The sequence below is a fragment of the Rhinoraja longicauda genome, chromosome 7, assembly GCF_053455715.1.
Source record: "Rhinoraja longicauda isolate Sanriku21f chromosome 7, sRhiLon1.1, whole genome shotgun sequence".
Lineage (NCBI taxonomy): Eukaryota > Metazoa > Chordata > Chondrichthyes > Rajiformes > Arhynchobatidae > Rhinoraja > Rhinoraja longicauda.
This window is the reverse complement of record NC_135959.1, coordinates 63,714,014-63,858,192: the sequence shown is the minus strand read 5'-3', so window position 1 is coordinate 63,858,192 and position 144,179 is coordinate 63,714,014. Positions and strand designations below refer to the sequence as shown.

General features: G+C 43.1%; 1 protein-coding gene across 1 annotated transcript; it reads left to right on the top strand.

Moving 5' to 3' along the window:
- The first annotated feature begins 95,030 nt into the window (after positions 1–95,030).
- Positions 95,031–142,593, top strand: cnmd (chondromodulin). Its single transcript, XM_078403146.1, has 7 exons — positions 95,031–95,162; positions 95,743–95,880; positions 109,024–109,164; positions 113,100–113,213; positions 127,012–127,165; positions 129,306–129,553; positions 141,856–142,593. The coding sequence occupies exons 1-7, from the start codon at positions 95,091–95,093 to the stop codon at positions 142,078–142,080; spliced, it is 1,092 nt and encodes a 363-aa protein (XP_078259272.1). The 5' UTR covers positions 95,031–95,090; the 3' UTR covers positions 142,081–142,593.
- Positions 142,594–144,179: the final 1,586 nt, after the last annotated feature.

Sequence of the window (144,179 nt, the reverse complement as noted above, 5' to 3'; positions counted from 1 at the left end):
CCCACAATCCAATTGCATGAACGTTGAATTTCGTTGTACTCCATTGAGAGCAGTGCTGAGCTGCTATCTACCTCTTTGGTAACCCTCGGACTATCCTTGCTGGCTTTACCATGCACTAAACGTTATTCCCTTATTATGTATCTGCACACTGTAAATGCATTGATTGTAATCATGTATTATCTTTCTGCAGACTGGTTAGCACGCAACAAAAGCTTTTCACTGTAATTAAACTGAATTGTTAGAAGTGCCTTATTTTTTCTAATTGGATGCTCCACCTGCATCATGGGCTGATGTTAAAATCCCCGTGACATTATTCAAAAAAGAGCCGGAAAGTTTTCCCATAGTCAAAGGCATATCTATCTCTCAGCCAATGTCACAGAGAAAATGATACAGCAATTATGCCATTATTCTCCATGGGATTAACTGTGCGCAAATGGGTAGGCATGTTTCATTGCAACACAACAGTGGACAGACAAACAAATATACCTAATTGGCTGTAAAACATTTTTGGATGTCCGGAAATGAAAGGAATTATAAAAATGTGTTTTTTTCTTCTGTATTTGCATATCTGAAATTACATATTCAATAACATAAAAATGTGATAGCTCCAAAGGTACGCTTTCATCAGCTGATTGAATGCACGTTCCAAGCACTCTGTAATTTACCCAATTTTTAGTTTAGTTTAGTTTAGAGATACAGCCCCTTTGGCCCACCGAGTCCAGACTGACCTTTGATCCTCACACATTAACTCTATCCTACACGAGGGACAATTTTTACATTTTTATACCAAGCCGATTAACCGAAATCTTTGGAGTGTGGGAGGAAACCAAAGTCCCTGCAGGAAACCCCATGTGGTCATGTACAAACTCCGCACAGACAGCGCCCATAGTCAGGATCGAACCCAGGTCTCTGGTGCTGTGACCGCAGTAAGGCAGCAACTCCACCACTGCGCCACCGTGCCACCCCAGCTTGGAATATGCATATGTTCAAGATAACTTGGCCAAAGAACAAGAGAGAGAGTCAAGAGTCAAGATTATTTAATTGTCATATTTACCCGCAATGGAACAATGAAATTCTTCCTTTCTGCAGCTTTTAAAACTCATTACCACCAAACACAGAAATAGATATATAGTAATCCATAAATTAATGAAATTACAATAAATTAACAATCAGTAACACTAGGTAGCCAAGCCATAATATTGCAAAACTGAAGTCTGTGGTGCAGCATGAACAAAGTCTGTATAAATCACAGTTGCTGAGGTAGTGGTTAGAGGTGTTCAAGAGCCTGATGGTCACCGGGAAGAAGCTGTTCTTGAACCTGGAGCTTTCCTTTCTCCTGAGAGTGTGACCAGGGTGGTGAGTGTCTTTGATATTAGCTGCCTTTTTGAAGCAGCACCTCCTGCAGATCCCATCGATGGTGGGGAGGTCAGTGGGGATGGACCAGGCAATATCTATCACTTTCTCCAGCCTCACTTGTTCCTGGTTGTTCCAGTTACTGAAACAAGTCATGATGTAATTAGTCAGTGTGCTCTCTACCGTCACCTATAGCAGTTTGGTAGAATACACGGCAACATAACAAACCTCCTGAATCTTTTAAGGAATTGGAGGCTTTGATGAGTTTTTTGTGATTGTATCAATGTAGCAGGACCAGGATAGATCTTCAGAGATCCCCCTTCCCAGAAACTTGAAGCTGTTGGCTCTCTGTACTTCCATTCTGTTGATGATAGGTTCATGGATCTTACGTTTTCCCCTCCTGAGGTCAACAATGACCATAGCTCCTTGGTCTTGCTAATGCTGAGAGCAATATTTAGTTCTGTTATTCCAGAACAGCAATCTTGCTCTCAGCGTTTGCAAGACCAATGAGCTGATTGTTTCTTGATTTTGATCTCACTCCTGTACTCTGATTCATTGTTACCCATATTCATGCAAACACAGTCGTCTTGTCTGCGAATCTAAAGATGGCGTTGAAGCTTTGTCCAGCTACACAGCTATTTGAGCAGGGGGGGGATGACCATACAGGCTTAAGGTACTCCTGGGTTTATGATTATCAAGGAGGAAGTGCTGTTTTCAATTCATACCGATTGTGGTCTGCCAATGAGGAAGTCGCGGATCCAACTGCATAGGAACAAGTAGAGACGCAGTTTGATGATATGTTTTGAGGAGACAATGGTGTTGAATGCCAATCTGCAGCTGCTAAACAACAGCCTAATGTACATATTCTTATTGTCCAAGTGGTGCAGAGCCAGCGAGATCACAACCCCTATTGATCTGTCATGGTGGCAGTGAATTGGAGTGGATCCAGACCCTTCCTCAGGCAGGAATTACTATGTGTCATAACCACCCTACCAACAACTATAGAGCAGTCCTGAGCTACTATCTACCTCAATAGAGAACCTTGGACTATCTTTGATCAGACTGCACTGGACTGTATCTTGCACTAAACGTTATTCACGTTATTCCCTTTATCATGTATCTGTACACTGTGGATGGCTCGATTGTGATCATGTATTGTCTTTCCGCTGACTGTTTAGCACGCTACATAAGCTTTTCACTGTTCCTCAGTACACGTGACAAGAAACTAAACTCAAACTCAAAGCACTTCATCACCATGGATATTAGTGCCACCATCAGTGATTATTGAAGCACATCACCTTACTCTTCTTGGACGCCAGTATTATGGATGTCCTTATAAAGCCTCATTGGGCCTTGGATCTTAAGTAGTGAGATAAATGAAGATGGCTCCAAGATCTCCAGCTGGTAGGTCCGCAGGTTTTAAGAATGTAGCCAGCTACACACTAGCACTGCAGGAACATTTCCGGCAGCTCACCCTCATCGTCTGACATTGGCCTTGGTGACTGAGATCACAGATTCACCAGCGGCTGTGGGGGCTCAAACAGATGCATTGATATTCTCCCTTTCGAAGCGAGCATAGAAAGCATTGCAGCTCACCAGGGAGTGACTCAGAAGGATGGGAGGGGATCTTATCGAAACGTATAAGATTATTAAGGGGTTGGACACATTAGAGGCAGGAAACATGTTCCCAATGTTGGGGGAGTCCAGAACAAGAGGCCACAGTTTAAGAATAAGGGGTAGGCCATTTAGAACTGAGATGAGGAAAAACTTTTTCAGTCAGAGAGTTGGGAATCTGTGGAATTCTCTGCCTCAGAAGGCAGTGGAGGCCAATTCTCTGAATGCATTCAAGAGAGCTGGATAGAGCTCTTAAGGATAGCGGAGTCAGGGGGTATGGGGAGAAGGCAGGAACGGGGTACTGATTGAGAATGATCAGCCATGATCACATTGAATGGCGGTGCTGGCTCAAAGGGCCGAATGGTCTCCTCCTGCACCTATTGTCTATTAACTCGGTGGGCCGCAGGGCCTGTTTCCGCGCTTCATATCTAAACCAAAAAAAACTAAAACTGGGCTTCAGTAGATTGCGGACCTCATGTTTCATCCATAGGCTTCTAGGGAACAATCAAATAAACTTGGTGGGAACACTATCCTCCACACATTTCCTTATGAACAGAATGCACAAGTAAGTTATGAATGTAATTTATGTGGTGTTAGGGAGAAATTGAGAGCTGACTTTCATCACTGATAGACAGAATAGGAAAAACGTTATGAAAAATGAACTGTTCATTTTCTTTTAGACATACAGCAAAGAAACAGACCCTTTGGTCTACTGAGTCCGTGCCGACCAGCAACCACCCCTACACTAATTCTATCTGACACACGAGGGACAATATGTAGAAGCCAATGAACTACAAACCTACATTCCCACTTTGAATGTGAGAGCACCCGGGCAAAACCAACGTGGTCATAGAGAGAACATATAAACTCTGTACAGACAATACTCAGGATCCAACCCGGGTCTCTGGTGCTGTAAGGCAGCAACTCTACCACTGCGCCACTATGCATGCTGACCTTGTACAAGGGCAAAATCAGAGAATGCTAAGTAATACCTTAAATGTAAGCTATCACTAGTTAGCCACAGGCAACATTCTGAAATATGGTTTTATTTTGGCTACATTCACAAATTTGACCTTTGCATTTCATATCATATCATATCATATCATATCATATATATACAGCCGGAAACAGGCCTTTTCGGCCCTCCAAGTCCGTGCCGCCCAGCGATCCCCGCACATTAACACTATCCTACACCCACTAGGGACAATTTTTACATTTACCCAGCCAATTAACCTACATACCTGTACGTCTTTGGAGTGTGGGAGGAAACCGAAGATCTCGGAGAAAACCCACGCAGGTCACGGGGAGAACGTACAAACTCCTTACAGTGCAGCACCCGTAGTCAGGATAATCTTTGTTTAAAGCAGCAACTCTACCGCTGCGCTACTACTACTACTACCTCTACCTCTACTCTTCCTTTGTCTTGCATAATAACGAAGGAGCAATTCACGATGCATATGGCTCAATGCAGCTATTCTCTATGACCTGTTAAGCATCTTGATCAATTTTAATGAATAAAAATGAAGACTGGAAATACTATAAATGGAACAGCCAGGTGTCACACGAGCCTGCTGTACAAATATCATCGGACTTGTTTCTTGTCCTTCATTTTGTTCCGTTTCTGATGAATGGTTGTACTGTTAATTCAATAAAACAAAGATTATCCAAGGCCTGAAAATGTGTTTCATTACCATGTATTATACCTTTATTTCCCAAAGATAGGTCAATGATACTCTTACCAATACATTCCTCATAAAGAAAAGGCTTAAAGGTTTGGACAGAGTAAGTCTATTTTCTCATTAACCAAATGTATATGTAAATTAAGTCTAATTAACAGGAATGAATGTGTGGACAGTGATAGCATAACGATTATAAAGTCTATTTTTAATTAATGAAATATGCAGGCTTAATTTCTACCTTAATCAGTATAATGCAATAATCTGTTATTCCTAATGACATAATAATCCTGCTTTCAACATGATAAAAGATAGAATTTTAGGGATTTTCAGTTACAGCACAAAGTCTTTCTTATTAAATCTAATTTAAATGCGAATATTAGTCTGAATGAACATAATCAATGTGATAATTATCACTAACACCATTACGCTTTAATATTATGTAAAGAGCAACATTTGCAGTTAGCAGTATAAAAACATAAAGATTTTATTCCACCAGTATCCCATTTCATTATAGGCTATCATTAGCAGAGTTTAACATGCTAAAAACTTAAATGATTTTTCCAAATTCTACTACTGCTCTCTGACAAGATGGTAAGATTCTAACTTCATTGCAACAAATCCCATCTATTATCCCAGAAGACAAGATATTTGAAAATTCAAAGTATTGATAAGGTCCATCAACATTACTTTCCCTTCGTCATTCAGTGGATGGAAACATAACCAAGAACTTTGAGAGAATAGAACTGTAATGAATTAATGAATTGTCCACCATGTTGTTTGTCACGACCTATCCAGAATCGGAACTACTCTTGTACCATGGTACTTGTCTAGCTATCACACATCAGTTCTAGTCAATGGTGTCTCCAAGATATTGGCAATGAGAGATTTGATCATAGTAATGAAAATGCATATCACTTTCTATGGTTGAATATAGTAATTTCTTGCCAAATCTGTGGTATAAATGTAACCATCTACCTACTACCCATACATTTCACCCACCAGATTCCCACTCCCATGGAGTTCTATCTCTCTTCTATCTCTCTCTTACATGTGATGTAACAGGTCACAAAGTGAAACCGTGTTAATGTCTAACCTCTGACCAAGAGCTGAGCCGGGAGGGGCCCGTGCTGATGTTTAGTCTGAATCAGGCACCGGCTTCATGCTGCAATCCACAGCCTCTCCGGGACACCTGTATGGTTCTCATTATCATCCTCCTTACTTTAGTTTAGAGATACAGGATGGGAACATGCCCTTTGGCCCACCGAGTGTGCACCGACCAGCGATCCCCGCACATTAAAACTGTCCTATGCACATGAGGGACAATTTTGCATTTATACCAAGCCAATTAACCTACAAACCTGTACGTTTTGGATTTTAGATTTAGATTTTTAGATTTAGAGATACAGCGTGGAAACAGGCCCTTCGGCCCACCGAGTCCGCGCCGCCCAGCGATCCCCACACATTAACACTATCCTACACACACTAGGGACAATTTTTACATTTACCCAGTCAATTAACCAACATACCTGTACGTCTTTGGAGTGTGGGAGGAAACCGAAGATCTCGGAGAAAACTCACGCAGGTCACGAGGAGAACGTACAAACTCCGTACAAACGGCGCCCGTGGTCAGGATAGAACCTGAGTCTCCGGCGCTGCATTCGCTGTAAGGCAGCAACTCTACTGCTGCGCCACCGTGCCGCACTGTGTGGGGATCGCTGTGTGGAGTGTGGGAGGAAACCGAAGATCTCGGAGAAAACCCACGTGGGTCACAGGGAGGCATTCTGTGCTGCATCTTGGTGGAACCAATAGGTTACAATCACAAATTTGCTGTCACGTGTACATACACATATGGATATGGATTTCTGATGCTGGGTGATGCGTCGGGCAGGTGACAGTGTAACTGTGGCCAACTTTACAAACCACCCAATTTTCAGTGTTGTTCATTTGAAATCGCAATGATCTTTCTTCCCCATTCCCAACGCATGACAAGTTTATCCCCTGCGCGAATCTTCTTTTCCAAGTGCTGCTCCAAATTTGCATCTGATTTCAAAGTAATGCTCTCCTCTAGTTTGTACATAAATTGTTGTGTGCTACCTTAATCGCCAAATTGTAAGCTGAGGTTAATTAGTGTTTGTCAAGGAAGTTGTTCTGTTTTGCAGAGTCTTCTGTCATCAGTAATATTTCCAGCACAGATCACATTTTTTACCCATTTGATTTGATTACTGAATTTTGCAAACAGAGAGCATGTCCCTAATGGAAATGACAGCTGTGGTAAGAAGATGAGTATGCAGGCTGAATTCAAATTCCTTCTTTTTTTTTGGGGTTATTTTGCATTTTTATTTTTAGGTTCCCTCCCTCATCTAGCACTCTCTACTAAGGCACCAGAATCTCTACATAGGTATGTCATGCCCATTTTACTCATTAGTATTGGACGGAACTGTCAGTCTCAACACCAGACTGATGGAGTCTAATAATATATGAAGAGGACATTCATCAAATGATAGAACACAGGAGAGGCCATTTGGGCTACTTTGTTAGGCCTATGCTCTTAGTTTTTAGTTTAGTTTAGAGATGCAGCGTGGAAACAGACCCTTCGGCCCACCGAGTCCATGCTGACCAGCGATCCCTGGACATTAACATTATCCTACACACACTAGGGACAATTTACATTTATACCAAGCCAATTAGCCTGCAAACCTGTACGTCTTTGGAGTGTGGGAGGAAACTGAAGATCTCGGAAAAAACCCACGCAGGCCACGGGGAGAACGCACAAACTCCGTACAGACAACCACCTGTAATCAGGATCGAACCAGGATCTCTGGTGCTTCAAGGCGGTATCTCTACCGCTGCGCCACCATAGACTGACTCCCCTCCCCCCCCCCCCCCCCTAATCTTTGCACATTCCCAATTCTTTCCACTTGTCACTTTAATTTCATGTTTCATGTATCTTGTTGTGTTTTATGACTGTTGGCAGACCAATTTCCCTCTTGGGATAAATATTCTATCTTGTCGTATTGTATTGTATCGTATCGAACAAGTCCTCCTACATTTCCTTTAAAACCTACACTTCTCAAACATCTCTATTACTGGGATTTTATTTGCATTAGTACATTGTCTGTTGTAGATAATTTGATAGAGATTGATTACAATGAAGAGTCATCGCTTCAGTTTTGCTGAACCATGTGCCTACCAGAATGGCAGAAGGGAAACTACAGTAGATGGTCCATGGTCTTTCTTCATTTACCATTTACCATGTTCCTCGTGTTGTCTTTATCAGAAATACAGTCATGTTTGTGTCGTGGCAGTCATTAATAACATTGATGTTAGTATATCCAATGATAAACTACATCAGTACATAAATTCAATGCATCATGGAAAACATCTCAGGTAATCATTCAGAAAAAGAATGAAAGACTGAATGTAAACCATCGGATTAGGGGATGACGTACTGCATGGAATATAAGAAGATAACTGCAGATGCTGGTACAAATCGAAGGTATTTATTCACAAAATGCTGGAGTAACTCAGCAGGTCAGGCAGCATCTCGGGAGAGAAGGAATGGGTGACGTTTTGGGTCGAGACCCTTCTTCTGCATGGAATATATTTGGTCTCCCTTTGCCTCCCAGGCCTCATCCACCCTCAATCAAAATACCCAGCATATGGGCCGCATGGTGGCGCGGTGGTGGAGTTGCTGCCTTACAGCATTTACAGCGCCAGAGATCCGGGTTCGATCCTGACTACAGGTGGTTGTCTGTACGGAGTTTGTACGTTCTCCCCGTGACCGCATGGATTTTCTCCGAGATCTTCGGTTTACTCCCACACTCCAAAGACGTACAGGTTTGTAGGTTAATTGGCTTGATATAATTGTATATTGTCTCTAGTGTGTTTAGGGTAGTGTTAATGTGCGAGGATCGCTGGTCGGTGAGGACTCGGTGAGCTGAAGTGCCTGTTTGTGCGCTGTATCTCTAAAGTAAATTATATAGAGGTCTGATTTTTCCCGATTCAAAGAAAGCTTGCAAATTAACAGTACAGTGCCCAGAATTGTGACAAGAAATAGGTTTAAAATTGTACAGCTTCTGGGGTGGAACAATTTTGAATTATACTAAACAATAGGAATTCCAACTTTCTTCAACAGAAGTACTATTTCTTTCCCCAAAATATTATCAGAAAATACTGGAAATATTCAGAAGGCCAGGCAGTAACTGTGAAGAGAGAAACAGAATTAATGTTTCTAATCCATGGTCATTTATCTGAAACATTAACTGTTTTTCCCAGCAAGGATGTGCCCAGCCTTCAGAGCATTTACTGCAATCTCTATTCATATTTCAGGTTTTCACTTTTTCACTATCCAGCTCTTCTCTTTGGTCATTCAAGCTCACAAATCAGTTGTTTTTTCCCCCTTTGAACAGAGCCTTCTGTTCAGTATGTGCCTCAGCCTTACTCTCTCAGCGCAAGCCTTAAGAGTTTCAGGATTGGGATTTTTCCAGTAAAACCTTGCAGGGTTTGTTCAAGGAATTTGATTGTGTGACACTGAAGAAAAACAACAGGGAGGCACGGGTGGCGCAGTGGTAGAGTTGCTGCCTTACAGTGCTTACAGCGCCAGAGACCCAGATTCGATCCTGGCTACGGTGCTATCTGTGTATACGGTGTATGGAGTTTGTACGTTCTCCCCGTGACCTGCGTGGGTTTTCTCCAAGAACTTCAGTTGTCCCCAGTAGGGTGTTGTTTATGTGCAGGGATCACTGGTCGGTGCGGACTCGGCTGGCCGAAGGGCCTGTTTCTGTGCTGTATCTCTAAGCTAAACCAAACTAAACAGGTATAACCCAGGTGGATATATTTTTCCACCCAGCTTCTGTGCAAATGATGTGATGCTCAAATCAACTTGATCAAACAAAATATTCCTATGGTGGCTTCTAGCAAGATTCAATTTAACATTAGTACTTGCCTTCTTCCAGAATTACACACTCGTCCATTCAGCCTCATTCTCTTGCCGCTGGCTGTTGTTCTTTGACTCATCTTTTATTTAAAAATATGAATTGTATTCTTTATTGATGTGTCAGTGCCAAATGCAACGCACTGCCAATGTGGTTTCTCAAGGTGATGATTAACTTGTGTTATCAATGTTAATCCATTAATTGGATTCCTGTTATGATTTTTATGGACTAGGAGTCCAGAAATTGAGAATTCCAGTGGGCATGGAACTACCAGCACTGTTGTTCAAGAGGAATCTCCAAGGGGGATTAAAGAAAGGTAAAGGGTCTGTCCCACTTAGGCGATTTTAAGGCGACTGCCGGCGACTAGGCTGTCGCCGACATGTCGCCAGGGTGTCGCAGGCATGATGGTGAGGAGTCTTCCAAGATCTCGGCACGTGGATCTCGGCGCATCGCTGAGAAATCAACTGGTATGAAATTTCTCTGCGACAGCTGGCTTGTTGCCAGGTATCGTTGCTTATTGCGGGCGCTGTCGCATGCTGTCCCCAGGTTTGCTAGGTTCTCTTAGATGTATTTAGAAGCACATAATATTAAAATAAGTAAAGTCATTTCAAGATACTTGTGCTTGAAATGCTTGTGTTTAAAATGCTTGTGTTTAACCAATTTATTTACCGTCAGGACATTTGACAGGTAGATTGGAGGCGACAGTTTGACAGTCAGGTAAGCGTGGGAATTTTCGCGATGTTTATGGCCATCAGCCATTACATTTAAAGTGGGCTCCCAACCCAGATATGCAACCCAGAAACCAGATATGCATCTCCCGTACATTTTCAAAGAATGCCCACACACTTTTCACAAAAATCCATTTAACCACTTTTAAAATTAAATTTCTTAATACTTCTATTAGTAACCTGGAAGTCAATCCAGTTTATGCATTGTTACCGTGAAGCTTGGTTTTCAAGTAACCCGGGCAAGATGTTGTATTTCAAAACTCTCAAGTACTTACCGACTTGTCAGTGATTTCAGCGAAAATTAGGACGCCGGAGAAGCATTGACAGCGTGGGAATTTTGCGATGTTTCCGAAGACGGTGTAATCTCGACCTGACTCAGCATTGTCGTGGTCATTGTCGTCGGGTAAAATTAAATTTCGGCGATCTGCCACGACTTTGACAGTCGCCGGCAGTCGCCTAAAAAATCGCCTAAGTGGGACAGGCCCTTAAAATTGCTTGTGAGACCTCACAACAAAATGCAGCATCGCAGATTTGTAATGGTGACTCTAGCATTCCAAGTGGACTATATGTCAGCACACAACAGGAGAAAGCATCGTGGCAAACTATCTTTGAATTTATTTCCACTCTGGGAGGAGAAAATAAAGATCTTACAATAATGCTTCTTCCCAGCTTCATCACAGTAATAATAATGTTTCTTCCCAGCTGTTATCAGGCAACTGAATCATCCTACCACAACTAAAGAGCAGTCTTGAACTACTATCTAGCTCACTAGTGACCCTCGGACTATCCTTGATCGGACAATACTGGCTTTACCTTGCACTAATCGTTATTCCCTTATCATGTATCTATACACTGTAAATGGCTTGATTGTTATCATGTTTCATGTAATCATGTTTTGTCTTTTTGCTGAGTGGATAGCATGCAACAAAAGCTTTTCGCTGTACCTCATTACACCTGACAATAAACTAATCTAAACTAAACTAAATTTTAAAGATCAATCAAGTTGGAAGTATGTTTCTATGTAGCTTTCGCTCTCTTAAGGCCCTGTCCCACTTAGGCATAGAAACATAGAACATAGAAAATAGGTGCAGGAGTAGGCCATTCGGCTCAGTAACCTGTACCTGCCTTCTCTCCATACCCCCTGATCCCTTTAGCCACACGGGCCACATCTAACTCCCTCTTAAATATAGCCAATGAACTGGCCTCAACTACCTTCTGCGGCAAAGAATTCCACAGACTCACCACTCTCTGTATGAAGAACTTTTTTTAGGCGACTCTCGGCGATGTCTATGACAAGCTACAACAATCTACCACCTAGGCGACATCAAGCTACGGCAAGCTACCGTCAACCGGCGACCCGATCGTCGCGACTTAGGACGTCCACCTACTACCTTACCCACGACAACCTACGACCACACAGGCGACAACCTACGACAACTGAAGTCAACCTATGTCTACCCACGACAAGCTTCGACCTTGTCGGTGACAACTGAAGACACATATATAACATATATAACATATAACAACTACAGCATGGAAACAGGCCTGTCCGGCCCTACCAGTCCACGCCGACCATTCTCCCTGACCTAGTCTCATCTACCTGCACTCAGACCATAACCCTCCAATCCCCTCCTATCCATATACCTATCCAATTTTCTCTTAAATAATAAAATCGAGCCAGCCTCCACCACTTCCACCGGAAGCCCATTCCATACAGCCACAACCCTCTGAGTAAAGAAGTTCCCCCTCATGTTACCCCTAAACCTTTGTCCCTCAATTCTGAAGCTATGTCCCCTTGTTGGAATCTTCCCCACTCTCAAAGGGAAAAGCCTACCCACGTCAACTCTGTCCGTCCCTCTCATAATTTTAAAAACCTCTATCAAGTCCCCCCTCAACCTTCTACGCTCCAAAGAATAAAGACCCAACCTGTTCAACCTCTCTCTGTAGCCTAAGTGCTGAAACCCAGGCAACATTCTAGTAAATCTCCTCTGTACCCTCTCCATTTTGTCGACATCCTTCCTATAATTTGGCGACCAGAACTGCACACCATACTCCAGATTCGGCCTCACCAATGCCCTGTACAATTTCAACATTACATCCCAACTTCTATACTCGATGCTCTGATTTATAAAGGCAAGCATACCAAACGCCTTCTTCACCACCCTATCCACATGAGATTCCACCTTCAGGGAACAATGCACAGTTATTCCCAGATCCCTCTGTTCCACTGCATTCCTCAATTCCCTACCATTTACCCTGTACGTCCTATTTTGATTTGTCCTACCAAAATGCAGCACCTCACACTTATCAGCATTAAACTCCATCTGCCATCTTTCAGCCCACCCTTCCAAAAGGCCCAAGTCTCTCTGTAGACTTTGAAAATCTACCTCACTATCAACTACTCCACCTATCTTAGTATCATCTGCATATTTACTAATCCAATTTGCCACACCATCATCCAGATCATTAATGTAAATGACAAACAACAGTGGACCCAACACAGATCCTTGGGGCACTCCACTAGACACTGGCCTCCAACCTGACATACAATTGTCAACCGTTACCCTCTGGTATCTCCCATTCAGCCATTGTTGAATCCATCTTGCAACCTCACTATTAATACCCAACGATTTAACCTTCTTAATCAACCTTCCATGTGGAACCTTGTCAAATGCCTTACTGAAGTCCATATAGACAACATCCACAGCCTTGCCCTTATCAATTTCCCTGGTAACCTCTTCAAAAAATTCAAGAAGATTAGTCAAACATGACCTTCCAGGCACAAATCCATGTTGACTGTTTCTAATCAGGCCTTGATTATCCAAATAATTATATATATTGTCCCTAAGTATCTTTTCCATTAATTTTCCCACCACAGACGTCAAACTAATAGGTCTATAATTGCTAGGTTTACTTTTAGAACCTTTTTTAAACAAAGGCACAACATGCGCAATGCGCCAATCTTCCGGCACCATCCCTGTTTCTAATGACGTTTGAAATATTTCCGTCATAGCCCCTGCTATTTCTGCACTAACTTCCCTCAATGTCCTAGGGAATATCCTATCAGGACCTGGAGACTTATCCACTTTTATATTCTTCAAAAGTGTCCGTACCTCCTCTTCTTTAATCATCCTAATTTCCATCACTACTCTACTTGTTTCGCTTACCTCACATAATTCAATATCCTTCTCCTCGGTAAATACCGAAGAAAAGAAATTGTTTAATATCTCCCCCATTTCTTCCGGCTCAGCACATAGCTGTCCACTCTGACTCTCTAATGGACCAATTTTATCCCTCACTATCCTTTTGCTATTGACATATCTGTAGAACCCCTTGGGGTTTACTTTTACATTACTTGCCAAAGCAGCCTCATATCTTTTTTTCGCTTTTCTAATTTCCTTTTTAAGATTCCTTTTACATTCTTTATATTCCTCAAGAACCTCATTTACTCCCTGCCGCTTATATTTATTGTATATCTCCCTCTTTTTCCGAACCAAGTGTCCAATTTCCCTGGAAAACCACGGCTCTTTCAAATTATTATTCTTTCCTTTCCACCGAACAGGGACATAAAGACTCTGTACTCTCAAAATTTCACCTTTAAATATCCTCCATTTCTCTATTATATCCTTTTCATAAAACAACAATTTCCATTTCACTCCTTTTAAATCCTTTCTCATCTCCTCAAAATTAGCCTTTCTCCAATCCAAAATCTCAACCCTTGGTCCAGATTTGACCTTCTCCATAATGATATTGAAACTAATGGCATTATGATCACTAGACCCAAAGTGCTCCTCAACACATACCTCCGTCACCTGACCCATCTCATTTCCTAACAGGAGGTCCAACACTGCCCCGTCTCTGGTAGGCACCTCTACGTATTGCTGCAAAAAACTATCCTGCACACATTTTACAAACTCCAAACCATCCAGCCCTTTAACAGAATGTGATTCCCAGTCTATATACGGAAAATTGAAATCACCCACAATCACCACTCTGTGCTTACTACTAATATCTGCTATCTCCTTACATATTTGCTCTTCCAATTCTCGTTCCCTATTTGGCGGCCTATAATACACCCCTATAAGTGTTGCTAAACCTTTCTCATTTCTGAGTTCCACCCAAACAGCCTCCTTAATCGAGCCTTCTAGTCTGTCCTGCCAAAGCACTGCTGTGATATCCTCCCTGACAAGCAATGCAACACCCCCACCTCTTGCCCCTCCGATTCTATCACATCTAAAACAATGAAATCCTGGAATATTTAATTGCCAATCGCAATCCTCCTGCAACCATGTTTCACTGATCGCCACAACATCATACTTCCAGATGTCAATCCAGGCTCTAAGCTCATCCACCTTTCTTACAATGCTCCTAGCATTAAAATATACACATTTAAGGGACCCATCATTTCTTATTCTCAGTTTATTTCTTTTCCCTTCTTTCTCTCCTACATATTGGGTCTGAGTGTTTCCCTTTTCTGCCTCCTGCCTCACACACTGCCTATTAGCTATCTGTGTTTGAGTCCCTCCCCCCAACCGTACTAGTTTAAAGTCTCTGCAGTTATTTTAGCAAATCTCCCCGCCAGGATATTGGTTCCCCTCGGGTTCAGATGCAACCCGTCCTTTTTGTACAGGTCATACTTCCCCCAGAAGAGGTCCCAATGATCCAGAAACTTGAAACCCTGCTCCCTGCACCAGTTCCTCAGCCACGTATTTATCCTCCACCTCACTCCATTCCTATTCTCACTATCGCGTGGCACAGGCAGTAAGCCTGAGATTATTACTTTGGAAGTCCTTTTTTTTAACTCTCTTCCTAGCCCCCTGAATTCTCTTTTCAGGACCTCTTCCCTTATCCTACCTATATTGTTGGTACCTATATGTACCACGACCTCTGGCTCCTCTCCCTCCCCTTTCAGGATATCCTGGACACGCTCAGACACATCCCGGACACCGGCACCAGGGAGGCAAACCACCATCCGGGTCTCCCGACTGCGTCCACAGAAACGCCTATCTGACCCCCTCACTATAGAGTCCCCTATTACTACTGCTCTCCTCTTCCTTTCCCTACCCTTCTGAGCAACAGGGCCGGACTCCTTGCCAGAGGCCCGGGCACCGTCGTTGCCCCCAGGTAGGCTGTCCCCCCCAACAGTACTTAAACAGGAGTACTTATTTCCAAGGGGTACAGCCACCGGGGTACTCCCTAGTCCCTGCCTCTGTTCCTTGCCCCCCCTAACAGTGACCCACTTGTCTACCTCCCGTGGTCTAGGAGTGACCACCTCCCTGTAACTCCTATCTATAACCTCCTCACTCTCCCTGATCAGACGGAGGTCATCAATCTGCCGCTCCAGGTTCCTAATACGGTCCCTTAGGAGCCCCATCTCGTCACACCTGGCGCAGATGTGGATGTCTGGAAGACTATCAGACTCCCAGATTCCCCACATCCGACACCCAGAACAAAAAACTGCCCTGGCAGTCATACTCTCCAAACAAAGCCCCGCGCTCGGTTACTAAACCTACCGCCCGGCCGCTACTCCAACCGCTCCAACCGCCCACCCAAAAGAACTGAGTGATCTCCTGGGAGAGGCGAAAAACCGGATAAAAAACCCAGGCCAATTTGGGAAAAAATCCGGGAAATTCCTCTCCGACCCCAAGCTAGGCGATCGAAACTAGTCCGGGAGATCACACAGGTCTTACTCCTTACTATCCCCACACAATCCCCACACAATCCCCACACACTACTTCCCAAGCAACACAGCTTGCTGCTGCTTGCTGCTGCTTGCTACTGCTTGCTACACCTGAAGACAATTCACGTCATTTTGGCCTCCAGTTCAGATGCCGGTACCTGTCGCTGGTTGACGTAGGCTGACGTAGGTAGTCGCCAATGGAATTCACCGAAGTCAGCACCGGGGGCAACCTATGTCACCTGGCGACAACCTGGTGACAACCTACGACAGCACCTACGTCAGGAGACGTCAAGCTACGATCATTGGCGTCAAACCAACAGTCGCCGAAATTTTTTAACCATTTCAAAATCCAGCGGCGACCAGAAAACTCTACGACTCTTTGGAGACGACTCAGGACCATACAGGCGACACCCCAGCGACCGTGTGGTGACAGCCTAGTCGCCTGTAGTCGCCTAAAAAACCTAAGTGGGACAGGGGTTAGTTATTGTCAAGATAGAAACATAGATTTTCCACCCTTGTCACCATCCCCTAAACCTTACGTAAATTACAGAGGTCAAAGATAACCTCTTTAAATGGCAAAAAAAACATTTCTCTTGGTTTTTATGAATATGACTTGTAAAATACTGTAGCTGTCCTTATATGTCATAGAAAAAGATTGGCTAGTTAGTGCGAAATTAAACCGTGTTACGGGAGATTTGTGCTTTGAACCCATGTGCGATAAGTCTTGTGTTGAGTCTGACATACTTGTAACAGTGGTAATTCCAGAGCTAATACATGCCAATGAGCTGTGATTCTGTCAGAGGTGGCTGCCTATGCTTACTGCCAGAGCAGGGTTATCACCCGCACAATCTGGAGTGTGAAAAGGAAAGTATATTATTTAATATTAGTTTTTATTTTAATAGCATCATAGTCATTTACGACGCTTGCTAACAGGTGCATCATTTCTCATAAGGTACAATTTTCAGCTTCAACTTTGAGGTTTTCACCGCCGCTGAAAATAGTCGTGAAACTCGCTGAATGCTGCTGCTATCTTTTGTATCGTGATTTATATTGCTCACATTCCTGGCCATGTCTCAGAGGGGATGAAAGAAATGTAAAATGGCTCGTGGGACCTCACAACAAATGTGGCATCTCAGATTTGTAATGGCGAGCCTTGCATTCCCAATGGGCTATATGTGACAGCACACAGCCGGAGCAGGCTATTTTAGAAACCAAGCCAGTCTGAGAGCCTGTTTAACATCAAGGCTGCTGTTTTTCAAAACTGCCAATAAAATGCAGGAAAGTGGAGGTGAGGTAAAGTACGAGTTTAGACCTGCACTGCACCAAACTATACTTGCTATTGTGAAATATAGCGCAAATTACCTTTTGCCATGACACAGTTTGAATTCTTTCCCTTTCCACATCGATCTCAGAACACACCAAAATCGTTACCATCCATTTTTCACTAATCCAGTGTGAAATTAATTTATGTGTCGGAAGGAACTGCAGATGTTGGGTTCAACTGAAGACAGACACAAAAAGCTGGAGTAACTCAGTGGGACAGGCAGCATCTTTGAAGAGAAGGAATAGGTGACGTTTTGGGTCTCATGAAGGGTCTCGACCCAAAACATCATCCATTCCTTCTCTTTAGAGATACTGCCCATCCCCCTGAGTTACTCTAGCGTTTTGTGAGATTAATTTAAATTGAGGCCACACACATTAAAAAGGTATAACTTCAAGAAGACCATAATGGAACAAGGCTTTATTTTGTTAGATGTCTATTTAATTGTTTGCTTTCAATTCTACTTCTTTGCTGGTAGTGTTCTCACTGCTCCTTTATCTTTCCTTTTCCCCAGTGACGTTACTTGTCCCTGCATTGATCTGCTTTGTCAGAGTCCTTATAAGAAAGTGAACTTTGAAACAGTCAGAAAATTAATGACAACCCCATTGCAGTATTTGAATGCAGGAATTGAACCAAGGCACTAAGCTGTAGAATTTAGTATGCAAAATTCATCCACTTACTTATTTGCACACATTAAGTAAACATTTATTTTTGTCTATGAGGTACAAACATTTTGCGATCAAATAATGTAATTTATCTGGACTAAGTTAAAGGGGAATAAAACGAAGAGCCATATTTATCTATGTATATAAGCAGATGGATTATGCGCACTCAAATGAGAAATATTTACAATTTACAAAATTTGTTTTCGCATGGAGCGAAGGATGCTGAATTCTAGTAATCTCTAATGGACAGTAAGCTTTGATTTAGAAATTCTGGACGGAATTCTATTACTCTTGGTTAATTTTTTTTTAAAGTTTTCAGAACATGTACGTTATTGCCTTTGGCTTACAGCATGAAATGGATGAAAATCAAACAAATGTCTATTTTGCATCTTTGCTCAAAGTAAGGATCTCAGTTCAGTTTAGTGTATTGTCACGTGTACCGAGAGGTACAGTGAAAAGCTTTTGTTGCGTGCTATCCAGTCAGGGGAAAGACAATACATGATTACAATCGAGCCATTTACAGTGTATAGATACATGATAAAGCAATAATGTTTAGTGCAAGTTAAAGTTAGTGAAGTCCGATCAAGGATTGTCTGAGTGTCACCAAAGATGTAGATAGTAGTTCAGGACAGCTCTCTGGTTGTGATAGGATGATTCAGTTGCCTGATAACAGCTGGGAAGAAACTGTCCCTGAATCTGGAGCTGTGCGTTTTCAAACTTCTATACCTTTTGCCTGATGGGAGAGGGGAGAAGGAGGAGTGGCCAGAGTGCGACTCATCCTTGATTATGCTGCTGGCCTTGCTGAGGCAGCATAAATGGAGTCAATGGAAGAGAGGTTGGTTTGTGTGATGGTCTGGGGTGCGTCCACAATTTGCTCTGCAAACTCCGGAACATAACTACTGAAAGTTTGGCAGCTGATCTGTTCTCAGCCTCACCCTTGGTCAACCTCCAATTAGATTAATGGCTTACTTAACAGTTCTCCTTCACTTTCCTTTATTTTTTAATTCAAAATTCAATATTACTACACAAAATGCTGGAGTAACTCAGCAGGACGGGCAGCATCTCTGGAGAGAAGGAAAGGGTGACGTTTCGGGTTGAGACCCTTCTTCAGACAGTCAGAGTTGTACAACATAGAAACTGGCCCTTAAGCCGGTGCCAACCAGCATGTCTATCTGTATTAATACATTTGCTTGTATTAATTCAATATTTAGACTTTCTCACCGATATCATTCATTTTAAGCAATTAAGTTTGCTTTCATTGGCAGGTGCACTAATGCACAATGCCTCTGATTCACACTATCCTTCTACGTATAATCTGCTTGTGTCAGAATTATAAATAACGCCCACCAATTCCCAATAAAGCCCACCAGTAGAGTTCACAATGACTGGTTGAATCATGGCCTGGTTCAGCAACTTGAACGCCCAGGAACAAAGAAGATTGCAGAAAGTGGTGAACACTGTCCAGTCCATCACATGTACTGCTCCCCACCATCGAAGGGAATTGCTCCTCATAAAGGCAGCACCCTCACCACACAACCAGAGTTTTCTCGGGCCCATTACTTTCAAGGATTCATACATTTAAGGGCATGAATTCTGGGCCCACTGCATGTCTGCAAGTTGTACCCATATTATTTAAGGAGAAATACTCTGCACTATTGCTGGTCATGGCAGGAGCTACAGAAGAAGCTATTCTTAGTGGGAACCATTAAGTCCAATGCTGGCACTGAGTCAGGTCATCTAACTAGCAGTGGCAATTTGGGCACGGAAGCAGGCAACAAACTCTCCAATGGACAATTGGACATCTAGAGGAAGCATCAATGTGCTTGGGTCTGTTCACGACAGCACCCAAAGAAAGAAGAAAGACGGTACTAAAACATTTGAGGATGTAAAATTGGTCAGAGAAATTGCCACAGTTGTCTATAGTGGCAAACTCACCATTTGAAGTTCAGGTTCACCATTTGCAGCTTCTTTCAAAGCTCATGTCTGAATAAGCCATCAGTTACCTTTCCAGTCAAGACCCGTGATTTCTTCAGCACACATGTGGGTTCTGATTATGCAACACTGTAACCTGACATGCAATCCAAATGTAGACGTCACTGCTGTGCTCCCTGTATATTTTGTGCACCGGCACTACTGCACGCAAGGCAGCCAGCAATTCAGTTTCACATTGCATATTATGCACGCATGGAAATGCCACTTCCATTCAATTTTACAATTCCACGTCATCGTTTAAAACATAAAATAACATGCAAAGTGATCGCAATCCTAGGTTACTGGCGTGATGAATGCTAGGATATGGAGAATCTCAGCTGAACCCAGCTTTTTGTGTTCCCTGCCCTGTGTGCTGCGAATCTTCCCTTAAACCAAAGTGAAACACAAACAGTTGCAGAAGCAAAAGCACATTGTGATCCGGGATTTTGAACGTGTAGCTTCTACAGGCCCCAGGGTACTGTGATGTTGTGCACCAGTGCAGGTGGCTGGTAAAACAGCAGAAATGGTAATACGATGTGCATTCAACGGTGAAAGCCTGCCCTCTACTGATCTCAACATATTGCAAGTGTTTGCCGTGGTCAGTGTGGTTTAGATATCTTCATTGCATTATACAAAATTCAATCGTTAATTAAATGTGAAGACACGCGACAGGTCCTCCCACAAAGATAATTGTGGAATCATCTGAGATTTAAATGTAATCATTTTTGTGGTGGTGTATTAAAAATGTAGTTATTTTATATGTTAGCATTGATCCACAGAAATAAAGATTGTTTTGGATGATTATTGGTGGGGTTGCATCCCTGCTAACCTCCCCCTACATACAGCCTGTTGTTTGGGTGTCTTTCATGATACATTGAGGTACGTGGGACAAATCATCACACATCTTTCTGTTGGGTAATATTTGGAAAAAATATGGGATTCCTGGATTCATTGTTCAGCATTGCAGGCAACAAAATGCTTTCAATTTAAACGTTGTGATGTCTTGAGAGGTTGGAAGCTTTTCTCTTGAAGGTTGGGAGGTGTGGGTGCCGGAAATGAAGACAGAAAAGTTCTTGCTTTCAAACTTAAATTCCATATATTTAGTCTTTTCCAAAAACAGGTAAACTTAATTGTTTGCAGACAGGTACACAAAACCAAAACAGGTAGTTAAATCAAAACTGTAGCTTGCTGCCTTCTTACAAAATATAACTCAAACACTGCTTCTCCCCCTGTCTGCTCCAGTCGTTGTCTCTCTTTTTAAATACACTGCTTTCCTTCCCTTTTAGCTCTCTCACTGAGGCAATCAGCTCAACTGGTTCAGCTGGGCAGCAATCAGTGTCAGCAGCAATCAGTGTCAGCAGCAATCAGTGTCAGCAGCAATCAGTGTCAGCAGCAATCAGTATCAGCAGCAATCAGTGTCAGCAGCAATCAGTGTTAGCAGCAATCAGTGTCAGCAGGGCAGGCAGCCCTGCTGACAATGGGTTTTGTAATCTTTTGCTGGCAGCCATGATGGTTTGTAGTCCTTGTTGCATCCACCGGGAGGAAATGTATCTCCCCTCTATGACTCTACCTCTCATGATATCACCACGTTAATTGGTGCTTTGCATTTTCATTGTAGCAGGTGTGACCAATTATTTGCTTTCCAAGGCGGTGCTTGCAATGTTCAAAATTTGGGCAGTGCTGCAGTGATAACAGCCCTACTGAAATGGTCCATGTCAATAACATGTGACACAAGCGTGACAGTGAAATTTGGCATTTAACAGCGGGAAGATGTCCTGCCCAACTTACATTGGTTAAAGGGATTTGTCCTTGTGTTGGAGACTGAGTTATGCTTGTGATGGGTGTTGAAAAATTGGAATGGTTGCAGGAGCAAACTTTATTTTAGGGACATTCATGCAGCGTGGTAAAGATATGGTTGCATTCTGCGACTGCCACTGGGAGTCAGGTAAAGGCCCTGAAAAACAGGAGTGATCTGTTGGAATAGGGGCAAATGGACCCCTAGTATACTGATGAATAGGATATACGTGCAATGAGGTGGACAAGGGCTGATTAGGTATAGTCAGCATGATCTTGTATGTGGGAGGTCATATCGCACGAGTCTGATTGCGTTTTTTGACAGCAATCTGGTGAACCATTGTCCTCGCACTGTGGCATGTTTCTCCTTTCACAAATCCAATCACCAAAACTACTAACAGTACTCCAGTTGTGGCCTCACCAAGGTTAGAGCAAGACATCTGTAAGCTTGTGCTCAAGACTTCTTGCAATGAAGGCCAACAGAATATCTGACTACTTAACACCTCTCTGTACCTGTAAAATTACTTTCAGTGATTGTTGTTCAAGGACATCCAGATCCCATTGTTCAATTAAGTTTCTTAATCTATCACCAATGAAATTGCACAACACCTTTCTGTTTATTCTATGAAAGTAGATAACTTCATATTTATCTTTGTTATACGGCATCTGCCATGTATTTGATCATTCACTCAATGTGCTAAAATCGCCTTGAAGCTACTTTACATTCTCCTCACCATTTACAATACAACATTTTTATGTTATCATGAGGCTTAGAAGTACAGATTCCACATTGAAATCATTTATATACATTGTGAAAAGCTGGAGCCAAGTTATTGTTGCCTGTGTTGGTTCACAATTCATCATTTGCCACGAGAAAAAAGTTAATTTACACTGTTGGAAAGAACTGCAGATGCTGGTTTAAATCGAAGATAGACACAAAATGCTGGAGTAACTCAGTGGGACAGGCAGCCATTCCTTCTCTCCAGATATGCTGCTGGTCCCACTGGGTTACTCCAACATTTTGTGTCTACCTTTAATTTATACTGTTTCCTGTCTGCCAACCATTGTTTAGTCCATGTCAGTACATTACCCCCAACTGTGTATGTTTTAGTTTTGCCGACTAACCTTTGATGTGATCAACCTCTAACTTGATCAAAGGGATTCTGAAAATCCAAATGCAAAAAATCCATTGGTCATTCCTTATCTATTTTACCAGTTACATCCTATAAAATGTAAATAGGCTTTTTAAACATTATTTCCCTTTTTAAACCCAGTTGACTTTGTCTAATCCCATTGGTATTTTCTGAATGTTCTGTTATTGCATCATTTATAATACTAATTTCCTTGAATTCCTCCATTTCATTAAACTCTTGATTCCTGAGCAATTCTGAGAGGGAAATAACTGCAGATGCTGGTACAAATCGAAGGTATCACAAAATGCTGGAGTAACTCAGCAGGTCAGGCAGCACCGAAACGTCACCCATTCCCTCTCTCCTAGATGCTGCCTGACCTGCTGAGTTACTCCAGCATTTTGTGATACCTTCGAGCAATTCTGAGAAGTTATTTGAGTCCTGTTCCATAAAGGCAGAACCAAAGTATTTGTTTAATTACTCTCTCATTTCTTTGTTCCATTTACAATTCTCATGTTTCTGACTGTAACAGATCTAGTAATGTCTTCACAAATCTCTTTCTTCATCTTGCCTATGGAAACCCTGCCCACATCCGTGATGCTTCTTAGCTTCACCCAGACTGATTCTACGTCATGATTTTCCGAACAAAGATTCGATCTCACTTCCGTTCCAAGTTCACACTTTATAAACAATGCCACCACACCTCTTTCCCTTTTTGTCTCTTTTTTCAAAACATTGAATATTCAACTTTCAGCCTTGGATATTCTCCTGTGTAGGAGGAATTGCAGATGCTGGTTTAAACTGAAGATAGACCCAAAAAGCCAGAGTAACTCAACGGGACAGGCAGCATCTCTGGAGGGAAGCAATGAGTGACGTTTTGGGTCGAGACTGTCTGAATTAGAAGGGTCTCGACCCGAAACGTCACCCATTACTTCTCTCCAGAGATGCTGCCTGTCCCGTTGAGTTACTCCAGCATTTTGTGTCTGTCTTTGGATATTCAATACAATACAATACAATACAATATATCTTTATTGTCATTGTACAGGGGTACAACGAGATTGGGAATGCGCCTCCCATTCGATCAGGGCCGTCTTAACATATGGGCCTGATGGGCACTTGCCCGGGGGCCCACGAGCATAGGGGCCCCATGCTGATCTGTGTATGTTAAGTGACTTGCAATAAATAAATACTACTTTAAAAATGTAGGTTCAATAAGTGCTTTTTTCGCTACATTTTCTGTCCCTAAGTGCTTCTCACAGCGATCTGTGAGTACTTTTCGCAACAATGTAGCACCCTAAGTCCATCGCTAAGTGCTTTTCGGTAAGTGCTTTTCGCCGGCACGACAGGGTGGGGCTGGTAGGGAAAGGGGGTTGGGGGAGAGTAACGGTAGGGGCCCCAGTACACTGCTTTGCCCGGGGGCCCATAATGCTGTAAAAACGGCCCTGCATAAGATGCAATAATTTAGTTAGTTTAAACAACAGCAACCCAACGAAACAAATTGTAACAGTTTTAAACTCCTCCTAGCCTTGATATGACTGCAGCCATGTATCTGTAACACCAATTACATTAAACAATTCGATTTGCAAAGTTGTTTACCTTATTATGAACGCTTCATGCATTCAGCACAGCATATTTATGTCTCTTTACCATTTTAAGACAGCTTAGAATTTTTGTAAAATGTCCCTATTTATCACAGAGCCATCTTTCTTACATAGTCCCTTAGCATTAGTTCAATGCATGGTTTGTATATTCTATTTCTTTCCATTACAATGTGATTGTTGTTATCTCAATCACTCTACACTGTTTCCTTGTCCTCTCCTGTTGTATGTTCTCAACTTCATCTTGACTCACCCAACTGCTCCCTCAATTTTAGTTCAAAGCCATTCAGTAGTATAGAAGTGTGAAAATGCACACCTCCAGATTGAGGGACAGTTTCTTCCCAGCTATTATCAAGCAACTGAATAATCCGACCACAGCCAGAGAGCAGTGCTGAACTACTGTCAAACACTTTGGTGACCCTTGGACTATCCTTGATCGGACTTTGCGGGCTTTACCTTACACTGAACGTTATTCCCTTATCGTGTATCTATACACTGTAAATGGCTCAATTGTAATCGTGTACTGTCTTTCTGCTGACTGGAAAGCATGCAACAAAAGCTTTTCACTGTACCTCGGCACACGTGACAATAAACTAAACTAAACTGAGCTAGAAAACTGGTCCCAGCTTGGCTAAGGTCAAATCCGTCCAATCAGAACTGCTCTGTCTTTACTGATACCAGCACCCCACGAATCAAAACTGATTTCTGCCACACCAATCCAAGAGACTATTATCTCCTTGACCCTATTCACCTTGCATCTATTTGCTCAAGGCTCAGGTAATTATCCGGAGATTGATCATTATTCTTTTCAATTTAACCCAGAAGAGCTTTTTCCTTAGTCCTATCCATATTATTAGTAGCTGCAAGGACCATGATAGTCAGATTCCTTTGTCTCCCAATCTAAGTGCTCCTCCAACCCAGAGAAGGTGCATCTTATCCCAGCACCCGTTAGGACCCACAACCTTTGGGTCTCATGTTCCAGGCCGCAGAGGAAAGTGTCCACCTCATCAACTAAACTGTCCTCATTTTCCATATTCATATTTACCTCCCTCCCTTCCCCATCACTAACATACCTTTCTGCTGCCATCATTCTATCTGGTGTGTATTCCAACCCTTAATCCCCTGGTGTTTTGGTGCCATCTGGTACTGACTCTCCTGTGGTGATAAATAATTTCCTCCTTTCTGTTCGACCACAATCCTTCATAACATCGAACACCTCTTATAAATCATCCTATAGTCTTCACGTTTCAGTATTAAGGGCAACACGATGGAGCTGGGGTAGAGCTACTGCCTTGCAGCGCCAGACACCCGGATTCGATCCTGACTACGGGTGCTTGTCGGTACGGTGTTTGTACGGTTCTCCCCGTGACCTGCTTGGGTTTTCTCCGATATCTTGGGTTTCCTCCCACACTCCAAAGACGTACAGGTTTGTAGGTTTGTAGGTTAATTGGCTGGGTATGAATGTAAATTGTCCCTAGTGTGTGTAGGACTTGTGTTAGTAAGCACGGATCATTGGTCGGTGTGGGTTCCGTGGGCCAAAGGGCCTGTTTTCAAGCTGTAACTCTAAACTAAACTAAACTAAACTATTCAATTTTGGCAATGTCACATCATACACCCCACACCCCTCCCCTTACATTAAAAGACACATGGAGCAGAATGCCTGATACCATTTTTTTTTTAAAGTCCAAGGTTTCCATCTTCAGGAAGATTGTGAAACATCCATCATAACACACTTATTCCACTGTTTTGAAAAACTACGATTTCCAAAAGGATAAAACTGCAAATTGCAAGAATCCGATGCGTGATATGTTAGCCTTGAAAATGAACGATGGCAAAACACATCCGTCCTGTGTTACCTGACATTTTGCCATAGCGCTCTCTATGGGAATGCAAAATCCCACTGGAAAGTTACATTCAGGCTTTGTCACAATGTAGAGAATAAAATGTGTCTAAAGCATATTATCGACAGAAGGATACACATTATGCTCAAAGGCAGTGGAGAAGGCAACAGTCTGGAAAACCTTGATGGTGTCTCTGTTGCTGCCACAAGATACTGAGACTGTTATAATGAGATACCCCCTGGAGCATGAGTGGCAAATTGAAAAATGTCTTTGGAGATTGCTGACTGACTCCCACAGTTTAAACAGCAGGTGCTACTGCCACAGAAGCTGAGCTCTTTCCTAGTCCCATCACATATGATTCACAACATGCCATGTCTCCCGATAACTTCTAAAAGGGTCACTCTGCAAGGTTTTATGGCAATTGGAAGCATAGAATCTCTGCACAGAAGGAAGCTGTTCAACCCATCTTTCAGATTCTGATTGTTTAAAAGATATTCAGTTCTTTCCCCCTAAACCTTTCAAATTAACCCATTTCCCTTCTGAGATTCTGATTCCACCACCATCTTCTGGTAGTTTTGTTCCAGACCTTCACAGCTGCCTCCGTGAAGTCATTTTCCCCCTGGTTCTTTTACAAATTATTGTGAGCCTGTGATCGCTGCTCACGTGTCCATTATTTGCCAAAAGCAACTCTCCCAGCTTATTTTTTATCAAAAACATCTCTCAGCTTGGAATGTTTTTACTGGGTCTTGTGATAGCCCAGTCTCGGGACAAAAGATCTCACTATCCATAAGCTCTTCACATAACTGAAAATGATCATCCCGGCAAATCTCTGAACTCCTGGCGTGCAGCCATTGCTTTGTGCCATCTCTGATCACCCACAGTCTATAGCCTCTCACAACAGCTTCTATTGGGCATGATGGAAGCTGCCATCTCCACCTCCATTTGGATGTGCAGCTTTCCGAACCTAAAGAGTTTTTTTGCCGTGAAGAAATCTCTGCGATCAACTTATACTTGTTTTTAAAGCATACTCATATGCTAGCTCCCTCCCTGACAGTTTCGGAATGGAGTGGTCAAAGAAAGTCTGGCGGATCAATTTCATGCCTAGTTTAAACTGGCTGAAGGATAACCTCCACGTTTGTCTTTCCAATCTACTGCCAGGAAATAGCAAGATAAAGCACAATGTTCATATATCCTTCAATCCAGAAGGGATCACGCTGGCCCATTGATTCAATGCCACCTCACTAATTCTTGATTAGTACGGGTGTCAGAGGTTATGGGGAAAAGGCAGGAGAATGGCGTTAGGAGGAAGAGATAGATTAGCCATAATTGAATGGCGGTGCAGACTTTGTGAGCCAAATGGCCTAATTCTGCCCCTATCACTTATGAACTTATGAACTCACAATGCTATCCCATTCCCAAACTAATTTTCCCTTAAACCTATTCTCCCAATGTTCCCATCCTAGCCCCATATTCTACCACTCATCCATACATTGGGAATGATTAATTGGGAAGAGATTCACGGGAAGTCAGGATGGCAATGGGCATGATTCACAATCAGTCAGAGAAGGGATTGGAGAGGACCTGAAATCAGTCAACAGTGAATTGGAAGCAATAATTTAAAAAATGATTTAAAGGAGAAGATATTGGAAGTAATTTAGAGGCTGCACTTAGAGTATTGGGTTCAGTTCTGGGCACGATGTTATAGGAAAGATATTGTTAAGCTGGAAAGAGTACAAAGAAAATTTACAATGATGTGGCCAGGACTCGAGGGTGTGAGCTACAGGCAGAGGTTGAGTAGGCTGGGACTCTATACCTTAGAGAGCAGGATGATGCAGGGTGATCTTATAGATGTGTATAAAATCATGGGAGGAATGGATCAGGTAGATACACAGAGCCTCTTGTCCAGAGTAGGTGAATCGAGGACCAGAGGGCATAGGTTTAAAGTGAAGGGGTAACGATTTAATAAGAATCTGAGGCGTAACTTTTTCACACAAAGGGTGGTGGGTGTATGGAACAAGTTGCCAGAGGAGGTAGTTTAGGCGAGGACAATAGCAACGTTTAAGAAACAGTTAGACAGGTAGGTACATGGATAGGACAGGTTTGGAGGAATATGGGTCAAACGCAGGCAGGTGGGACTCATGTAACTGGGACATGTTGGCCAATGTAGGCAAGTTGATAAAGGGCCTGTTTCCACACTATCAGTCCATAACTAAATGGATTCCTTACACTTGCGGGCATTCATGCAAAGGTTGAGCTTCTTTAACTAACTTCAAACTTAGCATCAATCTCCATTTAGGAGTTTGCTACTGTATGTGCGAATGCCAAATAAGTCTGCACGTTCCTTAGAGGTCCCTATCCATTATTTTGTGTCTGTTGTCTTTCCCACAAATGCTGAGCAGACACAGAATGAAACTCGAGAAGCCTACTATTGCCTAATTAAGTAATTTTGGTAAATATTCCATCACAAAAAGATTGTAAATGCATAGAATTTTTAGGCTTCTTATCATTAATTTGCATGCATTCCACATTGCTGATGCTAACAAGTCTTGATGCTTTGATTAAGATTTTAGTTTGACATTTTGCAGAATTATTGAGCAATTTATCAAAATCTAGTAACCACTGTTCCTATGTTCACTAATCTTTCTCTCAGTGACATTCAGAGGAATAAGTATAAGATAATAAAACCTATAATATCTTCCTAATTAGATAAGATTACAATGATTCACGCCTAGACCCGCACTTTGAAAAGTGTCATTTACTGTAACCAATCTACTTTATTATTGCTCCAAATTTCCTATAAAACGTAATGATGAATGACAGGTAGTAATAATCAATTTTTAGATTTATTTGATCTTCTATGTGAAAACAATTTGAGGATACAGTTCGAGTTGAAATTGTACTGCCCAACAGATACAGTTAAGTGGTTGCACCCACAACAGAGAAAACATCATGAACAACACATTATTTTTCACTTGGGCAGCTCACAACCCAGCAGTATGATTAATGATTTCTCTAACTTCAAGTAACCCTTGCTTTCCCTCACTTTCCATCCCCATCCTCGTTCTCTGACTAGATTCACTGTTCTCCTGATTGAATATTACTGATTGTCTGCCTCGTTGTCACCTTCCCCTCAGCTAACAATCAACCATTCTACAATTCCTTGAGCATCGTCCCCATTGACCTGTGTTTTCACACCTTACCCTTCCATATCTCTGTATCTCCCTCCCCCCGACTCTCGGTCTGAAGAAGGGTCTCGACACAAAACATCACCCATTCCTTCTCTCCAGAGATGCTGCCTGTGCCGTTGAGTTACTCCTGCATTTTGTGTCTACCTTCATATTCCTGGACCATTCATCGATGGAAATGAATTGTATATCTTATTATCTTAAAGTTTTTGCTAGGTTGTTTCCAGAATTTCTGATGTGTCTGCAGTTCGTTCATCTCTCGTGGAATTTACGCTGGAAAATTCAGCACTAACCGGGAAGAACCAGCGTATTTGAATCTAAAACCAAGCGGAGCAGAGGAGCTGAGGAGCCATTCCGGATCCAATGCAAACAAATGACATGAGTGTGTATGAATGTATATCAGGTGATATTGATGCAGTAAATCAATCCCAACAATTATCACCATTAGATAGCATTGACACAGATCTACATAATGTGCAGGAAGGAATTACAGATGCGGGTTTAAACCGAAGATAGACACAAAAAGCTGGAGTAACTCAGTAGGACAGGCAGCATCTCTGGAGAGAAGGAAAGGGTGATGTTTCGGGTCGAGACCCTTCAGACTGGTTAGGGATAAGGGAAATGAGAGATCGAAGATGATGATGTCCAGAGGTAAAGAACAATGAATGAAAGATATGCAAAACAATAACAATGATAAAGGAAACAGGCCATTGTTAGCTGTTTGTTGGGTGAGAACCAGAAGCTGGTGTAACTTGGGTGGGGGAGGGATAGAGAGAAAGAGAGAATGCCTACATAATGTGTTACGGTCAGATAAGTTCTTAAGAGTGAAGGAATTAATTAGTAAAGAGACAGAGAGACAAAGAAGTTTCGAATAGGAATTCCAGACATAGAAACATAGAAACATAGAAAATAGGTGCAAGAGGAAGTCATTCGGCCCTTTGAGCCAGCACCGCCATTCATTGTGATCATGACTGATCATCCACAATCAGTAACCTGTGCCCAACTTCTCCCATATTCCTTGGTTCCACTAGCCCCCAGAGCTCTATCTAACTCTCTCTTAAATTCATCCAGTGATTTGGCCTCCACTGCCCTTCATGGCAGAGAATTCCACAAATTCACAACTCTCTGAGTGAAAAAGTTCCTTCTCACCTCAATTTTAAATGGCCTCCCCTTTATTCTAAGACTGCAGCCCCTGGTTCTGGACTCCCCTAACATTGGGAACATCTTTCCTGCATCTAGCTTGTCCAGTCCTTTTATAATTTTATATGTCAGACAAAGTAGATTCGTAGCTGAAAACATACCCTTCAATAGTGGAGCAACATAAATCAGTCACAAGGTCAGAATTAGAGGAGTAAGTTCATGGAAAGTTACAAAGATGATAGAGGTAACAGAGAACGGAAGAGTGAAGCCATCAAGGGATTTGAATGCTTGGGAACTTTAGAAAATTCCAGTTTTGCTGAACTGGGACCCACTTTAGGTGGAATTAGATGGAATTGCATAAACCACTGAAACAGTACATTCTTGGTTGAATTCAAAACTTTATATAGCCAACTGTGTATAACAATCTGGCATATATTTTTCTGTTAAGCGAACATTAAGGGACATTTGGTATTAACTGAAGCGTGAAGACAAATTTCCCCCGAAGCTATGAGAACTGCACTTTTCTAATTGACTGCATGATATTCAGTTCTGAAAACCTTAAACCGCATAATGGTGTTTCTTTCAGACTTATGAAAAGTCAACTATGAACACTGGATATCATCGACTTGACCTTTGCAGATTTACTGACTCACATTTCTGTGACAGTAAAGGACAAAGTAATTGTAATTCTCATTGAAGCCCTGAGGGAGACTTATTATATCAGGGATGGGAACGTTGTCAGATTTTTTAATTCCTTGTTCAGGGACCGAGGCAGGAGATCCAGCCTGACAACACAGTGCAGCGGCAAGGGGGGATAGCACTATTGAATATGTATTTTTTGTATGTGGTATTAAACCTGTATTCTCAGATGGAGGTAAAAGATTCCTTGGCATTACTTCAAAGCAGAATTACCTCAGTTCCCACAGTAGCAGCTCCGTGTACATGACAGAAAGAAGCACGTAACAACAGTGCATTGCTTACCAACTGTAACTCAGTGAAGATGGACACAAAATGCTGGAGTAACTCAGCGGGACAGGCAGCACCTCTGGAGAGAAGGAATGGGTGACGTTTTGGGTGCTCGAGTGCCCAATGTAGGCGCTTTCGACGGTGGACAGGGGTCATCGGTCTGCGGCCTTGCAGCCCCTAACGCCTGTAGAAGGGTCTCGACCCAAAACGTCTCCCATCTCCTTCCATCCAGAGACGCTGCCTGTTCTGCTGAGTTACTCCAGCATTTTGTTGTCTATCTTCGATGTAAACCAGCATCTGCAGTTCCTTCCTACACATCAGAAAACATCGGTTTGAAATAATTGCCGGAAGGAATAGAAACCCTTTTTCACCCAGAAAGTAGAAGGGGTTTGGAAATCACTGCCAGCAAGAATGACAGAAGCAAAAGCCCTCACCACATTTGAACAGTACATGAATGCAGAAAGACGGGAAATTAGGCTGGAGATTGTACCTGCCATCGTCAAGGTGGCCTGAATACCCTCCTGTTTTATAAATTTCCCATATCATTAAGATGCTGTATTTGGAGATGGAATGGCGTGGTTAAGATGAGATCAAAGGTACCCTAAGTGCAGCAGGCTATGCAGTGGTCAGTGTAGGAAGGAACTGCAGATGCTGATTTACACCGAAGAGAGACACAAACTACTGGAGTAACTCAGTGGGATAGGCAGCATCTCTGGATAGAAGAAATCTTTTGTCTATCCCGTTGAGTATATTGTGTCTATGCAGTGGTGAGGGTGTGGTAGGAGGCACGTGGCCCCTAGTTAGATGTGCAAGTGGTACTGCCCGTTTCAGTAACAGACCCAGGGTGCCTTTATATTATGGTGGTCAACATGATTGGCGGTGCAGATGTTATATCAAATGTTTCGTCACTCATCTAACAACCAACTTCTTGACCATTGTGTCCCTGGAACTGATTAACGATGCGGGAAGAATAAATTTGTAATATATACTGCCCTGCACTTCTCACCAGATAGAGAGCAAAGGTCTGAAAGAACACCTCCAGCACCACAACTCTGTCTGAATCCCAAGGAGAGTTTTGGATCCCAAATGCAATGGCTGAGCGCAGCCTGTTTACGGACCTGTCCATTTTTTTAACCATGTTGATCAAAGTCTTGATCGGCCCTCAGTGACCATCCACTTCCATGCAATGTGTAGCCATCCATTCCCGTGAGCAGTTAATCCTTTATAGTCCGTTGTCTTTGGAAAATAATGATCAGCCACTTTCTTGAGCTTGAGCAAGTGGATTTATACAACTAAGTGGTTCTCAAGGCCACTTAAGGGAGCAATAAGTGTCAACTTAGTTTGGGTCTGGAGTGGTAGTGAAGTAAACAAAGTTGAGAAGCAGGAGGAAATTTAACAAGCTATTATTGCTGCCAGTTACAAGACCTAAGTCAGTTGCACATGGCCTCAGATTCTCATAAGATTTCCAGCAACTTATTAGTCAGCTGGCAAACCTTAGATGCACTCGTAGATGTGTCTTGATGGGCCACGAACAAATGCTCTCCAAACTCCTGGTCCTTGACCTTTCTCGAGTGAAATAAAGCTAATCTTTCATGCCTCCCAGCATAAGAGACCCAGGAGCACTGGAATGACCCTTGAAAAATCTGCAGAATAACCATTGACCCCATTCGCTGTAAATTACAAATCATTTATCAGTTGCTGAACTCCTCAGCCTTGAAGATATGGCCCCAATTATGCCAGTGAGCAGGAGGGGGAGGTGTACAATAGCAGGTGACGCACCTAGACGTCAAATTCATAATGTCATAAGGTCATAAATGATAGACAACAGACAATAGACAATAGGCACAGGAGTAGGCCATTCGGCCCTTCGAGCCAACACCGCCATTCAATGTGATCATGGCTGATCATTCACAATCAGTACCCCGTTCCTGCCTTCTCCCCATACCCCCTGACTCCGCTATCCTTAAGAGCTCTATCTAGCTCTCTCTTGAAAGCAGCCAGAGAATCCAGAGAATTGTCCTCCACTGCCTTCTGAGGCAGAGAATTCCACAGATTCACAACTCTCTGACTGAAAAAGTTTTTCCTCGCTTCCGTTCTAAATGGCCTACCACTTATTCTTAAACTGTGGTCCCTTGTTCTGGACTCCCCCATCATTGGGAACATGTTTCCTGCCTCTAGCGTATCCAATCTCTTTATAATCTTATATGTTTCAATAAGATCCCCTCTCATCCTTCTAAATTCCAGTGTATACAAGTCCAGTCGCTCCAGTCTTTCAACACATGACAGTCCCGCCATTCCGGGAATTAACCTAGTGAACCTACGCTGCACTCCCTCAACAGCAAGAATGTCCTTCCTCAAATTTGAATACCAAAACTGCACACAGTACTCCAGGTGCGGTCTCACTAGGGCCCTGTACAACTGCACACAGTACTCCAGGTGCGGTCTCACTAGGGCCCTGTACAACTGCAGACAGTACTCCAGGTGCGGTCTCACTAGGGCCCTGTACAACCGCACACAGTACTCCAGGTGCGGTCTCACTAGGGCCCTGTACAACTGCACACAGTACTCCAGGTGTGGTCTCACTAGGGCCCTGTACAACTGCACACAGTACTCCAGGTGCGGTCTCACTAGGGCCCTGTACAACTGCACACAGTACTCCAGGTGCGGTCTCACTAGGGCCCTGTACAACTGCACACAGTACTCCAGGTGAGGTCTCACTAGGGCCCTGTACAACTGCACACAGTACTCCAGGTGAGGTCTCACTAGGGTCCTGTACAACTGCACACAGTACTCCAGGTGCGGTCTCACTAGGGCCCTGTACAACTGCACACAGTACTCCAGGTGCGGTCTCACTAGGGCCCTGTACAACTGCAGAAGGACCTCTTTGCTCTTATACTCATCTCCTCTTGTCATCCCCTTAGAATCTTTCATCCTCTTTGGAATGAACTAATCCTGCACCTTCTGTATTATTCCCAGAAATACCTGCCATTGTTGTTCCACCGTCTTCCCTGCTTGGGTCTCTTTCCAGTCAACTCTGGCCGTCTCCTCTATCATGCCTGCATAGTCCCCCTTGCTCAACTGCAATACTGACACTTCCAATTTTCCCTTCTCCCTCTCAAATTGTAGATTAAAACTTATCATATTATGATCACTACCTCCTAATGGCTCTTTTACCTTGAGTCCCCTTATCAAATTCGGTTCATTACACAACACTAAATCCAGAATTGCCTTCTCCCTGGTAGGTTCCAGTACAAGCTGCTCTAAGAATCCATCTCGGAGGCACTCCACAAACTCCCTTTCTTGGGGGCCATTACCAAGCTGATTTTCCCAGTCTACCTGCATGTTGAAATCTCCCGTAACCACTGTAGCATTACCTTTGCGACATGCCAATTTTAACTCTTGATAGGAGTAGAATTATGGCATTCGGCCCATCAAGTCTACTCCGACATTCAATCATCGCTGATCTATTTCTTCCTCCTAACCCCATTCTCCTGCCTTCTCCCCATAACCCCTGACACCCGTACTAATCAAAAATCTATCTATTTCTGCACTAAAAATATCCACTGACGGCTTCTACAGCCTTCTGTGGCAGATTCCACAGATTCACCACACTCTGACCAAAGAAATTTCTCCTCATCTTCCTAAAAGAACGTCCTTTAATTCTGAGGCTATGACCTCTAGTCCTAGACTCTCCCACTAGTGGAAACTCCACATCCACTATCCAAGCCTGTCACTACTCTGTACTTTTCAATGAGGTCCCCTCTCATTCTTCTAAAATCCAGCGAGTACAGGCCCAGTGCCGACAAACGACAGTCTGAAGAAGGGTCTCGACCCGAAACGTCACCCATTCTTTCTCTCCTGAGATGCTGCCTGACCTGCTGAGTTATTCCAGCATTTTGTGAATAAAAACGCTCATCATAGGTTAACCTACGCATTCCTGGAACTCTTGGAAATCCTCCTGATCTCACCAGGAGGCTCTCATTTAAATACCTGGAATGATAACTCCAAGGTGTAACTTCTAACTCGCACCAACTCACTCTACCGGACTTCAGTGTGTGTCTACCTCACTGTCTGAAATGGCGTTGGTTAATATTACTGTGCCAACAAATGCAACTCATGGTTTTAATTTGGGGGTTTAAACCCCTTGTCCTATCCTTTCCTTGCCTTTTAAAGACAGAGAGAGGCGTGAAAATCAACGTCTTTGTGTGGTTGGAGGAGCAGTTCACCTTCACTGGAGCTTTTATTTTAGAGTGTGTGGATGTCCTAGTCACTTGTCTACAGTTCTTTATTAAATGCGGCCAGCAGCCCCATCTATTGAAGGGGCAGTAAGGTCACCAACCCCATTTTGGAAGGTGTCACCTCACCCTTATCACCATTGGAAAGCAGCGGAAATCAACCCCAGAGGGTGAGCAGATGAATGTTTGCAATGTTAAATTTGTAAAATAGCCTCTCAAGGATCACTCTCAGGCCTCCGACGATATAAGCAGCAGCCAAGCTGTTTAAGGGTAACTGGAATCCATGGAATTGTCGCCCATCAAATAGTTAACAGGTGAGTAAAAAAACAACGTATTTTATTAACATGCTCTGCGAGACCTTTTGTGCATTTGCCCACTATCTAATTTTCTTTAATCTATCCATTTTGCCATGTTATTGAAAACTTCTCTTGATTTCATTACCATGCTTGCCACTTTCCTTGCTTGGCTGAACAATTTGCTATCTGTTTGCTCACCTTGAGTTATCAGTTGAAAGCAGTGACCAATTATTACCCAGTTGCTATTATCATTACTTATTTCTATGCAAATGCTTCCATAATCTTTCTTCTACTGTTATTCCTGCCTTTTTGATAGCTGCCGAGTGAAGATTTGCCAATTATGCCACTCTTTTCTAACTTAATAGATCTATCTTTGCAGAAGCATTGTGTACCCTCTCAAATCCAGGTCCATTTTCAGCTGGCAGGCATGATTCAGATTAATAATATCAATATTTATAATAGCTTTGTAAACTTTGAATTCAAATCATTTATTTCAAATCACCCTTGTCTTGGAATAAAAGGGCCGTAATCATCTTCTACCTGCCTGAGCTTATGACATCCGTTTCTTTTAACTTTTTTTGGTGTCTTCATTAGCAATTAATATATTAACTAGTGTCTAATTTCCTTCTGATAAAAGAATGAATTAACATCCCTTCATGTTTGAGTGTTAAAGCTGAGCAATTTACCTTCACACAAAGGTTGCTCTAGCTGGAATTGTAAGCTATTTATGTGTAGGTAGGAACTGCAGATGCTGGTTTAAACCGAAGATAGACACAAAATGCTGGAGTAACTCAGCGGGACAGACAGCATCTCTGGAGAGAAGGAATGGATGACGTTTCGGTTTGAGACCTTTCTTCAGACAGTCAGGGTTGTGCAACGTAGAAACAGGTCCTTAAACCCACCAAGTCTGTGCCAACCAGCATGTCTATCTGTATTAATACATTTGCTTGTATTAATTCAATATTTAGACTTTCTAACTGATATCATTCAGTTTAAGCAATTAAGTTTGCTTTCATCGGCAGGTACAGTCATGCACAATGCCACTGATTCACACTTTGCATAGCTGGCGAGAAGGAATGGATGACGTTATTTAACATAAAAGCTATTTGTGTTCTGCTGCTAAATTGATCGGCAATGCTTTATCCCTCAATTCAACAGGAGTTGAGGTGGGAGTGGGGGGGGGGGGGGGGGGGGGGGGTGGGAGGGGGTGAGGAGCAGTGGTGAACAGAAGTACTGCTCCTGGATTCAGAAACTAAGAAGTAGGAACGGTAGACCAGGTTTCCTTCCAAATTCTGCACAACTTATTTGACAATTTGCATTTCTTTAGCATTTCGGAGGCTGTAGAAAGTGTGAACATTGCCAGGTCTACCACAGGAAATGACCTCCCACCGTCAAAAGGATTTACAGAAAGCAAAGTGTGTGATCATAAGCTTTGGTAGTAGGAATTAAGGCATACACTATATTCTAAATGGGGAGAAGATTCAGAAATCGGAGTTACAATGGGACTTGGGAGTGCTGGTACAGGATTCCCAAAAAGTTAATTTGCAGGTTGAATCGGTAGTAAGGAAGGCAAATGCAATGTTAGCATTCATTTTGACAGGACCAGAAAATAAAAGCAGGAATGTAATGCTGAGGCTTTATAAGGCATTGGTTAGGCCGCATTTGGAGTATTGTGAGCAGTTTTGGGAGCCATATCTGAGGAGGGATGTGCTGGCGTTGGAGAGGGTTCAGAGGAGGTTTCCGAGAATGATCCCGGGAATAAGTGGGTTAACATATGATGAGCATTTGATGACGATGGACCTGTATCTGCTGGAGTTTAGAAGGATGAGGGGGGACCTCTTTGAAACCTACTGAATCGTGAAAGGCCTGGATAGAGTGGATGTGGAGAGGATGTTTCCACTAGTGAGAGAGTCTTGGACCAGAGGGCACAGACTCAGAATAAAAGGATGTACCTTTAGAAAGGAGATGAGGAGAAATTTCTTTAGCCACATGGTGGTGAATCTGTGGAATTCATTGCCTCAGAAGGCCTTGGAGGCCAAGTCAATGGGTATCTTTAAAATGGAAATTGACAGGTTCTTGATTGGTAAGGGTGTCAAAAATTGCAGAGGTAAGGCAGGAGAATGGGGTTGAGATAGATCAGCCATGATTGAATGGCAGAGTAGACTCGATGAGGTGAATGGCCAAATTCTGCTCCTTTGACTTATGAACTTTTGAACATATGAAATGCTGTCTTAAAAAGGCAGCTAGCATCATCAAGGACCCACACCATCCTGGCCATGTTCTCATCTTGCTGCTACCATCAGGAAGAACATGCAGGAGCCCGAGAACTGGGTCCTCTAGGTTAAAGAACTGCTCCTTCACAAAACCATCGGGCTCTTGGAACACAGCTACCAGCCTTGGAGGACATCTACAACACACGATGCCTGAGAAAAGCCACCAGCATTCACAAAGACTCCTCACACCCCTGCAATAGTCTGTTCGAAATTCTACCATTGGGCAGACGCTACAAGGCCTTCTACGCCCGCACATCTAGACTCAGGAACAGCTTCATCCCCAGGGCCATAGCTGCAATGAACCGGTCCTGCTGAGCCGGATGGTCACATCGCACAGCGAACCGGCACAGACCTACTTGCACTTTATACTGTTTTAAAACTGTTTCTAATTTTGTTTCACTGAGTTGTATAAATTTATACTGATTAGCTAATTAATTTATTGCATCGTATGGGAGGCGCATTCCCAATCTCGTTGTACCCCCGTACAATGACAATAAAGATATATTGTATTGTATTGTATTGTATTGTATTGTATTGTATTGTATTGTATTGTACACTGTGCAACCCTATCTCAGCAATGGCATACTTCGGCTTGCAGTATTATAATCTGGTTACCTAGTATAACTGACGAATTATTGCATTACTGCTTATTGCATGAATATATGTCGTGTCATTGCATGTGCATGCTTGTAAATCCACAGCAAATAAGAATTTCATAGTTCCGTTCCTGTGCATTAAACACTCTTGACTCGTAACACTTGACTCGTGATCCGTAACAAATAGCCTTGGCGACCATTATCAATCACTAGCATCGAGTTGAAGGGGGAAACATTACAAACCTGTTAAATGCCAAAGAATGCCCCATCTTACTGACCTCATCCCACAGCCGTGCATTTACAGTTTCCTGATGCAAAGGGGCCGGGTGAGTTGACCCATCCCTCTAACCCCTCCTTCCAAATCTCGCAAACATTAAAGGCATCTGAAAACGCAGACACAACATGCTGGAGTAACTCAGCGGGACTGGCAGCATCTCTGGAGAGAAGGAATGGGTGACGTTTTGGGTCGAGGCCCTTCTTCAGACTGATGTCAGGGCAGTGGGCAGTACACAGATAAAATGTAGTCAGAGATAGTAAGACTGGTGGGAGAACTGGGAAGGGGGAGGGGATAGAGAGAGAGAGGGAAAGCAAGGGTTACTTGAAGTTAGAGAAGTCGATGTTCATACCGCTGGGGTGTAAGCTACCCAATGCGAAATATGAGGTCCTGTTCCTCCATTTTGACCTGGGCCTCACTCTGACAATGGAGGAAGTCAGATCTGGCTTCAAGCATCAAACAGACCTGAGGCATCTTACCTTGAGGCCTGCACTCCAGCATTCATGGACTCAAGTTCTGACTTGGGATAGATTTTTGAAAAAAAGGATGTAGGGTGTTGAAAGACAAAACAAAAGAGGGCGAGTCTTCTAATGTGACCACCATCGGCCTTGCAGCCCACCGTACCTTTTTGCACATTTTGTTGAGCATTGTCAGCCTTGGGACATTTGTTAGGAGTAATGAAGGTAGCAGCCATTTGTACAAATGAGAACCAGTCTTCATGTGCCATTTCAAGATGTAAACGACAAGCAGTAATCGGTTTGAAATTAAAAGCCTCGCTGCATGGATAAACACTTCTGCCCAAAAGGAGCTGGCTGCTGCTTCGCAGGAGTAGGTTGCTTAAGAACTACGTCGCTTTCCAAACCATGTCCCTTAAGCTGCCTCAAGAAGGCGACATCTATCATCCAGGAGCCCCAGCATCCTGGCCAAGCCTTTCCTCTCGCTGCTACAGTCGGTGCATGAGGGACTGAAGCCCGAACACCACCAGGTTCAGGGACAGCTACAACTATCAGGTTCTTGAACCGACCCGCACAACCCTAATCCTACCTCAACAACAGAATATCATGGGCCACCTCTTACACTAGCATGGACTTGTTTTCTAATGGTGGATTTTTGCACTAATACATTGCTATTTTTGCACGGTCTTTTTCTTTTCATTGTCCAGTGGACTTTTGGTGTAATTTATGCTTTTGCATATTGTCTGAGTCTATATGCCCGATAGGCTGCTGCAAGCAATATGTTCTTATACTTGCACCTCATAATACTTATTTATGCGTATGACAATAAATATGACTTGACCAGGAGACATTTCCATGTGCATTGGCCAAATGTACAGACAAGGGGGCAATGTTAATTGGCCTACATCATCAGCTAAGTTATTTTCCACCTTTATGGCAGAGACCAGACTGATTCTTTTGTCAGCACATCAAAAGTGTTCACAATCCCTCTATTTCTTCTGCTCATTAATAAATAGAGTGTTTGTGTGCTCAAAGAGTCAGCCCTCACAGCATTAATGTTTAGTGGAGACGCAAGAGACTGCAGATGCTGGAACCTTGAGCAAAAAACAAAGTCCTGGAGGAACTCAACGGGTCAGGCAGCATCTGTGAAGGGAATGGGCAGGCATCATTTTAGGTTGAGACCCTTCTTCAGACTGATCGCAGTAGTGGGGAGAAACTGGTGAAAAGAGACATGGGGTTGGGACAAAGCCTGGCACCCTGTACAAATGATGCCTGACCTGCTGAGTTCTTCCAGCAGCTTGATTTTTGCTCAATTAACTTTGAGTCCTCCAAATCTTTTGCATCATTAAAGTGAACTACTTTGTCGCAAAAAAATGTAACAATTGAAACTGTCTTTAATCATTTGATTTAGGTTAGTTTAGAGATACAGCACGGAAACAGGCTCTTCTGCCCACCGAGTCCGCACTGACCGGCGATCACCGCACATTAATACTACCCTACACACACTAGAGACAATTTTACATTTATACATTGATATCAAGCCAATATCAAGCTACAAATAAACCCATCTGTCTTTGGAGTGTGGGAGGAAACCGAAGATCTCGGAGAAAACCCACGCAGGTCACGGGGAGAATATCAAACTCTGTACAGATGGCACCCGTAGTCAGGATCGATCCCGGGTCTCTGGCGCTGTAAGGCAGCAACTCTACCGCTGTGCCACCATGCCGCCCTAAGATGCCGCCCTAACATAGATGTTATCTTTGTTCTTAAAAGTATAAAAATTCAAGGTACTTTGAGTTCAAGGAGGTTCTATTGAGAGTTTCTCCCAGGAGAGAGGCTTCCCCCAGGTATTCTCCTGAATGCGTGCATGAATGAAGACCAGTTATATCTACATTCCAGTCTCTGCGTGGCTCATTCAAAGTCACAACATTTTAGCTCTTCAGAGAATGATCACACAACCACGATTCTTCTGATCCAGGCGGTACAATTCACCTCAGTCCAGTCCAACGGAACGGATCGCAAAATACCAAAGAATCATGTCACCAGGCTGAGGTGGTCTTGGGTTACTTGGCAACAAGGGACTGCCCCAGGGATGTGTGCCACAGAGCGAAATGATTTGAAGTCTTGTCCTGTCGGCCTGATGCAGGCAAAGTAGGAAATGTGACAAATAGAATTAACCACTTGCACCTCTCTCATACAAGTTTGTTTTCCTATTTTTCAGCCTTGTTCCAAAATGCTGGATTATGGATGATCTCCAAACATTGATTTGTGTGTTTTTTGTTCTATGTTTAAAAAGGTATCATTCTCACGCTAGCATCTGTGTACTGTAAACTTTAGACTTTTGGACTTCAGAGATACAATATGGAAACAGGTCCTTCAGCCCACCGACTCCATGATCTGGAGTACCGAGACCACACCTGGAGTACTATGTGCAGTTTTGGTCTCCAAATTTGAGGAAGGACATTCTTGCTATTGAGGGAGTGCAGTGAAGGTTCACTAGGTTAATTCCCGGAATGGCGGGACTGTCGTATGTTGAAAGACTGGAGCGACTGGGCTTGTATACACTTGAATTTAGAAAGATGAGAGGGAATCTTATAGAAACATATAAGATTATTAAGGGATTGGACAAGCTAGAGGCAGGAAACATGTTTCCCGATATTGGGGGAGTCCAGAACCACAGTTTAAGAATAAGGGTAAGGCCATTTAGAACGGAGATGAGGAAAAGCTTTTTCACTCAGAGAGTTTTAAATCTGTGGAATTCTCTTCCTCAGAAGGCAGTGGAGGCCAATTCTCTGGATGCTTTCAAGAGAGAGTTAGATAGAGCTCTTAATGATAGCGGAGTCAAGGGATATGGGGAGAGGGCAGGAACGGGGTACTGATTGTGAATGATCAGCCATGATCACATTGAATGGCAGTGCTGGCTCAAAGGGATGAATGGCCTCCTCCTGCACCTAGTGTCCCGTACACTAGCACTATCCTACACACTGGGGACAATTTACAGTTTACAGGAGCCAATTAACCTACAGACCTGTACTTTTCTGGAGTGTGGGAGGAAACCAGAGCCCCTGGAGTAAACCTATGCAGTCACAGGAAGAATGTACAAACTCCATACAGACATATACTGGGTTTGATCCATAGTCAGGGTTGAACCTGGATCTCTGGTGCTGTAATGCAGCAACTCTACTGTGGCAACACTGTACTTGTATCAAACAGTTTAAGTGTACTTAGGAAAAGTGTAGCTAAGGACCATTTCAATTCAGTCATATTCCCGTTTACATTTGAATTTTGTGAGAGCTGATTTATGATGATGAATCAACTCAGGGGGAAAAACGTGATTGCAAGTCAGAAGCCCTCCCGGCCCTAACCTCCTTACCAGACTGTTTTATAACATTACTTTTTTTACAACGCAAGGTTTGTTTAGGAATGCAACTATTGTGTTATAGAAGAACAACCTGTATTTGGTCATTCTTAGATTAGATTCAAGATTCAATTTAATTGTCACATGTACCAATTAAGGTACAGTGAAATTTGAGTTACCATACAGCCATACTAAGTAAAAAACAACAAGACACCACCGCCATGTAAAATAAAGTTACTGTGCATTACCTGGTACTACTCTGGTTCTGTCCGTTGGTATTATCTGATACTAGAGTGGTACTGTGTTTCAGATTTATTTGGTTCTAGCTTGTTACTGTATCTCCATAATCCTCACTTGGTACCCTGTATCTGACTGGCATCTGATTAGTGCAGAGATCTTCCCAGAGCAGAGTTCTCTGAGGTAACCCTCAGTAAGAGCAGTAAGAGCAAAGGCTACTTTCTGGTCACGAGGTAAATGTAAAGCAACCAGACCGGTTAACACAGTGGCTGAGGTCCTAAGCTGTGACTCAACCATGCCCTGCAGTACAGAGCAGTGTAGGAAAAAAAAGTAGTAACCTTGTGCATGATGCCCTGATTTGAAAATGTCACAATTTCAGTATAATTTAAATTAATATATCCATTTTCTGCAGTTGACCAGAGTTGGGATGGGGTAATTAGATGGTGTAGCTGTTCTGATGGTTCATATTTGCAAGAATATATCTAATCTCAAAATATTGGAACTCCCCTTTAACCTCTGTATTTAAGTGGGGATCATAGATTCTGTCCTCTCATTTCTGTCTAATTCAAAAGAGTCCACAGGTTTTAATCCAGTTTAGATTACTGCCTGGAAACAAGCCCTTTCTGCCTACAAAGTCCATGCTGACCATCAGTTGCCCATTCACGTGAGTTCAATGTTATCCCACTTTCTCACCACCTACATACTAGGTATTTATTTCACAAAATGCTGGAGTAACTCAGCAGGTCAGGCAGCATCTCAGGAGAGGAATGGGTGATGTTTCGGGTCGAGACCCTTCTTCAGTCTGAAGAAGGGTCTCGACCTGAAACGCCACCTATTCCTTCTCTTCGATTTGTACCAGCATCTGCAGTTATTTTCTTACACCTACATACTAAGGGTAATTTACAGAGGCCAATTAACCTATGAACCCGCATGTCTTTGGGATGTGGGAGGAAACAGGAGCACTCAGAGGAAACCCACGCGGTCACCGGAAGAACGTACAAACTCCACACGGACGGCAGCTGAGGTCAGGATCAAACCCAGGTCTGTGGCGCTGGGAGGCACCAGCTCTGCAGCTGTGGCACTATGCTGGCCAAGGGAGAGGGGGAAGACCGGGAGTGGTGAGGAGATATCGGTGTTTCAGGAGCAGGCCCACTGTCTGCAAGCTCTCAGTGGCAACATGTCTGGTGAGTGTTCCGCTCAACATCAGACTTTCAAAGAAAGTATTTGAATGTGATGATTGTACACATAACTGCTGGCAGAAATGGAGGAGGGCAGGTAAGGACATTCCATCAAGGTGACTGTATCATGGCTCAGAATTGCCTCCAATAACTTGCCTGCGTCAGTTGTCCGGCTGTATAGGAAGGAACCGCAGATGCTGGTTTAAACCGAAGATAGATACAAAATGCTGGAGTAACTCAGCAGGGCAGGCAGCATCTCTGGAGAGAAGGAATGGGTGACATTAGAAGGGTCCCGACCCAAAATGTCACCCATTCCTTCTCTCCTGAGATGCTGCCTGACCTGCTGAGTTACTCCAGCATTTTGTGAATAAATACCAGCATTTTGTGTCGATCTCCTGTTGTTCGGCTTTCTGGTGCTACTGCTGATCTTGGGACTAAGCGGTGAGACTATGTAAACCATGTAGGAATAATATTTACAGGTTTTACATTTTCCTTGGTCAAAGAAAGACAACCACAATCTCGAAATATTTGTGGGTGGATGTGTAATGTTACCACTGGCCTCTCTGGCGAATGGAAACATGTTGTTGCTGCCCCCGCGGTCCTCTGTGATACACTGCATGCATGGTCGTATCTGTCAGACTGTTGGGCCTACGTTAGAGTGTCACAAGTCATACCTTCAGTGGATATCCCTCATTCCCAAGGTTTTGCCTTAATGCTTGCACTGTAGTACTGCCTGCTATGATATCTTTCCGGCTGCCACACAACTAGCCTGCAAAGCCCCCACCACTTTGGGGACGACTACTGTCTGTAACCCACCCCAATGCTGGAAGTGTAGGAAGGAACTGCAGATGCTGGGTTAAACCAAAGATAGACACAAAATGCTGGAGTAACTCAGCGGGCCAGGCAGCATCTCTGGTGGGAAGGAATGGGTGACGCTTCGGGTCGAGACTGTTCTTCAGCCGTGCTGCAAGTGTCAGATCCAGCCTGAGGAACCCTGAGGCACGTCTGGAATTGCTTCAGTCACCTGTGGCTGCCTCCCTCAGTGCAGCCTGTGAAACTGTGCAATAAGTTCAGAGGTTCAAGTCAAGTCAAGTCAAATTTATTTGTCACATACACATACTCGATGTGCAGTGAAATGAAAGTGGCAATGCCTGTGGGTTGTGCACAAAAATAATTACAGTTACAGCATATAAATAAAGTTAATAAGTTACTAAACATAGCACAAAAAGTGTCGACAAAAATTTAGTCTCTGGGGTTATCAAAGTTGACAGTCCTGATGGCCTGTGGGAAGAAGCTCCGTCTCATCCTCTCCGTTTTCACAGCGTGACAGCGGAGGCGTTTGCCTGACCGTAGCATCTGGAACAGTCCGTTACTGGGGTGGCAGGGGTCCCTCATGATCTTGCTTGCTCTGGATCTGCACCTCCTGATGTATAGGTCCTGCAGGGGGACGAGTGTAGTTCCCATGGTGCGTTCTGCCGAACGCACTACTCTCTGCAGGGCCATCCTGTCCTGGGCAGAGCTGTTCCCAAACCAGACTGTAATGTTGCCGGACAGGATGCTCTCTACAGCCCCAGAGTAGAAGCAATGAAGGATCCTCAGCGACACTCTGAATTTCCTCAGTTGTCTAAGGTGGTAAAGGCACTGCTTAGCCTTACCCACCAGTGCGGCAATGTGCGTTGCCCACATCAGATCCTCTGCGATGCGGACTCCCAAGTATTTGAAACTGCTCACCCTATCCACAATAGACCCATTTATCTCCAGTGGCGTGTACATCCTTGGATGTTTAGCCCTTCTGAAGTCCACAATCAGCTCCTTTGTTTTAGTGACATTCAAGAGGAGGCTATTGTCCTGACACCAGAGTGCCAGATCAGCCACCTCCTCCCGGTAGGCCTTCTCATCGTTGTTGGAGATCCGGCCGACCACCACAGTGTCATCAGCAAACTTGATGATGGAGTTTGAGCTGAACCTGGCCCTACAGTCATGTGTGTACAGGGAGTACAGTAGGGGGCTAAGGACGCAGCCCTGGGGGGATCCTATGTTCAGGGTGAGGGAGCTAGATGTGTGTTCCCCCATCCTGACCACTTGGGGCCTGGCAGTGAGAAAGTCCAGGACCCAGGCACACAGAGGGGTGCTAAGCCCCAGTTCCAGCAGCTTCTCAACCAGTCTGCTGGGGACTATTGTGTTGAATGCTGAACTAAAGTCAATGAACAGCATCCTCACATAGCCCCCCTGGCTGTCCAGATGAGAGAGAGCGGTGTGTAGAACCTGGGAGACCGCATCATCCGTGGACCTGTTCGGACGGTATGCGAACTGTAGTGGGTCCATGTTGCGAGGAAGGAGGGCGCAGATGTGCTTCTTGACTAGCCTCTCCAAGCATTTCATGACAACCGAGGTGAGGGCCACCGGTCGGTAGTCATTTAAACACGCTGGAGAGGCATTCTTTGGCACCGGTACAATGATGGATCTTTTGAAGCATGCAGGGACCACGGACTTTGCCAAGGAGAGGTTGAATATTGTGGTGAGCACTGGAGCAAGCTGAGTAGCACAAGACTTTAGTACTCGCCCAGATATACCATCTGGGCCTCCAGCTTTCCTCGTGTTCACACGCATCAGAGCCCACCTCACCTCATGCTCGGACACCGAGAATGTGTGCACATCCCCGGCGGTGGATCCCCCTCCAGCCTTGCTAGCCAGCGCCCCTTCGGTGCTGTTTTTAGACGGCGAGCTGGTGGTGTTACCCGTCTCAAACCGTGCGTAAAAAGAGTTCAGGTCATCAGCTAAGGAGGAGCCGGCACTTCCGGTTGAGGGGGTGCTGGACCTGTAGCTAGTTATAGTCCGTAGCCCCTGCCAAAGGCGCCTGGTGTCCTGCTGCTCCATCTGTGACTCCATCTTGTCCCGGTACCTCTTTTTTGCATCCTTCACTGCCCTTCGCAGTCGGTAGGACTCTCCCTTGTAGTCGTCCATGTTGCCGGATGCCAGGCCGGAGTTGTAAGCAGCGGTGCGAGCATTCAAGGCCACGCGAATAGACCTGTCCACCCAGGGTTTTTGGTTAGGGAAGATACTGACCCTTACCGTGGGGATGATGGTATCGGCTATTGTGGCAATGAAGTCCGTAACCGCTTCCGCAAACTCATTTACGTCTCTGGAACTTGCTTGGAACATGTTCCAGTCGACTTCGCTCAGTGCATCTTGCAGCATGGCCTCTGAATGGTCAGCCCACCGCTTTACGTCCCTCGTCACTGTCGCTTCCCGTACTATCCGTTGTTTGTACTCCGGCAGCAGGAAAATGGCAGCGTGGTCAGATTTCCCAAAAGGAGGGAGAGAAACGGCCTTGTAGCCTTTCCTGAACGGCGTGTAGCAGTGGTCCAAAGTTCTTTCCCCCCTGGTGACACACGTGATGTGTTGGTAGAAGTTGGGCATGACCTTTTTGAGATTTCCCCTATTGAAGTCTCCAGCCACCAGCACAGCCGCATCAGGGTTCTTGTTTTGGTGTTGACACAACACATCGTGTAGGGTGGACAGTGCCACTTCGGTGTCCGCATGCGGTGGGATATAGACGGCTGTGATGATCACCGAGCTGAACTCCCGGGGTAGGTAGAATGGTCGGCATAGGATAGTTAGATGTTCCAGGTCCGGCGAGCAGGAACGAGAAAGCGTCTTAATATTCCCAGGATTACACCAGTTATTATTGGTCAAGAAGCAGACTCCTCCGCCCTTGGATTTCCCAGATTCTTTCGTTCTGTCCGCCCGGAAAACAGTGAAGGACTCGGATGGGCAGATCACCTGGTCAGGCACCAGCGGGGTCAGCTATGTTTCAGTCAGACAAAGGATGTTACAGTTCTTTATGTCCCTCTGGAATCTGATCCTTGCCCTCAGGTCATCCAGCTTGTTCTCCAGGGACTGGACGTTGGCCAGAAGTATGCTGGGCAGAGGTGGACGTAAGGTTTGGGTTCTCAGCCTGTTCCGAACCCCCTCTCGCTTCCCTCGGTGTTTTTTCCGACTTTCCAACTGACCTGCGCTCCCACTGCTGCTGCCGCGGTGCGCTCCTTTGATGATATCTATCGGTATATCGGTGAGTAGATTTTTGTTTAATAGTGCTCCTGTAGCGCTCGAGTTTAATTTTACGAGCGTTTCCCGGTCGTACATTGGTTAATGTTAAGTGCTAGCACACGCTAGAGCACTTAGGGATAATTTTAAAGTAAACATACCAGTTTAAACCGCACAGTTCCCGCAGAGCTACCACGACGGCGACTGGACTGGACCGCGCCATTAGCGATTGGAGCAGAATTAAGCCATCAAGTCTACCCCGCCATTCAATCAAGGCTGATCTATCTTTCCCTCTCAACACCATTCTCCTGCCTTCTCCCCATAACCCCTGACATCCATACTAATCAAGAATCTATCTATCTCTGCCTTGATGTGGCCTCAAACAGCCCTCTGCGACAATGAATTCCACAGAATCGCCGCCCTCTGACTCAAGAAATTCCTCCTTATCCTATACCTCCAATGCTGGTCGAGAAAGAGCCAGATGCAAGAAAAGAAATAATTTCAGCACTGCCACTGTGTTCATGTTCACAGTCAATACAGAAGGTGTCCTTGAAGGTGGCTTGTGGTCATTGCTAATGAGGTCAATTATTTGTCCCCTTGTCACCTTGGTGACATGCAGTCTTCTCACTCACACACCGCTGGCACCCCTTGGCGTTAAGCCTCTTTTCAGACAGATACTCTGGTAGATGTGTAGTCCTCTGCCTGGGCTCAACACGGGACCCTGTCTCTCGAGTTTGACCCCGAACCGTCAGCCCTTCAGTCATCCCCTCGAGAGGCAAATCTTCTATTAAATACGGTTTAGGGAGTAAGTTGGAATCTGCAGCTTAAATGCACCAGAATGACCAGTCAAACAGTGGGACTGAACACAAACTGGAATCATTGCACAGTGCCCCCACGTCCATTGCTAGCGGACATTTAAATTTCCTTTTGATCCTGCAAAAAGGTACAAAGGATTAAGGCTTTAGCACAGCATAGCAGTGATATGTATTAAAGTCTGAGTGTCTCACACAGCTTTAAACTGAATGGCAGCTCTGTTGGCAGGTACAAGAAACCATATTTATTCACCACAGCACATTCCCAAACAGACCATACACGTCGAGAGAATTTGTACATCTTAGTAGAGCAACAAAAAAAAATGAATGCTTCATACAGCTTTAAAAAAAGAATGGCAGCTCTGTTGTGAGAGAAAAGGGAAGCTCAATGCTTCATTTCAGTTCCTGGTAGTTTTAGAATCAATTTTCACAGATGGAGGTTTAATGCAACACAGAACATTCACAACAGTACTGCCCTTGTTAACAGTGTTAGAGTGTCAGTTCCTAAAACTAAACAGCAATCCAAAGGTTTTTGTTAACTTCAATGTAAAAAGAAATATCACAGACCCGTTTTTGTGCTCTCCCAGTCAGATATATTTCCAGGGGCAGTTTTCCAAAGGCACCTTACTCAATCATTGAGCCACACCAACCATTTTCCAGGCACGGTGATCAATGTTATAAGAAATGGGACCTGAGTGTTGGAAAGGACAAAGCTGCTAACTGTCCTCAGTGGGGAGTCCAGTGTTTCAGTTCTCAGTCTATATATCATTGTATAGGTGTGAGGAAGATCAGACCACTTGGCATCATCATTGTTTGCAGCAGTAATGGTAATTTCCACTGTGCAGCATGGGCATTTAGCAAGGTTAGCACAGGGAAAATTAATTACTGTTTAATCGTAAACATGATACATACCATATGCAATGATCAGCTCAACAAAGTTCACCATCAGTTTTATTCTCTCTATTTCATTCTTAGGACAGATGGATTTCTACATTCTATCTTAAGTTCAATTAACTGTTTACAACGATTTTTGTCCCCCGTAAGGAGAAATAAGTACCAGTCCCTCTTCATCTCTCAGTCAAAACTTTGCTATGTATCTTCACTAAACCTGTTTCTTCCTTAATTTCAAGTTTAGTTTAGTTTAGAGATACAGCGCAGAAACAGGCCCTTCGGCCCACCGAATCCATGCCGACCAGTGATCCCCGCACATTAACACTGTCCTACACATTCTAGGAACAATTTACACTTATAACAAGCTAATTAACCTGCATGCCTGTACGTCTTTGGAGTGTGGGAGGAAACTAAAGATCTCGGAGAAAACCCATGGGGTCATGGGGAGAGCGTACAGACTCCGTACAGACAACAGCCGGGATCGAACTCCCGCAGCAACTCCCGGCAGCAACTCTACCGCTGCGCCACCGTGCCGTTCAAATCCTTCCTTTCTACTTTAACCCACATGCACTCACATGGAACTGAAACATAAAACTATCTGATTCACATCAAATATTTCTACAAGTTGAGTATTTACTACACTTCAGGGACATTACGTGGAAGACAGTCTTGTCCAGTGATGAAAATACTTCTAGGTTATAAATTCCACACGTCAGGTAGAGTTGTGGTGACTTCCGTCTACGTTTATAACTTCTGGCAGTGCTTTGATTTTGCACAAAACACCTCCCTGTATTCACCTTATCGATTTCCTTATTTAAATCATTGAACCTTATCCACTTTAAACTTTTTGTTTGCTGTAATTGATTTTGGCTCTCTTCATAAATCAATGTTCAAACAATTTGGAGTCGTTCTCGTCACCTCTAAACCTTTACATTATCTATATTTCTTTTAGACGTACAACAATAAATATGATGAGGCAATAATATTTTTTGCGCTCATCTTTCATGAGTATTTGACATGTCCTTTATTTGTTCAGCTGCGTTTGCTTCTTTTCGTTCATTTAATAGTGTGTTGTTGTTTCATGTTTGATATTAGATCTCTTCAGGGACATTACGTGGATAGTCAAGGTCAAGAGGAATGCTCGGGTCAAGGAGGGTTAAGGAATAAGTAGAAATTTGAGCCTTGCGGGGAAATAAGAAGTTGGTGGGAAGTTTGTGAAGTCAGTGAGGAAGGAGAGGATTGAAGTGAGGAAAGTTGTAAACACGGTGGGAGAAGGAGGGGACAAGAGAGGGAATGAACCACCACAGGGAGGAATACAGAGAAAGGGGGGAAGATGGAGCTGATGGAGAGAAAGGAAGAGAAGATTAATTTAAAGGGAAGAGTAAGAACAGTAGAGAAGAGGAAAGGTATCAAAATAAAGATACATGGGGAGGGATGAAAGACAAGGACAAAAGAATAGAGGGGATTGGCAGATGTTGGGGAAGTCCAGAACAAGGGGTCACAGTTTAAGGATAAGGGGGAAGTCTTTTAGGACCGAGATGAGAAAGTTTTTTTTCACACAGAGAGTGGTGAATCTGTGGAATTCTCTGCCACAGAAGGTAGTTAAGGCCAGTTCATTGGCTATATTTAAGAGAGAGTTAGATGTGGCCCTTGTGGCTAAAGGGATCAGGGGGTATGGAGAGAAGGCAGGTACGGGATACTGAGCTGGATGATCAGCCATGATCATATTGAATGGCGGTGCAGGCTCGAAGGGCCGAATGGCCTACTCCTGCACCTATTTTCTATGTTTCTATTAAGCGAGATGTGGAGAAAAGGAACAGATGGAAGAGACAAAAAAGAGATAGAATGGCAGAGTAATATTGCAGGGAATGCAAGCTGAGCTGTGACAGGCTGGAATAGTGGAAACTCAGAAATATGGAACACAAAAGCGGGTTCCTGGGGATTCATGGAGGTGTCGCTGTTCTCATCAAAGCTTTGATTGTTATGACTGGATTGGCGGAAAAGAGGAGAGACGGTGTAATCCAATTCACAGCCATTAGATTCTCCACCCAAATACTATGTTTCAACCTTGGTCCATAGTTCCAAAGATGGTCTGCAGCTTTCTCCAATACAATGAATGAAAATCTACAAAAAAATCAACATGCGTTTAAGCTACTGACAAAATGGTTCTCCTATGAATGATCCTGAAAATGTTACGCTTCACCTCATGATGTCCATCTAATCATGTGCAAAACATTATTAATTAGTCAAAAAGCCAACTGCTCCAAACAATTAACCTTGTTTATGTAGATAGAAGTTCTACATCATCCATGTGAGATTGGATATTGAATCTAAAGTAAATACTTCATCCGAACGGAGGCACGGTGGCGCAGTGGTAGAGCTGCTGACTTACAGCACCAGAGGCTACTGTGCCACCCCTCAACCTCTGAAGGAAATGATGCTGGTGCTGTAAACCCGCCTCATGAGTTCCCCTTTATAAGAAATATCTGTCAGCTTTTTCTGTAGCTTGCCCAACCCCTTCTAACCATCAATATGACAACCTGACCATTTCTCTCCTCCACTCGCCCTTCCTCCTGATTCCTGGCGACCAAACTCCTGATCCAATGCACCAAACCTTCCATCCCACAACAACGTTCTTCATTCTTGTTAGATCACCTTATTTCTGGTTCTCAACCAAAAACCCTACCCACCGGCATCTGTGCTTGCCACCACTCCCTGAATGAGCCAACCCATATTTACCCGAGTTCCTCCATGCACTCTGTAAAGATGTTGCTCCTGAAGGAAAGACATTGGGCCTTAGTGCTGCAGGCACTTAAACAAATTGTCAGTTGGCCTCATGCAGATTAATGCTTAACACAAGCCGACTACCACCATTCAGTTTATAAGCATGAACAGTCGGTGCAGCCAATTGTAAGTCAAATGTGGTTTTTACTTTTTAAAATACAGCGCGGAAACAGGCCCTTCGGCCCACCTAGTCCGTGCCGACCAGCAATCCCCGCACATTAACACCATCCTACAAACGCTAGGGACAATTTGCACATACACCAAGCCAATTAACCTACAAACCTGTACGTCTTTGGAGTGTGGGAGAAAACCAAAGATCTCGGAGAAAACTCAAGCGGTCGCGGGGAGAACGTACAAACTCTTTACAGAGAGCACCCATAGTCAGGATCGGACCTGGGTCTCTGCCGCTGCAAGCGCTGTAAGGCAACAACTCTATTGCTGTGCCATCGTGGTCGGCAGTTATATTCTAACCATGCTTTCAACAGAGGGTATCGGAAAGCCCACAAAACCCATCGATGCACTGTCAACCTTCAAAGCATGTTGAAATGCCACTCCAACTGAGCAATTACCAGTTGTTAATAGGCAATCTGCCTTACTCTGTCCTGTTGTTTCATTTCTAATTTCAGCAGGTGAGATAACAGCTGCAATCTAGTCAGCTACGTCAAATTGCATTAAGACAAGCTCTTCATTAGTCCAAGTGACAAAATGCTGCTTAACTCGGAGTCACAAGTCATGGGAAATATCAGGCATCACTTAAAGGGTGAAAATAGTCTCGCTCCATACACGTAAACCGAAAACCAAGGATCAGCCAAAATTGCTGCTCGTCCACATTTCTGAGTCAAGCTGCAATAGGTTGCTGGACAGGAGGGAGTGTGAAGTGAGGAATGGGGAAAGGAGGTCAATTGCTGGGAATGTAGACTTTGGGGCCCTTTAGAGTCAGGCCATACGTACACTAGTTCTTCTGGTTCCGAAAAGGTTAAACCAGTTCTAATTTTGCATTGAGAAGTTTCCTGTTGAAGTCAACTGTTTAAAGACACAGCATGGAAGCTGGCCCGTCGAGTCCATGCTGACTATCGATCACCCATTCACACTAGGTCCATGTTACTTCACTTTTGCTTCTACTCCCTACATACTAGGGTCAGTTTACAGAGGCCAGTTAACCTACAAGTCCGCACGTCTTTGGGATGTGGGAGGAAACCGGGGCACCTGGAGGAAATCCACGCGGTCACAGGAAGAATGTGTGAACTCCACATAGACAGCAACCGAGATCAGGATCGAAGCCAGATCTCCGGTGCTCTGAGGCAGCTGCTCTACCAGCTGCGCCACTGTGGTAGCCCTCTGCACAAGAGGATTTGTCTGAGGTGATAGCAGTTTAAAACAATCAATTATCAGCATAATCAAAAGCCATCTAAACCCCTGGAGCAAGTGTCAAAATATACTGTATACAGTCTATGAAAACATTAGTTTAGTCTATTAGTTTAGAGATACAGTGCGGAAATAGGCCCTTCGGCCCACCGAGTTCGCACCGACCAGCGATTCCCACACATTAACACACTATCCTACACACACATGGCACAATTTACACTTATACCAAGCCAATTAACCTACAAACCTGTACGTCTTTGGAGTGTTGGTGGAAACCGAAGATCTCAGAGAAAACCCACGCGGTCACGGGGAGAACGTACAAACTCCATACAGACAACACCCGTAGTCGGGATCGAACCCAGGTCTCTGGCGCTGCAAGTGCTGTAAGGCAGCAACTCTACCGCTGTGCCACCATGCCGCCCTCTAACTAAATTCTCTTACTAAATATAAAATACCAAAGGGCAGGTCACTCCTACTGCAATAAAGCAAAACCCACGATAGCAATTGCTAACCTCTTTTTTTTACCTCTCCCAATTTGTTTTTACATTGGCTTCAATATCTATATCAAAATCGGGTTTAACATGAAATGTGTTCCTCCAATCTGATCAGGACCTGCAGAGATTTCAATGTATATTTCCAATCCTCAATTAACCACACACACACAAAGTAAGGAACTTTAAAAAAAAATCTGAGTGAACTGTTTCTCATGAAACGACTTCAGACTAACCATCGAGAGACACATGAAGGACATCTGCGTAAGTAGCTAATGACTGAACACATTACCAGGGTTGCAACATCTGGAGCTGCCAGATTTTGTTCACATGGTGCATGTTGATCAACACTGCAGGTACCAAACCACTTTCCTAAACAACCGCCTCCGCATGTTGCACCAGCTCCATTATTCAGAATAGTGAGTGCATGTTAGCATCTAAAGCCTGGCACTTATGCAGAGTGGACAAATTATGGCATCAATCAGTGTTCACTGCTGACAAATTGAGCTCAATGCTCCAGCTAATGCCCTCTCTTAACCTTGCACAGCTGAACATGTGTTCAGCAGCAGGAATGACTACTGCCACTGCTGTTTGACAGGATCATCAACGACTGCAGGTTATTTGCTGATTGATACTTTCCAGCTCTTGTGACCTGTGTCTCTGAACTTAAAGTTTGTTAAGACTAATGGCTTTTGGGAGAATTTCATAAGGCTCTGGGCCTAGGTGGTTCAGGCTGCAACACCTCTCTCTCAGGAGGATACCAGATTCAGGGTTCACAGAACTGCTGTCACTCCTTAACCTCAGCACCTAAGTAATCTGTTGAAGATGAATTACTGTAGCCTTGTCATCTTCAAAGCACCTTTAAGCACCGTTGCCAGAGCCATAGCTATTCTGTGGTTGAATGACCATGACAGCACTCTATACATATACTGGAGCAGTGCGACATTAGTTTGTTTTTGCTTATGCTGCAATGGAAGCTAACTTTTTTTGCTATCAAATATTGCTAGTTGCCTTTGCAAGAATGGTGATTAATTCCATTCAAGAAGGAATGGCCTCCAAGCTCTGTGTGAGGTTCTGAACAAGGATGCTTCCAGACCTCCCCTCTGCTGCCAAGATTGCCTCAAGTTTTCTGAAAGCCTTACTGACACTGAAAGCACTGCAAATCAAATTTTCCTTTGTCAACACAAGAGACTGCAAGTGCTGGAGACAGGAGCAAAAACACAAACTGCTGGAGGGACTCAGTGGGTCAAGCAGCATCTGTGGATGCAAAGGGACGGTCAACCTTTTTGGGTCAAAACAAAACAGGCTGCCCCACTGAAGTCCTCATTGGGGTCTTCCAGAATAGAACTATTGCATGATTTCACCTTGGGATTTGGCTTTTTTTGGGATACATTTCAGTCTGAAGAAGGGTCTCGACTCGAAACGTCACCCATTGCTTCTCTCCAGAGATGCTGACTATCCCACTGAGTTACTCCAGCTTTTTGTGTCTATCTTCGTTTTAAACCACCATCTGCAGTTCCTTCTTGCACACTTATGCAACCCCTGATTGAATGCCACGTGAGATTAGTGAATCATATGGTTGGGTCTTGGGTCTTAGTAATGTCTTATCCAATGGAAGTGAGCTCCACCATCTCCATGAGTAAAGGCATGTTGGGCATGTGCTTCTGGCTATTACTGTACACCATTTTGACCTGTGTCTGTGAACTTAAAGTTTGTTAAGACTAAAGGCTTTTGCTTTTAAGGTTTGTTAAGACTAAAGGCTTATGCTGCAATGGAAGCTAACCTTTTTTGCTATCAAATATTGCTAGTTGCCTTTGCAAGAATGGTGATTAATTCCATTCAAGAAGGAATGGCCTCCAAGTTCTGTGTGAGGTTCTGAACAAGGTTGCTTCCAGAGCTCCACCATCTCCATGAGTAAAGGCATGTTGGGCATGTGCTTCTGGCTATTACTGTACACCGTTTTGTCCAACACGAATAGGGAAGATTAGTGAGAAGCACATTCACGTGGGTTACCAATTGTGGCTGATGAGTTGGCAGTGTACAAGGTGAAGTGACAAAGCTGCAGTAGACCTGTCCATAGGAGATGTGGACAACAGTGTGAATGGAAGGCCAGAGATGAATGGTAGTTGAGACCTCGGTACGCGTGACAATAAACTAAACTGTAAATTGTAAACTGTCAACAAAACTGTAAACTGTAGTGGAGGAGGTCTGGTACATTGAGTGGAGTCTGAGGTTTGTGGAACATGGTACATGAGGTTGACCACATGTACGAGGTCACGATGCAGCATTGCATTCAAGTGCTCAGACCTTAACTACCAAGACTAGATGTGCCTGTACCATCTCAAATGTAAAGACAAGCTTTAATGTTCTACAGATTAGCTTTAATGAAGTTGGGCTGAGTGATGTTGGGCACAAAGATGAGGTGGTAGGTTGATGAACGGATGAGATCATGTTGTCGGTTCATGCCAATCATATGAACCCACAGGCCGCTCCAAACTGGCACTTATTTCTCAGTGTAGGAAGGGTCTGCAGATGCTGGTTTACACTGAAGATAGACACAAAATGCTGGAGTAGCCCAATGGAACAGGCAGCATCTCTGGATAGAAGGAATGGATGATGTTTCAGGTCGAGACCCTTCTTCAAATTTAGAGTCAGGGGAGAGGGAGTCGGGTCAAGACCCTTTCTTCGGCATAAAATTGCATATTTGGACATTTTTCCAGAAGTGTGGTCTTGTGTTACACAGATTCCCAATGCTAAATGCGGAAAACATGCATCTAAATCCTCATTAATCACTTGAAGCAAGCTAAGCATTGGTACTTGGTGCCAGCTCAAAGTTTCCTCTGTGCCTGCAGTGTCCTATCTAAGCAATAGTATAATTCTGACAAACAGCAAACGGAACATAGTGTGTCAAGCAGTACCTATGGAGGCAAAGCTATAGTTGACATTTTGAGGTGAGACCCTGCATTGCGTCTCAGACGAATGTATGCATTGGATATAAGAAGATAGCAACTTTCTGTATGCTACTGAAATAGTTTTGTTTAGATTGTTTTAGAGATCAGCATGGAAACAGGCCCTTCGGCCCATCGAATCCATGCCAACCAGCAATCACCAATGCACTGATTCTATCCTACACTCTAGGGACAATTTACAGAAGCCAATTAACCTATAAAACTGCAGGTATATGGAGTGTAGGAGGAAACCGGAGTGCCCAGAGAAAACGCCGTGTTCACAGGGAGAACGTACAAACTCTGTACAGACCCATGTCTCTGGTGCTGTAAGGCAGCAACTCCACCGCTGAGCCACTGTGCCCCCCCCAAATAAAAATAATTAAGCTAGTGGCTGAAAAAGATGTAGAGAGTTTAGTGGATTGAACCACTACCCTCATCAACAATTGGCAAAGCAAAGAGAATAGTGGATAGAAATAAATCATAAAAGATAGATTCATGAAGGGTATGGCTAAGTTATCAATCTAACATTAGTTTACTTTGAAGTGTGAAAAGGGTGAGGTAACAGTTTTCAATAATGCCTTTGATATTCTTTCTGTCGAAACCTGGTATTAAAATTAGTTTGAGAAATAATTTACAATGAGAATGTTGATGTATGACCCATCGAACCTAAGTTATGGTACAGAAATTGTCCTCTCTTCAAATCTTCAAATCTTAAATACAATGGAGAGAGAAACTCCATTTGTGGTAAATTGGTACTGTTCAAATCATGAAATGGCAGAGTTGATAACAAAACACCACATTAAACTATTTAATTCCCCACACTAAAATTCAATTGTAGATTTAACATTAATAAAGATCTTTGTCTGAATATTTACTGTTGAGCACTAAAACCTTTGCTAGAATTATATAAAATAAACATAATCTATGTTTTATTGATCAATAGGTTAAAGGTCTTAGTACATATGTATGCATGGAAGTTTGGAAATATTTTAAGGTGTATTCACACAGGCTACTGTATAGAGAGAAGAGATTAAAATAAAAGGACCCATGCTTAAATTTGTATTTATTTTAAATGTCCAGTTTGGGCTGCGTGTATGTTATTTTTATACAATTATCATTGACTACCAAGGATATCCCCCCAAAATCATTAGCTGGGGTTTCCACAGGAGTGCTTCTAATCTAGTTTAGTTTAGTTTAGTTTAGTTTCAAGATACAGTGTGGAAATGCTGTGACTTCACCAGAATCTTGGTAATCCACTCACCAACATTAAATAAGATTTATATTGAAAGTATTATCACCGGATGGACTTGCCTTATTATTGTATGGTTGTAAATTTAACACTGAGACTTATGGATTTTGAATTATACAGAATATCAACTTGCTCAAACTATAGGTGATGAATATGTAATAGTGTGTGTTTAAGAATTCATTTAATGGATATAAATTAAATTAAATAATTAAAAACAAAATCAAATCTTCATCTCCACTTACATATTCCAACCAGCTTGGCGGACCTATGCAGGCATAACTGATCTTAGGCTGTGAGCCGGATGTGAAGTGTGTCTGCAGGAGGAGTGGTTAATTACACTTAGTTTAAGAGGGCCCTCAGCATTGGCAAGATCAAAGTCCTCTTCCATCACAAGGCCCTGAAAAACATAGATCACTTCTATATTTCAGGAGTATTCTTGCTATTGAGGGAGTGCAGCGTAGGTTCACCAGGTTAATTCCCGGGATGGCGGGACTGACATATGATGAAAAAATGGATCGACTGGGCTTATATTCACTGGAATTTAGAAGGATGAGAGGGAATCTTATAGAAGCATATACAATTCTTAAGGGATTGGACAGGCTCGATGCAGGAAAAATGTTCCCGATGTTGGGGAAGCCCAGAATCAGGGTTCACAGTTTAAGAATAAGGGGCAGGCCATTTAGGATTGAGATGAGGAAAAACGTTTTTACCCAGAGAGTTGTGAATCTGTGGAATTCTCTGCCACAGAAGGCAGTGGAGGCCAATTCACTGGATGTTTTCAAGTGAAAGTTAGATATTGCTCTTAGGGCTGCTTACATTGAGCATGATCAACATCAGACTCGCAAAGCACTCTATTCTCGATCGGTTATAGGAGGAGATTTATAGGCATACAGAGAAAGAGTTTGAAGAATGTACCTCAAAGCTTCCTTGAAGAAGTATAACGTCCCCAACTTACACCGGCTTAAGATGGAGAAGGAACATTGAAGATGGCACTGAAAACCTCAAGGCCATGCATCAGTCACATAGAGAAACCCCTGTATAGGTAATGGAAGAAGTGCACCACTTCACAAACAGCCCACCAGTGGAAGAGCCTGTGGTTCCCACATTGGCCCCATTAACCACCTTACAATCTACTAAACTGCAATGTAAGCAGCCTCTCCACATTCGCGAGGGACTGCTTAAGCAGTCTTTTCTGTAGCTTACTTCCTCAGTAACTTCTTCAGTAGATTGAGCCTTATCTTTTATTCATCAAGTTGTGTTTCACATTTTCAGGGTTAAAGCTGCAGTGATAATGTATTCTTTAGCCATGAAATAGTTTCTACTCCATTGCAAAACACCACAAAAGGCAGTGTTAAGATCCTGATCGAATTTCAGAGAGAAACTGCACAAGGCTCCCTTTTTCCCAAAGGACACCACCTCAAATTGCTTCATTTAAACTCCACACGATGTATAACACCATTTCGATGGTTGACAAGGTTGACAAAGCAACATGGTGTCAGTTGGAGTCTGTAAGTCTCTCTCACATTGACTCAAAGGTTACAAAGTAATTGACTGAAATTGAGCTGAGCTCACTCTGATTAGAGGTTTAAATTCACCACAAGAAAGAAATTAGGAAGAAACTGTCAGCTCCAAATAGAAATTGTCTCTTCTAAACTGAGATCAGGGGCTGAAGTACAACTACACCGCAATTCTCTTTCCAATAAAGTTGATTTCCTACAACTGCTCACTCCTTTTCTGCTGCTGCAAATCACTGGATGATTCCCAGCTTCATTCGAATTTTTGGGCCTCACTCAATCTTTTTTATTCCCAGTAGATATTCTCATCGGGTTGAGTAACTTAATTGTTTGTTGATTCAAACTAGATTCAGTTAACTTTCCTCGGTAGCTTGCGTCCCTTGGCATGTACTTTGACTTGGCACAGTGGTGCAGATAGTGAATGCCAGTGCTTCACAACCTCAGTGACCGAGGTTCAATCATGACCTCCGGTGCTGGCTGTGTGGACTTTATTGCAGTTCCTCATTGACCCCATCAGTTTCCCCTGAATTGTCTGGTTTCCTCCCAGTGGTAGCCAGTTTAACTGGCTGGTGTAAGTTGTTCCTTGTGAAGGTGAATGGCAAGGAAATCGAGGTGGAAGGGGGTGTTCATGGGGATGTCAAAGAGACTTTTAGATAGGAAGATGGAAGTGCAGGGAATACAGGGATATGGATCATATATCATATCATATATATACAGCCGGAAACAGGCCTTTTCGGCCCTCCAAATCCGTGCCGCCCAGTGATCCCCGCACATTAACACTATCCTACACCCACTAGGGACAATTTTTACTTTTTTTAAACATTTTTACATTTACCCAGCCAATTAACCTACATACCTGTACGTCTTTGGACAGGCAGATAAGATCAGTTTAACTTGAAACCATATTCAGCACAGATATTGTGGGCCAAAGGGCCCGTTCCTAAGCTGTACTGTTCTATATTCTATGTATTAGTGTAGAGGAGCATTTGATGGTCAGTGTAGATGTGGAGTAATGGGCCTGTTTCCTTGCTGTATAGACATAGAGTCATTTCAGTGGCACAGTTGATGATTTCAAACAGCATTTCATACTGCCGTTTGAAATCATCAGCTGCATTCACGTCTTTTTTTTTCTTCAATTCCCCTTGCTTCTATTTAAGAGGTTTATAATTCCGCTTCATCGTGACTTATTAGAGAGTTTGCCTCTCTGTGATACTCTGCTTCCTTGTCTCCTTAGATAGAACTTACATGTTTTGATGTCTCAAGAGGTAAGACAGCTTTAATATCATGCTCAAACGGATCTTTGCAGCCAGGTTATCTTCATGTGTTGCTTTTAATACCTTGAATTTGATCACAGCCAGCTTATGCCAAGGTAGATTTTAATTTGATCTCTACACTCTGGTTAAATATGACTTTTTAATTCCATTTTAATTTTTCTTTTCCCTTTCCCTCACTCCTGTACAATACTGTTAGGCAAAGATTAATCAGCATTAAACAATGCTAAGAGACTATAGCAGTCTAATTCCAAAGTTTAATTTGTTCTGGTAATGCTTGAACACCTCAAATCCTTCAGAGAATCAATGACAATTGTTCTACAGTTAATCTTAGGAGGCTCTTTCCAAGCACTTTCCAGCCCATTGGAGATCTATCTTCAGACTCTAAACTGGCTAATTAAATTTATTCTTTCTCTCTTCACCAGGTCCTCTCCCTGCTAAGAAAGAAACAACAACTTTTATGCAGCCATTTGGGGTTTTTTTGCATTAATTTGTTGGTGATTTACATTTTCATGCATTTTATTTGTTGCCAAAAAAGTGGAATCCTGTTAATCTCGAGATACTCATTTGAAGTTAATTGTTCCCTCCAAAGAACTTGTTTCACAAGAGTCAGTTTACTCTTCTTAATGAAACCTAATATTTATCAGTTTATGTTCGTGTTCTGATTGTAAATAAGAATTGCAGGCCTAGATTATTATGATCAATGTTGCTATGTAATGGGATTTTCTCCACAATCTCAGTTTGTCCTGGACTCTAACCTATCCTAAATGGCAATGCATTTGTTTAAAGGAGTTGGGGTTTGTCTTATGATGATGTTTATTGGGATTCTGTTCAATGGCTAAGAGGAGAAGCAGAGGCATAAGGTATGTGGGGTGGATGGTTGTGGAATTTTACTCAAGCTCCTCGCTACTCCTTTGATTTAGTTTAGTTTAGTTTAGTTTAGTTTAGTTTAGTTTAGTTTAGTTTAGTTTAGTTTAGTTTAGTTTAGTTTAGTTTAGTTTAGTTTAGTTTAGTTTAGTTTAGTTTAGTTTAGTTTAGTTTAGTTTAGAGATACAGCACGGAAACAGGCCCTTTGTCCCACTGAGTATGCACCAACCAGCGATCCCCACACATTAACACTATACTACACACTAGGGACAATTTTACAATTTTTACCAAAGCCAATTAACCTACAAACTTGTACGTCTTTGGAATGTGGGGGGGAACCGGAACACCCGGAGAAAACCCATGCGGTCACAGGAAGAAAGTATAAACTCCACACAGACCGCACCTGTAGTCAATATCAAACCCAGGTATCTGGCACTGTAAAGCAGTAACTCTACCACTGCGCTCCTTGCCACCCTTTAATAGAAGAACACTTCTGACTGAAGGACATTTAAAAATAATAGGCATCTTGAACATCCAGGTTTTTATCTGTAATTGATGGCCCTGCATTGAAAAGTCAAAACGTATTTGCCCAGCAAACTTGAAGTAGCTTTCTGTGAATTAAAATGTAGGTTTCAAATAAAGTGACATTATTTTGCCAATCTTGCCTCCCTTCTGTTATCATAAGATGCTATACACCCCAACTAATTCCACCATTGGCATTGCAGCAGCCAGCAGTGCGATGGAATTCTCTTCAATTGCCTGGATGAGTACAGCTCCATTAACGATGAAGAAACTCGGTGTTTAGTTTAGTTTAGTTTAGAGTTACAGCACACTTCAGCCTACCGGGCCGGTGCCAACCAGCGATCCCCGCACATTAACACCGTCCTGCAAACACTAGGGACAATTTTTACATTTACCAAACCAATTAACCTACATACCTGCACGTCTTTGGAGTGTGGGAGGAAACTGAAGATCTCGGAAAAGACCCACGCAGATCACGGGGAGAACGTACAAACTCCGTACAGACTTAACCCGTAGTCGGGATCGAACCCGGGTTTCGAGCACTGCAAGCGCTGGAAGGCAGCAACTCGACCACTGTGCCACGATTACCCAAGAGAAAGAAGCCCATTCCCCATCTTTAACATTTGTTTATTCTACTACCAGTGCACAGTGGTAGCACTGTGCACCCTCTGCAAAATGCCTTGCAGTTCCATGCAAGTTATTCTCAATGCAACCTTCACAATGGGTAACAGGTACATTGAAATACTACCACTTGTATGTTCCTCTCAGTAAGTTATACACCACCTTGCCACTGGGTCTACATCCTAGAATTTCCACACAGCACCATGGAAGCACTTTCACCAGAACTGAAGGGTATTCTCAAAATTAAAGGACATTCTTTAAGGAAGGAGATAAAGAGAAATTGCTTTAGTCAGATGCTGGTGAATCTGTGGAATTCATTGCCACAGAAGGCTGTGGAGGCCAGGTCAGTGGATATTTTTAAGGCAGTGATGGGTAGATTCTTGATTAATACAGGTGTCAGAGGTTATGGGGAGAAGGCAGGAGAATGGGGTTAGGAGGGAGAGATAGCTCAGCCATGATTGAATGACAGAGTAGACTTGATCGGCCGAATGGCCTAATTCTACTCCAATCACATAACTGTAGTGGTGCAAAAAGGCAGCTTATTGTTACATTTTTAAAGGCAATTGGGAAACGAGAAATACAGGTTAGCCTTGCCAAGGACGTCCATATCCTGAAAAATTAATAAATAAATAAAAAGACATCTATCACGTCTCATCTTAGAAATTTCCAGCTTAGAAAGATTCAATTGATAACACCTCAAATTTGCCAACTCTTTGAAAGAGCAGTCATTTCAAATTCACTTACTTGCTCTTTTCCAAAGCTTTATAAATCATTCCAGTTTAAGTTTTGTCAGCTATTCCTTCCAATTGCCTTTGTTACATCTGGATGTAATTATTCCAACAGATTCTTGCTTGGCCTCCACTATTCTCCCATTTACAAAGGCTTTGTTATCTGAAACATAATTGCCTGTCATCTAACTTGCATCAAATCCCGACACCATCACCATTATGGCCCCAACGCAGAATGACTTCTAATTAAGCATTTAATATGAAGATCCATTTCGAAACCCTCACTGATTTTGTCCCTTCCTAATTCTGTAATTCCTTCCAGCCCAACCAGCCTCTGAGATATCTGTAGTTCTGTAGGGACACAGGGATTGGTCCAGGCCATCGAACCCTCTGATTGGTAGACCGGGTGAGGTGGTACGCAGGTAAAGGGAACGAGGCAGTCTCGTTTAGTCCTCCAGCGGAGACAGTAAGATTTATGGTTGTCTGTCGTTTGATGCGTTGATTGTCACGGTTGTTAATGTTATAATAAACGGCTACTTCAACGTACTTCATCTTCTCCCGCCATGCCGGTTTCCCCGTCCCCACCCCCGGCAAGGCCCCCCTCTCCTCTCCGCACCCGCTCCGGTCGGGTGGTCCGGACACCTGCCCAGTACCGCACCGAGGGTTCTGGGGGGAGTCATGTAGGGACACAGGGATTGGTCCAGGCCATCGAACCCTCTGATTGGTAGACCGGGTGAGGTGGTACGCAGGTAAAGGGAACGAGGCAGTCTCGTTTAGTCCTCCAGCGGAGACAGTAAGATTTATGGTTGTCTGTCGTTTGATGCGTTGATTGTCACGGTTGTTAATGTTATAATAAACGGCTACTTCAACGTACTTCGCCTACGACTTGCCATAGTTCTTCGTTTCTGGCCTGTTCATCATCCCTGTATCAAATTTATAAATTCCAGTATTGACAACTGTGGATTTAAATAACAAGCCCTCTGCTTTATATTATTCTGTCCTTCTTTCCTCCCTCAAGCCACTCGTTAAAATCTTTAAACATTCAGTCATCTGCCCCATAATCTCCTGATCACTAAGTATCAACATTTTGTTTGTTCCTGTGTAGGAAGGAACTGCAGATGCTAATTTGCACTGAAGATAGACACAAATTGCTGGAGTAACTCAGCGGGACAGGCAGCATCTCTGGATAGAAGGAATGGGTAACGTTTCGGGTCGAGACCCTTCTTCAGACTGCCTTGACTCCCCACATCTTGACTCCATCCTATCTCCTCTGGTCCAATCCCTCCTTGTCTATGTCCAAGTCACCTCACCCACCCTTTGTCTCTTCAATTACTTTTGTTTTCCAGGTCCCCACTCTTTTTTTTTTGGTTACTGCTGCTATGATATTTTAGTATATCAAAAGTGCTACACTAATGCATGTTGGTGTTGTTGCTGTTGTTTATCCAATTTCCTTTGAAGACTACAAATGCATCTATTCCCACCATATTGCTAGCTGCCCATTCTAGACAACAATGACTTGCCAGGGGAAGGACACGGAGGTCTTTGACATTCCAGAGCCTCTTTCTTAGCACAGTATCCCCGTCCTAGGACATTCTGAATCATTATTGTTATACGTGGGATAAGATCTAAAAGGCCATGCCTTTTCAGTTCACAAATAATCCTTCTCCTTTGTTCTAAGGACATATTTTGGAATGCACTTCCACTCATGAAAGACACCTCAACTGCCAAACGACCCTTAATGTGATAGACTTTGCACTGGATACCTAAACACTTCTTAGCAATCTAAACCCAGCACTGTGCCCTGCAGTCACTTCACAGCATACTGTGAAGATAAATATTAGTCAATGAGCCGACATCAAATTCCATTTAATCCATTCGGAGGATCTTATTTCACCTTTATTAATGGTTGATACAAATTGCTTCATTTATTCTGGCACCATTCAATATTATAAGGCCAATCACTGTAAATTTTAGGCTGTAAACAAGCACCGTTAAAATGTTTACCTCTGGAAAGATTTGCTTATTTGTATTGACAACAAATTTATTTGTGTGATGGTGTGGGTGTCAGAAGGCTTGCTCACTTCTTTTGGGATAGCTGTTGCTGCATCTTAAAAAGTGCCTCCTCCGTAAATGAATTAAATCAACTCTGTTTCCTGCTCTAAAAGGTAATCTGTCCTTTCTACTGAATAAAACTAATTATCCAATTTTCTCAAGCTCATTGCTGAGAAAGGCAATTTGCTTTCAGCTTTAATAATAAATACATCTCAAGTGAACGATCCTGAATGCCTTCAATTCATTTAACTTGGACTCGGGAACTCCAGATTAATAGTTCCTACCAGCACAGGAAATGAATGCTTCTCAGTTCAGCTGAAATTGTCACATGGTTTCTGTTGCTGTAATAAACACGGATGTTGGATTCATAGAAAATGGGGGTCCCTGTTCATATTTATACCTTTCAGTTGCCCTGGGATTATTTTCCACCTTTGATAATGCAAAACTAGCAATCTTAAACAGGTTGATTCTGGAGAATGGTCTCAACCCGAAACGTCACCCATTCCTTCTCTCCAGAGATGCTGCTTGTCCCGGTGAGTTACTCCAGCACTTTGTATCCATCTGCGGTTTATACCAGCATCTGCAGTTCCTTCCTACACAATCTTGAACAGGTCACATATTATATCCCTCTTTAAAGTCAGAAGAGCCCTTCATTAGTTCGAAAGTGCATCTTTTACATTAACAAGTCCTTCTATATTTTCCTAATTCGAGTGTTGATGGAATCCATTTTACTAACAAGCTTATTGCTTTGTATCCCCTCTTTAGCATTTAGATGTTCTTTCTTAGTTTAAAGGATAAAATTTGACAAGAAACTGGGCCCATTAGGGCCTGGTTCTTTCAGGCATGTAAATCATGCCAAGATATCATATTTACCTTATTTGATGTATTTGCATCCATTTAAGTGCTGCCCATTGGGAAATTGAAATGGGTATTTCTGGACACTTTATACATGTTTCATTTCCATGTCGTATTTCCCATGTGTGTTGACTTAATCAACATTAGTGGTCATTTCAATTATTTAATGATGGAACTTTGATCTAAAGATAATGACTACCTTCATAATTAACTCAATAAAATGAAGAGTACATCATGATTTAATTGGTGAATTTTACAAGGCTTAAATGTGTTCCCAGCTCCCCAGGATATAAGTCTTAATGTTCAAAAAATCCTCCTGTGAGATTTCTATCAGAGAAACACTGATGCTGGCAGGCCTCGTAAAGGTCAAGATTTTTGTGAACAGGTAGGTATTATTTACTCCTCAACTGTGGAGGAGAAGGCAGCTGCCGATGGTAGGGTCTTAATGCCACCTGCGATCTCAGGCATCATTATATCGCCCCTGCAGTCAGGGTAGATCACCACCTGGAGACCCCTGGTCCATGCACCCCATTGCCATTTTTACAATCCATCCCATTTTCTATGATCCCTCTACCATTCCCCTTGTGCCCATATTATCCACAGCCTGCCATGGTCATAGAGTCATCCAATATGGAAGCAGACTTTTTGCACCAAGTCATCCATGCCAACCAGGTTGTCCATCTAAGCTGGTCCCAAGTGCCCACATTAGCTGTATATATATGATATGATATGATATGATAGGCCCATGTCCCTCTAAGCCTTTCCTATCCGTGTACTGTCGAAATGTCTTTTGAATGTTGTTACTATTGCCAAGAAGAGGTTCTTACTCAAAGACCCAACCCATTTACAACAGGTCATTTTAAATCAATATTAAGTAAAAATTCAAAGCGATCCACTGTTGTTGTGACAATAATGTTTAACATTTTGATGGATGGCATGGTGGCGCAGTGGTAGACTTGCTGCCTTACAGCGCTTGCAGTGCCGGAGACCCAGGTTCAATCCCGACTACGGGTGCTGTCTGTAGTTCTCCCCGTGACCGCGTGGGTTTTCTCCGAGATCTGTGGGTTTCCACCCACACTCCAAAGACATACAGATTTGTAGGTAAATTGGCTTGGTAAATGTAAAAATTGTCCCTAGAGTGTGTCGGATAGTGTTAATATGCGGGAATCGCTGATTGGTGCGGACTCAGTGGGCCGAAGGGCCTGTTTCCGTGCTGTATCTCTAAACTAAACTAAACTAATAACAAGTAGCTGGTGGCAACATTTTCAAATTATGGATGTCATATAAATAGGCTGATTCACTGGCTGAAAGTGCATTTTGTTCCATAGACAATAAATGGTCCTTTAATACTGTCATACGTTTAAATACCATATCATGTGACTTTCTGCAGGGTGTTGAGGGAGAATAGAAGATTCCAGAAGAAGGCTGCTCAGAAAGCACAGATGTAGGCATGCCGGCTCTAAAATGTGTTCCATTAATTAATTGTCTGTTTCTAGGATAAATTGACATTTATTATCCAGTTTCATGGGAAATGAATTGAAAATACCGAGACATGGGTTCAGAATGAGATTGATGAAATGGATGAACACCAGGGGCTGAGCTTGAATTGAATTATTTAACCCAATGGACCACAATTCCTCAGGAGATCTTTTCTCCACAGCTTGCAGCAATATTGTCCCAGTTCTGCATAGTTCACTTCTCATCCCTCCCAATATCCACAACCAGAACTGCCCTGTCAGATCCATTTTTCCAGCCTCCTCTTCTTCCTCAAGTGTTTTTTTCTACATTGACTTTATTTTATCTCCTCTGGTTGCAGCTTTTATTAGTCTTGATGGAATTTCTTCCATATTTAACAGTGTAGTGCAGTTTTTTCCATCAATAATTGTCCTCTTCTGTCGCGTTCATTTTTTGGGAGTGCTTGTTTAGATTTTTTTTTAGATTTAGAGATACAGCGCGGAAACAGGCCCTTCGGCCCACCGAGTCCGCGCCGCCCAGCAATCCCCGCACATTAACACTATCCTACACACACTAGGGACATTTTTTACATATTACCCAATCAATTAACCTACATACCTGTACGTCTTTGGAGTGTGGGAGGAAACCGAAGATCTCGGAGAAAACCCACGCAGGTCACGGGGAGAACGTACAAACTCCATACAGACGGCGCCCGTAGTCAGGATCGAACCTGAGTCTCCGGCGCTGCATTCGCTGTAAGGCAGCAACTCTACCGCTGCGCCATCGTGTCGCCTTACAGGTAACATTGCACGCATGCACATATCATAAATAAATTATGCAACAATGTAAATGACAACAGATTTAAGCTTTCTGGTAAAATAATTAAATGTGAAATAGGCATGTTAATAATTAAACCCGTTGAAATGGAAGTAACACTAACATAAAGATTGTTGCTATGCCTTGGTTTTCATAAGGAAAGAAATGTCAAAGTACTTTTATAGAAAGGAGAAAAACGGAATTTTCTCCCAAAATAGCAAAGCATTTAAAGCACCTATTGTTTTCCATCTGTGCATCAAACTAGAAACCTGTGCTGAATTGTGCATTGCTGTAAGTTGTTGAACTGTTTCCACTAGTCTGTCATCCATGTCATGCAGAGGGCAGCTTACTCTCAACCTCCCCATTATTTTTAAGAATATATTAGCTTGACATCTTGAACTTAAATTTCAGTTGCTGCCAAAAGATAGGGCTTGTACTTCAGGGGATAATTGCCTTTCAACAATGTGATCATTGTTAATGCAACACATCACCCTCTCCTGCTCAGATAGGGAACAATTTAAATGGTTCTGTTTTAAAGGAATGGATAAAGGTGAAAGGCAAAAGGATTTATGGAGAGAACTCCAATTGCCTGGGTAGCTGAGGGCTTAGTTACCAATGATGAAACGTTGCAGGATTGCATAAGAGGGCAGAATTGAAGGAGTGCAAGGCTGACGGAGATCAGGAGGAGAGAGACATGAGAATCTTCAAGATGATGAACCAGGAAAAAAATATAATTCAGATTCAGATAGGTTTATTGCCATATACACCAGGAAGCAACGCCACTCCTTGTACCTATGAAGCTCCTAGAGTAAACAGTATACATGCAGTGATGATAAATACAGCAAGAAAACTGATAAAATGCAGAATGGTGCAAAGATTGTTGTGCAAAGTAGTGCAAAACAATACAAAATTGCAATAATTCAATAACCAAATAAGATAGAGTTAAGAGTAAGAGTATGAGACAGCACTTTGGAAATGGGTTGTAAAAGGAATGCTTGGATTAAGATTCTGATGGCAGTAGGGGACAACTGTTTTTCAGTCTGGACCTTCGTGTTTTCAAGATCCTGTTTCTTCTCCCAGAAGATAGAAGAGAGAAAAGGGAATGGCCAGGGTGGTAGGTCTTCCATGATGATACATCTAGCCTTCCTCATATAATGCACCATAAAGATAGAATGTATGGAGTGAAGTGGCAAGCCTGTAATGGACTGGGCTGTATTCAGCATTCTGCTTGTTCAGGCGTCAAGAGCACAGCAGTTGTCACACCAAGTCAAGGTGCAAACTATGGCAATACCTTCTATGGCACAGCTGCAGTGGTTTAAAAGAATCCTCGTGGGCATGCTGAACCTTCTCAGATGTCTAAGAAAGTGAATGCGCTGATACGCTTTTTATTCACCACATCAATGTGAAAAGATCAGGCTACATTGCTGGTCATATGGATGTCTGTCAACCATCTCTCCGACTGCTCTGAGGATGAGAACAGTGTTGTGCTCACCCACCCACTCCCCCGACTTCCTCAGTCAAAAGCCAACTCCTTCATCTTAATGAAGATAGACACAAAATGTTGGAGTAACTCAGCATCTCTGGAGAGGAATGGGTGACGTTTCGTATTGAGACCCTTTGTCAGACTGAGAGTAAGGGGAAAGAGAAATGATAGATATAGACGGTGATATAGAGAAATATAGAACAAATGCATGAAAGATATGCAAAAAAAGTAACGATGATAAAGGAAACAGGCTATTGTTAACTATTAGCTAGGTGAGAATGAGAAGCTGGTGCAATAGGTGGGAGAAAGGGAATGCTGGGGTTACTTACAGTCTGAGAAATGAATATCCAAACCATTGGGTTGCAAGCTGCACAAGCAAAATATGAGATGCTGTTCATCTTAATGATAGGTTATTGTACTGACACCATGACACAAGGTTGCTGATCACTTTTCAATATTCCATCTCATCATGGTTGTTGATCCAACCAATAAAAGTGGTCTTATTGGAAAACCTAAAGATGGAGTTGGCACTGTACATGGTCACACAGTCATGGGTATACAGAGAATAGAGCAGGGGACTGAGTACACAAGCACCAGAGTGGAGGGACAGGGTGGAGGAAAGGTTAGAACCAATTCCAACCAATTTAGGTCCAGATGCCATTTACAGATGGAATATATTATATTGTTGACAGTGTACTCTGTTCACATATTCTGTTGTGCTGCTGCAAGTAAGAATTTCATTGGTCTATCTGGGACATATGACAATAAAATGCTTTTGACTCTTGAATCCTGAAGCCAAGGTCTAGGGGTTTAGAGACAATCTTATTCAATATTATGCCATTGAAGGCTGAGCTGCAATCAATTACTGGCAACCTGACATGGACATCCTTACTGTCAACATAATCCAGAGCTGAATGCTGCTTAAGAGAGAAGGCATCCTCCATAGACCTGTTATTCTTGTAGGCGAATTGCAGCGTCTAGATGTTGTGAGACTGGCACAGATGTGGGCCATTGTTCATCTTTCAAAGCATTTTATTATGGTTGAAGAATGGGGAAACAAGGAATGGCAGATGCTGGTTTACCAGTGATGTTGCAGCACAATTGGTCAGGTAGCACCTTCAGGATCTGAAGATAGGTCCCGACCCGAAACGTCACCTGTCCATGTTCTCCTCAGATGCTTTCTGACCCATGGCATCTTCATTTCATTACGGTCAATGGTTGAGCAACTCACCAGTAGTCTTTGAGATAGGTCATTTCACAATGTCTTGTGGACTGTAATGATGGAGGTTTCCTTGAGGCAGGTGTGGTCAGAAGACTATTGAAATGAGAGGTTGAAGATATCGGTGAAGTCTCTGACCAGTTGAATGGCGCACAATTTCAGAACCTGTCCAAGGAATCCTTCCGGGCATCAAAATGATCAATGTACGGAGTTTGGTAAGGTTAAGGTAAGGCCAATGGATTTTCAAATGAGCAAACACGAAGATAGACACAAAATGCTGGAGTAACTCAGCAGGACAGGCAGCATCTCTGGATAGAAGGAATGGATGATGTTTTGGGTCGAGAGTCTTCATTAAATGAGCTGCCAGTTTCTGCATGATGGAGAGAGTTTGTAGAGAACTAGATGTCGTCAACATGCATGTGGAGCCCAATGTAATATCTCACTGGTTGGATTGGCATTTTGGAGGGGAATAGTGACATAGGAACACAGGAATAGAAGTGGGCCATTGTTTTTCACCATCCTTCAAATATATCATATGTCTTGTGTGCCTTAAAATTTTTTATTCACCTTTCCCTCAATAACTGTCCAAGAGTAGATGCAAGTATTAACTGAGCAACTCCAACTTCCATTTGCAATTCAAAAAGGAAATATCAACTCTTGTAATTTAATTAAAGGTGGCAGAAGCTCAGCGAGAATGGATGAGAGCAAGCTAAAGCAATTTGCAGCAAACAAATGTGAAAAGAGATAAAAACTCGTAACCCATGGCCATGTTTCACAGTTTCACCAGTGCAGTCCATTAAAAAGTTAAAAGCACTTTATTATTGCACTTCTGCAGTCTGGAGATATATTGCATTATAGAGTACCGAGGCAGAATCCAACTGCTCAATACCTCATTTACATTTCATAAGGCAGGGGTGTGCACTGATAACAAAGTTCAAAATAGACAGTCGTGGTGTTTTATGTTTTGATAATGAAAGTGAAATATTCTGTAATGAGTTGGTGAGGATCAAGAAACCGTAATGGGTTGAAAGGCAGATTGGAATATTTGAGACAATCACAGGCATTAGTGCAAATTTACATGGAATTCATATACATAAAACAGAGTATTATTTGTATCTGGATTTTTTTGCACTGCCCTTTGTGTGTTAGCCCCCAGGCAAAACTTTGCCTACTTTCACGCGACATGTGTCAGCAATAATATTTCTTGTCCGTCCAATGTTCCCCACCTCAACCTACATGAATTTAATACTTCATAAGCAGTTCCTTGCATCTCCAAGGCTTGAAGTGATTTCTAGTAGAGGATAGCTCTGCTTCACCTGAGCAGTCGTTACACATGCATCGTCTCCAGTCCCCACAGATGCTGCCCGACATGCTGAATTCACCCTGCACTTTGTGTTTTGCTCAAGATTCCAGCACCTGCAGTTGCTTGTGTCTCCATTCTCTGCTTTAATGACTTTTACTGAACGATACTGGCTGGCCTGGGCAGACAGGAGAGCTCCCCGGCCCTTTCTCAAACAGTGTACATTGCTTTTTAGTTTACATACACAGCATTGAAACAGTTCTGTCCTACACCCTAGGGACAAATTACAGAAGCCAACTAACTTATCATGAACCGCTGCCGCCCACGTCCTTCCCGACCCCTTCACCGCTGCCGCCGACCTTCCCGACCCCTTCACAGCCGCCCACGCCCTCCCCGGCCATCCGCTGACCGAGCCGACCGTCACTTACCCGGACTCCAGGTCCCCACGGGCCTCCCCCAGCGACCGTGCTGACCCGCGCCGCTCCACCGCCCAGCAACAGGTCACAGCCGTCGCTGTACCCGGCCCCCGGGACCAACAACAGGCTGCAGCTCCACCTGGCCCACACACACCGCGCTGGGCCCACAGCCCCCACCAGGCAGAGCCCCTCAGCACTGCTGGGTCCTACTGCCCACCCTCTATTATAGGTAACTGCAGCAGGGGTTCCACTGGGCCTCCCCCTTCCCCCTCCAGCCAGTTGACCCCTAGTGCTCCCCACACCGGTCCTCATGCCCCCCTCTGCCCAGCTAACCCACCACCCCCCCACCATACATCCCCTCCACCTGCCCCCCTGCCTCCATCCGACCCCAACCCCCACCATTGCCGGGTGTTCACCATCCCCCCTGACCTCCCCCTTTCAGACACCGAACGGTCGGTCCTCAGCAGAGGCCTTACCTTTGTTCCCCTCCGCCCCCACATCAACGAGTTCCGCGTCCGCCATGACGTGGAGCTCTTCTTCCGCCGCCTCCGCCTCCGAGCCTTTTACCATGGCAAGGAGTCCCGACCCCCCACTGATGACCCCTTCTCCCGTCTCCAACGGACCCCCTCCACTTTTACCCCCCCGGATGGCCAACTACCCTCACTAGAACTTTTTATTTCAAACTGCCGGCGTGACATCGGCCGCCTCAAATTTTCCACTCCCCTGACTAACTCCAACCTCTCCCCTCCTGAACGTGCAGCCCTCCACTCACTCCGCAACAACCCGGACTTAATAATTAAACCCGCTGACAAGGGAGGGGCTGTGGTAGTCTGGCGTGCTGACCTCTACCGCACCGAGGCCAGACGACAACTATCAGACACCTCTTCCTACCTATCCCTGGACCATGACCCCACCGATAAACACCAGACCTTCATCAGCAGCACCATCACCGACCTCACCAACTCCAGCGAACTACCCCTCAGTGCCTCCAATCTCATAGTTCCCCAGCCCCGCACGGCCCGATTCTACCTCCTACCCAAAATCCACAAACACAATTGTCCCGGCAGACCCATTGTCTCTGCCTGCTCATGCCCCACCGAACTTATCTCTACCTACCTCGACTCCATCCTATCCCCCCTGGTCAAATCCCTCCCCACCTACGTCCAAGACACCTCACACGCTCTCCATCTCCTGGATAACTTCCGGTTCCCAGGCCCCCACTCCCTCATTTTCACCATGGATGTCCAGTCACTCTACACTTCCATCCCCACAAGGATGGTCTCGAAGCCCTCCGTTTCTTCCTCGACCGTAGAACCAGCCAATCCCCATCGACCAACACTCTCCTCCGCCTAGCAGAGCTGGTTCTTACCCTCAACAACTTCTCCTTTGACTCCTCCCACTTCCTCCAAACCAGAGGCGTAGCTATGGGCACTCGCATGGGCCCTAGCTACGCCTGCCTCTTTGTCGGGTACGTCGAACAATCCCTGTTCCAGACGTACACTGGCCCCATCCCCGAACTCTACCTCCGCTACATCGACGACTGCATTGATGCTACCTCTTGCACCCATGCAGAACTCACTGACTTTATACACTTCACCTCCAATTTCCATCCTGCCCTTAAATATACCTGGACTATCTCTGACATCTCCCTCCCGTTTCTGGACCTCACCATCTCCATCACAGGAGAAAAACTAGTGACGGACATTTATTACAAGCCCACCGACTCGCACAGCTATCTGGACTACACTTCTTCCCACCCGGTCCCCTGCAAAAAGTCTATCCCCTACAACCAATTCCTCCGTCTACGCCGCATCTGCGCCCGGGATGAGGTGTTTCAGACTAGGGCTTCCGAGATGTCCTCGTTTTTCAGAAAACGGGGCTTCCTCTCCTCCATTATAGATGAGGCTCTCACTAGGGTCTCTTCTACATCCCGCAGCTCCGCTCTTACTCCCCACCCCCCCCACTCGCAACAAGGACAGGATCCCCCTCGTTCTCACCTTCCACCCCACCAGCCAGCGGATCCAACATATCATCCACCAACATTTCCGTCACCTACAACAGGACCCCACCACTGGCCATATCTTCCCATCCCCTCCCCTCTCTGCATTCCGCAGAGACCGTTCCCTCCGCAACTCCCTGGTCCTGGTCCACTCGTCCCTTCCTACCCAAACCACCCCAACCCCGGGCACTTTCCCTTGCAACCGCACGAGATGCAACACCTGTCCCTCTACCTCCCCCCTCAACTCCATCAAAGGACCCAAACATTCTTTCCAGGTGAGAAAGAGGTTCACCTGCACCTCCTCCAACCTCATCTATTGCATCCGCTGCTCTAGATGTCAACTTATCTATATCGGCGAAACCAAGCGCAGGCTCGGCGATCGCTTCGCTGAACACCTGCGCTCGGTCCGCATTAACGCAACTGATCTCCCGGTGGCCCAGCACTTTAACTCCCCCTCCCATTTCCAGTCTGACCTTTCTGTCATGGGCCTCCTCCAGTGCCATAGTGAGGCCCGCCGGAAATTGGAGGAGCAGCACCTCATATTTCGCCTGGGCAGTTTGCAGCCCGGTGGTATGAACGTCGACTTCTCCAACTTCAGATAGCTCCTCTGTCCCTCCCTTCCCCTCCTCCTTCCCAGAGCTCCCTCTATCTTCCTGTCTCCACCTATATCCTTCCTTTGTCCCACCCCCGACATCAGTCTGAAGAAGGGTCTCGACCCGAAACGTCACCCATTCCTTCTCTCCCGAGATGCTGCCTGACCTGCTGAGTTACTCCAGCATTTTGTGAATAAATTAACTTATGAACCTGCTCTTCTGTGGAATGTGAGAGGAAACTGGGGAAAACCCACAGGGAAAATGTACAAACTCCATACAGACAGCATCCGTAGTCAGGATCAATCCCGTGTCTCTGGCACGGTAAGGCAGAAAATCTACCGCTGCACCACTGTGTTTGAGATACTTGCGAAGGTGGACAAAGAAGAGCAACTCCTCTCCATCACTGCCAGGTGGCAGTGGGTGAGTTGTGAGAGGCTCAGTGGGTGTGGGTGGTCTGTGTTGCCTCCCTCTCACCCGATGTACCTGGCACATCTCCGTGTCTTTATGTCATTGGCTGAATTCCTGTTAGAAGGAAGCTTTGAAGTAATTAGGCTGAGTACTGACTAAAGAGTGGGCAGTGCAAAAGTCTTCACAATTTAAGAATTGCTGAATTAACAAGGGGAGGAATTTAATGTAATTTAGAATGATTACACTTAATTCAGATAATTAGAATTTCAGAATATACAACCCTGAGATTAGAATCAACAAATAAAGTTTTTAAGCTGCGGTGAAGCCGGGCGGCGAGGTCTGTCTGGGCCGAAGGAGCCTCAGCGGTGGTGGTGATGGGAGGCTCGGCGGTGGCAGCCGGAGACTCGGCGGTAGCAGGAGCCTTGGCAGCAGTGGAGTACGGCGACAAGGGGAGCTTCGGTGACAATGTGGGCCTTGGCGGCAACGGGAGCCTGGTGGCGGTGGGGCCTTGCGGTCGATGAGAATGAGGGGGGAGGTAGGGGAAGTCTATGAGGACCCGGCGATGGGGGACTGCCGTGAAGGACAATGGAGGACCCGGCGTGTGGGGACCGCCGTGAAGATCAAAGGGGGACCCGGCGTGGGGGAACCGCCGTGAAGAACAATGGAGGACCCGGCGTGGGGGGACCACCGTGAAGGGCAATGGAGGACCTGGCGTGGGGGGACCGCCGTGAAGGGCAATGGAAGTCCCGGCGTGGGGGGACTGCCATGAAGGGCAATGGTGGACCGGGCTTGGGGGGACCACTGTGAAGGACAATGGTGGACCGGGCGTGGGGGGACCACCATGAGGCACGGTGGGAGAACAAAGGGGGACCCGGTGTGGGGGAGGGAGAGCACTCTAGTTTAGAATCCTCTGCTCAGGGGATCAGTCTGTGTTTCTTTGTTCATTTGTTCCGGTGAAGGTGCTGTGTACACAGCAGCCAGCCAATAGTCGCTTGTCTTTTTCTTTTTGTTTTCCCTTTTAATTTCAAGTTTTTGTGTACTTTGCGTGTTGTGACTGTCGGCAGACCAATTTCCCTTCCGGGATGAATAAAGTTTTATCGTATCGTATAAGATCATTCTCATCCCCTAAATTATATTAATCGCATAAACATTGATTTTTTTTAATTTGATCCAATTTGATCCAAATTAGTGAGGTCTTTCTCAATAATTCATGGGTTTGGGGCATACATATAATGCAAGATTACAAAATCAGTCCAATAAAGTATACTTTAGTACTTGCTGACACAAACTGTATTTCAAGGGCAAAATGGGCACTCTTTGGATGTTATGAATAAGCACGTGAAAGTAATTATAAATGTGCAACCCACAATACTGATGAGGGCAGAAGTCGACAATCAGTCCATTCAAGTTTCATTTCCAAACAGGCCCTTAACTACTGTTCCAGGCTCCCTGTGAAATGTTGTACTGCTCAGAATGCATCCAACAAGTCCTGGCTGTTCCCCTACCTTGCTATTGGTTGGTCATCCTTAAGTCTCACAACCACATTTCTCTCTCTCCCTCACAATAAATGCTTGAAACAGGTGTGGCACCATCAATAGAGAGAGGAACAGGCCTACAAATGATTTGGTCATTGGCACTGTTGCAAATAACACCTGAGGCCAAAGGCTGGCCTGGCCAAGATGGCCATTCATGGGTCCAGGCAGCGGGCAGTTGACAACTCTGACCAAGTTGACTGCTTGCCCCTCTCCCGGGCCTATGTCCATGCCTGGGTATCCCTGGAGTGGGAGCATGTGGTATCCACAGAGACTCAGGTGGCTTTCCATCAGTGCTGGTCGCCGTAGGGGAACTGGAGAGCGAGTGTTGGGGGGGGGGGGTGGTAGGGGGGAAATGTGGGGGGGGAGGATTGAGTGTGGGGGTAATCAAGTGCATTGCGGGTAATGATGATAATGCTGTAAATTGATGTTATTGATTGATGTTTGCAAACTGCTCGGTAGTTTTGATCTTTCCAGTGCTTTGTAACTGTGATTATTTGAATAGAAGTTCCCTGTTGAGGGGAAAAAAGGAGCCCAAGGTTGAATGTGCAGAGGAAAATACCCTTTCTGGGATGGAGATTGAGTTTTGGTGTTGGGGTAGGGCTGAGTGAGGCAGGGGTATACTGTTGGCAATGGACTATCTATGACCTGGGACCTCGACATTGGTATTGGTTATCCTAGACCCCATTGGCCTGATGGGATGGCAGGGTGGGAGATAGAGGTTGAAGACAGGAGTGAAAATGAGCCCAGGGCAAAGGGTGATCAGATGTTTGGGATGATGGGGATCTGGGTCAGCGATAGTGCTGCAGTCGGCAAACAGGAGATCAGAACCAGGGGTAATTGGGCAGCCAGACTCAGGGATCATCTGAGCAATTGGCAAGTGGGATATCAGGGCCAATAGAGATCAGAAGGTCTTGGTCAGGAATGATCAGGGGGAGTCTGTGCTAGAGTGTAGCAGAAGGTCTGGACTAGGGGTGAACTAGGGATCATGGTGAGGGGTAATCATGGCCTGGGGCAAGATAATTGGGATCCCACCAGAAGCAATGGTGTTAACCATTCTAAAGTTGATGGAGTTTACTATCTATTGCTTATTTTCACCAATTAAATCATCTCAATATGATTTGAGTTCTGAAAGCCTCAGAAAAATTCAACTGTGGAGGAAACGACCTTCATTGATTGTATTTTACCAAACAAAATCACCTCATTCTCGGTATTTTTTCAAAAGCCTCCAACCTCCTGGTATCATTATCTTAAGATCGAAGTCAATGGGATTGAGTTTCAGAAACAGGGTCCAATGATCACTTCTATATTGTGCATTTTGCTTGTGCAACCGAGACTAACCAGTCAGTCAAGCACTTCTGTCTTCCTTCAAAATTCAGAATTTACTCATGTTTAAACAACCTTAGAGAAGAGAGAACGTATCACAGCATTGGAGAAACAGTTAGACAGGTACATGGATAGTTTCAGTTTTAGTGTAGTTTATTGAAACGTGTACTGAGGTACAGTGAAAATGTTTTGCATCTTTGGCAACTGATCAATAGATTCAAAATTTGGGAAATCATTGACGTATAATACAGTGCACAATAGAAAAACCTGCTGGAACTCACTGGATCTAGCAGCATCAGTGGAAGCAAAAGGATAGTCGATGCTTCAGATCAAGACCATACATTGGGACTGAGAATTAGAGGGAAGATAACCAATATGAAGAGGTGAAAGGAGATTTGAGACAGTGATAAGATTTAGAGGGATATGGGCCAAACGCAGGCAGGTGGGACTAGTGTAGACGGGACATGTTAGTCAGTGTGGGCAAGTTGGGCCGAAGGGCCTGTTTCCACACTGTATGATTCTATAATTCTCTGTGAGAAGACTCATGTGAATGTTTTGGAAGAACCAGCATCTTCAGCACGAGTTACCCATTTACATTAATGGATAACTTGTCATTGGATTTGTAAAGCCATTAAATTCCACCATGACCTTTACACCACCCTATCAGCGTGTGGACAGGTGGTGTTTATTATTGGTTGCTTTGATGGATGCAATGATTACTCAATGCTCTGTGGCCTCCATCTTAATTTTATTTCACCAGCTACCTTGAATAGGTCACAATGGGGGCATGGAGTTCCATTCTATCGTCGAGACAACATTGTATTTGTACAAATAGAGATAATTATCTGGTTAAAAAATCATAATAGAAACAGGTTTTTATGCATTCCCAGAAGTTAATGGAATCGGGATAAACCAATCAGGCAAAATAGATCCAATCAGATAGGATAGGAGCTTTGAATATGACATAAGCAAACAGCACCTAATGATAAACCTTTCTTTATTACCAGTTGCAATAGAAAGCTTTGAATGGAAGGAGTGAAGGTTTATTGACCAGCGGGCAAGCCATCAATCTCTATGATATGCCGAGACTGAGCAATATTGGACGAATTTGCATTTATATTAACACCTTTATTGCCATCTCTCAGGGACATCTCAGACTACTTCAGACATAATACATGTCTTTGAAGTCTAATCATCATGGGAAACAAATGCATCAGCCATAGTATTGCCAATCACAGCCTACAAACTATAGAGAAATGAATTACAAAGTACCACAAAATATATACAGCACATGAACTAGTTACTTGGCCCAAGAATCGTTTTCACGGTTTATGCCCACTCTTCACTCAATCCCATTTAACCCTTATCAACTTTGCTCTGGAATATTGTTGTGGTGCAACCAGTAGAGCTGCTGTTTCAGACTGCTGGAGACACAGGTTCAATCCTGACCTAGGCTGCTGTTCTGGAAGGAATTTACATGTTCTTCCTGCCAACATGTGGCATTCCACAACTCAAAGATGTGCAGGTTGACAGATAAATGATTCCTAGTATGTAGGAATCTGGGAGGGGTTGATGAGAATGTGGGGAGAATAAAAATAGAGAGTAATTTAAAATTGATGTAATGGTTTATGGTTTAGTTTATGATTAGCATGGTCTGGTTGGGATAAAAGGCCCGTGTCCATGCTGCATCACTTTGTAACTCTGTGACATTTACAATGGATGCTGTTGTGATATTGCAGGGACTACATTGTTGTTTCACAAGAACTACTTTGTTTGCCTGTGTAGTAATGTCTATATAAGAGAATGAGGTGATTAGGTGGCCACTCTGGTTCCAGGTGGCCACGGAATAAACAGCCTGGATTTAAGCTCCAGCATTATAACCTTTTAAACACGTGTACTTGTGGTCCGTCCAGTGTCTCAACAAAGGTACAACAGATACCGGACCACGAAGTACAACAGATGCCTCAAATATTCCTTGCAGAAGTATTGTATATTACATATTCTAAACACTCTCTAGGTAAATAAGAATTTCTCATTGGATTCAATAGTGGCCAACTTATATTTCTGCCTATGATTCTAGTCTCAGTAGTCATCATCGAGTTGTGAAGTCTTTTGCCCCTTTGTGACCTTTATGCTGTTCTACACTAATCCCTTTAGGACCATAACCTTTAATGCCTCACCGATTTATGTGTTTGTTTAAACATAGGCTGGCAAAAGGACACTATGAGATGGCTTTGTCAGATAAGATAGAGAACCCAGCGAGATTTTAATAAGTATATTAAGAGCAAAAGGGTAACAAGGGAGAGAATGGAACCCCTCGGCATCAATGTGGTCATCTACGTGCAGAGCCACAGGAGATGAACAACATGTTAAATGGATATTTCTCATCATTTACCGTGTAGAGAAGTTGACATCTGGAACAGCAGATACAATAGATGAGGTTGGAGGAGGTGCAGAGTGAAGCCCAGCGCAAATTGGAGGAACAGCAGCTCATATTTTGCTTGGGTAGTTTACACCCCAGCGATATGAACATTGACTTCTCTAACTTCAGATAGTCCCTGCTTTCCCTCTCTATCCCCTCCCCCTTCCCAGTTCTCCCACTAGTCTTCCTGTCTCCGACTACATCCTATCTTTGACCGGCCCCCTCTCCTGACATCAGTCTGAAGAAGGGTCTCGACCCGAAACGTCACCCATTTCTTCTCTCCAGAGATGCTGCCTGGCCCGCTGAGTTACTCCAGCATTTTGTGTCTACCTTCGATTTAAACTAGCATCTGCATTTTTTCCCCCTACTTTAATGTATAGTAGTCTTCACGGAAAGGTACATGCTACGCTACTGGCAGAAATTGAATTGGGGAAAGGTGGGTCTTAGTCCTGAAAACAAGGAGTCTGTGATGCCAGTCATTTGATTAAATTATACAAGTGCAATTAAAACCTGGCCAAAATGCCAAGTGTTTAGAATGTTGACCTTCTCTGCAAACACATGTATGTGTCTCACAACTAATAGATGATGAAGCACATTGTTGTGTGTAAGATATTGGTGGTTTTAGCATTTGTCCTTGTAGTCACAGTATTGTACAGGAAAATAATCATATCATATCATATCATATCATATATATACAGCCGGAAACAGGCCTTTTCGGCCCTCCAAGTCCGTGCCGCCCAGCGATCCCCGCACATTAACACTATCCTACACCCACTAGGGACAATTTTTACATTTACCCAGCCAATTAACCTACATACCTGTACGTCTTTGGAGTGTGGGAGGAAACCGAAGATCTCGGAGAAAACCCACGCAGGTCACGGGGAGAACGTACAAACTCCTTACAGTGCAAAAAGATGGCAGGCATCTGGGCTAGTTTTTGTAATCAGCACTTCAATGTGATTTGCACCAGTTTCAACAATTTAACGGCTAATTGTGTTTGAGAAGCGATCTATCGCAAATAGGTGATTGTATTGTTGCCAAATTAATTGGGTGTAAAAGGGCTATTTGAATTTTGTTTGGTGGGGGGAGGTTCATTCTTTAAAAATGTCTGTTGATAGGCTGCTGTGTGGAAAAACACTTCTGAATGCTTCAGACGGCTGGCCACATACTGTGGTGCGGATGCTATTTTAAAACAAAGCTAATTCTGATTCATCTTGGCATGTTTGGGTTTGGTGGAATGGGCTGTTTCCATGCTCCATGATTCTATGACTATAAAGTGGCTTGGAGCTAGAACTGTCAGGTTTTGCTAATGGAACGCTCTGGAAGATTAGCCAAGGACATCACTTATACATAGCTTTTGATATCAGTGTTCTGGGTGAAGAAGTGGGTTTTTTTGTGTTGGACCTTCTGAGGGTATCCAATGCATTAAATATACCCTGTATTTCATTGACTGTTCTGTTCTCCTTGTGATGCAAGTAATATTTGAAATATCCAGCCTGCCTAAAGATCGTTAAGGGTTTCTGAATGACCATTAAGGACATACTGTGTATAAATCAATTTGGCGGTCAGTGTAGAGGGTTGGTGAGATGGCAGTTTCTTGAGAAAAATCAAAGAACTCGAGGAGCTCAAGGGGTCAGGAAGGATCTGAAGAGCGAAGGGAGACACAAGGAAATACAGATGCTGGTTCACAAAAGAGACAAAGGTTCTGCAGTAACTCAGCAGGTCAGAGCATCTCTGGAGAATATTTGAATGAATATGAAATTGATGCTGAACCTCGGACAAGAAAAGCAAAATTCCCCAAAATGTCCCACCCAAACTGTCATCTATATGTCTGAAGAAGGGTCTCAACCCGAAACATCACCCATTCCTTCTCTCCAGAGATGCTGTCTGTCCCGCTAAGCTACTCCAGCATTTTGTGTCTATCTTCGGTTTAAGCCACCATCTGCAGTTCCTTCCTACACACATGTCATCTATATTTGTGCCTTAAAGCCTTAGATAAATGTGCACACGTTTGCTTTTTTGCCTGAGAGGGACTATTTACATTATAAATGTAACGTTTAATTTAAAATGTGAGAATGTGCCTGAAACCATGTTTCTTGCAGGGATTTAGGAGGCCCAAGAGGGGTCATGATGCATTTGATAAGGCCTCCCTTCGTACTGATGAAGAAGATAAAGATGCATGGGACCCATCAGGATTTGTAGTTTGAATTCAGAACTGGCTTAGAGTTGTGGTGGAAGGGTGTCATTCTGGCTGGAGGTCTGTGACTGGTGGAGTTCCGCAGGAATCAGTGCTGGGACCTCTTGTTTGCAAAATATATAAATCGATTTGGCGGTCAGTGTAGAGGGTTGGTGAGATGCCAGTTTCTTGAGGAAAATCAAAAAACTCGAGGAGCTCGAGGTTGTCAGGAAGGATCTGTGAAGAGGGAAGGGAGACACAAGGAAATGCAGATGATCGTTCACAAAAAGGACAAAAAGCGCTAGAGTAACCGAGCAGGTCAGACCGCATCTCTGGAGAACATGGGTAGGTGACATTTTGGGTCAGGACCCTTCTTCAGACAGGTTGTGGTGGGGGGGGAGGGTAGCCTGTAAGAGAGGTGGGGGCAGGACAAAGGAATATAGGTGGCAGGGGTGTGAATCCAGGTGGAACACGGGCAGAATGAGAATGGGGAAAAAAGAGGGGGAGAGGGGGGGGTTTGTTTTTCGTAGGTTAGTTACCTAAAATCACAGAATTGAATGTGCATGCCAACTGGTTGTAAGCTGCCTAAGTGGAATATGAGATGCTGTTTCTCTATTTTGAGTGGGACTTCACTCTGGCAATGAAGGAGACCCAGGTCAGAAAGGCCAGTATGGGAATGGGAAGAAGAGTTAAAATGGTTAGTGACCAGGAGATCTAGCAGGCCTTGGCACACCGAGGGCAAGTGATTGGCGAAATGGTCGACTCGTCCACGCTTGGTCTTGTTGACGTAAAGGAGATCACATCAAGAACTCTGAATGCAGTATATGAGGTTAGAGGAGGTGCACGTGAACCTCGCTCTCACCTGGAAGGACTGCTGACGTCCCTGGATGGATGTGAGGGAGGAAGTATAAGGACAGGTGTTACATCTACTGTGGTAGCATGGGAAAAGTACCTGGTGAGGGGGTGGTTAGGGTGGGAGGGGATGAATAAACCAAGGAGTTGCAGAAGGTAAGGAAATAGGTGGGGATGGGAAGATGTGACTCGTGGTGGGATCTTATTAAAGGCTGCGGAGATACTGCCTGACCCGCTGAATTACTCCAGCACTTTGTGTCTTTTTCTGAGGAGGGAATAGTAGGCGACCTTTGGAGTTGGGGTGCTTCTTCAGACTTAGGACAGTGGATTTCTCCTTCAGCTGAACCAGGCCACTGTTCTAACGCTAGGTTTAACCTGGCACAGGCTCAGCAGGTTAATTCTTGGAATAAAGAGTTGGGAAGCCTGCAGGTTCAAGCTGCCCCATTGGATTTCGTGAGTCCAAACATGCAGCGTGGGTGGCAGGGAGGAAATGTCACCACTAATTTACTTATCACGACACAAATAGAAGTTGCAGTAGCCAAATAATATGCTAGCATGTCTTCGAGATTTGGAAATAAATCAGAGCGCCTTCCAGAAACCAAAACAGTCTCAGGAAGAATATATAAACTTCACAAAGACAGCACTTAGAGTTAGGATCAAGCCTTGGTTACAAATGCACCATTTTGTCACCTAGACTAGATGTACAATGAGGTCTTTCTCTGTGATGTAAAATGATCACGCAGCTACTTAATATATATAATTCATAAATATATACTGTATATATACTGAATTATATATATTATGTCCTGTAGGTGCAATGTCATTTCACATCACTGTGAAAGACCTCATTCCAGATCTAGTCTATATGTGTATATATACTCCTGGTGTATTATATATATTATTATATATATATTGCATTTCTCAATCCAAGCTCCAGCATTAGCACTGGCATTGACTTGGATGGTAAGGAATAATGCAACACTCACCAAAGGCAAACTACATGTTGAAAAATCCAAGCAGAAAGATGATTCCTCTGACAATGTATTTATTCACAAAATGCTGGAGTGACTCAGCAGTCAGGCAGCATCTCAGGAGAGAAGGAATGGGTGACGTTTCGGGTCGAGACCCTTCTTCAGACTGATGTCAGGGGGGCGGGACAAAGGAAGGATATAGGTGGAGACAGGAAGATAGAGGGAGATCTGGGAAGGGGGAGGGGAAGAGAGGGACAGAGGAACTATCTAAAGTGGGAGAAGTCGATGTTGATACCATTGGGCTGCAAGCTGCCCAGGCGAAATATGAGGTGCTGTTCCTCCAATTTCCGGTGGGCCTCACTATGGCACTGGAGGAGGCCCAATACAGAAAGGTCAGACTGGGAATGGGAGGGGGAGTTGGTCCCACACTCCAAAGACCTCTGGCAATGTATATTCACTCAGTACTAGATTGAAACAGATTCTGGAATTGGGTTTGAGTTCACAACCACCAAACACAGAGCCAGGGGTAAACAGGATCAGCTGCTCTCATTGGAACTTAACAAGTTGGAAGGCTAAAATGAAGTAGATTATGTTATAGAAATTAGACCATCACAGTACTCACTTCTGTGATATCATTATCCAGATTTCATTATCATTAACTATATGTGGCAATCACTCTACTCTGACTGAGAAATGCAATTATTTATGATGTGTTTCACTCATGTATTGGTATTGGTTTATCATGTCACAAGTACCTAGATAAATCCAAGTGTTGCCAAGCCAGAAGCCTTGGATGAACCAAAAGGTCTGAAATCTACTGAGGAACAGATCTCTGGCAATTAATTCTGGAGATACTGGGCCATATAGGAAGTCCAGGTATGACTTACTGTAGATAGTGCTGTCAGCAAAGCAAAGAGACACTTTTGGTTAAAATTGGAGGATCAGATGGACATCTGGCAGTTGTGGCAGGGCTTCCCACCATCCTTCCCAAACAGGCAAAAACAAGTGGTAGTTCAATTGGCATTGCGGCGCAGCAGTAGAGTTGCCTTACATCGCCAGAGATCCAGGGTCGATCCTGACTCCAGGTGCTGTCTGCACGGAGTTTGTATGTTCTCCCCATGACCTGCGTGGGTTTTCTCCAGAAACTCCGGTTTCCTCCCACACTCCAAAGACGAACAGGTTTGTAGGTTAATTGGCTTGGTAAAATGTAAATTGTCCCTAGTGTGTGCAGGATAGTGCTAGAGCATGGGGATTGTCGGTCGGTGCGGACTTGGTGGGCCTGTATCTGTAAACTAAACTAAAAGACAGCGATGCTGCAGAAAACCCGGTCCCAATGGTGTACATGCTGCATTCTTAAATCCTGTACAGACCAACTGGCTGGTGTTTTTAGGGACATCTTCGACCTCTCATTACTAAGGACTTTGGTTTTCAACTGCTTTAAAAGAGCATCAATGGTACCTGTGTCCAAGAATAGTAGGATGACATACCTCAACAAGGATCATGATAATGAAGTGCTTTGAGAAGGTGGTTATGGCGCACATCAACTCCTGCCTTAGCAAGAACCTGGACTGTTGTAGCACTTACTGCAGATCAACAAGGGATGCGATCTTGCTGGCTCTCAACTCTGTACTGGACCATTTGGACAATAAGAATATGTATGTCAGGCTGGTAACAAGGTATTGCAGATTTTCGAAATTTGCACAAAACATTAAATACCAGAGTAACTCAATGGGTCAGGTAGCAAGCATCTCTGGAGGACATGGATTGGCAACATTTTGGGTCGAGACCCTTATTGAGTCTGGTGAGGATGCCCTCCAGAGATGCCGCTGAGTTACTCCAGCACTTTGTGTTCTACATTATTTAGGCTGGTGTTCATCAACGACAGCTTGGTGTTGAACACTATCATTCCTTTCAAACTTATCATCAAACTCAGAGAACTAGGTCTCTGCATAACCTTATGTAATTAGATCTTGACTTCCTCATTGGCAGACCACAATGAGTATGAATTGGCAATAACACTTGTTCCTCAATAGCCATCAACACAGGAGTATGTCAAGGCCATGTGCTCAGTCCCCTACTCTACTCTCTCCACATTCATGACTGTGTGGTCAAACACAGTTCCAATGCCATCTTTAAACTCACAGACGATACAACTGTGGATGGATGAATAACAGGTAACGATGAGTCAAAGGACAGGAGGGAGATTGAAAATCTGAATGGTGGCAGAACAACAATCTTGTTGCAGAACAAAAAACGTTGCTCTCAACGTTAGTAAGGCAAAGGAGCTGAGTGTTGACTTCAGAAGGGGAAAATCGGGGATCCATGAACCTTTCTTCATCGAAGGTATTTATTCACAAAATGCTGGAGTAACTCAGCAGGTCAGGCAGCATCTCGGGAGAGAAGGAATGGGTGATGTTTCGGGTCGAGACCCTTCTTCAGACTGCCTGACCTGCTGAGTTACTCCAGCATTTTGTGAATAAATACCTTCGATTTGTACCAGCATCTGCAGTTATTTTCTTATACAACCTTTCTTCATCGATGGGTCAGTGATGGAGAGAAGTGAACAGCTTCAGGTTCTTCGACATACATGTCTCTCCTTGTCCTTCGATTTGTACCAGCATCTGCAGTTATTTTCCTATGCATATTTCCTAAAGCTTGTTCATTAATGCCTCAACGCCCTTACAAGATTGAAGGAAATTCAGTATGTTGTTGAATATTCTATTGAACCTCTGCAGGTATGTGTTAGGGAGCATACTAACTGGTTGCATCACAGCCCGGTTTGGCAACTCGAACGTCCAAGAAAGAAGGAGATTACAGAGCATGATAGATATTGCTCAGTCCAGGTATTGGCCTCGCCTCGCCACCAACAAAGGCATTTGTAGGAGGTCATGTCTCAAAAGAGCAGCCAATATCATCAAAGACCCACATCATGGTCATGCCCATGGTCTCATCTCACTGCTATCATTGGCAAGAAGGTACAGGAACCTGTTAATGATGACCACAAGGTAGAAGAACCTTTCCCCAGCAACCATCAGGTTCTTGAACACTGCACAACACTGACCATGGTATCTATAATCTCGGGATTGAATCTTTTGTTGCATTGCAGACTTGGGGTTTTTTTTGCAACGTTATGGTCACCCAGTATTATGGCTATTAATTTATTGCATTATTGTTTATTATATATTACCGGCGTGTTCTTGCATTTATGAGTCTTTTAAGTTTGTAGTTCATGTCATTGGAGCAGAACTAGGCCATTGGCTCATCGAGTCTACTCCACCATCCAATCATGGCAAATCTATCTTGCTCTTTCAACCCCATTCTCCGACCTTCTCCCCATAACCTTTGACACCCGAACTAATCAAGAACCTATCAATCCCCACTTTAAAAATACCCAATGACTTGGCCTCCACAGACGTCTGTGGCAATGAATTCCACACATTCTCCACGCTCTGGCTAAAGAAATTCCTCCTCACCTTCTTTCTAAAGGTACGTCCTTTTATTCTGAGGCTGTGCCCTCTGGTCTTAGACTCTCCCACTAACTGCAGTGAGTAAGATTTTTTTTGCTCCATTATCAACAATATATGACAATTAAACACTCGGCTCCTGGTGCAGTAAATAAATTTGTATGTATGCTATCCAGTCAAATTGTACTGTATATGAATACAATCCAGCCATATGCAAGTACAACAGGTTTGAGAAAGAGAAAAATACTGGAGTGCAGAATATAATGTTACAGGGTTATAGTGTTACATCTACAGAGACAAGAGAGAGCTAGATAGAGCTCTTAAGGATAGCGGAGTCAGGGGGTATGGGGAGAAGGCAGGAACGGGGTACTGATTGAGAATGATCAGCCATGATCACATTGAATGGTGGTGCTGGCTCGAAGGGCCGAATGGCCTCCTCCTGCACCTATTGTCTATTGTCTATTGTCTAATTGCAGACACGAAAATGTTCAAGAGGTGTAATGAGATAGGACCATTCAGTAGCCTGCTAAGGGCAAAGAAGAACCTGTTCCTGAATCTGGTTGTGTTTACTTTAAAGCTTTTACATCTTCTGCCCGATGGGAGAGGGAATGATCGGGGTATAAATAGTCCTTGATTATGTTTTTCTCAAGCAGTGTCAAGCATATAGATGGAATCAATGGCAGGGGGTTTGTTTGTGTGATGGATAGCACTACATCCACAACTTTGTAATATCTTGTGGAATTGTTCCTGGCTGTTGCCAAGCCAGGTTGTGATACATCACAAAAGGATGCCTTCTACGGTGCATTTGTAGAACTTGGTAAGAGCATTAGAAACATGCTGCACCTGGGGCATGGACTACAGGGAATGGGAAAAAGATCAAAACTTGACAATTCTCGACCTGAAGGAATTAGTCATTGCTTGTTTATGTTAATGTACAAAGGGTAGCAAGTGATCATCGCGTTCTGCTTTCACAATTAATTTTGATTGATGTTAATAGGTGCATGATTAAATGAGGAAATGCAAAAGTGATTTTTGAGATTCATTAATCTGTCATTAGCTCAGTGAAAACTTCAAATCCTTGCTGTCTTCCCATTCAAATGCACTGATCGACAAGGAAATCCCTATACTTGAATTATAAATATGAAAGACATTCTCCTGAAGGTAAATCAAGTCTTTTCAAGTCTAAGTACCTTTCCACAACATGATAAGCGTTGTTAAACTGCCAGTCAACCTCTCTGGAACTCCACATCAATGCTTGCATCAGATTTTATTGTTATTGAAGATGTTACAAACATACATTTTATTTTACTTATTCTTTGTACATTTTTCTCTTTCTCTCAAGTGTGTTGCACCATTTCCATTCTGTAATTCCAGAAACATGCAGAGCAAAATATTGTTGATCTTAAACAGGTGAGACGTTAAGTGGTTGCCATTATTTACTCTGGCACGGCACATTTTTAGGTATAGTTTAGTTTAGTTTAGTTCAGAGATACAGCACTGAAACAGGCCCTTCGGCCCACCGTCCGCGCTGACCAGTGATCCCCACACATTAACACTATTCTACACACACGAGGGACAATTTACAGTTTTACCAAGCCAATTAACCTACTAACCTGTACGTCTTTACCAACTGAACTTAACTCCCTGTGGCAGGTTTAACAAGCCTTAATATACAAATGAAGCAATTTCATGAAAATCAGGGGAGATTAATGCAGGGTTCTGATATTCAAGATAACAAAGGTCTGCCACAAATCAGTCAGCATCCTGGCCCATGTGTCTGAATGGTACATTATTGATATTATGTATCATTTAAATTGAGTTATGTTTAGCAGCCCAAGATATTTTTCCCCCTGTTGCTGTTTAAATGAATGCTGTGTGCTTAACCAGTGAAAGATAACAAGCTGAAATTTGAGGAAAGGTAGAAACAAAAAACTTCAGGAGCTGGTTAATACACAAAAGTACACAAAGTGCTGGAGTAACTTAGCAGATCAGGGAGCATCTCTGAAGTACATGGATTGGTGACATTTCAGGTAGAGAGCCATCTTCAGAGACTGAAGAACGGTCTCGACCCGAAATGTCACCTATCCATATTTTCCAGATTTGCGTTGAGTTCCTCCAGCACTTTGTGTCTGTCAGATTGAAATTTGACATGGTCCTACAATTAAAAGTAAAGAAAAATGGATTATAAGCAGATAAAACTGTTGCATTTAAAGTGAGTTTAATGGTTTCAGACAAGTTCAAATTGCTTGCACGTTATTGAAGTAGTTGAAATACTAAAACTGATTGTTTTTTGAAGACGTGACCAAAACGTTCGATGTTTCATGGATTTCAGTAAGGCATTTGACGAAGGTTCTGCATGGTAGATCGCTTGGGATCCAAGGAGAGACAGCTGAATGGATAGCAAATTGGCTCCATGGAAGGAAGCAGAGGGTGATGGTGGAAGGTAACTTCTCGGACTGGAGGGCTGTAACTAATGGTGTGCTTCAGGGTTCGGTGCTGGGCCCGTTACTGTTTGTCATCTACATCAATGATTTGGATGAGAACACGCAGGGCAAGATTAGCAAGTTTGCTGATGATACAAAAGTGGGTGGTTTTGCAGTTAGTGAAAATGGTTGTGAAAGATTGCACCAGGATCTGGAACAATTGGCCAGGTGGGCTGAGGAATGGTTGATGGAACTTAATACAGAGAAGTGTGAGGTGTTGCTTTTGGGATGTCTAATAAGGGCAGGACCTACACAGTGAATGGTAGGCCTCTGGGGAGTGTTGTAGAGCAGAGGGATCTAGGAGTGCAGGTGCATGGTTCCTTGAATGTCGAGTCGCAGGTAGATAAGGTGGTCAAAAAGGCTTTTGGCACATTGGCCTTCATCAGTCAGAGTATAGTGTATAGAAGTTGGGAGGTCATGTTGTAGTTGTATAAGACGTTGATGAGACCGCATTTAGAATATTGTGTTCAGTTCTGGGCACCATGTTATAGGAAAGATATTGTTAAGCTTGAAAGGGTTCAGAGCAGATTTACGAGGATGTTGCCAGGAATGGAGGGTGTGAGCTATAGGGAGAGGTTGAGTAGGCTGGGTCTCTATTCCTTGGAGAGCAGGAGGATGAGGGGTGATCTTATAGAGGTGTATAAAATCATGAGAGGAATAGATCAGGTAGATGCACAGAGTCTCTTGCCCAGAGTAGGGGAATCGAGGACCAGAGGACATAGGTTCAAGGTGAAGGGGAAAAGATTTAATAGGAATCTGAGGGGTGCCTTTTTCACACAAAGGGTGAAAACCTGCCAGATGAGGTAGTTGAGGCTGGGACTATCCCAACATTTAAGAAACAGATACATGGATATGACAGGTTTGGAGTGATATCGACCAAGTACAGGCAGGTGGGACTAGTGTAGCCGGTGTGGCCGATATATTGGCCGGTGTGGGCAAGTTGGGCTGAAGGACCTGTTTCCAAACTGTAGCACTCTATGACTCTATGACTTTGTTGTGGCATAAGAATCACAGCAGTTATGTGTGCAAAACAAGATCTTATGAATAGCAATGATACAAAAAGGCTATGCTACTCACTTTAGGAATTGGCTAGAAAATATATGTTTGCTAACAAGAGCCTGCACTTCTTTCAATCATAGTAAAACAAACTTTGAATTCACCAGGGAGATCAATTCAGTGTAACATCGCAAACAAAAGTCAACTTCTCTGACAATGCAGAATCACCAGAGTAATGCACTGGTGCTCACACACTTCTGGTTTGGAAGTTGAACCTACAGCCTTCAATTGCTAATTCAAGAGTAATTCTGCTGAGCACTGTAAATTAGTCTTTTCCTCGCCCTTACTTTTGTTGGAAGGGGTGTCAGTGCTGGCATTTGTATGGTTGTACGACTCATCAAATTCTTAAACCAGTGAAGATTTCCAGGAAGGGGTGACGTGAAAGGGAATGTGAGGTGTGTGTGCGTGTGAATCAAGGAGGCAGTGGGGTGAGGCAAAGATCATTAGACATTCGGGTCACGTCGCTGCCCACGGCGGCAGAGACTGGACTTTCACACAGAGCTGTACAGGACATCCCTCCTGTCAGCTCTGTTTTTAAGTGTAAATGCTGGTACTTAAATGAGCAAATTATTCATTCGTAGAAGCCTTTACATAATTCACTGTCATTACAGTTTCTGAGAAATAGCAGTCCAGATTAGTTTTATTTCTTGTACCATACTAATGTACAATATTGGATGGACTGAGGATAATTTTCCCCAGAGCTCAAATCAGGATATAACATTTCAATGGTAGACACGAAATGCTGGAGTATCTCAGCGGGTCAGGCAGCATCTCGGGAGAGAAGGAATGGATGACGTTTCGGGTCGAGTCCCTTCTTCTGAGTCTGAAGAAGGGTCTCAACCCAAAACGTCACCCATCCCTTCTCTCCCGAGATGCTGCCTGACCCGCTGAGATACTCCAGCATTTTGTGTCTACCTTCGATATAAACCAGCATCTGCAGTTTTTTTTCCTATAACACTTCAATGATGATCCCCATTTCTCCAATGGTAACAGTAGCAGTAGCCTGGGCATTAGATATTACAAATCATCTTGAACCATTCTTGTTGTTGTCCTACTGGAATGGCCAGGGAGAGAAAATATAGATATACAATAATGATATAGTACGATACAATACGATAGAACGTTATCCCAGGAGGGAAATTGATCTGGACACTTTCTCAGTTCTGATGAATTATCTGCCACACAGATGCTACTGGGTACATCTTTACTAAATGAGACTCTACAACATTGTCAGCAAAAAAAAAGACATTCTTCATTCAACATTCAGCATTTTCTAGCATCAAATTTACATTTTTTTAATGTTGCATTAATTTCACATTGGATGTCAGGCATTATAAGTGCTGATTTATCAAACGTGTAATATTTAAACTCTCTTAAAGTACTTAAAGTCAGAATAAAATCGACTCATCAAATTCTTAAACCAGTGAAGATTTCCAGGAAGGGGTGACGTGAAAGGGAATGTGAGGTGTGTGTGTGTGTGTGTGTGGATCAAGGAGGCAGTGGGGTGAGGCAAAGATCATTAGATATTCGGGTCACGTCGCTGCCCACGGCGGCAGAGACTGGACTTTCACACAGAGCTGAGTCAGTGGAGCACAGACACCATGGCAGAAACTTCAGAAAAAGTGCCCATAGCCCTGGCAGGACCAGCTGACGTGGAGCAATGCCTACCGCCCGTAAGTACATTAGGAAAGAGAGCAAAAAAAAACAACTCTTCAGCGCTTCAATCCCTGTGACCTTTAGATAACGTGGAGACCCATTTCTAAACAAACTTTCAAAGAGTAGATAAAGTGTCAGAAAGTGTAAATCCTAAGTTTTTTTTATACTGATTGGACATAGGTTGCAGTCTAGTTTTATATTACAAGTGTGTGTGTATTTAATGTGTGTGTATTTAAAAGTCCCACAAAGGTCTTAAAATAGAATTCAATGTGAAGTAATAATTCTGGAGATCAGAAGTAGCAGTGAATTACTGGGTCCGGCATAACACACACACACACACACACACACACCGTTTCACCCGGCAGGTTGTGATGAGTTGTGCAGGATTAGTTGTGGGAAACTGTGTGTGTGTGTGTGTGTGTGTGTGTTCATTTCTTACGGCCAAACTACATGCAACCCCGTGTTTCCAGAGTGAAGTTTGTGCCATCATTGCACGGGAGCTGGGCGGCGGGTCCATGGGTTGAAGTGCCCGGCGTTGAAGTTGATTCCCCTCCCTCTCTATCTCTCTCTCCCTCTCTCTCTCTCTCTGTGTTCAAGGCTTACGCCGTGGCTGTCAAGCCGGCTGGCAGCGGTCGCCTACTGAGGATCGGCGCCACGGTTCTCATCACCGGCTCCGTCCTGCTCGTCCTGGGAGCGATTGGTGCTTTTTACTTCTGGAAGATCAGTGACAAAAATGTAAGCAGGGGTATTGCTTTGTAACACACTGTTCACTGGAGCGACTAGGCTTGTATACACTGGAATTTAGAAGGATGAGAGGGGATCTTATCGAAACGTATAAGATTATTAAGGGGTTGGACACGTTAGAGGCAGGAAACATGTTCCCAATGTTGGGGGAGTCCAGAACCGGGGGCCACAGTTTAAGAATAAGGGGTAGGCCATTTAGAACTGAGATGAGGAAAAACTTTTTTCAGTCAGAGAGTTGTGAATCTGTGGAATTCTCTGCCTCAGAAGGCAGTGGAGGCCAATTCTCTGAATGCATTCAAGAGAGAGCTAGATAGAGCTCTTAAGGATAGTGGAGTCAGGGGGTATGGGGAGAAGGCAGGAACGGGGTACTGATTGAGAATGATCAGCCATGATCACATTGAATGGCGGTGCTGGCTCGAAGGGCTGAATGGCCTCCTCCTGCACCTATTGTCTATTGTCTATTGTCTAATTGCAGACACAAAAATGTTGAAGAGGTGTAATGAGATAAGACCATTCAGTAGTCTGATAAGGGCAAAGAAGCAGCTGTTCCTGAATCTGGTTGTGTTTACTTTAAAGCTTTTACATCTTCTGCCCGATGGGAGAGGGGATGACCAGGGTATAAATAGTCCTTGATTATGTTTTTCTCAAGCATGTAGATGGAATCAATGGCAACGGAGACGGAGAGCTGGGTGCAATGCCAGCGAGCAGGCAGTGTGTGAAATCACTATGGTCTCTCGGCTGCACCGGGGCCGGCTGGTGTATGACATTCCCCACTCACACTAGCTGAGCCACACTGCCTTGCCTTGCCTTGCCCCTCTTGAGTGTTTACACAGCGCCGGGCCCGGGTCCCAGTGATACTGTTCCAACAGCGAATGGGTTAGAAGTTTTGACAGCAATCCCAGCTAGGTTCAATTAATATCATCGCCAGGGGGGGGATTCACACCAGTGAAGAATGTCGACTAACGTTTAGCCGTGCATTAATATACAGCAATGCCAAGAGGTAAACTTTTATAATAAAGAAATAAATACATTGAATCGAAGGCATTTATTCACAAAATGCTGGAGTAACTCAGCAGGTCAGGCAGCATCTCGGGAGAGAAGGAATGGGTGACGTTCCCTTCTCTCCTGAGATGCTGCCTGACCTGCTGAGTTACTCCAGCATTTTGTGAATAAATACCTTGGATTTGTACCAGCATCTGCAGTTATTTTCTAATACATTGAATCGAATCGATGTCCAGACGGCAATGAAGGGAAGACAGTGGACAGTCTGAAGAAGGGTCTCGACCCGAAACGCCACCCATTCCTTCTCTCCAGAGATGCTGCCTGTCCCGCTGAGTTACTCCAGCACTTTGTGTCTATCTTCGGTTTAAACCAGCATCTGCAGTTCCTTCCTACACAGTGGTCTCCCCTGTTCATAAACTGTGAGGTGTAGTTCTGGAGTAACTTTACCCAAACCAACTTTCCAGATTGTCTCTTCTTCAATCCCCAAATATTGGGGTTAAATGATAAACCCTTCTGCCCACCAACCCTAAAATCCCCCCTCCCCCCCTTGCCATCCCTTCCTACAACTCCCTGCACCCGAATTTGGTCATTGAAAGTAAACGTGGGATTTTTCACCAGCTGCTAAAAAGGTTCTTTGGAGCCAAGGCTGCCGATTTTCCGAGAGAGGAATCCAGGTCTCCAGTTTAGGACAAGGTCGTCCTTATACTGTGGAATTCCACTGATCAGAGAGGCTGCTATGTTGGTCCGCCAGAAAAAATCTGCCAGGCTGGAATTTTCACTGCGTGCAGGCTGAATGGTTCTGAGATCTTGAGAACGGCTATTTTCTATTCTTTTGCTGGTTAAATATATTAAACGAAACTACATGGCTATCCATCCCTCCTGCACCGTGGGAGACAGGGTCCAAGTTAAAAACCCAAAGAACTGGAAATGGAGGCTTTTGGATTTTTGCCTGCAACAAAAAGAGGCTCATTTTCCAATTGTCTCCATCCTTTTCGAAACATATAAGATTATTAAGGGGTTGGACACATTAGAGGCAGGAAACATGTTCCCAATGTTGGGGGAGTCCAGAACCAGGGGCCACAGTTTAAGAATAAGGGGTAGGCCATTTAGAACGGAGATGAGGAAAAACTTTTTCAGTCAGAGAGTTGTAAATCTGTGGAATTCTCTGCCTCAGAAGGCAGTGGTGGCCAATTCTCTGAATGCTTTCAAGAGAGAGCTGGATAGAGCTCTTAAGGATAGCGGAGTCAGGGGGTATGGGGAGAAGGCAGGAATGGGGTACTAATTGAGAATGATCAGCCATGATCACATTGAATGGCGGTGCTGGCTCGAAGGGCCAAATGGCCTACTCCTGCACCTATTGTCTATTGTCTTTTCCTGTTGGAAAGTAAAGCAGCTGTCAATAAAAACTACAATAAAACGATCGCCCATCGGCCACTTGGGGACAGTTCCCGCCACCAATGTATTGAGACGCTCGACACAAAATGCTGGAGTAACTCAGCGGGACAGGCAGCATCTCTGGAGAGAAGGAATGGGTGACGTTTCAGGTCGAGACCTTGCTTCAGACTAGGAGACTTCAGGTGAGGGAGACACAAAGACATGGAAGGGAAAGGTGCGGAAACAGATCAAAGGAGACGCTGATCAAGGAAAATGAGGAATGGTTCATTGTCGATACCCAATGCTCAGTCAGTGTGTCACCTAGCTGAAAATCAACTCCAAATCTTTGGCCTCAGCACCAGCTCAAACTTTCTCCTTACAGTTTATTTGTTCTTTATACTTTCCTTTCCCCGACGTTTGAAGAAGCGTTTACTTTGACAACATTTCACAGTGATTCCTGTAGGGTGTAAATCTTTCTGTGTTAACTAATCACATGTCACCAACACCCTTCACCCTCACCTGTTGCACCTTGTTTCACTAACCCTCTCATAGGTTCACTCTATCCAACCTAATCTCACAATCTTCTCTATCGCCTTGATTTCCCACACCTCTTCCACAATCCACAGCCAAATGGCCTCTTCCAATAGCCCCGGGATGGTGGGGGTTTGTAGATGATAGGTCTTTGTGTCTTTTAAGCTTCTGCAACCTGCTCTATTGTGAAATATTGACCAAATGCATGAAATAATTTTGCCGTGGGGAAAGTTGTACAAAACTGGCATCCCTCTACCCTACAATCAATTCCTTCACCCATGTAGTATATCCTAAACTTGTCATTTTAGATCCATTTAGTTTCTTGTCGTGCCATTCAAATTTTACTGAAGCATTTTGAAGAGATGAAATGAGTTTCAATGAATTATTAAAATGAAAAGATAAAATCAGAAAAGAAACCATTTGGTTGATGCAGGAAAGCCAACTGGATCATTAATGTTCTTTACAGAAGGGATGCCCAACTTACCTGCTCTGCTGGCTGGTCCCTTGCCAAAATGTGTAGGAAGGAACTGCAGATGCTGGTTTAAACCAAAGATAGATACAAAATGCTGGAGTAACTCAGCGGGACAGGCATCATCTCTGGAGAGAAATAATGGGTGACGTTTCAGGTCGAGACCCTTCTTCAGACAGATGGCCGAGACCCAAACGTTGCCCATTCCTTCTCTCCAGAGATGCTGCCTGTCCCGCTGAGATACTCCAGCTTTTTGTGTCTACTTTCTGATCCCTTGCCAACATGCCAACATACACTGCCTCATGAAGATCACAAGTGGGCAATAAATCCAGGCTTTGACGACGATGCCCATTAAATGTGGAGTGATATCTTTGTTAACACAGCAAACTATCAAATTCTACAACATAACACAACAGGGTTTGTGCTGTGTGATGGAAGCTTATCTAAAATGGGATTGAAAATCAAGATCCAGAATTGTTTATTTGTTTAATATGCTTCTGGAATTTGCAGTGCTTGGAGTCCATTTGTTGCATGCAGTAACAACCCCCTTGCAAAGCATGATTGGTGTCAATTGATTGTGATTTTATTGTCTACAATGAATAAGCATATTGTAAATGGTCCAGGCGCTGATTGCAAGAGCTATCTATCTATATGAGGAGGTGCAGGCTTACTCATGTATTAATGTGCTTGGTTGCACCTGGACCTTACAATAGAGTTGCTCCAAGGTGGTCTTGAGATCATCTACACATCCATATTTCTCTCACCTCCAATAGTAAATTATCCCAGTGTTGATCAGAGACACACATGGTCCTCTTTGTCATGTCTTCCTTCCACTTGAGGACCGATTTTAGTTTAGTTTTCGTTTAGTTTAGAGATACAACGCGGAAACAGGCCCTTTGGCCCACCGAGTCCATGCCAACCAGCAATCCCCGCACACTAATACTACCCTACACACGCTAGGACAATTTAAAATTTCACCAAGTCAATTAGCCTACAAAAACCTACGTCTTTGGAGCGTGGGAGGAAACCGGAAATCCCAGAGAAAACTCATGCAGGATCAAAGGGAGAATGTGCAAACTCCGTGCACAGTACCTTATATTCAGGATCGAACCTGGGTCTCTGGTGCTGTGAGGCGCCACCCTTCCGGTGGATCTGCAAGTTTAAGGTGTGGTTCCTGTTGTCACACTCTCCCCTCTTGAATACTACTTGAGATGTGTCCGCACTGAACTGATGGCTCTGATGTTAGATCAGATGGAGGTGCGTGGTATACTCTCTTCTTGCTCCTGTTTCTGCCAGCCAATTTGCAATTCCAAGCTGAATGAAATGAGAAAAACATGAAAGCCACTCAATGGTGAGGAAAGGTAGGGAAGATGAGAGGTGCATGTTTAGACTGGGTATGACAAGGAAATCAGAAGAAATTTTGGGAAAGTGAGATGAGAAAAGGAATTAGTTATGAGAATTTTGTAACGGGCGGCACGGACACGATGGGCCGAAGGGCCTCTTTCTGTGCTGTAGGACTCTATGGACTCTATGACTCTAATAATGTCCGTCAGTGGATTCGGGCACAGACTGCCTAATCAGATGGGTATTCCCATCATCCGCGCATGTCATAGCATCATATAGCACTGAAACAGGCCCTTTGGCCCAGCTTTACCATGCCAAACAAAGTCCCCCATCTACACTAGACTTGCCTGCCTGTGCCTGGCCCATATTCCTTTAAACCTCCCCTATCCATGTACCTGTCCAAATGTCTTGTAAATGTTGTTATAGTTTCTGCCTCAACTACTTCCTCCGGCAGCTCATTCCACATACCCATCACCCTCTGTGTGAAGAAATTGCTCTGATTCATGTTAAATCTTTCCCCTCTCACCTTAAACCTATGCCCTCTGGTTCTTGATTTCCTTACTCCGTGTAAAAGACTCTGTGCATCTACCCTATCTTTGTCTGCTCATCAACTTATACACCTCTATAAGATCGCCTCTCATCCTCCTACACTCCAAGGAATACAGTTCTGGCCTGTCCAACCTCTCCCTACAGCTCAGGCCCTCAGGCCCTGGCAACATCAAGGTAATATTGAAATACCGCTCTGTCTATTTTCCATCCCTTCGCATCTCCACCAGGGTAGCTGTTGCTAACCCCAGCCGGTTCCACCTCATCCTGCACGAGGGAGGGGGGGAGGCATAAGGGAATGTTTTGCAAAATGATTGGATGCTATGCTTACCGTAGTTGAATACTACTGCTCCACTCCTCCTACAGGGAACCTCAATGGTGGTTCCACCAATGGTGGTTCCACTGGGTCTTCCCCTTTGCCCTCTTTTAACCAGGTGGCCCCAGCTACTCCCCACCCATGCACTAGTCCTTATGTTCCCCTCCTCTCTGAACACCCACCACCCCCCCATCAGACCTTGCCTCGGCCTCCGTCTACTCACCTGCCCTTCACCCCCCCCCCCATCCACCCCGACCTCCTCCTTTCCGATACAGAACGATCTGTCCTCAGCAGAGGCCTCACTTTTGTTCCCCTTCACCCCCATCTCAACGAGTTCCAGGTCCACCACGACGTAGAGCTAAAAATTAAAAAAAGATCAGTCTGAAGAAGGGTCTCAACCCGAAACGTCACCCATTCCTTCTCTCCAGAGATGCTGCCTGTCCCGCTGAGTTACTCCAGCATTTTGTGTCTATCCGTAGTTGAATGGTTGGCCATGAGTAGGAGTGGTGAGATATTGGAGTGAGCTTTGGATTAGTGTAAGAGTGTGCTGGGTATTTTGCCAGTTCAACATAACATGATTGTATTCATGTATAGTGTTTTCCGCTTTGATTGAATAGCACGCAAACAAAAGCTGTTCACTGTATCTTGGTGCACATGGCAAGAATAAATCAATACCAATACTTCATTGTTCCTTTAGGAATGAGATGAGGAGAAATTTCTTTACTCAGAGGGTGGTGAAAATGTGGAATTCCTTGCCACAGAAGGCAGTGGAGGCCAAGTCAGTGGATATTTTTGAAGGCAGAGGTAGAAAGATTCGTGATTAGAACTGGTGTCAGGGGTAATGGGGAGAAGGCAGGAGAATGGGGTTAGTAGGGAGAGACAGATCAACCATGATTGAATGGCGGAGTAGACGATGGACCGAATGGCTTAATTCTGCTCCTATCAGTTACGAACTCATGAACAAGGCTTTCAAAGCACACTCTAAAAATAATGGGGTGTTCTGTCTCCTGTCTGTGTCATATACCCTCTGGCATGTCACCTGCTTGATAATTTCTACAACTTGCTAGAGTCATATTAGACCTTCACATTAGGAGATGCAGACGTATTTGAACTGGACATAACTCCTGATGAAATTGGGCCCTCTATTGATTTACAAAGACAGAGAGCAGCCTGACTAGTACTGGTTTGCCACTGAATGTTATTGTGAGGATTCAGCATTGATTTGTTGCATTTGTGCAAGGCGGAAGAGTTGTGGGTTAATAGCACATTGCGATCCCCTTCCTTGTTTTCCAGCTGTACCCAATTTAGTCCCTCAGGATTCAATGACATATTGTCTATTGTCTATTGTCTATTAATGCAGGTGAGATGGAAATTCTTGCGTAGGAAGAAACTGCAGAGGCTGGTTTACACCGAAGGTAGACACAAAACACTGGAGTAACTCAGCGGGGCAGGCAGCATCTCTGGATAGAAGGAATGGGCGACATTTCGAGTCTGAAGAAGTGTCTAGTCCCGAAACGTCACCCATTCCTTCTCTCCAGAGATGGTGTCCAACCCGCTGAGTTACTCCAGCTTTTTGTGTCTATCTTAGATGAAAATTCTTGTCTGCTTTATTGGGCTCAAAACAAATAACTATCCTGATACATGCAATATTGATCAGGCAACCTGAAGTTAACATGTAGAAGATTTGGGAGCACATAACTGTCTGGAGAGAACTATTGTACACTCAGCTTCTTGGTGGGGATGGCCAGATATCCAAACCATTAGTGAGAGCCACTCACGAAAAATAGTTTATTCACTGCCTCTTCACTGCTCCACTCATTACCTCTCCACTACCTGCCCACTGCTGGTCATTCATCTCATTCCTTCATTTACTGCCCTCGTGTTAGTCCACTCACCCCATCTCCAATGTTCCTTTTCAACACGCCAGAGCAGTACTTTCTGAACCAGTACCAGTCTGAAGAAGGGTCTCGACCCGAAATGTCACCCATTCCTTCTCTCCAGATTTGCTGCCTGTCTTGCTGAATTACTCCAGCATTTTGTGTCTTCCTTCGATTTAAACCAGCATCTGCAGTTCTTTCCCACACACTACCAGTACTTCTATTATACAGTTACAGACTGGTATTGGTCTCTGTCATGTCAGCTTTATAGTCAAAGACACATCCTCATCAATACACTACACCCAGGTTTAGAGATGGATGTGTACTTGGATTTGGGCTCTGCGAATGAACATTAGAATAGACCCATAATGGCCCCTGGATACCTCATATCTAGGATATATTGCTAATTCCAGTCCATCCCTGGGTTATATTGGGCCATTACATCATACATCAGAAGGGTCCTAAGATCATGTCAGGTGGATTCCAGATTGTGAAGGCAGCAAGTAAAAACTACATGGGTCCATCTCTTGAGACAGATACCACCATGTTGTCACCAGGGCAATGGATTTTGAAACTACTGTAAGATTGAAAATCGCCTTATGAAACCTCCCATATTTACAACATATGTCAAAATAACACAGGTAATTATAGATCTGTTCCCTTTTTATTCCATGCAAAGTAATGAAGCTGACGACCAGAAATACACGTTGTGTACCCGGGAAGAAGGCGGAGAATGAGGTTGAGAGGGAAAAATAGATCAGCCATGACCAAGTGGCTGAGATGGGCCACCCAACTTTCAAAGGACCTTTGATGAAATTCTACACTATTAATCAGACTCAAAGCTTTGTGGATTCAGAGTAGAGTTAAGTAACTTGCTGAAGGGACGGTAACCATGAGTACTTACCTATTCTGTTGGAGTGACGAGGGGTTTTGGTTTCCAAGAAGAATGTCATCAGGGCATTGCTGGGGCCATTACTGTTCTAAACTATGCAAATAACCTGCATTCAGAAACTGGGTGGTTAGAATGACAGATAATACAAAATCTGGAGAGGCCGTGAGGATTGGAGAAGCCACAGACAAAAAATGAGTTAGACAAGTTAATGAGAGTGAATCAATGGTGGGGGATGGAGGTGGGGTGGGGAATTATAGGGGGAAAAAAATGACAGTGCATTTACTTAATGTTAAAATAGCCAGGGATGAAATTGAAAGAGAACGAGTTCATAAAATCTTAGTTGATTCAACACATTCATTAAAAAAGTGAAAAGAAATTGAACTGCACAACCAAAATAGTACATTGAAGATAGACACAAAATACTGGAGTAACTCAGTGGAACAGGCAGCATCTCTGGAGAGAAGGAATGGATGACATTTCGGGTCGAGACCCTTCTTCAGACAGAAGGGTCTGAAGAGTAACTCCAGCATTTTGTGTCTATCTTTGCTGTAAACCAGCATCTGCAGTTCCCACACAAAACAGTACATTCTCAGCTAATAGGGTAATGGCAATTTTATTGTCACCAAATATTGCTTCAATGGTGTCCAAAGTAGAGGAGATATTTTCTAGTTGCAGGTGGTACCTATAAAAGGCTTAGTTCCATTCTCTCGGGTCTGGATATGAGAAATTATTGGTATTGCGGTTGCTTTATTTTGTCACGTGTAGATACAATTTAAAAAGTTTGTTTTGCTTGCTATCTAGTCAAATCATAACATACATGAGTGCAATTAAGCCATAAACAGGTACAAAAAGGAGTGGAAAGAGAAAAATAACCAGAATGCAGAATATATGAAGTGTTACAATTTCAGAGGAGGTATAGATTAAAACATTGCAGCAAGGTTGATTGGGAGATCAGTACTACTACATCCTTAGATTATGAAAGTCCAATTCATCCAATAGCCCAATAATAGTTGGTGAAGCTGTTTATGAATCTGGCACTCCATGCTTTCAAGCTTTTGTATCTTTGGGGATGGGAGAAGAGTGAATGGGTGAAAGAGTGATGGGTGTAAGTGCTCCTGGATTAATTTAGCTGCTTTCCCAAGGCAGAGTAAAGTATAGATGGAGTCGAGGGGGGGGGGGGTCCAGTTTCAATGGTTTGGGCTGCATCCACAACTCTCTGCAAATTCCTGTGGTCTTGGGCAAACCAAATCAAATTGTGATACTATATATCCCGATAGTATGCTTTCTATGGTGCATCTGTACAATTATTGGATTTATTTTACTGCCACAGAAACAAAATATTGGAAGTGGTCCAAAATGAGTTGCCAGTTTACATTTGCTCATTTGCACCATCAGAATCTAATCCTAAGAGTGGTTAGCAGATAGAAGATATTTACGTGTAGCAGAAGATGCCATATTGTTGTGAATCTGAGGAATTCTCTGCCACAGAAGGCAGTGGAGGCCAATTCACTGGATGTTTTCAAGAGAGAGTTAGATTTAGCTCTTCGGGCTAACGGAATCAAGGGATATGGGGAGAAAGCAGAAGCGGGTACTGATTTTGGATGATCAGCCATGATCATATTGAATGGCTGTGCTGGCTCGAAGGGCCGAATGGCCTACACCTGCACCTATTTTCTATGTTTCTATTATTACCTCCTGACAGAGTTGATACATTTGTCTTTCTCTGTATGGAGCAAAGTGGATGTGGATGAAAAGCTGTTGTCCACCTGCAATCATTTTGCATCAGTCTTAAAGTTCATTGTGAATTGGATGCACCCCACATCAAATTCACCGGAAATGCATTGAAAGACATTGCATAGTAAGAGGAAAATCTTCATGTTAAACAAATGTCTAAAACTAAAACAAGAATCCTGCCCAGATTCGTTAGCCTGACTGTCCGATGAGTTTGAATTGCTGTACAATACTAATATTTCAACGTGAGTGACAAGCCAAACACAGAGTGGTTTTGCTTCAATTTTGAAACGTGCCACTAATTCATTTAGTGTATTTGATATTTTCCTTAACCAATTCAGAGTTTCAGTGCTCATAAGTAAATTTTTGATTATTTCCAGTTGATAATACCACACACGCATTCTTCAAATGGTCATTCACTGAGATGCTTAGTTTAGTGAAATGGAAGCAGGAGGCCATGCCAGTATCTACGGCAGGACCTGAGGAATTGCACAGTTCTGCAGCCTTTTGCACAAATTATGGTTCTACACATATTGCAATAAATCAAAGCAGTTGGTTAACATAGCGCACATAGAAAGGAATTAATGACAGTCATATTTGTTCTGTCAACAATGCTGATGCATTAAACCTGAAGCTATCGAGCTGGCAGCTTAACAAGTGGGAAAAATGTTCAAGTGTGTCTAACCTATGTGTTTGAGAAATGACATCTTATACAGTATAGTGACTGTATTGCATTATTTTCTCTGTATTAATATGGTAGTTAGTCTTCTCCTTCAATGCATTTTAAATTACCTGACAATGTTGGGCCAAAAAAGATTTGCTCGAGAAGTCGATTTTCTCGTAAATAACTATTAACAGAGTGGCACTATGGCACAGCTGTTAAACCCACTGCCACCAGACACCCTATCCTGACCTCATGTGTTGTTTGTGTAAAGTTGTGATTTTCTTCCTCTCAATACTTGGTTTCCTCCGGGTGTTCTGATTTCCTCCCACATCCCAAAGACGTGCAGGTTAGGAGATTTATTGGCCACAGTAAATTGTTCCTCGTATGTAGGTGAGTGGTAGAATCTGGGAGGAGTTGAAGAAAGTGTAAGGAGAATACAATTAAATGGGATCATTGAAGGATTAGTGTAAATGGGTGTTTTATGGTCAGCACAGACTTGATGGGCCGTAGGACCTATTTCTACCTGTATCTGTATCTCTATGAATCTGACTCTGTGAGTTGGGATTGTGTCTACCATTGCAGATAGGACTTTATCATGAACGCAGCCTCACATGTGGTTTGGAGTCGGTGCAAGACCTTTGGACTGAGGGTTCTATGAAAAGAGAACTCCTTCTGGCTGACTGTCAGTGACCTGTGGTGTTCCGCAGGGGTCGGTGCTGGGTCCGCCACTTTTCATGTTGTAAATGATTTGGATGATGGAATTGATGGCTTTGTGGCCAAGTTTGCAGGTGATACAAAGATAGGTGGAGGGGCAGGTAGTGTAGAGAAAGCAGGAAGTCTGTAGAAGGACTTGGAATGGGTTGGGAGAATGGGCAAAGAAGTGGCAGATGGAATACTGCGTAGCAAAGTGTGCAGTCATGCACTTTGGTAGTAGGAATAAAGGCATAAACTATTTCTTAATGAGGAGAGGATTCAAAAATCGGAGGAGCAAAGAGACTTTTTTTTAAAAAGTACAAATACTTTATTCCAAAACAAATCAGACATACAAAGTAGTAACGCGATCAAATCAAAAGCTGCCTACATTGGCAGTTTACAAACAAAACAGTTATCCTTCAGGCTTCCTGTCACCTACAGGAGGAACCAAAGAGACTTGGGAGTGCTGGTGCAGGATTAATTTTCCTGCAGGATTAATTTGCAGGTTGAATCAGTGGTAAGGAAGGCAAATGCAATGTTAACATTCATTTCTAGAAGGCTATAAAATTTTAAAAAACAGGGGATATAATGCTGAGGCTTTATAAGACACTGATCAGACCACATTTGAGTATTGTGAGCAGTTTTGGGCCCCATATTTGAGGATGGATGTGCTGGTATTGGAGAGGGTCCAGAGGAGGTTTACGAGAATGATCCCAGGAATGATTGGGTTAATTTATGATGAGCGTTTGACGACTTTGGGCCTGTATTTGCTTGAGTTTAGAAGGACGAGGGGGAGATCTCATAGAAGCTCACCGAATAATGAAAGGCCTGGATAGAGTAGATGTAGAGAGGATGTTTCCACTAGTGGGAGAGTCTAGGACCAGAGGGCACAGCCTCAGAATAAAAGGACTCACCTTCAGAAAGGAGATGAGGAGGAATTTCTTTAGCCAGAGGGTGGTGAATCTGTGCAATTCATTGCCACAGACAGCTGTGGAGGCCAAGTCTTTGGGTATTTTTAAAGCAGAGATTGACAGGTACTTGATTTGAAAGGGTGTCAAGGATTACAGGGAGAAGGCAGGAGAATGGTGTTAAGGGGGAAAGATAGATCAGCCATGATTGAATGGTGTAGATGGGTCAAATAGCCTGATTCTGCTCCTATAATTTATGAGTCGGGATAGCCTCATAAGGCTCGTCTGGCCCTGTTAGGATTTGGTTTAAGAACCCTTTTTGAGAAGGATCTCTGTAAGGAAATGATCATGTAGCACATACACCTGCTACCTCTTTGCTACATGAATTCACGATAGCACATATGAATACTGATTCCTACTTTATAGGGTAATATTAGGTCGGATTGTGTTATTAGGAACATAGCTGATTTAGTAATGTGGGAAATTAACCATTTTCTGAGTGTGACATCAATGATTTCATAGCACTAATGTTTTTGGCACAGTTCATCATCTATTCAAACAATAACAAATCCTCTATCAATACTCCATTCAGCTCTGATTCAAGTGAACCTGAAGTATTAACATTTTTCTCTCCACAAATGGTGCCTAATCCGCTGGAAACATTTTTCAGTCAGCGGAAAGACATTTGTCCAAATATATGTCCGTCTTACCCAGAATACTATATGTAAATGTTCTGCTGTTAGTAATGGTTGCCATTTGCCAGTAACACCACTAGTTCTGGTTACAGGTGTACAACATGCATTACAGCATGAGCATAAATGGAAAAGTAAAGGATGGATCGCTGGAAATTGATACAAAGAACAACCTTGAGACCTTCAGAACTGGAAGTGGCAACGAAGAGGCAGTGGAAGTTCATGATTTTCAAACTGTAAGTCAAACAGTGAGTGAAATTGTCAGAAACGTTTTCAGAGTACCTTTTAAGACTGCAGACATAAATGGATATGGTGGCAACTCATTCATCCACTCACAATTAGATTCAGCTCTGCCTATAAAAACAGATCAATCCACGCCCTTGTCTACCAAAGTAATTCACAAAAAAAAAATAATTCCGGAATGCAAAAATAACTTCTGCTTTCTTTCTTCTCCGCAAATTGCTTAAAAAAAATCTTCTCTCCTTCTCCTCCAATGTCAATTTGAATATGTGCAAAGAGGTTATGGAAATTTTTGTCAGTGGGATTCAAGCTATCAAGTCCTGCCAAACACTGCCACTCCCCTTCCTCACCCTACCCCTTGAACCAAACATTTAATTTTCCCTAATCCTTGTCCCAAATTCACATCTTTAATTGGGGTCTGCATCCCCTTCATGCTCTCTGCCCACTCCCCTGTTCCTCCACTGTATTCCCATTAACTGTTCACCGCCTAACTTTCCTTCTTAGCCCCTTCGTCAGCTGACAGTGCTAATGAATCTCACTATGAGGTATTGCATCCTTCCCTTCCAATCTTCTGTCACCATCCCTCTCCTGAAATTCCAACCCTTGACACTCTATCATTGCAAACTACTGCCCGACATCTACCATTCCTTCCATTTCCAATTTCCTAAAATATGTTATAACTGCCCAAATACACGCTCACCCTTACCCAAAACTCTTGATTTGAATCCCTAGATTCCATTTCTCATCTTACCTCAATGCTTTGATCATTGTCACTAATGATATCCTGAGCAATTTTTCCCTATTTCCCTTTCTCAACTGCGCTACTGCCATGGACATATTGTCCACACCTTCCTCTGACACCTGTCCACTGTCATCCAGTACCCACCATCATCTCTTCTTACCTGTTGCGTAATGGTCAGTGAATCATGAGCAAGGGCTACTCTTTATATCCACACAAACATTGCCTTCAGTAACCATTGGGAATCTTGCCCTTCACCTCTTTCCCATTTCCGTGCTGCCCCTCAGCCACATCGTCCGAAAACATGGTGTCATTTTCCATGTGAGTGACAAAGACACCTGGCTTTGGCTCACCACTTGAGCCCCATTCAACTTCCCGAAAATATCAGGCTGTGTGCCCAACCTCCAATTATGGATAAGAAGAATGAAATATAGTGAAGCCCCGAGTCATTATTTTTGGTTATTTTCAAAACTGCTTGATCTCTCACCCAGATTGTTGGCTGCATTTGACCCTGATTTGGGTTCCAGTCCCCAAGTTTGTATAGTCACAAAGACTCGCTAATTCCATCTCCTTAACGTTGCCTGCTCCACTCCCGACTTCTACTCATCCACTGTTGGACCTTCAGAGTTTGCCTTTGTTACCTGGAGACGACTCTCCCAGCTGGCCTGCCTCATCGACAACTGCTAGCCTGTCATTAGGCCACTGTCACGTTAACCCATAACTCATGTGGTTGGTTAAACCACATTGCTCTTTAAAATCGAAGGTATCACAAAAAGCTGGAGTAACTCAACGGGTCAGGCAGCATCTCAGGAGAGAAAGAATGGGTGACGTTTCGGGTCGAGACCCTTCTTCAGCTCTTTAAAATGATCATCATTGTTTGTGAGCACACTTGTGGTCTGTCCTTTAATTTCTCTGTAATTTCACTAGCTTTGTTGCCATCCACAATATCTCCACTCCTCTGATACTGCCTGATACCATTCCAAAATTTAATTGTTCAGCAATTGGCAGCTTTGCCTTACCCTCCAAAAGCACAACTCTGGAATTTTCTCCCTTTGTCTTCCCCCCTCTCTAACCCCTTTCCTCTTTTAAAGTGCCCTCTAAAACCTACTTCAATAACCTGGCCTTGGGATATCTGCCTTTTCTCTGTGTTTCTGTTTTTATTTTATAGCTGTCTCAGCATTATTTTTTGTTTTGTTAACAATGCTTTTATTGGATATGTTGGGATGATTTTATCACCTTAAAGGTTGTATATGTTTCTAAGTTATTTCTAGTCAAATTAACTCCTCTAGTTTATTAAATATGTATTGATTCATAAAGAATTACAATAACCCATTGTCATCTGAAACTATTTTTATATCTAAGTGTGCATTGAATTTGATTGCGACATATTCAACTTTAAGGAGAAATATCTGCCCCAGGAGAGGGACACATATCGTGGAGAGCCATTCAGTAGCCAGTAGCTGATGAAAGGATTTGAATGGAGCAAAGTAAAACATGCCTGTCCCTCCTGACTCCAAAAATCCAGTTGCATTTCAGTTTCTGTGGTGGTTGTGTTTCCTTTAAGAACTGCAGGAAAGGTTGCTTTTCACCCGTGCCCTTGGGCAGAACGAGTTCTGCCTTTTGCTTCTTGGAAGTTGTATTAGAATCCCACAGCCAACATTGAATTCCATGTTGGATTGTTCCAATAACATTTGAGTCCTCTTTGGGTAAGAGTGCCAGTTGCCAGTTTGAGATCCATACTGTTTAGCCATGGGCAGGCAAAGTTTAGTTTAGGAAAGAACTGCAGATGCTGGTTTAAATCGAAAGTAGACACAAAATGCTGGAGTAACTCAGCGGGTCAGGCAGCATCTCTGGAGAGAAGGAATGGGTCACGTTTCGGCTTGAGACCCTTCTTCAGTCTGAAGAAGAGTCTCGACCCGAAACATCACCATTCCTTCTCTCCAGAGATGCTGCCTGACCCGCTGAGTTACTCCAGCATGTTATGTCTACCAGAGTTTAGTTCAGTTTAGTTTAGTTTAGTTTAGTGTAGTTTAGTTTTATTATTGTTACATGCACGAAAGTACAGTGAAAAGCTTTCGTTTGCATGTTATCCAGTCAAAGGAAAGATTATACATCAGCACAATTAAACCATCCACAGAGCAGTCTGATGACCTTGGGGAAAAAACTATAAATTCACTTGCAACATGACTTCACCAATTTGTATTCTTTTTATTCTATGTAAAATAGCTTCATGTCCTGAATATTTGGGATGTAATACTTTTTTTTAAATGTTAATGAAGTTAAAGGTGCATTTAAAGAGCCAAATAGAATAGGGCTAAAAAAAATATATTTTTTATTGACATAGGGTCTACCATAATCTCACATGTGTTAAAATCATTGACATTTTGTTTTCAAGTGTAGCTAATGCTGTAATGTGGGAAATCAGGACACTGAAATATCCCAATATGCGATTTATTTCACAAAATGCTGGAGTAACTCAGCAGGTCAGGCAGCATCTCAGGAGAGAAGGAATGGGTGACGTTTTGGGCCGAGGCCCTTCTTCAGACTGATGCCAGGGGGGCGGGACAAAGGAAGGATATAGGTGGAGACAGGAAGATAGAGGGAGAACTGGGAAGGTGGAGGGGAAGAGAGGGACAATCTAAATTTGGAGAAGTCAATGTTCATACCACTGGGCTGCAAGCTGCCCAAGCGAAATATGAGGTGCTGTTCCTCCAATTTCCGGTAGGCCTCACTATGGCACTGGAGGAGGCCCATGACAGAAAGGTCAGACTGGGAGTGGGAGGGGGAGTTGAATTGCTCCGTGATGTTCTCCTAATTATCGGTTAATGTGGTATTAGATCTGGGAGATACTGGTCACAAGGCAAGGGGGATCTGCCTTGCTTTTCCCCACACAGTACCATGGGAATGTCTCCATCCACCCGAGAGGACAGGCAGGATCCTAGTTTAACTCATATCCTCAGTGCATCTTAGGTTAGGTGTGCAGGTCTCCCGAGTGGGGCTTGCATACCAAGCTCTAATTCTGAGGCCTATGTAGCGCTACTTACCCATAGCTGCTTATTCCTTGAAAATCTGACAACACATTTGCAGATGTAGCATTTTGTTCCGCTTCTTTCATATCATTCTTACCAGTAATTGTGTAGAGCTGCTGACGTGCATATAGATTATTAACTGCGGGTAATTTCTATTGTGCAGGGAATCACAGGAATCCACTTCGCTGGAGGAGAGAAGTGCTACATCAAAGCACAAGCTAAAGCTCACCTGCTGGATATCGAGAATCTGAAAACAGAAGCAGTTTCATTTGAGCTTGTAGGTGTTAAGTGGATTTCAATTTCTAATGATTTTAGATCTGCAAGACCCAGGTAACAAAATCTTTAAAAGGAGAAAGTGAAACTAGTACTGCCATTTGGAGCATCTTTCAACTGAATGTACGCATAATTTGCAGGCTCCTTAATTTCCCCAGACCTCTTCGCCTTGTCAATCAGTCGAGATGCTGCTTGCTGCAGGGTAAGATTTTCCCCTTGAGTGTGACATTCAGATTCAAAAGGGACGCTGACCTAGTTGTTCACTTACTCTGAAATTCATACACTGGGACCGCCGAGAAAAAGCATCTGAAGTCTACAAACCTCCCGTCCCAGGGGGAAAGCTAGAAATGAAAAGCAAAGCCTGGTGTGCACATTGCATAACTAAACTAAACAGGTTAATCCCCGTGAACAACACAGGCCAGGGGAATGGCTAATGGTTTATAGAGCAGGTTCAGCTCGAGATTCTTTCATTTTAATCATGTTCTTTTTTAAATCAGAACAATTTGCACTTGGCAGGGTAGCAGGGAGTATTATAAATGAGCAACCGCAATGCATTATAGCTTCACCCCTGTCTATTATTAGTAGCCAGAGCCTACCTGGCTAATTAATGCGATTACTGGTATGCAAATTCTATTCATGTGAGACAGAAAGGAGTGGCACCTTAAATAATGTCAGTGGCAAGTCTGAAAATTGACATAATGAGGGCTCAATACATGTACTAATCTCAAGAAAGTGATGTTTAATTAGACTTTAATTTTTGACCAGTCACCTAACACTTTTCAGCTGAGGATTCCAGGGGGAAAAAAATTGCAATTTGAGGGGCTGTGTTCAATTAAGATTTTAATTGAAAATGTAATGTGATTTTTATTAAACTGACAGGTAGTGAAGAACCACGAGTGGGACTTCCTGGCCTGTGGGCTGCGAAAACATGTTAGAGTATGAATGCTGAAATATATCTCAGATAACCTGTAGCTTGCCTAGCATATACCTGATTACTGTACGTGGGCAGTCAGTGTCAATACGGTTTAATGCCTTTACAAGCAGGAAAATTGGCTGCTGATTCCTTCAAATCACTAGGTAGAAAGTACTTCAGTCTGTGATGATGTGGTAAGATAAAGAGCCAAAGCTCTAGAATCATCCTACCACAGCCAGAGAGCAGTGCTGAACTACTATCCACCTCCTTGATGACCCTAACTTTACCTAGCTGGCTTTACCTAGCACTAAACGTTATTCCCTTATCATGTATCTATTCACTGTAAATGGATCGATTGTAATCATGTATTGTCTTTCTGCTGACTGGTTAGCCCGCAACAAAAGCTTTTTCACTGTGCCTCAGTACACGTGACAATAAACTAAACTGAACTAGTTGGGATGAAGCCAATGATGACCACTATTCATATCAAACCATAAGGGGCCGAGCCAAGGATCAAGAAGACTGAAAGAATTTGTGACAAACTGCCCCTTAACCTGAAGAACAGGAGGAACATACAGAAGGTGACATGACTTCCACAACAAAGGCCAAAAAGAATAAAAACTCCATTTAACCAACAGAATAGAAAAGCAAATAAGGGTGAACAGAAACAGCAAGGTGCATCATCAGAAGCATGGAAGAATGATCCATGTTCACTTTGCCTCGAATCCATGGACGTTCAGAGGATTAAAGACATGGATGGGAACGCTGACTTTGGTAAGGGTCCCTCTTGTTGTAAATTCAAGAACACATTGGCAAATTGAAAAATTTGAAAGTGAAACTGTACAACTGCTTAATTCACAGCACGTTTATCACATTATATATTAGTTATGTTGTCACAAAGCTGATTATTAATAAGGCTCTTTCCTCTTTCTACAGATGGGACTGGAGTATTCACTGTCCAATAACATGCTGCATTACAACGTATAACGTACAACATTAGTCAGCTTTAAATCAGATTGAGAGGCCCAAAGAAAAAAATATTTTTGTTAGTTTACAGATATCCAGGTTCTATTGCTCAGACAATACTTAAAAGACAGCAGAAGATTTTACATTTGATCACATACTAACGGGCCCGAAATACACTTCAAACATTCCACCACAATGACCCAAAATGTCACCCAGTCCTTCTCTGCAGAGATGATGCCTGTCCCGCTGAGTTACTCCAGCATTTTGTGTGTATCTTCAGTGTAAAGCAGCATCTGCTGTTCCTTCCTGCCCATAGACAGATATGGCAGACTTATTTTAGCATGCACTATTTTAGCATGCAACGAGGTCTATACACCAATGAGTCAAAGTGAAATTAGACAGACAATTTCAACCTTTTTCTCATTGCAAAGTAGAATTGTCAGTAGAAAAGTAGAAGGGTATGGATTTCAACAGGTCAGTCATATGGAGTCTTGGAGCTTCAGTAGAATTCTGCTCATGGCACATGTAATAAGAGACTGTGAAGATAAAGCAAGGGGAAACAACTGGGCCAAAATACATAAGAAGGGATGTGACTGTTATAAGAGAAGTCATGCACACTTTAGTAACTTCCATGCACAGTCATCCAACAGGTACATGCATACAGCATAGGGACCTGCTCACAACACATGGGAGTAATGTAATGAAATTGCAAGACATTTATTAGGCATAGCAATCACATTTTTAATATGGTTTCCCTGGGAGTGACAATGAATGCACAAAATTGACACTTAGCTATAATTGGCAACAGCAGACAATGACATTCATAAACAGGTATTTCAGAAACAAGCATTTTTCTGTATTTATATATCTGAGCATGTACTTGTGATCTGTAAGTGTCTACATACAAGTTATTTAGATGTCTGAAACTATGTCAGTACAGAAATGTCCCTTATTAAAATGAATGGTGAGGAAACATTCCGAAACCTTTGATGTTGATGCTGGTATCTTCTGCTGGACCACACAGCCATTTCACAGGACAATGTTGCTGAACCCAATGCTGTTGATTACAACAGAATTACAGATGTGCATTTCCTCAACAGCCTCACTTATAGTGTTTTAATCAACTGGTTTATATAATATCCTCAAAATACTCAATCGGTCAGGCAGCATCTGTAGGGGGATACATGATGAGTTAAGATTTCAAAGCAATGACCATTCTTCAGAACTAGGAAATCAACAACATGTTTTAAATTCTAGAGAAGGTAGCAGTTTAATAATTGCCTGGGATCATTTCTTGGACCTCTGTTGTGTGTGATTTATATATGGATGAGAATGTCAGTGGGTTGATCAGTGAGTTTGCAGACGGCACAAACTTTGGCAGTGTTATGGATTGTGAAGAAGGTTGTCAAAGGGTACAACACAATAAAGACTAGTTTGAAATACAGCAGAGAGCTGGCAGTTGGAGTCTAATCTGGACAAGTGTGAGATGTTGTACATTGGGAGGTCAAATGCAAGAGGAAAGTGTACTGTAAATGGCAGGAGCATTTAACCTCAGGGGAATCTGAAAATGGCAACGCAAGTAGATAGTGGGAAAGAAGATATAAGATATACCTGCCTTTGTCTGCCAAGGCATTGAGCACAAGAGTCAGGAAGCCATGTTGCAGCTGTAGAGGTCTTTGGTTGGGCCACATTTAAAACATTGCGGCAGTTTTGGTCACTGAAGGAAGCAAAGGCTTTGGAGAGGTGGCAAAAGAGGTTCACCAGAACCATGTTTCGTGCATCAGAGACTATTAGCTGCAAGGAGGCATTGGACAAACTTGAATTGTTTTCTATGGTGCATTTGGAGGCTCAGAAACAGTCTAATAGAAATAGATACAATTATGGGAGGCACAGGTATGTTAGTTAACTATAGTCTTTGTCCCGCATCATGGATTTAGGGTGAGATGGGAAATTTTAAAGGAGATTTGTGAGACATGTTTTTACTCAGAGAGCGGAACATGGTGCCAGGAGAGAAGATATGATAGCAATGTTTAAGAGGAATTTAGAGTGGTGCATGAATAGGTAGTGGATGGAGGGAAATGAACCATGTGCATGCAGGTGGGATTAGTTTAAATTAACCCCAGAGCCAACACAGTCATAGTAGGCTGTAGGGCCTGTTCCTGTGCTGTACAGTTTTATGTTTTTGCACAAAACTGCCATAGAAAAGCTACTTTATTACATCTTCCATGGACCAAGTGACCTCACAATTAACAGAATTATTAGTTAGAAAATATACTAAAATAATCTATTTGTTTCTAGTTTTCTCGCCCATGTTGACTGGTGCAGAGATATAGTTTCAGAGTTCTAATCATTCATCATCAGATAATTCAATGAAGAATCCATTAATCATGGGTGCATCCTGAGTGAATCTTGCTCAACTGGCAAGCCTTCTCTATCCTTGACAATCAGAAAACCCAACTTATTTGGAAAAGCACAGATCTGAGAGCTGTATTTGCAGTGAAGTAAATCAATGGCTCCAAATACCTTAATCATTGAGGTGTTAAGGAACTGATGGATTAAGAGGAGTGCTGAAGAAACGCATAGTTCAGGGGAATTAGATGAAAGGAAAGATCAGAAATCTAGGAGATATATTTGAGAGACATGAGCCAAGAAAAAAATAAGTATTAAAAATGCTGTTTTAGAACAGCAAAAGTTTTCAAAAATATAAAGACTTTTGAAAGTGCCTTTCCAAGACTTTGTGTCAATACTACAGACAACTTGGACCAAAGGAAAAGATTGTACTTCAGTAAAAAAGATAATATATTTATATTGACTTGTTAGCATGGAACACAAAAACAAAGATGGCCCTTTCATGTGTGTTTCCCTTTTATGTATTGAATTTCCACTCCCCTGACATCAGTCTGAAGAAGGGTCTCGACCCGAAAGGTCACCCATCCCTTCTATTCAGAGATGCTGCCTGTCCTGCTGAGTTACTCCAGCAATTTGTGCCTACCTTTGATTTAAACCAGCATCTGCAGTTCTTTCCTACACATGTATTCAATTCTAGTGACTTGAAATTTAGACAAACTTAAAGGTGGAATCTGACTCACTGGCGTATCTGAACGGCAAGCGCCAATCATGGCGCATGGCGTCAGTCATCACGCCACCACTTTCTGAAAGTAAAAACGTGATGTACGGAGGGTCCAGATGTCCATTCCTCTTTGAAATAGGAAGGACAGAACTCACTGCAAAGGCAGCTCATTGGTTTATATGGAGCTTCTTGCCACTAGTGTCTTGGACCTCAAATTTAGCTGTTTCACTTTTCCTTCAACGTATTCAGAAGCTAAGGCGAGGCATATTATTCAACACAACACATGGGCAGCACGGTGGTGCAGCAGTAGAGTTGCTGCCTTACAGTGCTTGCAGCGCCAGAGACCCGGGTTTGATCCCGACCACGGGTGCTGTCTGTACGGAGTTTGTACCTTCTCCCCTTGACCGCGTGGGTTTTCTTCAAGATCTTCGGTTTCCTTCCACACTCCAACGATGTACAGGTTTGTAGGTTACTTGGCTTGGTGTATATGCAAATTGTCCCTAGTGCGCGTAGATAGTGTTAATGTGTGGGGATCACTGGTTAGTGCGGACTCAGGTGGGCCAAAGGGCCTGTTTCTGCGTTGTATCACTAAACTAAAATAAAATAAACATGGAGTTTGCACAAAGTCAGTGTTGTTATTTACTCTTGTTGTGGTGTTGTAAAAGAGCAAATGGCTCGAGCTACCCAGACTCACCACTGAAGCAGCCCAATTAAGGCACAATAGTCTAGAAATGTTTCTGCATAGCATTGGTTCTCTCTGTATTACAGGTTCCATTTAAAATTCAAAACAGGTCATTAACTGGGATTGGCAGACACAGAAATGCAAATTGTGCAGTGGATAGTTGTACCTTGTCCCTCTGTGGATTTAATGTGCTTACTGACCGAAGGAGACAGGTGCAAGGCAATGACATTCAGTGCCACGCAGTTCCAGGGTCATTGCTGCCACAAGTAAAAGTTAAACATGCTTCAGAAACCACATGCGCTGTCACTATCGAGCAGAACTGAGTATGATGAAAGAGTGGGTGAGTGTAAATTAAGGTCATAAGCTCATAAGTGATAGAATTAGGCCAATAGGCTCATCAAATCTACTCCACCATTCAATCATGGCTGATCTATTTCTCCCTCCTAACCCCATTCTCCTGCCATCTCCCCATAACCTCTGACACCTGTACTAATCAAGCATCTATCTATCTCTGCCTTTAAAATGTCCACTGACGGCCTCCACAGCCTTCTGCAGCAAAGAATTCCACAGATTCACCACCCTCTGACTAAATAAATTTCTCCTCATCTTCCTAAAAGAACATCCTTTAATTAAGGGACCTGTCTTAATCTGGGGCTGTGTCAGGGAATTTGTCAAGCAGAAGACCTTGAATCTTCAGTAATGGATCAGACGTCTTCAGTGTTGTGGTTGAGGGGCTGTCTTTGAGGGGGAGACTGGTTATTTTGCCCTAGGTGCTCATCCCTGACATTGCAGTGTCCCCTTGTGCTTTGGGATCCAGCCTCTGATCCACTATTGAGGGAAAAGCAGTCTCAAAACAGGCATACGACTCGGGGTATTGGTTCCCACAAATATCCTTTGCTTTAAGAGCTCCCACAATTGTTAAGTTTGGTCTTTTCTTTCTCTTACAAGTTGTAGAAGTTCTTCAGTGTTTTCAGGATTCAGATCTTGTTGCTTGATGGGTAAAGATTCATGTTACAGGGGAGACTTGTACTGTAGCTACCAAGTTCTTTAAGACACCAACCTCAGTACTGTACAGTGTTAGTGTGAAAAATGTAGGTGCTCCAATTAGAGCTCATTGATAGATGCTGGTAATGTTAAGTCGTTTCTGGGAGCTACATACAAGAATTGACAGCATTGTCCCTGCTTTCGTGGTGAACCTTATCCTGAAAGTACTGATCTTCTTCCATTAAAAAATGAGGCTCTCACTAGGATTTCCTCTTTATCCCGCAGCTCCCCCTCTCCCCATTCATAACAAGGATAGAGCCCCCCTTGTTCTCACGTTCCATCCCATCAGCCATCGTATACAAGAAATTATCCTCCAACATTTCCACCACCTCCAACGGGATCCCACTACTGGCCACATCTTCCCATCTCCATCCCTTTCCGCTTTCCGCAGAGACCGTTCCCTCCATAACTCCCTGGTCCACTCATTCTTTCCCACCCAAACCACCCCTTCCCCGGGCACTTTCCCCTGCAACCTGTCCCTTTACCTAACCCCTTGACTCCATCCAAGGACCCTAACAGTCTTTCCAGGTGAGGCAGAGGTTCACCTGCACCTCCTCCAACCTCATCTATTGCATCAGCTGTTCCAGATGTCAACTTCGCTACATCAGCAAGACCAAGCGCAGGCTCAGCGATCGTTTTGTTCAACACCTTCGCTCAATCTGCCTTAACCAACCTGATCTCCCGGTGGCTCAGCATTTCAACCCCCCCTCCCATTCCCAATCTGACCTTTCTGTCCTGGGCCTCCTCCATTGTTATAGTGAGGCCCAGCGCAAATTGGAGGAACAGCATCTCATATTTTGTTTGGGCAGTTTGCACCCCAGCGGTATGAACATTGACTTCTCTAACTTCAGATAGTTCCTCTGTCCCTCTCTTTCCCCTCCCTTCCCAGTTTTCCCATTAGTCTTCCTGTCTCCGACTACATCCTATCTTTGTCCCGCCCCCGCCCCTGACATCAGTCTGAAGAAGGGTCTCGACCCGAAACATCACCCATTCCTTCTCTCCCGAGATGCAGCCTGACCTGTTGAGTTACTCCAGCATTTTGTGTCTACCTTCGATCTTTGGATAATGATGCCTGAAATAACTTATCAGATGGGTACAGCAGTTGTGGAAGAGTATTACACAAATAGTGTATACCCTTTCTCATTCTAGTTGTCCTTCCTGAATTTCCTCCATTGATACTAGAACACTGAATAAATTACCCATTTTAAGTGAAGCACAGCATCCTGAAACTTAAATATAGACTTGGCATTTCACTAAAAACACAGCAAATTGCTGTTTTTGCTAAATCTAAGGCTTGAAGAAATGCTGTACCTTCTGCTGGCTTGGCCAATATCCCAATACTAGCAACACACTCAATTAGCACTGGGGAATGGGGTTGCTTTCCGTGAACAAGCATCTGGAAGAAATAGCATAGAACGTTTGACAAAAAAAACATTGTAGAAATTAGTGCGACAGAATCTCTAACCCATTCTATTTAGAGTCATAGAGTGATACAGTGTGGAAACAGACCCTTCAGCCCAACTTGCCCACACCGGCCAACATGTCCCAGCTACACTAGTCCCACCTGCCTGCACTTGGTCCATATCCCTCCAAAACTGTCCTATCCATGTATCTGTCTAACTGTTTCTTAAACGTTGGGATAGTCCCAGCCTCAACTACCTCCTCGGATAGCTTGTTCCACACACCCACCACCCTTTATATGAAAAGGTTACCCCTCAGATTTGTACTACATCTTTTCCCCTTCACCTTAAACCTACGTCCTCTGGCCCTTGATTCACCTACTATTTGGAATGGTTATGAGACAGAAGAAATACTTACCTAACTGGCTTGAAGATGTTTTTCTTAACTTCATTTCAGTATGCTGGTGAATACACGGGTAACTTTGATAGGAGGTGGGAGTAAAAATCTAAACAATTTATAATGGTTACGAGTTAGACTAAAATGAATGCCTATTTTAAAGATCACACCACAGGATTATCTAAAGGAACCAAACCTCAAATACTTCAATACTACCCCATGGGACCACCAGCTTAGGTTTAATGTTGAATGTTATGGCAAAGGCAAATAGTTAATTTTTGGAAGGGATTTGATGAAATGTAAGAAATCACCTCATTTGTCATTTTTAATGTGTGAGGAACACACAGGGGTCAAGGAGAATGTCTAGCATTTGAGATGAAGCCATAAGGATTTGAAAGATCTGATGGTTTTATCAAGGAGAGGTGAAAAGGGAAATGTGATGAATTATACTTTGTAAACAGAAACCTCATGGTGTCTGAGAGAACATTAAACCAGAGAGTTTGTAAGAAATCCTACCCAGACCCATTGATATCAGCCTCTGAGTCTTTTATTTAGAATTGTGGCTAACTGCTGATTTATCTCAAGATTTTTGGAGATAATGACATTGATAACTGTTCAAGTATGATAGTTTTGTTGTTATATTTTGTTTTCACATGTTTGACCTAATGTAATATATTGTAGTTCCATCAAACAATTATCTGTGTTCAGAACATCAGAAACACCCATTAAAAAACACCGAGAATTTCCAAAGTAAACATCTGGGTCTAATTGTTTGGCTTGATGGTTTGGTCATGAAAGAACAATGACTACTAAAGTTAATCTGTTTTTGCCTCTTGCTTTATGGCTGTGGTATTAAACCCAAACTGCTGCTGTGCAGATAAATGTCTGAACATCACTGGTTGGTAAATCAAAAATGTAGAATATAACAACAGAAATGTTGGAAGTGCTTATCAGAACAGGCAGATAGAGAAACAGAGTTAATGTTTCAGAGGGATCTTCGACCTGAAATGTTAGTAAAGTTTTTATTTTCTCAGATGTTGCCTGACCTATTGAGTGTTTCCAGCATCTGTCGTTTTTGGTTTTCATTTAATAGAGAATATATAAGTTGGCTATTATTTGCTTTTATATTTTTCTATCAGGCATGATATGATACAAAAAAATCAACTATTCTTATTGTAAATACTATATAAATCATTTATCAGATCAAGTGCAATAATGATTTCAGCTTTAGGCACGAGATTATTTTTTTGATCGAGTGATCCCTCGTGTATCAAATGGGAAATATAATGACCCATTGTTTCTGCTTGCTTCAGCCCAAACGAACTAATCTCCAAATATCATGACTCCATCCTTGTCCAGTCCCTTCTGACTTACATCCAAGACACGTCACACATCCTTCAACTCTTGAATAACTTTTAAATTCTAGGCCCCCATAGCCTTATCTTCACCATGGACGCCCAGTCCCTTCACACTTCCATCCCACAATAAAAAAGTCTTAAGGCCGTCCCTCCACTTCTTCCTCGAACAAAGACCCTATTCATTTCCCTCTACTAACACTCTCCTCCTCATGGCGAAACTTGTCCTCACCCGTAAAATCATCCCTTTGACTCCTCTCACTTTCTCCAAGTTAAAGGTGTAGCCATGGATACCCGCAAGGGCCCCAACAATACCTGTCTTTTGTCAGTTATGTCGATCAATCCTTGTTCCAGGTGCACACTGGCACCATCCCCCCCACTCTTTCTCCGCTACATCAACAGCTGCATCGGGGATACATCCTGCATCCCTTCCCACCCAAACCAACCCCTCCACCAGATACTTTCCCCGCAACCACGAGATGTAACACCTGTCCATAAACCACCTCTCAGACCACCACCTCAGGTCCCCAGCAGTCCTTCCGGGTGAGACAAAGGTTTATGTTCACCTCCTACAATCTCATCTACTGCAAACTGCATTCCCGATGTGGCATTGTGTACATCGGTGAGACCAAGCATAGACTTGGTGACCATTTCGTCGAATACTTGCGCTCGGTCCTCCAAGGCCTGCTGGATCTCTCTGCTGCTAACCATTATAACCTCATAACCATTACAACCTGGGAATGGGAAAGAACAGACCTTTCTGTCCTGGGCCTCCTCCATTGCCAGAGTGAGGCCACATGCAAATGAGAGGAACAGCACCTCACATTCCGCTTGGGCAGCTTACAATCCCATGAATGATCATTGACATTCATGTAACCACAACGCCCCCCCCCTTTTCCTTGTTCCCCCAAACCTCCCCTTGCCCCCATCCCTCTTCTCCCCTGTGCCCTACCTGGACTTACACCTGTTTTGCTCCTCCCCCTCCCCTTCCACCTGCGTTCCTTCCTCTAGCTTCACAATTCACATCTCTTCAATCTTTTGTCTCACATCTTCTGTCTTTTCATCTCTGGCCTTTGTCCACTATCTCCATATCACCCCCCCCCCCCCCCCCTCCAACACGTCTGCTTTAATGTTTTAACCTTTTGCCTGCCAGGCTTCTCTTCCAGCTTCTGCCTTCCCCACCTCCACAATCAATCTGAAGAAGGGTCCCATCCCGAAATGTCACCTGGCCATGTTCCCCAGAGATGCTGCCTGACCAACCGAGTTACTCCAACCAGCACTTTCTCTCTGTTTTTGAAACTAGCATCTGCATTTCCCTGTATCTCCAATAGAATGAAGTCATCATCTGCTGAGATGCAGAGTAATAGGGATCACTTGACAGCATAATATCGGCACTGCAGAGTGGTGGATCAGTATAGGAGCCCACTGATCTTGTCGATTGAAATGCATGGAATGAAGAAGGAACAAATATGATCTGAAAATAATTAGAGGACAAAAGGATAATTTGAAGGGCTTATTGAGTTGCGAAGGAACTGACAGGTTGGAAAAATAATGAGAACTCAGAAGTGGTACAAACTTGGCAGTTAGAAGTTTGTTGACAGGATTGGTAGTCTCTCAGCTTGAAACTTGCACTTTAATGGATGATTCCCAAAGAAATATTATCACGAGGTTCATTTCCAATGAAGAGAAGGTGATGGATGATGAGATGGAGTCTGGAATAAGAGGGGAATACAAGCGGGGGCTATGGGGAAAAGAGAGTAAGGAAGAGAGGGTTGTGAGGAAAAGGGGATGAGTGGAACCAAGGTAATGGTCTTGTCAAAATCACAGAGCATTTAATAAACCTGACAGAAAAAAACTGGCAATCAGCCACCATGTTGCTATCAAGCATCAGTTTTAATTAAAGTGCAAAATACATGCCAGCACCTTGAAGAAACATGATGGAAATTACAGTGCAATGATTAAAGACAATATTGCTGTTAATACAAAATATGTCTAAATGCTACATGGTATCACACAGCATATTTTTTAAATAAGGGTGATGTGAGAATATTGGAATTTTATTTTTTTTCTCACCTTCAAGAGCATGCCTAAGAGATTTTGTAATATATTTAATGGTAATTCATTACTCGGCTGAGAGAAAAACAAGAAGTCAATTCCTTGTGGCAATTTTAACCTTCTGCACTCATTCCAGGAAACATGCACTTCAATATGTTATCATTCTATGATTATTAATCTTCCGAATTCTTTGTCATTTTAATTGGATGTTTTTAGCTTTTAACTGTCAGAGTATAAATTTTCAAGCCTTCTCCAAAATCTAATCATTAGCACAGCAATGTTTATACATAATTGATTGTATATACAAGTTTCAATGCTCATGACATGGGAATACATTCGTGAAAATAAGAAGGAAATAAATTCTGATATTTTCCATCTTTGCTTAAGTTTTGTTTACATGGAATTGCCGAATAAATTGCCAACAGCTGACAATACACTTCGGGATGGTTGAGTACAAGACCTTTAAGCGAGAGCACGACATGTCTTTATGACTGCCTGAGCAATACAAGGTGCCCTTTTCACGTGTCGTTACACCAAACCCTGTTTCAGAGATGCCTGAAAGGAAATACTCAGAAATCCTCCTCAGTCAATTAGAGTTTTCTTGATATTTTCTTTGACAAAGTGGTTTATCAAGTGGTGATGCCTTCTCCAGCTATGCAATAAATGTACACTTGTGGGGGAATGAATTATGCAATATCTTCAGCATGAGCCTGTCTCAGAGTACAGCAGCAGGATTGTAGGAATTTAACATCGGTTGCAAACTCTTAATTGTGCAAGTGAATCAAAGCAGTCACTCCTGTGCCAATGTCGCCATCTTGTGGTAATATGGAGGTAGTTCCGGCTACTCTGGAAGAATCATTTCAAAAAAGGTCATTCAAGCAGTTGATTGCTGAGTGTTCTGCTGTCTGAATATCTGAGGGCTTTTGAATATCACAGTTGCTTTTGTCTCCACCTCAGAGTTTGTGAAATATTACAGACCCGACTGGAAATTGCAGCACACCTCAGGTTGAAGCTATGAGCCCAATCGTGGCTGAGCTGAAAGATCTATGATAACTACAAAATGCTGGAGTAACTCAGCGGGACAGGCAGCATCTCTAGAAAGAAGGAATGGGTGACGTTTCAAGTCGAGACCCTTCTTCAGACTAGTCACCCATTCCTTCTCTCCAGATATGCTGCCTGTCCCGCTGAGTTACCCCAACATTTTGTGTCTCCCCTCGGTTTAAACCAGGGCGGCACGGTGGCGCAGCAGTAGAGTTGCTGCCTTACAGCGAACGCAGCGCCGGAGACTCAGGTTCGATCCTGACTACGGGCGCCGTCTGTACGGAGTTTGTACGTTCTCCCCGTGACCTGTGTGGGTTTTCTCTGAGATTTTCGGTTTCCTCCCACACTCCAAAGACGTACAGGTATGTAGGTTAATTGGCTGGGTAAATGTAAAAATTGTCCCTAGTGGGTGTTGGTGTGCGAGGATCGCTGGGCGGCGCGGACCCGGTGGGCCGAAGGGCCTGTTTCTGCGCTGTATCTCTAAATCTAAATCTAAAAACCAACATCTGCAGTTCCTTCCTTCGCACTGAAAGACCTATCATTGGTTCTGTTTGCTCAGCTTTGCTTTATTGTAGTGCAGGATGCCGTATGGCACAGCAGCTTTATATAATCTGAGGAAATGTTCCCGTTTGGCACTATATCCAGTATTAAAAACCAAATTGGTACAACTGAGGGGTTATTTCTTGAGACCATAGAAGCTGCCAACCATAAAATAGGAAACAAGTCACAATTTTAAACATGAATTCAGTGAAACATTGATCGTGGAGCTCCCTTTAGAATTCCATGTGACAATAACATTGCAGACAGTTGATAGATACATTATTTTTTTAATAATTGATAACCAAATGCAATGCATTATTTACTGTTCTCTAATTTAAGGAAGATGAAATCATGCCTGCAAAGTTTGAAGAAGAATCACTGATCTGGGTAGCAGCAGAGCAACCGATCAAAGACCATACCTTCCTGAGCCCTAAGGTTTTGGAACTATGTGATGACCTCCCTATTTACTGGCTTCGTCCAACTTACACCAAAGGTAACTGCGATTACAGCTTTGCACTTCTGTTTACCCTATTTCTTCTGATTACAAAGTGGCATAGGATCGGTGTCAGATCTAATAAACTGTTCTTTCTTGTGAAACGTATAAAAAGGTTTTCTCAAAAAAAGTAATAATTAATTCACACCTCAATCAATGTAATTTGGGGCTTTATGCTTTCAACCTAAAAACAGATTCCCATGTCACAGTAAAGATTACAGATTTAGAAGGATGAGAGGAGATCTTATCGAAACGTATAAGATTATTAAGGGGTTGGACACGTTAGAGGCAGGAAACGTGTTCCCAATGTTGGGGGAGTCCAGAACAAGGGGCCACAGTTTAAGAATAAGGGGTAGGCCATTTAGAACTGAGACGAGGAAAAACTTTTTCACTCAGAGAGTTGTGAATCTGTGGAATTCTCTGCCTCAGAAGGCAATGGAGGCCAATTCTCTGAATGCATTCAAGAGAGAGCTGGATAGAGCTCTTAAGGATAGCGGAGTCAGGGGGTATGGGGAGAAGGCAGGAACGGGGTACTGATTGAGAATGATCAGCCATGATCACATTGAATGGCGGTGCTGGCTCGAAGGGCCGAATGGCCTCCTCCTGCACCTATTGTCTATTGTCTATTGGCTCACTCAACCAAAGATTAGATTGAGCGCATTTGTCAGCAAGCCTTACCTTCCTGCAATCAAAATGAATGTGTTAGAATGTCAATGATAAATAAAATTAAAGTAATGGCCAGCGTCCTTCAAATTTCTGATCTAGTTATGGGCAGTTTAACCTGCAACTTCATTAATCTATGCGTGAATGTAAGCAGACAGCATAGCTCAGGATTATTCATGACAATTATTATGAAGTAATTCCTTATACAGTTGGTTGTTACCTAAGGATGAGATGCAGAGTTATTAAATTCCATGTATCTTTAGTCTGTGCCTATGTCAAATGGATCCTTGCACCAATGAGGGAGCCCTTACCAAGCTTATTTTAGTTTGGAGATGCAGCATGGAAACAGGCCCTTCGGCCCACCGAGTCCACGCTGACCATCGATCACTCACTCAGACTAGTCTATTTGATTCCACTTTCACATCCGCTCTCGACATGCTAGGGGGCCATTTACAGAGGCCAATGAACCTACAAACCCACACGTCTTTGAGGTGTGGGATGAAACCAGAGCACCCAGAGGAAACCCACGGGGTCACAGGGAGAAAGTGCAAACTCCACACAGATAGCACCCGAGGTCACGATCGAACCAGGGTCTCTGGTGCTGTGAAGTGGCAGCTCTACCACTATTCTCAGGTCTTCCTGAGAATATATTTGAAACTGTCATTTGTAACTTTGTAAGCGCCCTTTATGGGCCATTATTTGCATACCGTGCCAAGGTCTGCAAGCAAAGAATTTCACTGCGACTTGTCACATGTGACAATAAAGTATTCTATTCTATTCTATTTTTCATTAGTTCCAGAGTGTTGTATTGATTTTTTTTCCCGGGTATTTGCAATAATTACAAACAAACTTTGACGAAGGGTCTATTTTAAAGTGTGTTGCAATCAAAATCACAGCCTACCTCAAGCTTGGCCTTAATTAATTCTTTCCTTGACACAGTCTTCACACAATCACCAATACCTCTGTGTTCCTTGCCCATTTCCACCCATGTTTTTATTCCTTTGGACATTTTCACCACCTTCATTCCTATGCATCCCTTGGGCAAATGGAATTCATCAGAAGGCTGAATCAGAATGTTGAAAGCAATGTGTGACAGTCTTAAACCAAATTAAATTAAATTGTAACTTCTGGTTGACATTTATTGTCAGCATAGGATTTTATTGATGAATAAGAATAAAAATCAATTTTCCAGATGGGCCTTCAGTAATATTTTTTACGATTTTTATCGGTTAAACTGAAAAAAAAATCAAGTTTTATTTATTCTTTGGTATTTTTCTATTTAATAAAGTGACTTGTGTGTGTAAACTTAAATAAGAGCTTAATGGGTTCTTCAATCTTTATCCATAGCTCTTTGAACCAGCAGAAAAAGAAAGTTGTTCCAAAGTACTGAAAATTGATAACATTAATGTTAGCATTTAAAAAAATTTAAATGATTGAAGCTAGATAATTTCCAATGCAATTACTCTTGTCTTCACAGAGGGTCAGAGGAAGAAAAGATCGGTGGATCACGAGAGACCTCAAATACCTGATCCTTACTACTACGAGTTTGACTTTAACCCAGGCCCAGTGGATGAATTTGGCCAGATTCTGGGAGCTCCAGCCGAGGTTGACATTGAAACCACTGAGGTGCAAGCTCAAGATGCAAGCCTAGAACAAGCAGCAAATGACACCATTCCAGAAGGCGAAGGGCATCCATCAACTTTCAATGCAGAAAACCCCTACCATGTACGTATTGAATTGTCACACAAGTATTCAGGATTATTTCTCACAGGTCATCGATAAAACATGGAAACATAGAAACATAGAAAATAGATGCAGGAGGAGGCCATTCGGCCCTTCAAGCCAGCACCGCCATTCATTGTGATTATGGCTGATCGTCCACAATCAATAACCCATGCCTGCCTTCTCCCCATATCCCTTGATTCCACTAGCCCCTAGACCTCTATCTAACTCTCTCTTAAATCCATCCAGTGATTTGGCTTCCACCTGTGGCAGAGAATTCCACAAACTCACAACTCTCTGGATGAAAAAGTTTCTTCTCACCTCAGTTTTAAATGGCCTCCCCTTTATTCTAAGACTATGGCCCCTGGTTCTGGACTCCCCCAACATTGGGAACATTTTTCCTGCATCTAGCTTGTCCAGTCCTTTTATAATTTTATATGTTTCTATAAGATCCCCTCTCATCATTCTAAACTCCAGTGATAACTATTAGAGTTGAGCTGAGCTTGGGCACCTGTGCCAAGAAACTCCAAATACATCAATTCATTCATGATTTGCGCATTGATTGTGTGCATCAGTGGCTAGATCTGTATTTAAATGCCTTTGATATTTTGTCCATGTTTCCCAGGTACCCATTTGTTCTTTGATGGATTCCAGGTGTTTGATGGTGTAACATTAAGGAATGGTGATATGTTTTTCAATGTCAAAATGGACCAAATGCGGGCAGGTGGGACTAGTGTAGCTGGGACATGCGGGCCAGTGTAGACCGAAGGGCCTGTTTCCACACTGTATCAGTCTATGACTCTATGACTTGAAGAGGAAATTTCAGTGAATGGTATTCCTGCACACCTGCTTTCCCCTCTCCTTCTGGGTTGTATAACTTGTGGGGATCAGAGCTCCTGTCAAAGAAGTCTTGATGACCTGCCATTGTGCATCTTGTAGAAGGTCCACTCTGTAGCTATGATGAATCACTTTGGAGGGTGTAACACTTGAAAAGTGCTGGTTGAGTTACCCATCAAGTAGCCTTTGCCATGGGTGATACAAACGGATCTTGAGCAGTTGGAATTGCACTCAACCTGACAAATGGAAGGTATTGGATTGCATTCTGGTTTATGCCCTGAAGCTTTTGGAAATAAGGAGATGCATCATTTTGCAGGTTCTCTAACCTCTGACTTGCTTTGATAGTTGTTGTATTGTTGTGCTTGTTCAGTTGGATAATTTGGTCCATTGCAAAATATTCAAGGTGGGCGATTTGACAGTGGTAAAGGTATTGAATATCATGGAGGTGATTTTTATGTCAGAGTTTTCCATTCATAGGGTTATGCAGCATGGAAACAGGCTCTTCAGCCCAACTCATCCATGCTGACCAGGATTCTTATCTGGGCTAATGACATTTGCCTGCATTTGGCCTATATCCCTTGTAATCGTTTCTTATCTATGTGCCTGGCCAAATGTTTTTAAAATGTTGTAATTCTACCTGCCTCTAACACCTCCTCAGGCAGCTTGTTCCATGTACCCACCAGCCTCTGTGTGAGAAACATGCCCCTCAGATCCTCTTTAAATCTTTTATCTCTCATCTGAAAACTATGCCCTCTCGATTTACCAGCAGAGAGAGGTACAGGAGACTGAAAACCATAACCTCCAGGTTCGAGAACAGCTTCTTTGCAGCAGGAATCAGCTTTGTGACCTTCTGTGAAAGAGTGGCTGCACAATAATAATGATGAATGAGCTGTAATTTAATTCTTTAGCTGTCATCGCAAGGTATCATCAAACATTTACAAATAAGGAAGTGGATACTTTTATTCTGGAAATACATACTCAAACGAAAAAAAGGAATATGACCTCTCTACTGTAAGACATAATGAGCAAGATCCTAAAGGAGGAAATGAAGGAAAACCTTCCCTGACAAACTAAAGCATATCATTAGAAAACTGATGATTTAGTTTATAATTGATTATAAATAAATAAACCGCTAACGATGGGAAATCTTTAAATATTCCCTTGCACTACCTTGTTTCCTGGAAAGTTAGAGTTGACTAAAATCATTGCAGAACTTAAGAGAATATTAGGAGACAAAACCATTGACGCAGAATTGAAGGATGTAGGGATTGAAGGATGTAGGACGTAGGTATTTTTCTCCTACGCTGATCCTTAGAGTTCAGCCTGAACCTGTCCAGGGTGGGGAAAATATAGTCAGTGGCCGCACAGCACCACAGCCCACTTGAAATGTTTATTAAAACAAAGTAAATGCCACAATTAAAACAAGTATAAAGGCAATAAATAATACAACGTAAGAAGATGGCGCAGCGGTAGAGTTGCTGCCTTACAGCGAATGCAGCGCCGGAGACTCAGGTTCGATCCTGACTACGGGCGCTGTCTGTACGGAGTTTGTACATTCTCCCCGTGACCTGCGTGGGTTTTCTCCGAGATCTTCAGTTTCCTCCCACACTCCAAAGACGTACAGGTATGTAGGTTAATTGACCGGGTAAATGTAAAAATTGTCCCTAGGGTGTGTAGGATAGTGTTAATGTGCGGGGATCGCTGGGTGGCGCGGACTCGGTGGGCCGAAGAGCCTGTTTCCGCACTGTATCTCTAAATATTTATATTTTTTAAAGATATTCAAAATTGGTGGCATCGTAAAATGCTACAAACTGCAGTGTACTAATTGGATCTCTGTGTTCTGCACCTTACACAGTTTTAACTCTTAACAGTGTTCTTTGACATGCACCTTTTTGTCCCTGTACAGAGGATAAACCCTGCCGGCAGTTCCCTTGTAAGCCGTTTATTAATTTTAAATATTCCTAATGCGTTAACTCTGAATCATTTTGGATAGGATTTAGTTGCTAAAGTCTATTTCCAGCCCTTGTTTTTTTCCAATCCAAAAATCATACCCATGACAATATGTAACTGACAATTGAATGGTGTGACTTTCTCTTTTGATTCTTGTATTTTCATTGTGAAAATGCTCTGGAACCACAAGAAGTCCAATATTAATGTTTGATGTTCAACCATTAGTGTGACAATGATAATTTAGTTGAGGAAAAAGGTTTTTAGATTTTTTTTTGTTTAGAAATACAGCCAAGAAGCGAGCACTTTGGCGCATTGAGTTCATGCTGATCCATTGATCAACTGTTCACACTACGTCCAGGGCCGTTTTTACAGCATTATGGGCCCCCGGGCAAAGCAGTGTACTGGGGCCCCTACCGTTACTCTCCCCCACCCCCCTTTCCCTACCAGCCCCCCCCCTGTCGTGCCGGCGAAAAGCACTTACCAAAAAGCACTTAGCGATGGACTTAGGGTGCTACATTGTTGCGAAAAGCACTTACAGATCGCTGTGAGAAGCACTTAGTGACCGAAAATGTTGCGAAAAAAGCACTTATTGAACCTACATTTTTAAAGTAGTATTTATTTATTGCAAGTCACTTAACATACACAGATCAGCATGGGGCCCCTATGCTCGTGGGGCCCCGGGCAAGTGCCCATAAGGCCCATGCGTTAAGACGGCCCTGACTACGTCCATGTTATCCCACTTTCTCATCCACTCCCTCCCTACACATTAGGGTCAATTTTTGTTTTTTAATTAACCTGCAAACCCACACGTCTTTGCGATGTGGGAGGAGACCGGAGTACCCTGAGAAAACCCACACGGTCAGAGAGAGAATGTGCAAACTCCATACAGACAGCAGCCAAGCTCAGGATCGAACCTGGGTCTCTGGCGCTGTGAGACAGCAACTCTACCAGCCGCACCACTGTGATTTGAGATTCTCAGCATTCTAAAGGGTTTTTCTGATACTTACACTGTCAAACAACTTTCGGAGACAGGAGTAAACATATGTTAGATTCCATTTTTTAATGTGTTGATATAATCTACAATGACATTCCCACATTGTAAGGGTCCAGAAGACAAATCTGTGCTTGTATAAATAAATGCCCTCAGATCTCCTTTCAGATTACGGCCTGTTTAAAATGTTCAGCATTGACATTAGGTTCCCCACAGGATCCACAGTTGGAATTTTTGCTCAATTTCAGTCAATCTTGGTTCAGCATGAGTTATGCATTCTTTCTCAAGAGTTTTTATTAACTCAAATCAACAACAGAGATATTATAGAACAATTACTTTGAAATCTCAATAAGAAACCTGTCGCGCCACTGTTTATTATCTGCCATTACTTGTTTGGCTTTTATTGTTCAAGAACTGCCTTTTGGTCAATTGAGGAAGAGGATATTTGAAGATCAAGATCTCAGATCTGTCACAAACTCATTGTCAACCCTAGAGCAGTGAGTCCTGCCTGTCTGTATGCTTCTGAGACCTTGTGTACCTGCAGCTGGCAGCATGCATCATTGGGAAAATACCACCAATGCTTTGCCTGTAAAATCCCTCAATTTCACTGGAAGGATAAACAAGGTCAGTGTCCATTCTCAGGCCAACAGCACTGGGACTGATGGCCAGCTGGCTACGTTGGGCTGGCAACATCATTTGCACGCCTAATGCCAGTATCTCGAAGCAGATACTCTGTTCTGACCCTTGCAATGGGTGGAGATTATCAGGTGACAGAGAAATAGACCCAAATAAGCACTGAGTTTCCTTGAAGAAATGCAATATCCCCAATGACTCCTATGGCTCTTGGCACTTAATGGGGAAGCTGCTTTCAGGATAGCATGGAGAACCTTAGAGCCATGTATTGGGACCATCCAGAAAGCCTGTGACAGAACACACCACTGAACAAACTAACCACCCACCCTCTTGTGTTGACCGCCAACTGCCTCAACTGTGGAAGAGCCACCTTAGAATCTGTAAAACCAGATTAGATGCAATTCATCCTCAATCCTGATCGACTGCCAAGAACGGAGAAGACTACTTTCCACAGGAGACATTTGCAAAGTTGGAAAATGCAGTTTTGAATGCATAATTTGAAAATAATAAAGCTCTTTCGCTGCCCATCTCTCAGATCCACAGAGAACAACTTTTCCAAAAGATGCTGGTGAGGGACATACAAAAAAAACAATAATGTTTCTTCAGTCTTGACCCGAAGCATCACCCATTCCTTCTCTCCAGAGATGCTGCCTGTCCCGTTGAGCTACTCCAGCATTTTGTCTCATGTCGATTTAAACCACCACCTGCAGTTCTTTCCTGCACATGTACTTGCTGATATTTGGCTGAACATCTCTCTGCAAGGGGTTTCCCCTGTCCACACCTCAATAACTAAATCTGACTGGTGAATTTTCCTGTTAGGAACCATGTTACAGTGCAGTGAACCAACATGTGGAGTCAACAGGTTTAATCAATGAAACCCAGAAATATTCTGCTGAAAAGGAAAAGATTTACTTTAACATTGTAATACTATCAAATTATACAGATCACTTCTTCAAAATGCTCTGCCAAGATAATTTTCAAACGATATTTCGATTTTTTTTTAGAGATACAGTGCGGAAACAGGCCCTTCGGCCCACCGGGTCCGCGCCGCCCAGCGATCCCCGCACATTAACACTATCCTACACACACTAGGGACAATTTTTACATTTACCCAGGCAATTAACCTACAAACCTGTACGTCTTTGGAGACGTATTATCATATCATATCATATCATATCATATATATACAGCCGGAAACAGGCCTTTTCGGCCCTCCAAGTCCGTGCCGCCCAGTGATCCCCGTACATTAACACTATCCTACACCCACTAGGGACAATTTTTACATTTACCCAGCCAATTAACCTACATACCTGTACGTCTTTGGAGTGTGGGAGGAAACCGAAGATCTCGGAGAAAACCCACGCAGGTCACGGGGAGAACGTACAAACTCCTTACAGTGCAGCACCCGTAGTCAGGATCGAACCTGAGTCTCCGGTGCTGCATTCGCTGTAAAGCAGCAACTGTACCGCTGCGCTACCGTGCCGCCTCTATAATGCTTACAATTATATTTCCAGAAACATTTGAATATCTGTCCAGAATATAAATTTGCATAATATCAGTAAAGTGACAATTCAAATCATACATCATAACATTTTCAAAAGCAATTTCAGCAACCATAAACATCAAAATGCCATTGGGTCTATCAGCCTCTGAAACTACATTATTAAAAAGTAGATTTTGTAATTGGACCAGGCCCCAGTGTTTTAGATGGCAGCACTGAGAATGTTAGTGGCATCTTGAGAGTAAGATTTCAAATAATTATACTCTTTTATCAAAATTGTTAATGTTATGGTGCTCATGTTACTGCGTTAGAAATGTTTTAAATGCAAACAAGTGCCTGGGTGGCACATTAGTGTTAGGTTCACACACAATCCATTCACCTCTGGAATGGGTTCTTGCAATTACTGATCAAGTCCACGGGTTAAATATCTCTTTTAATCTTCTACAAGGGCAAAAATGAGAATGCTGAAGGTTACTTATCTGGAATGGACATTAGTTCATGAAATCATCCTACTCATAATCCACTCAGGAAAGTGTATAGGTGTAAGTCAAGTGGAGTGGGATGCAGAAAGCTCACATTTATGTTATCCTGCAAGCCCAAGTTACAAAAAACATTTTAATATTCATCAATGATCATTCTACGTAAGAAGTTTAAAACACATTTTGGAATTACGCACAAGAATTGTCTTTGTTTTGAAATGTATTAATGGTAATATATATAATTTTATTAATATCTGAGTTATATGACTGAATCATTAGAGTAGTGTTTCAGTGGAATTCTGAATTGCCTTTATTTGTTGATGCAGAGAAAAGGTGCTGTCCAGTGAAAGGTTAGTAATTGTACTTCCCCCCCTTATGCATGAGGATTAGCTTGACAAGTTAGATGTCTCCTGATGGTAATGAGGGACAATGAATATGAAAAGTAATTGGTGCAATATTGTAGTAAACATCTTACATAGGCACGTACACACAAACTTGGGGCCATATTAGATACTTGTTTTTTTTTAACATCTTTCACAGTGTGCTGTGACTATAATTCTAACTTAAAATCCCTATAGACGATGTCTTTGATTGGTGTCTGCCAGGTTGTCATGGCGATGAAAAGAAAATTGACAGAGGAGTGGGATTTGCAGCATATTTTAGATGCACCTCTTTGGGGAGGTTTCTGTTGTGCTAAATGCAATGAAATTGTAAACCTATTTATAAAAAATTAATGATTTCGTTACTCACAGCTCACAACAGAAAACATTCACAGTTAATCAATCAATCATTGGCATTTCTACTTTTCCTGGATATAGATGGCATCTGACCTCATTCTATCCCGCAAATAAAGAAAAGGTAGACCTGAAATTAGCGTTTGAGAGAAAAGGGGACTTAAATATGGAGTTAAAGAAGTTCACACTGTTTTATTCCAATGCTGTCTATCATTCAGATCATAAATGTGCCAAGCACTATAATTGATTCCCTCATAAATAATTGAAGTGACAGTTCCAGCATTAGACAGTGCATATCAAGAGCTGATAAGGATGACAGTGAAACTATTCTTGCTTCGGATAATGTACATTTGGTATAAAAATGACAAATTAAAATTACTGTAATGATAATGCTGAATATTTACATAGATTTAGTATGCATTCCTCATCTCCATTAAAATTTCCAGCGATATTTTATCTGTTATCCAGTTGCCTCAAGATGCTTTTAGTGTTTTGGTCTGTTTATTCATTCATAACTTTCAATATCCAGTTTAGTATTTGTTAATCTTGTCTGAGTTGGTAGTGAGGCTTGAATGCTTTTTAAGCAATAATGTAATGCAATTGATTGGTATTTATTTTCTGGGAGGAAAGCTAATATACAATTCTGTGTACGCTTAACTGGTGACATTTAAATATAAAGATCATATTATGAAACAAAATTGGTGCACTATTTACTACATTTAAATCATTTTGCTTCTCTTGATTTAATTTGATTGAAGTCAACCATGAAGGAATCTTGATCATTTCTGTCAATGTGAGATTTTGTTTCTTGGATTGTTCTTCTCAGAAGTATTTGTACATACAGTGATCATGAAAGGCAGCTGATGCCAAGAATCTTTTGGATACTCACTTCTTTGATCCAGACATTGTTGTCAAGGCTAGCATTAATTGCCCATTCCTGATTACTTTCATAAATTAGCCATGGATATTCCTCTTAAATTCTGCAGTCTATATTATTGGAATGGTTTGATACAAATGAATAACTTGTTGGGCCATTCAAAAGGCAACTAAGGGCCTGCCATTTAAGTATGAGAATGGGACCCACAAAGCCAGATTTTTATAACAATCCAACAGCTGTATGGCCAATATATTTCCAGATTTTTAAAACGGAAAACAAATTTTCAATATGACATAGAATTTTCAAGGGAATGGCAGATGGTATTTGATTCAGGCAAGTGCAACACAATGTATTTCAGTACATTAAGCTAGGGCAGGACATACGCAGTGAATGCAGGGCATTATGGAGTTGAACAGAGAGACCAAGGAATGCAAGTACATTGTTCTCTGTAAGTGGCAATACAGGTATACACAGTGGCAAATAAGGTATGTGGCATCATCAGCTAAGACATTGAGTACAAGAGTTGGGATATTGTGTTCCCATTGTACAAAATGCTAGTCAAGCCACATTTGTGTACACATATTTGTATACACATATTGTGTGTATAAATTTTTGCCACACTACTGAAAAGATGTAAATGAGCTAGGGAGGATGCAGAACAGATTCACAAGGATGCCGCCTGAATAGGTGAGCTTGAGTTGTGGGAAGGTGAAATTGTAGAGATATATAAAATTATGAGCAGCATTCATAGCCAGAGAGAGGTAGCCTGGAAATGCAGAAACAAGGAACTGCAGATGCTGGTACACAGAAAAATACACAAAATGCTGGAGTAATTCAGCTGGTCAGGCAGCATCTGTGAAATACATGAATGGTGACATTTCGGGTCGCGACCCTTCTTCAGACTGAGGAAACACATGTGTCTGTGGTAGCAAGTCGGGGTCAGAACATGGTCCAAGAGCAAGAGAACAGCAGGAGTCTGAAGAAGGATCCCGAGATGAAAAATCATCTATCCATGTGCGTCGAAGATGCTGCCTAACCCGCTAAGTTACTCCAGGACATTGTGTCTTTATTTAGAGATAGTCAGAGTCTATTTCCGATGGTAGGCATATCCAAAGCAAGAGAGCATAGATTTAAGGTGATAGGGTGTAGATTTAAAGCGGGTGTGAGGTATAAATCTTTCACACCAAGAGTAGTTGGTATCTGGAATGAGCTGCCAGAGGAGATGGAGGATGCAAGAACTGCAACAATATTTAAGAGGCATCTTAAGACAGATATTTCAATAGGCAGGGATTAGTGGGATGTGGAATTAATACAGGCTCACGGGAGTAGTAACCAGAGACATGATAGTCCAGACAGATTTGGTGGGCCAAAGGGCTGGTTTTAATGCTGTGCAACTCTATCACTCTGTGGTACATTAATGTCTTTAAACCAGTGCACGCCAAACTCTGAACCAATGGTGCCCTCTTTGACACAGTGCAGCTTTGCCCATGAATGCTATGCTCACTGCCATCCAAATAGCAAGGGCATTCTTAATGTTGCCAGAAGGTCGCCTGTCATATTGGCCATTTAATGAAGAATAAATATTCAATATTTCTGAACGTATAGCTTTCTGTTTAAAAAAAATGTGGCTCTGAAAAATAGTTTAATCGGAGGTGATATCAAATCTCTGCAGCATGAATTACCTCCCAGGTAGTTTATATATTTCTTGCTAGAATTTTAATTATGAACACACATTGATCAAAATGTCAACATTATAACACAGGGCATTCACTCAATCATACTCGTTCTTCAAAAGAACAACCCTATTTGTTTCTTTTTTTGCTTTTTCACCAAAGCCCAGTAATGTTGTTTTTCTATTCATGCATACATCAAATTCCCTTTAGAAGATAATAATCATTGCAGATCATAATAATGTAAAGAATAAAGAAACCCCTCATCTCCCCTCTGTTTCTTTTGCCAATTATCTTAAATTTGTATTGTTTGATTACTGACCCACCAGCTCATGGAAACCATTTCTCCCTCTCTACTCAATCAAAACACTTCATAATTTTAAAAGGTATAATTTTATTCCCATTTAGTGCAATCAGATTCTAAAGAAATTAATTTTGTGTGTCAGTATATTTATGACATCAGTGTATATGCCCTTCAACTTTGTGAAACTTGACATTTTGTGTCCTTGTTATGAAAAGTTAATAAGATGCATGTTAGCACACTGATGCAGTGATTGATTCAAATGTTCTTCGGAATGAACTGCAATCTTAATCTCAGGAGACACGGGTTATAAAGTGTCGTTAGAGATTATGGTTTTCATAACCTTTTCTATAAAATCTTCTCATCCCAATGAAGGCAGGTGGTGCACTTAACACTATAAAATGTTGCGTGCTGAAATTAGTAGAATTGAAATTGCAGGTGCCCTGCAGTGCTGGGAAAGCAACAAAGAATATATTATCTACAGCACACAAGCCACAAACATAAATGCAAAAGATTACTCCCCACCACCCAACCCCCAGGAGAACTCTCATTTGCCCCACTGTTTAATAAGTAGTTATATAAAAGTAGCTCAGGACATTGTAAATTATGACAGACAATCAAAATGGCTTTTCATCCATTTAGGTGCATTTATAATGGAAGAGCAGAATTTATTCTTGGGATTCCTAATGTATAGAAATGACAGAATATTTAAGTGACAAAGAGCTTAGTTTGGCACCTACGTGGTGAGCACTGGTATAACACCCTCAGAGATCTCTGCATAATGGGGGATGAATCTCAGTCTCCCATTCATTGATGGAAAATCGTGATGATATAAGTAGAAATCACCTGACCAAAGAACCCCGAATGTTGCAGGTCAAGAAAGAAATCTCCTGCAAAACACACTTCCTGGTATTTCAGGAACCGACACACTATAATATAATATTTAAAATTAACAATGAGAGTTGTACTGCACAGGAACAGGTCTTTCAGCCCACCAAATCAATACTGGCTGTTGCACCCAAATATATTAATCCCATTTACCTGCTTTAAATGGGTTTAGTGTGGATAGCTTTCTTTGAGTTGGTGAGTTGTCCAAATGCTTCTTAAATGTTGTGAGAGTATCTCACTCCACTCCTCTTCAGGCAGTGAAGTAAAGATTATTCCAATCACCACATTGTTCCAATTCCCATATTAGATCGGGGAGTATTCGACCCCTTAGTTCATTTTACATAGGTTGTTAATGACTCACTTTTTCCCCACTGCTATGGAATCAACATTTAGACAAAATGGAGTGATGAATGGTACAGAGAAACCTCATGAAATGAAGGAATTCAATGGTTTCAGCAAATAATGATGCAAAGTCCTGGAGTAACTCAGTGAGTCAACACCATCCCATGTTCTCCAGAGATGCTGCCTGACCCGCTGAGTTACTCTAGCACTTTATGTCTTTTTTTGCAAACCAGCATACAGTTCCTTGTTTCTACGTTTCAGTGTATAACTTGTTAATTTTTCAATCTCACCCTGGTGCTCTGGAAGGTCCAAAACAACATTCAGGTGGAGGCAAGAAGCAGTGGGAAGCAGAGCAGGTGGAGGTGGAGGTGGTAAATGTGGAAATCGGAAGAGTGGGCTTAGTGGTGAGAAATGAGAATGAATAGATTTAACTTTTGGGCTACTCAATCCATTGACCAGTTCAGCGTAGCATTGGTGGAGGTCTCGAAGCCAGTTAGCTGAATCTTCTTACACTGGGAGGGGATAGGGGGACAAAGTAAGGCACAGGTAAAAATGTGCCGCTGAGTGTACACGGACTACAGAAGAAATTCTGTGACACTGGATGCCCTAGTCCACATTGATAATGTTTATGTCAAAATGGATAATAAAACAATTATAAATAGTATTTTCCTTTTGCTTAGTAGTCTATTAATTTGTGGTACATGAGCTATCACACCAGTAACTGATTGTTTATATTTATTAATAAAGGAAGATGTAATTCATAACAAAATCAGTTTTTGACATTGATACAGATCCAAAATCAATTGTCATTTTTCCTTGTTTTGAAATAGTGGGTGCTTTTACCGTGAACTTAATTATTTGGAAAGGAATGATTGTCTGAAGAAGGGTCTCGACCCGAAACGTCACCCATTCCTTCTCTCCCGAGATGCTGCCTGACCTGCTGAGTTACTCCTGCATTTTGTGAATAAATACCTTCGATTTGTACCAGCATCTGCAGTTATTTTCTTATACTATATATATATATATATATATATATATATTCAAAGAAATGGAAGTGACTTCAAACTCTTGCAACATTGAAATTTCTCTTTTGTCTTTCTAGAGAATCTTAGAAGGTGAGGGAGGCGCCATGAACTTTGACCCGATGCTGGATCACCTAGGAATCTGTTGTGCAGAGTGCAGACGCAGTTATTCCCATTGCCAGCGTATATGTGAACCCCTGCGTGGGTATATGCCATGGCCTTATAATTACCAAGGGTGTCGTGTCACTTGCAGACTGATTATGCCATGTTCCTGGTGGGTAGGACGTATTCTTGGTTATTTGTAAGCTACTAGCAAGTCACACGTTTCAAATATAATGCAGCCCCGAGAAAATTGACTATTGGCCATAACTATATAAACAGTCATTGTTAGAAAGAATGATCAGATTGTCGTACAAAGTGCCTTTATAACCTTGAATATTAAAGCACCTCAGTCTATGCCAATCTTTTTTCTGCAGATGTAATATAACAAAAAGGATGAGCTTGTTTATTTAGAAATTTGTGCAGAGCTTCGTAAATGTGCAATAAAGCATACAGTAACATGTATGTGTGCTTAGATCTTTATTTGTACAGATAATATAACCAATTGGTGGTGTGTATGTAACTCTGGAATGAAAGGTCTCGATTAATACAATAGTACTGGATGGCAAGGACTGTAAAATGTCTTTTATTAAGCTTCTTGAATTTAAATTTTCCATTTATTCAAGAATGTTGTGCATGTGTGTGCTGTTCTTCAGTTAAAATATCCTATCCGTGTGTGGCGCCGGTATTTTTTAAAAAATCAACAGAGTTTCATAGGTTTTCTGGTGAATAAAATAAATTAAAATGTAAGAATATGACCTATTGGTTGTTAGTAACAAAAAAGTTTGCACTTTACATTTTAAATCTGTAACATTGATGGCACAAGGGTTTGATAATCCCATCACATGCTAAACACTCAATAATCTGGTTTATTAAAAAAACTTTTGTAAAGGTAGGAGGAAATATTGGAGGCAGTGGAAACATGAAATGCTCCTTTGCATTCATTCTGAGCTGAATTGGTCGAAGGTAGACAGGAGATAGATTGTTTTTTTTAATTAAAAAAAACTTTATTCGAGAAATAAATATATACAAAGCATGTCCCTTCCAAAACTCCATCCAACATTCTCCAAGGTTATATATACATTCAATACATACATTCAATACACCAATTACATAAAATTACCCCACACCATTGCCACTGGCATGGAATCCCTTCCCTTATTTTGAGGGGTGTCTCCACCACCCCCTGCCCCCCATGTCCAGCAGCGGAAGGACCCTAGACTGTGGTCCTCCCCCACAGGGCCTTGGCGTTGGCTGCACCAAGCTTCAGTGCGTCCCTCAGCACGTACTCCTGCAGTCTGCAGCGGGCCAGTCGGCAACATTCCCCAACGGACAGCTCGCTCCGCTGGGAGGTCAACAAAGCTTGGGCAGACCAAAGAGCGTCTTTCACCGAGTTGATGACCTTCCAGCAGCACTCGATGTCAGTCTCTGAATGCGTCCCTGGGAACAGTCCGTAAATCACAGAGTCCTCTGTGACGGAGCTGCTCGGAATAAATCGTGACAGGGACCCCTGCAAACATCGCCAGACTCTCTTTGCAAATCCACACTCTGTGAAGAGGTGGGCAACCGTCTCCTCTCCATAGCAGCCGTCCCGAGGGCAGCGTGCGCTGGTAATGAGGTTCCGGCGGCGCAGGAAGGATCTGACTGGGAGGGCTCCCCTCACCGCCAGCCAAGCCAGGTCTTGGTGCTTGTTGGTGAGTTCTAGTGATGAGGCATTTCGCCAGACAAGCTGGGCAGTCTGCTCTGGGAACCACGCCACAGGATCCATGGAGTCATTCCCCTGCAGTGCCTGCAGGACATTCTGTGCTGACCACTGCCCGATGGACTTGTGGTCAAAGGTGTTGGTCCAGAAGAACCTTTCCACGAACGACAGATGGTGCGGCAGTGTCCAGCTGACTGGTACATTACGTGGCATCTGCGCCAGGCCCATCCTTCGCAACACCGGAGACAGATAGAACCTCAGCAGGTAGTTACACTTGGTGCCCACGTGCCTTGGCTCTACACTCCGCCTAATACAGCCACACACAAAGGTGGCCATCAGGATGAGGGCGACGTTGGGCACGCTTTTACCCCCGTTGTCTGCCGACTTGTGCATTGTGGCCCGTCGCACCCATCCATCCTCGACCCCTAGATGAAGCAGAAGATGGCCCGGTTGATCCCTGTGGTGTAGGAGGGAGGGACAGGCCACACTTGCGCCAAGTACAGCAGCCCCGAGAGCACCTCACGCCTGATGAACAGATTTTTCCCCGTAATGGAGAGGGAGCGCTGCTTCCACAGCTCCAGTTTCTTCCCCACCCTGGCTACA

Coding starts and splice junctions, on each gene's coding strand:
- cnmd (XM_078403146.1), top strand. CDS start 95,091: ATGGCAGAAACTTCAGAAAAAGTGCCCATAGCCCTGGCAGGACCAGCT. Junction 95,881..109,023: donor GGAAGATCAGTGACAAAAAT/GTAAGCAGGGGT, acceptor TTCTGGTTACAG/GTGTACAACATGCATTACAG. Junction 129,554..141,855: donor ATGCAGAAAACCCCTACCAT/GTACGTATTGAA, acceptor TTGTCTTTCTAG/AGAATCTTAGAAGGTGAGGG.